The sequence below is a fragment of the Drosophila santomea genome, chromosome 2L, assembly GCF_016746245.2.
Source record: "Drosophila santomea strain STO CAGO 1482 chromosome 2L, Prin_Dsan_1.1, whole genome shotgun sequence".
Classification (NCBI taxonomy): Eukaryota; Metazoa; Arthropoda; class Insecta; order Diptera; family Drosophilidae; genus Drosophila; species Drosophila santomea.
In genome coordinates this window covers 1,095,367-1,227,519 of record NC_053016.2, presented here as the reverse complement: position 1 = coordinate 1,227,519, position 132,153 = coordinate 1,095,367, and the positions used below count along the sequence as shown (strand labels likewise).

The following is a 132,153-nucleotide window of genomic DNA, read 5'->3' as shown; positions in this document are numbered from 1 at the left end:
CCTTATCAATTTCCCGTCTGACTGCCAACATATTTTAAGAATGTCAGCTGAACAGATCTCTAGCCCCCGCTCCTCTATCAATAAAATCCTGAGCTGAATTTAAAGAAGAACCAAAAAAAAGCTAGGCTGCTGGGCGTGTCGCCTTTAATGAGATAATCTGCGCTACTCGTCGTAATTTTCCGTAATTGAAGGTTCACTTGCAGACAGGCCCCACTCCGGATTTTTGGGGTCTGAGGTGGGGCTGCTGGCAACTGGCCGTAATGATAGTGGTGGGCCTGCAGCTGTACGTGCGTGTAACTTTGGGGGGATGTTCCTCTGTTCCTTCCAGCTTCCATCTTGTCTGCACTTTTCGGTGGAGCTCGCTGGGATGGTAATCTGCAATAAATGAGGCATGTTGGAAGATTTATTTGATTGCTTTATTTAATATTTTAGAAAAGGCAGATGTTTCGCTACCACTCAGCGGGATGGGGCTTCTTAGAGGGGTTGGTTACACTTGGCTTTACAGTCGGCGTTGAGTGGCTGACTATGAGTTATGACTGATATAATGAACAATATACGCATTTGGGGCCAGAATGGCAAAGGTAAGCGAAGCAAAGGTGAAAAGCGTTTGCAGTGTGTATGTTGAAGGAAAGTGATATATACGATGCATATGAAAATGGTAAAGACGATAAGTTATGTTATATGCATGTGAGCCATTGTGAAGTACTACAAGAAAATGGTGAGAATTGTTTAATTTATGGCTGACAACAGTGGCTGAATAAACAAATTAAGAGGTATTGCCTAGGCATGAAATATATTTAAAGGCATTTCATAAAATTCCTTTCAGCTGCTGGACGCCTTAAACATTTGGAATGGCACCTTGAATAAATTTCGCTTCATCAATTTCGATTAATCCCAAGTCCGGGCGAGAAATCTCTGGTAGACCCATTTTGCAGGACGGGCCCCCGAAGGGCAATCCACAATTAAATGCTCCGCTCATTGCGACATCGTTTATCACTTCTGCCAGAGTCCTGGTGTCCTGGATTCTCCGATTCTCTAGGCTCTGCCCGCCATTATGGTTGCTTCATTACGAGCGATTAATTTTGATTGTTTCGACCAGGCCAGCGAAGAAAAAGTGCCCAATGAAGCACTGCACAGTTCATCCTGAGAATATCCTTCTGCCTCATTTCTGTGCTTTCTGCGGACACCGAGAAAGGGCCATATTTCACCCAACAGGAGCCAGAGTGCGGATATAAGGACTAAGAGCAGGGAGCTGGGAACTGTGACCAAAATTAAGCACACAGAGCACAACTACACGAAAACGTAATAAAATCATAATCGTCGGATCAACACAGTCATCAGCGGTGTCACAACAGGCTACCAGCGGATGATGAGGATGGAAAACGAGGACGCAGACAGCCAAGGATGCCACTGAGGACCCAAGGAGCAGCAGGAGCAGCAGGAGCAGCAAGGAGCAGCAAGGAGCAGCCAGGAGCAGCGAAATTGCACAAGCAATTGCCAGGCGAAACTCAACGGTAATTACAGTAATAATTCAAAAGAGATTTGCCCCCACCTCGTCCAAAAAAAATCGAGCAAAAAACATCACTTCAGCCAAGGAGATGGGCGGAGGTTCGGAAAACTAAGAGACAATGAAGGCGACGATGCAATCCGGGCCAAAAGTGGCAATTGCCACGACTAGAGACAAAACTGCACAGTGGGATGGAAAAAGGAAATGAGTGAAATAAATAAACTGAAAATCTTTAATATAAGTATGCAGTATTATCAGCAGACTATGGAAGTAACCTTAATTGTATCAGTCACCTAAGCTTGTATAAAGCTTCAAGCAATCCTTTTCTTGAAGACTTATTGATATTGATATACTAAAACCCATTTTCTTAACCATTTATATATGTGATTTGGATATTTAAGAGAATAAATGTGAACTTGAATCAAATGAAACCCAGCCCACTGTGCCAGGAAGTCGGAAGCAGGGTGGCTCATCGTGCCACCCGCCCACGCACACGGAGCGCTGATGTGCAGCTTCCGGTCCTAAGCGACGCACAGGTGCAGGCCAACGCCAAAAGCCATAGAAGCTATGGCCAAAGCGGCGGAGGACTGCGACTAGTGAAAAGCCGAGCCAGTAACCAGGAGGCAGGAGCCGGAGAATCCCAGAATCCCAGGGAAGCCAGCCATAAAAACTTTGGCGGGAGTGCGACTGGGGTGGCTGGAGGTGATGATGAAAAATGCGACAATGAAAATAATGCCCGGCACACGCATCTCCATCTCCAACTCCAGTCCCATCACCAGCTCCATCTACAGCACGGAGTCCCATGCAATCCGGAGTCCCGAGTCCGGATCCCAAATGAGGGCGTCCAGCGGAGCAGCGAGGCTATGGAAGCCATTCGAGCCACTTAAAGACTCGGCGGGTCGATGCCATTTTTGGTGTCTGGGTGTGAAAAAGTTTAAGTGGCAACAACGACGAAATCCCAGGATTTACTTTTATGCACTCCCACACCCACTCGCCGTTTGGCATGAGTGCAATCTGAGAGGTGAATGCCGAACGGTGTAAGCTGGCCAAAAAACCAAAAAAAAAAAGAAAAGTGGGGAAAGCGGGAAAGTGGAAACTTTGACTTCAGCTTCACTCCCTTTATGACTTTTCGGCGGCGCTGAAAGTCGTTGAAAGTGTCAATATTGCGTTATAGCATCACGTGGTGAACTCTTACACTGAAAAAAACAAAGCAGCCTGATCCCTGACAAAATGAAATGCAAAAGAGAGTGTCTCTTTCGATGCCTCTTTGCAAACATTTCTATTTGATTGCAGCATCAAAAAAGCAGTTACCCTTAACGAATTGAAACAATTTTCATGCTTTGAAATACATACTAAGTTTTTCTCGTAGTGCACCTTCCACCTGCAACACGTTAGCCCATCCCAGCTGGCTGTTGATGCCACTGATGGCTGTTGGCTGTCTAGGATTAGCTATGCGTATGGCCCCCACTTCTGAGTGGAAGGGGCAGCCACTTTGGCTACTTATTCCCGCCTTCTGCACTTTCGAAAAGCGCAACTCGAAACTTTTTTAGCCACGGCACTCGGGGGATGACCCCCTTTCACACACCAGCCCCCGCTCCACCACCCGCTGTTGGCAGAAAGTTTGGCCAAATGATACCAATAAACAAATCCCATTATACACGGTGTATCAGCTTTACGTTGGCTGCTCGTCCGCTACGTGAGATGACTTCCAACGCAAATGTAATACAAAGGATGCAACCCCCATTTTTTCAAAGGCTTTTGTTTCGCTTTTGGCTGCCAGGAGGCGTGAACATTTCATATTTCAACAATTGCAACTGGAGTTCAGCTTAGATGGAACTTATATGCCACATTTCCATTTAAACATTTTAAGGAAAAATAAATTTACCTTGGCCATTAGTTTCGCTTTTATATTCCAGTAAAAGTTATTTTAAAATATCCTTAATCTTGGCCTGCTGCTTGCCCTGAAAATCTGTTAATCTTCCTTAAAAATAACTACCCTGCAAAAACTACTTTGAGGAAAACCAATTTCCTAGTCCATTATGAGCCAGCTTTCAGCTAATAACATAAGCTCAACACTTAAGCCACTTTGCATCTGGACTCCTGCGTAAATCCGCAGTTGAAAGCGATAAATGTTTTAAGATTCTGGCCGAAGCAAACGAAAGTTGCCTTTTAATGAACTCGATGCATTAAAAATATGTGCACAACTAAGAGCATTCATTACAAAGTTTTTGCTTTAAATATAAAAAAAACTTAAGCCAAACTAGGAAAAAAGGAGGAGGCACAGAAGTGGACGTGGGCGTGGCTGCCACAGCCGGTGCGGCAGTAAATCCCGAGAAAAGCTGCACAAACTTTGCGACTTTGGCCATTCATCTTACAACTAATTTCTGACTGGACTCACTGGACATCGGGAAGCCCATTCCTCCGGCACTTAAGTGCTTAAATATTTTTCTTTGTTCTTGGGCCAGGAAAGCGTTCCAGTTAGTGGCCATATCCGCTTCACGCTTGCCCAAATATTATTTAAGCTAAATATAAATTTGTGCCCTCTAATCACATTGCCATGAAGTCCAGGTTCTTGTTCCAACCGACTTGGCCAACTTGGCCAACTTTCTGCTGATTAAATGTTGGCCAAAGTCCACTTCAAGCCGATAACACACACACTCATTCCCATACACACGCAAGTGGGAAAGACAGATTTTCTGGCCGAAACTTTAAACTCAGCCAAAGTCCTTATCTAATTGCTTTGAAAAAGTTTCCGATGCAAAAGTCACTTTTGGCTTGTGGCCTCAACTTTTCGGGCACCAAGTCAAGATGCCGGCCCAAAGTTAGGGCCACCTTCGCCAGGTAAGATAATCCCGGAAAGTATGTTCGCACAATTGTGTGAGGGAATGCATGAAATGATTCCCTGCATGTCATCATCCACCTGGAAGGCCACCTAAAAGGCTGGGAAAATAAAGGGAATGGAATGGAAAGGAATGGAAAGAAATGAAAAGGAAAGGTTAAGGTTTAACCCGACCTCTGTCATGACAGACAAAATATAATTTCAATTAAAATGCTAGCCATGGAAACGAGCAAGGCAGAAGTGTCAAAGGGCAGGCAGGTGCACTGCAAAGAATTTCAGGCTCACAAAATACAGTAAATATAACTAGTAATGTATGGTAAACATTTTGCATTTGAATACTTCCAAAAAGTATATACTTTTCATCAACTGTTTAGCGACTGTATAACAAATATATTTATTATATCAACTAATTATTTGTACGTATTTTTCCCCTATCAATTTGGCTTGAATGGGAACAGATAAAGACGGACTACTAAAGCTCTACGGGTGGCAGCCGAAAAATATACCACAATAATGCGGACAGACACATGTGGTTGCCGAATGATGGCAAAAAAATTGAATCAGCTTCGCATGAGGGGCATTCCGGGCCAACTGGCATCTTGGCCAAAAAGGGCTTCCTGCGGCTTTCATTGATTAAACTTGGAGTTTTGGCCACCCGCCGTTTGGTTCCTTTTGGCTGCTTGGGAACTTTCTTAATTTTGTTGTAATTTCGCCGACGCTGCTGGAATTTCTATCTGCGAATTTATGAGCAACAGCGTAAACTATTTTTATTAGATTAAAAACACACAATCCAAAAGGGAAAGCGCAGAAAAATGCGCAGAATGGAGTTCTGCCCCCTCTCCATCGCCATAATTTGCTCTAACAATTTTAATCGCATTTGGGCGAGTTGAGAGGGGAAAATATTAACAACAATGTGCAAGTGGAAGCTTTTCATTACGGAATTGTTCGTGCGTAAGAATGTTGCAGGCGGCATTTTCAATTTTCCCTCAGCCAGTGTACATTTATTATGAATTTAGCAATTCGTGTGCAAAAATTACTTCATGCACAAAACAAACAAAAGAGCCACAAAAATTGGACACAAAGAAAACGTCAATTGAACCTTTGTTTTTCCTGTACCTGGGGGTGAATGGAAACGAATGATTTATGTATCCATATTATGCAAATTTCGATAACTGTCGTTTGTAGGGTAATGTAGGGTACATCACGAAGTTGGTTCATTAAGAGTCCTGCTGTGACATCTTAAGGGTATTTCAATTTCTTACTAATAATAATTATTACAGAGTAACAACTTGAAGAAATACAAAAATCTCACTGCTTTATACCTAGGGTATTTAGTGAACTCCATAATTTATTTGCCAAGCATCCGTTTCCTGGGCTCCCCAAATATATATATTTATTCGCGGAGGTGGGGAGCTATCAGTCATGGACTGATTTTGGGTTTGGGGCTGTCCATGGCCGCCACTCGTGCTGAATTTTTATTGCTTGATTTAATTATTAATGCGACTTGCAGATGTCACGAACGCAAAAAGGATCCCATTCCCATTCCTACGCCACAGGTCCTTTCGAGTCCCCCCTCAATCTATTCCACCTCATGGCTAACCCTTTCGTGTCTCGACGCATTTTGATGCGTAAAAATAAAACAGAAATTGAGCTATATTCCTTCGGAAAAAGGTTTATTGAAGCGGCAGCGTATTGCATTTTTTATTATTTATTTCGGCCAAAAGTTTTGCAGGCAGCTAGGCCAAATGACTTATAGATAGCATGTCCGTACGAAAAAATTCATAATGAAATATTTATGGCCATAAAGCAGTGCGGAAGGCAAATGGAACAGACTGCTCCAACTCCAGCTCCGACTCCAGCTCCATCATCATCATCGACAGAAAGGGTCGCTGGGATTGGGATTGGATTGTTTGTGGAGTGGGATTGGCAACTGACTGGCTAGTCAACTCCACCAAAATCGTTGATGGGCGATCTGAAGCGGAAGTCAACGCAGCTGCCTGGAAATGATTATGATAAGGACTCGCTGTCCTTTGTGGGCCAGGACTTTTGGCCCCAGACTTTGGGCCCTGAACTTTGGGCCGTGGTTTATGGAGCTAGTTCTGCGGACGTTTTTATGGCAGATAAATTGCCTAGGTATCGGACTTTTGAACACTGGAAACTGGAATGCCCATAAATGTTTATCCCTCGGAATATCACGAAAAAATAATCACGAAATTGAATTGACAGTCATGGAATCGAAAAGTAATCCTTTTATTGCGCGTTTTAATGGCAATGATCACAACATAAAGATAGATTTGTTAAAATGATCCATAACTTAATATTTATATTCACGGCTAACACCCAAGGCTCCTGGTCCTTAACATATTAAGCCGCAACTGAACAATAAAAAGGAAAAGAACATAAATTAAGCACAGTTTACATAACGCATTAAAATGGCTGGCTGTAATGGCCACAATAAATATGCAACTAAATCAAGCTTAAATGTGCTTAACAATTTTGAACAATAATGTCCAGACCACAAGTGCGAAGCCTCTCCCTAACGAGGACCTCAAAGAGTTCTGCTCCTGAAACCGGGATGCGGACCCCATCCTTTACCATACCATACCATCTATCCATACATGTTTTGAGGGTCGAGAAATATTACGCAGCCGTAGAGCTCATTAGGCGGGGAAGGATGCCAGGATCCCAGGATGCCGGTTGTGTTATGTAGTGGGCAAAGGAAAAGGTTTCGTACAAATAAATTTGCACCTTAACGCCTTTAAATGCGCAACACACTGAACAAACAGCACACACACAACACAACACTACACAAGTGAAAACACCCACTGTTCTGGGAAACATGGTGTTGCCAATTACCCGGAAGTATGCGAAAAGCTTATGCGATAAATTCGGCAAAAGTGCCAAAAAGGTATGCAACGGCGAACGGAAAATAAACCGAGAGCATTTCCAGACGAAGGTAAAACCAAAAAATGCCCAACACCCCGCCATTCAGCATCCAGTATCCTCGCATCCCAGGATACTTTCCGTCTGGTTCGGGTCTGGTTTTCTGTGGAGTCTGGCACTGGGAGTGGTAGTGGGTTCTGGGTTCTGGGGAGTTTGCTTTTGCTTTTGTGGCTTCCAAGTCGGTTGGCGTCTTTGTTGCTTCACCTCGACCACGTAGCCAACACCTGCGTCCAAGCCAACAGAGCACCAACCTCCGTGGACCGTGGCAGGAACTGGAGTGGGTGGTGTGGCACATATTGAAGGTTAAGTTGGGGCTTTAATAAAATATCATGCGAACTTTCGCAGCTGTTTGAGGGGGCGGGATTGGCCAAATCGCAACGCACATGGGGCATACGTGCACATATACATCACTATAAAGTTGTATTTACGAGCTGCCACTGCACTTTAAACATATTTCATTAAAATGTAGGCTCGATTCCGGTTGTTGGCTTTTTTTTTTTCGGCAGCGGGGCATTATATGTACATATATGCCAGGTAATTCCCCGGGATTCGCGTTATGGTGCAGATATAAAATTTTATATGCCCGCTTCTGCCCGCGCTTTTTGCGTTGTCTTTTCGGATGAAGCAAAGCGTGAAATATGATTGTGCTGCGCTACAACTGGTGATGGGGGGGTTTTAGACTTGTCAGTCAGTTGGTATTTAAAAAAATTAAATTAATATTTAGAATGCACTCAAGCAGCAGCACATTGTATTATATAAGAATTTAATTGGTTTCATACAAAAATCTAATCCTAATTTATATTATATTCTAACAACTGCATAGAACAAACTTGTTATAAAATCTTTAATTTTATATATAAATGTAGCTTATCTGGCTGTCTGCTTGAACTTACCAAATTTTCCCGCTTTATTACAGCATCGTTTCACGCCAACGTAAGCGCAAATTTTGTACCTAAGCCGCGACCAGGATCTTTCCCCCCACCGAGCAAAGGACTCAAGTTGGTAAACAAGTGAGCATCCAAAATGGGCAATCAACTTCAGAATGGCCCGCCTGTGCCATCCACCTAGCTCGCCTGGAAAAAGTAGCATCTTCTCGTTACTTTTTAATACTTTTTATGATTATAACAATGTGTAAGTGTCTGCTTACTGGGGGGGGGGGGGGGTGTGAGCAGGTGAGCAGCGAGACTCTGTAAATACAAAATAACTTCTGTTCCTTGGCAGGAAACAACCCTCCTTAATGAAACCGAGAGCCCACGCCGCCGAAATCCTTATCCCTTTTGCCACTTATGTTTTGCTGTTTTCTTAAGTTTACACTAAACAACCACCCAACCAAAACAACCGACATAAAGAAGCAGAAATCAACAAAAATCAACAGAAACAACAGATCACAACAACCCCTCGAAAGAGAATTATTTATTTTATTAAGTATACGCAGCGTATTAACCCCACAAAGCCAGCAACTTGCTCTTTTCAGATAGTCTTTTCGTGTTACTTCGTTTGTCGTTCCGCCGACTCCGTTTAATTGTTAACATTTCATTTAAGCCAGGCACACACATAACCCAAGCAGGGGGGTGGGGGGATAAGCAATATGTTGGAGCTGGGGAAAATTCATTTATCAAAACGCTGCCCGCATTTCCGCGATGAAACCCCTCAGGATAAACTGACTGGCGCCAGCAGGAATGGCAGTCGAGGCTGAGCCCCAAATCTAAATCGTTGAATGCAGACGCACACATGCAAAACGCAGGGGGTGGTGGGCGGTGGGCGGTGGGGCGAGGCAAGGCCCCAATGGCACAGTGGTGCCAAGGATGAAGAATAGTACACTAAACTATAACTAGTTTACTATTTATTCCCAATACCAAACGAAAGCTAAGTCCACTTTATAAAGGCTTCATACTTTCCAGGCCAATTTCCTTAGTTATAATCTGTATAACTCTAAAATCCACACCACTGTGCAGAGCTCCTTCCTTTCCATGACGTTTGCGTATGTCAAAGTTATCTAAATGAAAAATTGACTTTCATACAGAGCATGGAAAGTGGGGGTAATCATCAGCGCCCGTTGGCGCATCGCTTTCAGTTGAGCTTCCGTTCCGTAGGATTTCGCATTTACGCATTTCCTATTTTAGATGATATTTCATACTTTTTTGCTGACAGCAGCAGCAGCGAGTGAGGGGCGGAAAAGCGGGAAAACTGAGAGGGAAAACCTCTGCCGCCGTTGATGATGATGATGTGCGTTTATTATTGTTGCTTTATGGCTTTGCATAGATAGATGTCTGTGTGTTTGCATGTGTGTGCCACTGACATATCACTGCCCCGCCCCCACAGCGCGTATTTGCCTTTGGGATTATCAACTCATTGTACCAGGGCATGCATTCATTCATGTACTTATAGAGGCTCCCCATTTGACCCTCCGATTGGATTCCGCTGGCTTCTGACATTTGCCCAGTTGGCAGTTTTTGGGGCTCCCACTGATATGCCGATGCTATAATTGCTCTCCAATTGGCCAAACTTTTTTGCTGCCTGCATTTTCAGTATCTACCCATATTTTCTAGTAATGTGTATTGAATTTGAATTTGAATATCGCTTGAAAGTGATATGTCAAAATCGCAACCTCTGCCTTCTTAGATTTGATAGGACATCTTTCCCTTTTTCATATCAATTGAACACCCTCGGCCATTTAAACTTAACGGCTCCTACGTGTCTGCCTTTTTAGCAGCCATTGCCCCACAGCTATTGCATTATGTATTGGCCAGCCCGAAATTATGCTGCAAAATTGTTGCAACATCAATCATACTGCTCGGCACTCAGCTGGCCGTGGCCAAGACAAACAGCGGGGGAAAAAGGCCAAAAGCAGCCGACCTACACGCAGAGCATGCCAATAAATTGCGGCGGAAAATAAAATAAATTGAAAAACACTTTGATGCCATCAATAAACGCTGACAAAGCCGAGCAGCCAAACAGCTGAGGCCAGGAAAAGTTCACGACATTACCGTGAACTAATGTTGATACTGGGCACGACCTCTCCAGAAGAGTCCTTCGACATCCACGACATCTACGACATCCTCGACATCCTTGGCACAGCCAACTCAAACAGACATGGAACATAAAAATCATTTTGGACAACTGCAATTTCAAAACGAACACGTCAACTTCATTTGTTTAACATCTGCATTCTAAACTGAAAGATTCTTATATACTTTATATAAAACGCTATTTTGGTATGAATTTTATTATAGCTAAAAAAATATCTTAAAAATCTATATTTTTACTTGTTAAAGCACTTCTTTTTCTCGCAGTGTGGGCGTCCTCCTGCTTTGATTTCCTCCTCTTTCTTGGCAGCTGTTCCCTTTGTCTTTTCTATCAGTTGTTTTTCCGCCTCTGTTTGCTTCTCCATATATATGGCTTTAAATTAGAACACATTTCTGTGATTGCTATTATGGCAGAAGGCGGATGAGGATGAGGAGAAGGAGGTCCTGGCAAAGGAAGAAAAAGGCACTGCAGGCTCGTCATAAAGTGCGACAGGCGCCACTTTGTTCAATAGTTTCGTTGCCGATTTTTTGCTGTTTTTGCTGTCAAGTCGGCAATATGCCAAAACTGAAAACAGCTGCGGCATTTCGAGCCTACGAGTCGAGTTTTCCTTCGCTTTTTCTGCTGGCCAAGCTTCTGTTTCCGTTGTTTGTTGTTTGCCGTTTGCTGTTGGCAAGGATATTGGGTTGAGTCCTTTCTGCTGTTTGGCCTAGTAGCGAGCCTCGGCCTGGGAGCAAATGGCACTGGGATATGTGAGTGGGTTAAGCTTGAAGCTGCCTTCGCTTTTGTCTCTCAGATTTTCGGGGATTTGGGTAAAGTTCACCCTTTACGACGCTTTTCCTCCCCCAACAAGTGTGTTTTATGGGGAATCCTTTCCCGGCACATGACATATTTACATTGAACAACTTTGCCCTAGGCAGCAGTTTTTAATAGGCTAAATCGATTGCCAACGAAAACATAATAAATCCAAAACCCTTGAAATATGGTACTCGTTTGCTGAAATGTATCTTTAAACTAGGACAGAATAACAGATTATAAGGTACATTTGTGATGCTAAGAAATAATAGATTATATTCAATTAAGGAAACTGGGTAAGGGTAAGTAATGATTGCAACTAAAGTGCAACAATCCACTTGAGCCAGCCAGTTCTATAAGCTTTAATAATCCTGTAGTATCCCCGTTCCCAGAAAATTGATCTCGTCCCAACACAGTTTCGGTTTTAGCCAAAGTGAACTTTGCACTTTTACTGGTATTAAATATTTACGACAATGCTTTGGCCACTGACAGCGAAATTTCAAGAACAAAACGAAGGATAAGTAAAAAACGAAGTCGGTGAAAGGAAATCAGGCTCCCTGCAAGAATGAAATCCAAGCTAAATGGAATTCACTTAGCCGTGGCAGCTGATGATGACGATGATGATGATGTGTACGGGATGAGTAGGGCTCGCAATCTGTAGCTGAATCTGAATCGGGATCTGAATCTGAATCTGAATTTAAATCTGAAACTGAATGTGAGTAGTGGCCTTGGATGTAGCTTCAGCGATGCGAGTGCCAGGACTCGCCCTGCTTGAGAATCTCCTGCAGGCGTCGTCTTTCTTTGGCGGTGAGCACCTGAATAAGTACACCTTTCAGCTGTTTCGATTCTGAGATCTGAAATGTGTGAAATGTAACCCACCTTTTCGAGGGTTTCCAGCGTGGAGTTGATTTCCCGCTTCGAGTGCAAAGGCAGCCACAGTGTGGTGATGGCAAAGGTCCTGTTACCAAGTGAGTATTTAAAGAAATGAGTATTTTAGATGATTAGTTCTTCCCTTAACTCACCTGTGCACCCTCATGGCGTCGATGGCGCATCGCTGCATCTCTTCATGTTTGGCCATTTCCCGGCGGAAACACTCGTTGTATCGCCGGAACGATGCCGCATAGCGCTTGCGACAAATGTCCGCGCTTTTCCCGAGGCGTGTGGAAATTGTGAAATGCATTAGCTTCACGGGAAATTGCGATTTTCACACAATTTGATTTGAAACGGGGCTGCAGCGATTGACTTACTACGTTGGCTCCCTTTCATCGGGCGGAGGACGCTGACCGAATCCCACACGGCGGGCCAGCAAAACGCGGTACCACTGCTTCTGGAGCGCATTCATCGGCCGCTTGAAGGGATTCTCGCCAGCCGCATTGTTGCCTCGCAGTTTATCCATCCTTACAAGTTTTCCGCTTTATGCCGGGCACTCAGCCAGATACCAGACACCAGACCCAGATTTGCCCACTTGCTCACCGCCGGGCATTCGCCGTGGAACTGAACCCACTTGGAGGAGGAACTGGGATCCGGATTGGAAGTGGGTTTGGGAGTGGTATTGGATGTGGGCTTTGTTTGGTTGTTGGCAGGGAGTTTATCGAACCAACAAGCTAACAATTGCTGCAGGGAAAAGTGGGTGGCCAGACAGCGGCAACTGTTGCACAGGGAAAAGTTTACACAGCACTGAAAGAAATAAAGAAATAGTTACAGGTAAGCAGGTGCCTTTAAGGATATCAGTTAAATAAATAATAAATAGCGCATAGTAGCCCAAATAAACCATCCCTCAAGACTTTCTAACATTATGGTATTTTATAATACATTTTTCAGCTTTCAATTATTTTTGAAGTGTATCTTGTGTTTCTACGTGTTCGCGTTTGGAATGAAGTCTGTCTTTGATTTGCCATCGAAAGAGCTTTGAATGTGGGTTAAACAAGAGAAAAGACTGCTGGCAATCGCATTTGATGAGATTGTTTCCACTTTCCAACTCAATGGGGAAAATGCAAGATAAAAGGGTTCAGTGTTTTCTTAGCTTGTATTTCCAGAGCACATTTACTTCATGACAGGAGTACATATCTTATATGAGAAACTCAGGCCGTTAAAAGCATGAGTTTTTGGCCAATCCACACATTAACCTTTAACAAATGAACCCATTACCCTGAAGAATGGAAAGCTAGAAATAATCATATGCAGAAACGTGATGGCATACTCAAGACAAATGTCTTTCGAATCCCGAAAGCCCGTCTGCTGCTGTCTATGGCCTCATTATTAACCCACATTTTTCCACACACGAGCACCGCGAGCAAATGCAAAAACCACCACACCCACCAATCCCCAAAACCAGGCCATTTCTCATGCCCACCCAGATACGGCAATGTCTATACATCATAGAACAACCGAGCCCCAACCGTGAAAATCCCACCCTTCGCGGGAGGCGGAAAGGGAAAACATCTTTCCGTAATGCGCGACGACGCTGAGAAAGTAGTTTCCATTTCCCGACTCCAGGGAAGCAAAAAAAAATTGGATTATATTAATTTGAATTAATAACATATTTTCCGTTCCGGGCTTTCCTTTTTTTCCCGCCCTGGAATGCTGTTGCCACGATGAGTTTTCCCCGGGAAAATGGGATGATGGGATGGTAGGATGGTGGGCTAACCAAGGGTTTTGGCCGCGGGCACTTGATCTTTAATGAGCTTTTAATATGGGTAAATTTGCAATGGAATTTTGTTTGCTTGTGAAGAGGCTGGCTCGCGCCGGCATTTGCAATCGGAATGCGGCTTTCAAATGCCTCTGGACATTATTTAATCAAGTGCGGCCCATCGAACGGAAATTGAGTTAACTTCGGGGTGGTGGTGGGTCACAGTCAACTTGCTGGTCTGGGGTCAAAGTGCACTTGCAGTTTTCGTTGCAAGAAAAACTGCACGGCATCAATTTGATACGCGGTATTTCGCCCTCTTATTTGAAGAAAAGTGTGGGTAACATACTAGCATCCCCGATATAAATTCAACCTAAATCTAATTAAGCTCTCTATTTCTAAAACTTTTTTGAAACAAATATTTTCCGTGTACATACTCTTTGTTTTGAGTTAATCAGTTGGAGCTAGTAATCGCACCTCAGCTGTACCAACCCCTTGCCGCTTTTCGGAGGCGGTCAAGTTGCCCGTTTCTAAGCAGCCAAACACCGCCGCAATTTATCGAGTGTATTGAGTCGGTCTACGTGCTGCACATAAACCGCACTTATCTGGCTGACTGACTAACTGACTGGCTGAAGGATGTGGACTATGCACATCCCATCCAGGATCCACCACCCACTTTCCTCCGGGCTGCGCTTCCTGCCATTGAAAGGCGATAGCCAGGGGGGCAGAAAGAGAGCCAGCCAAGAAAAATTGCATGCGGTTAGGGAAGCGAGCAGCAAAATTAATGTGTCTGCCCCGGCCGAAGTTGCCTCCAGCTTTAGCTACAGCTACAGCTACAGCTCCACTTCCAGCTACAGCTCCTGTTCCCAGCTTTGGATGCTTCAGAGTACGGACCTCGTCCATGTTCATGTGCTGCCACCCGAAGGAGCATCCATCCTTAAGCAAATAGACGGACGGAACGTGTCCGTGGCCATATCAAAATGATGTATGTGTGTTAGATTTGTTATAAATTTTATTTGCCGTTTGCTTGATTTTTCCCCCGTCTATTCTATCCATCACCCACCCCGATTCGATTGCGTTTGAACCGCAGATGCAGTCAATTATTAAACGCCTGAGTGATTGCGGTCGCCAAAGGGGTGGCTCTATTGCGAAACTCGCATGTGTTATAGTAGTTATCCAGCTGAAGGCCAGCCAACATGGCGGATGAGTAATATTTTGCTTTTTACATAGCACTCCTTCTATAGGTTGAATCGCAAATTGGACTTGCAAACCTAGTTTTATTTAAAAGTTATTATCATTACATATTTTATCATCTGTATTTGTATAAGCCCCTTTGTTCTTTCCCAAAAATCAACTGTGGCGTGCCCCAAAAACCACCTTAGTAATCTAAGTTAGGATATGACTAATGTACGCAAATGCGTATTTCCTATCGATAAGATTGCACAGCTTTATCTGGTGTTGAGTCCAAACAACTCATTGATAAGGTTTACAACTGGTTGATAGGTATGACTACTAATAGTTCAGCTTCAAAATAAAACAAAAACATTTTTCTTGAATACATAGAGTACTGGTTAATGTGACCTAGGGCCAATAAATCATGTATATGCTCAGTTAAGATTTCATAACATTCGACACTGATACGAAAACCCCATTTATCAATAACAAGTCCAGTGATTGATTGATTTTTCTCTTACTGAATTATTAGTAGTGACGTGTTACCTTAAGTATTTGATTATACCCGAAAATAGCTATCATAACACACCTATAGAATGACGACTTTGCTGGGGGATTATCTTTATGACGACCTCTTGGGAATTCCGAAAAACCGAACTTATCTCTATAGGTGCAAATACAGTCATTGTTTGTTGACACAGAATATACAACTAGTAAAATAAGTTTTTGTTGACCAAATGTTCATTTGTGTAATATCCAAACTTTCACTTTTTAGTGTGACTAACTAGAGTCAGTTGACAAATTTAATAGCAGTTTGTGTTTTAATCACATACAAGTATAATTTATTGTTATCACATTATATAGACCGATCTAGACTACAGTTCGTTTCTCATCGCGGTTGCATTGGAGGTCCAGGGGCCACATATCCTGGTCCATATGGATACGGACCGTGTGGCGGTGGAGGATTGTAGCCGGAGATGTTTCCGTGAGGTGGTTCGTAATAGATTGGATGCACTGGCGTCTGGAACGGGGGATGTGGCTCATGATGTGGTGGTCCGTGGTGCGGTGGCCCATGGGGCGGTGGGTTGTGGTGGTGGTGCGGTGGTGGAGGAGGCATCTTTGCTGGGCGAGCTTCTGTTGTACACTAAACTTGACCACACCGGGCAGACCTTTTATAGAATGCTAAAATATTTTCAGTAGGCTGTAATCTTATCTGCATTTAAGTTGAGAGGGACTCTAAGCTTACAGGTTTTCGGTACTTTTTTATATAAATTGAACCTTATCTGCCGGCTCTCCGATAATGGTAGCTGTTCAAAGGCGTACTTCATCAATAGGTGATTAAATATACGTATAATTATTAACCTAAAAAAGAGAAGTCATAAAATGAAATCCAATGTATTTTGGTTTTGTCTTTATATTTCAAACACTGATGAGGTTGTTCTTACACAAGTTAAAAATAATCAAGTCCATGGGAGAGTTGCTACGAGGACTCCTTTGTAATTTTATACTGAAGGAAGAAGTCCTTCTTTGAATTAAATGAAAATGGATCATTATAAAAAAGAGGCGCAAGGAGTAAAACACAATTTTACCTAAAATTTACAAAATAAAAAAATGTTGTTTTTGGGAACACTAACTAAAAGTCAGCGAAGATGTTTTAATGTTAATTCATGGCTTAATCACAGTTAACAATTTAATTTGTCCATAACACTTTATATCGTTAAATTCGGCTAATATTTTAGTGCTCAACGAGGATGCATCGGAGGTCCATGGTGTGGAGGTCCATGGTGGTGGTCGTGGTGCGGTGGTCCATGGTGAGGAGGACCATGATGCGGAGGTCCATGATGCGGAGGTCCATGATGCGGAGGACCATGGTGGGGAGGACCATGGTGTGGTGGCCCATGGTGGTGGTCGTGGTGCGGTGGTGGTGGAGGCATCTCTACTTTTCTGACTACGGTTGAGTACTAAACCAAACCCTCTCCTGTCATACCATTTATAGGAAAATGATTGGAATACGCTGAAATCTTATCTAAATTCCAGATAAGACGAGCCCAGTTGTGCTGATAAGTATTTCAGAATTTCCCACAACAACACTACGCTTAATAAAAACAAATGTGTGATATTCGAAATTAGTAATAACAAGGATAAGAATTGTTTATTGATATGTCAATATATGACTTAAAGTCTTAACTATCGACGACTCGGGAGGTAGTTTATAACTACAAGCACTGCGATATGGATATGTTAAGATTTTTTATAAAAAAATATAAATTTATACAGTGATTAAATTAATGGTTTTTAAGCCCAGTGCTGTAGAGCAGTATTTTTAAACAGTATTTTGCTTTTGCAGTGTTTAAAATCATATTTATTTAAGTCTTTTATAGAACCCTTTCCTCTTTAATAAGCATTTGTAATTAAAATATATGTGAGCAAGCCTTAGCCGCATTTTTTGGAATAGGCATCATATAGAAAAATGCTTATGATTCAATAAATTTGTTTAAACAAAAGAAAGCTATGAATGGATTATGTAGTATCATCAACTTTTGATCATCATCATCAAAAATAAAGAAAACAGTAGAGATAAGTTTTACGAAAGGCTTTTATTTCTTTGGCATACAGAGGTTGAAGGACTTATTATTAGAAGTGTAACATTGTTCCCTAATAAGAATCCATCGTGTTTTTTTTTGTATATAAAATTAAATCCATTTTATAGTCCTTGTTCATAGGGCTAGTGGTGTCCGTGGTGGGGCTTCGGATCTCCGTGGTGAGGAGGATGCGGTCCTGGATGGTGGTCCCCAGGATGCCCAGGACCCTTTGGTGGGTGAGGTTGGTGCGGCTGGTGAGGTGGTGGCGACATGTTTCCTAAGCGATTTCAGTTATGAACTGATGTTTTACCTCGATTTCCATGCTATATATAGTGGCGAAAACCTGCTTGAGGTCTTGGTTTTCCCATCAAAACCTTTTATCAGCCAGTTTTGCGATAAGATAGGATAGTAATAGGTGGTCATATCGGAATTTCCCAATGACAACTCACCGAGAAAAGCAAACATCTAGGTTCCCTGATTTTTCAATCTAACAGGACTCATATATTCATGAGATTTTCTGGAGTGGAGTGTGCATTCTTATATTAAAATTTTTGATTGTATAAAATTTTCTCGTGCACAAGTTATGGAAAACAATCTGTGGAATACGCTGCAGGAAGTCGAACAAGTCAACGTATCTTTTAAGCAGACCTTGAGGAACATTAACGATATCCAGAACCGATACAAAATGGTTTCGGCTTTGAAGAGCAAGGCCTCCAAGCGGAAGGCATCCTTCGAGGCGGAGATCCAAGCTGCTATTACAGCACCGAATCCGCCCAAGAAAAGTGCGGTCAAGAAGAGCAAGATCAGTATGGGAAAGAAGAGACTGGTCAGGAAGAGCAAGGCGAATGTCAAGTTGAACCAGAGAAGTCTTCTACCAATCCCTGCACCCAATCTCACATTGGACGACTTCCTGCAGGTGGAGGAGCCCTTTGTGTGTCTGGAAACCAATTGCGTCTACGAAATACACAAGACAACTACTCAGCTGGTGGCGCGGAAACCGTATGGAGCTCTCATCCGAAGACTGTATCGCTTGGCCAGGAGGAAGAGGAACCAGGAACAGGATCAGGAAGAGGATCAGGAAGAGGATCAGGAAGAGGAACTGGAAGAGGATCTGGAAGAGGAGGTGTCTCCTGACTGGGAAAGCTACCACTGCTCCTGTTCAGCGTGCTGCAGATCAATTATTTCTTTGCATATTTTTGGGCTTTCACAAAGCTTTGAAGTTTGTAGCTGTCATTTTGTGTGAATCCTTAAATTTGTGATAATAAATTTTATTTGTCAGAATGACTTCATTTAGCTTAGTATACAACTAAAAATAATTGCATTGCTTTGTGAATTTATTCGAGTTGTATCGCTTTCCCTCGATAATTTTCCATAACTAGCCTCGAAAATCGATTACCTCTGGCTCAACAATGAAAACGGGAATGGAAGCCAAAACAAAGGAACGTTTGCTTATTTACGAGTCGCACTTTGTATGGGCAACTTAAACGCTAATGGCATAAACATCCGAGACGTGAGCGAAATGTTTAAAACGCGCCTTTGAAGCGCAGGATGCCTGGATGCCAGAATGCCAGGATGCCAGGACAACGGGACGGAAGCAGAGGTTTAGCGACCGTAATGTGGCCGCCGCCCAAATCAAATCTCAAATCATGCACGTTCCCATCCTGGCCAGCGGGAAAACAGGGGAAAAGAGCGCCAGGAGCAGAAACCGAAACCAGGATAGCAATCCGATGACGAGCACTGCACTCCCTGCACGGGCCAAATTGTTTGAAAATTCAATTCACACATTTGCCAGTTGTCGATGATTTTCTGTGATTTTCTCTGCCCTCCAATTCTAATGGCAGAGCCAACTTCTTGCCGGCTCATCCGCAGCCTCGAATTCGGCCTACGAGTTTGGGGTTTTTCATAGAATTCTGTCAATTGGCACACTCAAGAAATGCTGAAGTATTTTAAAATATTTAAAACCAACTACTAACACAACAAATAAAAAATGTAAAGTGTGCGTAGTTTATTTATAAGTATACCATTTCATGTTAACCCTAACGATTTAGTTTGTGTTACCTTTATATTATCATTTTTGCACACAAAGCGGTTGCTTTTCGCTCAGTGCAGAGCTCGTCCTTTTCTGGTTTTCCAGCAAATAAGTGGAAAATCGCAACGAATTGTTACAGAGTCAGCGGCAGGGGTCCTTGGAGTGGTCCTGGCACGTGCAGATCGAACACTCGGCGCTGCGTCCCGTATCCATTGCACATCCTGGCTATCCTGGCCCATCCTATCCATCCTCTCCATCCTGGCCATCCTGCTCCTTCCGCCCTCCTGCGGCGGCTCTTCCTCGGTGGCATGTGTTTGAAATCTGAGCAAGCTTTCGAATCTTTTTTGGCCAGGCCGAAACTCCCACCCTTTCCCTGCGCTATTTTGTATGCAAAGAGTTGTTCAAAATTTAATTTATTTACTCTGCCCTCGAGTTGTAGTTGTTGCTGATGCTGATGCTGCTGCTGTTTATTGTCTGCAAATGAAATGCGTTCGTGGCGATGTGGATGTCTAAGTCCCGTCTGTCGCCGGCTTTCTTGCTAAACGAATTACCATTTGCCAGCTTTGAAGTTGCTTCTTCTGCCAACTTTCTAGCATTCTTTTATCCCCGTTTCATTTTTTCGGCTCGCCAGAATTTGCTCCTTTTTTTGGGTTAGTTGTTCGGCTTTGACGCAAACTTTGCAGACCATAAAGTTTTGACTTCATGCAATTTTAATGACTTAACGAGCAGCATTCCATTTGACATGGGAGTCTTTTTCCAAGGGGGGGAAGGGCGACCGACTGGAAACGGCAGCTAATTAGCCAAACGCTTTGCGATTACCAAGAAGGCAACTTCACTTTTCCTTTCGCAGGTTTCTTTCTCCCTTTGGAGCGGGAAAACTTTACAATTGCAGAAACATGACTCCACAGAAATGCAGCTAGCAGAATGTCTTGTGAAAAAATAAATGTTTAAACCATTTGAACAGAAGTAACACTCGCACAATTCGCTTGTTTTTTCTTCCACGTGTACGCGTGTGTGTTTGTGTGTGTCATTTTATTAAATTTAGCTTTAATTTAGACAAATAAATTAAGAATTAATGATATAATAACTATGGTCAACATACACATTATGCAACATGTTCGTGGCGCAGATGAGCACAACCGATTGTTAAGAGGGAGGAGTTCCTGTAAAAAATGCGCAAATGTTTCACTGAACACAAAAACAAGCAAAATGGGAGCAAGATCTTGATGATGGGTTGTTATACGTATGAATAGGACATTGATTGGCGAATGGATCGGTTTTGGTTTTTAGTGCGTTTGAATGGATGACTAAGTCCCCTGATTTCGCTCAAGGATCGTGGCTGCTTCCGCGTCGCTCTTTCGCTTTCTCATAACATGTCCCGGAGCACCTCCTTCTGGGCGGCGGTCAACTTCTCCGGGAACTGGATGTCGAAGGCCACCAGGAGATCGCCCTTGCGCGTCGTGTCCTTGGGGAATGGCAGTCCGTATCCCTGGATGCGCTTCACCGTGTTCGGCTTGATGATCTCCTGCATGGTGCTGATGCGCAACTTGTCGCCGGACATGGTAGGAACTTGGAAGACAACTCCGCACAGAGCCTGTAAATACGAAATATAATACACACTGGTTAGATAGATTTTCCTACAAGGCGAAACCCCAGCTTCAGTATTTACTTTGTATAATATTTATTTCGGTTCTTGGCTTATCAATCAATAAGGTCAGCAAATAGCCCAGCCAACAACTCAATGCCTTTCTGCTTTTTCGCCCAAGCCCGAAATGAGCAAACACAACACATGGGCGCCACCCATGTCGAGTGGAATCTATCAATCTTGCCCGGGTAATCCTGTTTAGGTGCCCCAACCATCACAGCTCCTTTGAGCTTTTACCAATCGAATGGCTTGTTTGGTTTCGTATCGAACACAACATTTGTAAATCCTTTTCTATGTTGCCTAATTCGTGTTTAAACATCTTGTTGACACGCTTCCATGTCCTTTTCCCACCACTTTCTCCTTCTTTTGGCCAGACTTTACCATTGATACTCGTTCGGCTCGTTCGCTTGACATACGACTTGTTTAATTGGCCCACTAAAAGATGGGCATCAATCAGGTTCTGCTTTTGGCCCAGACAGTATGTGGCTTACTCAATTAATTCCCGTCCGAACTAAGATGAAACTGCTATTGATTGAACCTGATCCCCGAGGAAATTCGGTGATGAACATGATTTAATTTAATACTTCGATATTTTCCGCTTTAATTGGGATTCTGGTGCTCGAGCCTGTGGCTTATCTTATCAATTCAATGGAGAAACTTACTCACAACTTATTAAACAGGAAAACCAGTTTGGTAATGAAATAAACTTATATGAGTCACTCAAAGGAGGGTTGTCATACCAAGTTCCCTGACTTGTGATCATATCTTCTGCCTCGTTAAACTTCCATAAGGAACCTCACAGATGGCAGATTATCTATGGTAATCCTTTCGGGTTCGAATCGCTACATTTTACGTTTCAAACTTTTCGACACAACCCATAAACAACCCATAAGTGGAATGTCAATCCCTTCCTCAACGGTGATTTATGGAAAGCAGAGCTGAAAAAAAAGGTTTTTGATCTAAGCCCGCAATCGAAACAATCCCTCTCGATGCCCATCAACGGGTGATATAATATTTTGTGCTGTGCCATAACTTGTCACAAGTGATTTGTAACCAAAGAACTTGCCGGACACGTGTTAAATAGTTGTCAATGTGCCCGAGTCCGAGCCTCACCCAATAAAGCACAAATAAGTTGTAAATTCAACAAGAAATCGCCTCGAATATAAATAAATTGCGACAAAACCAAAGTGCACACCTTGTGAATATTTAAATATAGTATATATGTGCGTACTTTTTTATCGCCGATCGGTATTGAGTATTCGTATTCACCGACTGGCGATTTTGAAGCGATGACAACATAAACTGATGACGACAGACCAGAAAACAGCAACAACAACCTGTCCCCCTGATGACGACGACCAGCATCAATATTTTTTAATGGAAATGTTGAAAATGTTGTCGCGGCCAAAATAACAAAAAAAAAAAAAACTGAAAAACAGCTTAAATACTTTGCTACCTTTTACGGCAGCCGAAACACAAAAAGCAGAACAGCGCTATCCGAAAATAAAGGGCGTGCATTTGGTTTGCGAGCACTTCCCACCGATAAATCCGTATCTGGATCGGGAGTTTAGGAGAAGGATATAGAAACCTGTTTTCCAGCTGCTGAGCTATACATTGAACTGAGAAAAAATCATGTGATAATGTCAGCTGGCATATATTATGCATTTTCAATGTGAGTTTCGAGTAACAAGTGTGCACCTTTGCCAACTCAGTATCAACATGATTTTTAGTGGTAATAATACTTATGTCAGTCGAATCATAGACATCTTTTCTCTGCGTGCACAGAGTCATCACTAGATGATAAATCTGAATGTCAGGCTCAGCTTAAGAGTGAACATAAATTCCGTGATATATTTTGCAGTTTATGGTCGCTTTTTGGCCATTTTTTCCCAAACTGCTCTAGACAATCACTCTCGCTGAAAGAAGTGAAGGTTTAGGTGGAACTTTTCCGATTTTCGAGGGGCAAACAAATCAACAGCATTCAATCGCATGTCATAAGGCATTATTATTCCGCCTCCTTTTTTTGCCGAGTCCCCAAACACCAAACTCTTTGCGCCCACCCAGTTGACAACTGTCATCAAAATGCAAACGAAGTTCTCGACTACCAAATGGTTTTGTATAGAACTTGGAATTTTTTTCGTTAAAAGGGAAAAAAGAAAAGTCCAAATCATTTGGGCCAGCAGTCGAATGACAATGCCATTGGGCAGACATCGAAAACAACAACGTCTGGCCATCAACTACACAGGACTCCTGATCCTGGTTACACCCGCACATCCTTGAAATCCTTGAATTGTCCAACGGGTTAGTTTGCCGCATTTGCGGGACGCTGACGCAGGCACTCGAAAACAAAAGCATTGTTAAATTTGATTTCCATTTCCATTTCGAAAGTACGTATGTAGTACAGCAAGAAGAATTTAAAATTCAAACCGAAACGTGCTAAGTCTATATATCATGCCATCATGCCATCCGCCATATGCATCAAAATGGAAAAAAAAACAACGCAAGACCAAAAATTAATTCGAAACTCATTGACTTCAATATTATCGTAAACGATGATGTAATTTATGAGTCGCATTAAATTTACTGCCACAGAGAATATGACAGAACAGAAAAAAATTGAAAACGCCGTTCGCAATTATGTGGATGGTCATATATGGAGCTCCAATTGCCTTGCGGCCGCTTTATTGGGGCGAACGGAATCTTGGAGCGCAGATTTATTGGCTTTTATCAACCAGATTGGCAAGTAAATCTAGATATGTTATTATTCATACAAACACGAATTTTATGTAGTTGCAAACAGAAATATATTTCAATTAGGACCATTCACATTGTCCACTCAGCACTCAGCGCCAAATGACCGTGTCAAATATTGCTATATAGCAGTGGCAACATGACACTTTTAGCTCAAAACCAAAGCCAAAATGGAATTCATAAATTCGATTCAAAACAGAGGCAGCGATAAAATTTTGGCCAACTATGCCAAAAGTGGCGGGCAGCCCAAAAATATTTACTAAATTTGTCGCACTAACAAGCAATAAAATGTTAAAAATCTGCGACGCAGCCAAGTCAACTATTTAATCTACTTAATGCAATTAACAATTTTAACATGACTGCAAACTCAGTGGCGTGTCATTTCAGCTTGTTTGCCTGGTGGTTCGCTTGGTTTTGAGAATTTCAAAATTTTCGATATTATTTTCTTGGCCTGACCATAATTTTTTGGTTCACAAAAAACTGTTGTGCGAAGTTTTGCGCTTCGGCGACTGTGTAAAAATCTAACACCTCAGTGGGAGCCAATCTACGGAGCAGACTGCTGGCCAAAACCCACTCTCCGTCTCCGTTAATTGAAACTTGACCATGTCGACCAATTTGGCGGCTGCTTTGCTGCTTTGCTGCTTGGCAGCTCGACGCGTATATGGTAAATCTGGCCATAACCATTTCGTCTGCCCGATTTCATTACAATTTGATTTGGGCACTGGCTGCGCCTCTAATTGGGCGCCAAAGTGTGAGAACCCAGCCGCAACTCCCTCAAGCGAATCTCTGAGAACTGAGATACCAGTGGCTGAAGTGGATTTAGGGAACCTATCTTGGAGAAACCCAACCCTAATTCACAGGTTAAACTATCAGCAACTTCTCATATTTAATGGCAGCTTCATAATAATTGTTGCTCAGTTCAAACCTCACTCACTCTTTTGAGATACTCCTGAGTTCTACATTCTATAGTTTCCCAACCTATTAGATACATCCCCGATGATGGACTCACCTGCTTGAGCGTCAGTCTCGCCGTGTAGCGCAGATCGCTGCCCTCGCGCTTGAACATGGCGTGCGGCTTGTCCCGGATGATGAACACAATGTCGGCGGGGATTTTGCCGGGCGCCTGGTCGCCCTCCTTCTGGAAGGTGACCTTGGTGCCGGACTTCCAGCCGGGCTTGATGGATATCGCGAGGAACTTCTCCTCCTTGCGTGAACTGCCGTCCGCCTGGACGATGCGCCGGGAGATTTTCATTTTCTTAACACAGCCGTGGTAGATCTCCTCCAGCGTCACGTAGAGATCGTGTTCGACGGGCGGGTCCTGCTTCTGCTCCTTCTTGAACGGCGTGTGCACGTTGAAGGAGTGTGATCTGAAAGAGGGCCTGCGAGAGATGAGCAAAGGAACTCCAAGGAGCCAACAACCAGGTTGTTTGTATAGACCAACCTGAAGCCACTGCCCAGACCATGTCGCGACCCAATGCCGCCGAAGGGCGAGGAGAAGAAGTCGGGTTCCGTGTCCAGATCGAAGACGTTCTTGTCGAACAGGTTGTCGCCCATGTCGAAGAACGAGGCGAACGGATTGCTGTTGCCAAAGAACTGGGCGAATGTGGCCCGCGGATCGCCGTGGAACTGATATGTAAACGAGTTGCTCGATGGGCCGCCATTTCTTGTGCCTGAAAGTTCAGTCATTTCAGGATTAGATATAGAAAAGAAAGCCCTGGAAGTCCTGGAAGTCCTGCTGACATACCTCCGCTCTTCAGACCATCCTCGCCGTATTTGTCGTACACCTCCCGCTTGCTCTTGTCCGAAAGGACCTCGTAGGCCTCGGCGACCTCCTTGAACTTGTCCTCGGCATTGGCGGCTTTGTTTTTGTCCGGATGATAACGAAGGGCCAGTTTCCTGTAGGCCTTTTTGATCTCATCGTCGGTGGCAGTTTTGGGCAGCCCCAGGGTTTTGTAGTAGTCCTTACCCATTTCAGTTTATTTCTGTGTGGGCGCGTGGGTTCTATGTATGCGGGCAAAGAGTTGACTCTCAAGTTCACTGTAGTCTAGTATCTGCAAATTGAGGTGGGGCAAGTAATAAAAGTAGATATAGTTTTCAGTAGATATAGCTACCTACAATAATATCAGTTGTAGGTTTCCATATATAACGAGGACCTCCTTAGTGGCTATGATACTGATCCAAATATGTCCTTCCCTTCAACTTTATAATGGCACATGCATTTTGACCTTCTCTTTTGCTGTTTCACTGCTCTGCTATCGGAAAAGATCTGCAAAAATCGGAAAATCGTGTATATATTTATTTAGCTGCGTATAGGTACCATAGTTTCCATTCGGATCATAAGACGCGTCACAATTTTCAATGTTGAGCCGCCCACGCCTTTCACTAATTTTAGAATTGCCAGCTAGAAGTATTTATTCTTCTTTCCGGAACATTGAAGCTTTTCTATGCGCACTTCTCACCCTTCTTAACAATATATACACATTTCTTTTATTGATGGACACTTCGGCATTAGGCATTCGCCAGACTTTGAAATGCAGGTTCAATTAATGCTCCATGTACTCAGTCATTTACTCAATATTCCTAAGCATCCGACAAACAGACATCAATAGACAAGAAAAGTCTTTCGCATGCTTATACATTCCCCGAATACAATCCGTGTGTTTTTAGTGATGAGAATTGCTCCCGAGTGAATTTGCATTGACCTTAACATCTTCGAGAGACCCGAAGCTCTTGGGTGTCCAATTGAGTTTAGCATGAGCCTTTTGAATTGGAATTGACGATGACATTTATGAGCATTTCTGCGACAGCCCGAGATCTCTCGGTTTGGAATACCCCGTAGTGCGATGGCTTGATTAGTTTGATTAGTTGACATGTTCATCAGGGGCGTGGAGACAGCTGTAACATAAAACTGTTCCTGCTTCGATCTGAGCTGCGGTTTCCTAATAAATCAATCTACTTAGTTCAACGCGAAAAGTTAATCATCTTGGGAATCTAACCACAACAATCAGGCCGCCTTATCTTATGAAAAACAGAGGAAACTGTCTAAGTTCATGGTGATAATATTTAATATTGATACCATAAGGAAACGATTTATAAATTCATATTTACAAGTAGTGTATCTGATGTTTTTATGGCTTATCATAACATTCTATAAGCCATGATAAACAAGATGATCGTCGAGACCTTAATTGCAATGAAGGCCTGTCATTGCTCAAGTTCAAGATCGCATCCCGAAAATTTATTAGCATTCAAGATGTCAACACTCGAAACGCTTTTCAGCCTTGAGCTTAACTGATTTCATCTTGGAATTCCATTTCGTAGCTACAAAACTCGTTGCGATGACAATTTTGACGCCAAATTGTGCGCCTTGAGATGCGATTTTTTTAAGGGGGACACAAGATTTGCTATTGGGGATATTGACAGCGGACGATTGATGCGATCAGCGCCATTCCAATCCATTTCAATCGAATCCATTCCCATCCAGAAATTAGTCAGCTGCAGTCATTGTGCATAAAATTGCGGATCGTGAGATACATTCCGGATCGCTTCCAAATGTGTGCCATATTGAGCGAGCAGGGACAAGGTCGCAGATATTTCAAACGAATATTTGCTATTTTTTTCGGAATTTTCTCCCCCAACATTTTCTTTCATTCAAAAAACGCTTTTCTGTCTCTTTGGCAAGTGGCGAAAATGAAATGTGCGAAACATGTTACGCAAGGCTTATAGATTATGTTATGCGTTTTATATGTTTTGCACACTCCCATGATTAAATTATATATTTTCAATCCCCAGAGATTTTTTTCGTTTCGCGCGCGCTTTAATAATTCTCTTTATGGTTCTTTATTGAATTATAGGCATTGTTTCGTGCAAAATTACGGGCTTAAGGTGCAAAATAAATTCATGCCGCATCGAAATTATTGCCGACCATATAAACTCGCTTTTTATGGCAGTTACAACATGTTTTTTGGTGGGTGGCACCACCCACTTCCGCATGTATTATTCACCAGACTCTGGCGGCAGCTCATTTATTGATTGCTGAATAACATTTGTTTAACAATTTATTGGTTGCTGCGTTATTAGTGAATTGCTTTTCCAATGTTTCCATTGTCATTTTGTTCGGATGCCGCGCTGTTTGTTGCATTTTGCAATCGGCAATCTGAATTTGCATTTGCATTTCTTTCCACTTCTGTGCGGCATTATAAATTGTCGTAGGTTATGAGAGGCCAACGCTGAAGGGGAAATTAAAACTGTTTGTGTCCCCGGATTGCACTAATTGAATTGAACTTGATTTATTAATGCCCGACTCTCGGCAACTTTAATTCCCATTCGGTGCCTCGTTTTTGTTACTTTGCTCAACTAATGCTCACATGTCCAAAACTGGATGAATGGGAGGGAAGTGGGTTGAAATGAAATTAAAAGAAACTGAATTTAATAATAAACGAATTTCAAATTGGTAGAGTGATTTATGTGGGGGGGGCATCCAGATCTGATCTGTTATTTATTGCCTGGGCGATGGCGATCCAAGTCGATTGCCTGGGGCCTGAGATTTTCCTAAACCCGATAAATCGGTCACTAATGCCACAGTCAACATGTGTCCCCTTGAATAAATAAGCCCAGAGCTAATTGATTGATAAATAAGCACAAGTTTGCTTCAGATATATGTGCCAGTTTTATCAGGAGCACTTTGTATTAGAAGAGTTATCTCTTATCGCCATTTATTCAATCAAACTTTTACTGATTAAAATATATTTATATGTTTGCAGAAAGTGCTACCTCTTTAAATAGCCATCTCTGTGCTAGCCCACTTGTAAATAATTTGTAATTTTCCATGACCTAATGTCCAGTCATATTTACACTCCATTCCACCAATCTTAGTATTCAAGGTTGTCCAAACTCTTGATCCCCCGACTCCCATTCAAGTCCCGCCGTTTACTCTCGCTCTCACAGATATGAATAGCAATCATGTTTTTCTCTCTATTTGTGAATTTCAAAGTCACCAACAAAAGCCATTCATTGTCAACTAATGGCAATGTTTTTTGCCATCGCAACCAGCCAGAAAGCGACCAAACACCATGAAGTTTATTCACCCACACTCGCCGAAATGTGGCAGAATAAAAAAATGCTGCCGCCAAGAATCGAACATTCAGCCATGAACGAAGGCAAATCGTTTAGGCAAAGCAGCATTAGATGACCAAATAAAATCCATCCAAAGACTCCGGCAACTGCCAGTTTCTGGGGTGGGTGTATCCAAGCCGCAAATCTGCTGCAAAAATAGGTCCAATGACTAAGCGGGTTTACCTTTGGACGCGAACTGAGCCGCCCACACAATCGGCAGTCAAACATTTTCGATTTTTTGGAGAAATGCTGTTCGTCTGGACAAGTGAATCAGCACTCAGCCATTTGCATGGGATTGGGTAATACATTTTTTCCAAAAGTGCTTTATCTTACAGATGACCCTCTGTTTACGCCGGAATTCGTGCTAATTTGCAAAGAGCATTGAAAACATGCATTCAAGTATTCCATTTCCGTTTATTTATGCAAACAGCGATTTGCATAGAATAACTATTAGGCAAATATTTTTGAAACAAATTTACTGCCTCACCAAAAGAGTGAGAAACTTGTTTAGGCTGTTTGGAACAAACGTTTTTAGTGCGGAAATTGTTGCTGATTTTGTGCGGCACTCTGATTAAAATGTTGTTGCAACGCTGTTTAATTACATATCAAACATAGAAGGAATCCACTTACTAAAATGTATTAAAGATAAATAAAATGAATTTAGCTTGAGAATGTGCTTAATTGCCTGATAAGATGCATTTGAATTTCCGCTCTTATAAACAGGGTTCATTAATTTATATATTTAAGGCGAGCTTTTTTTAGCCGACGACTGGGGGAATAAAATTAATCAATTGCCGCAACAAAGCGGCGAAAGTGTGTTTCCTTGTGTCTTTTCCCCATAATTACTTGCTTAATTGGCCAGCTCCGCCACAAATTCGCTCTCACTCTCGTTTTTTTTTTTTTCGAAAAAATGATGAATTTTGCATGTGTTCTGCGGCTCGAAGAACATCAAAACAATTCTGCGGCCACGCCCCCGCCAGTCTTCCGCCCACGCAGCAGCTGTTCGAAGAGTGCCAGCGCGAAGAAAAGCGAAGACCACTCTCCACAAATTCTGCCCATTTTCTCTTCCACTCGCGAATGTGTCATAATTTATAAATACTGGGCAAAAACAAAGAGCCAGCGATTCGAACAGACAAATTCTAGTGTGATTATGATTAGCGGCAATCAACATAGTTTTCCCTTTTTTTCCTTTTATTTTTACACTCTTCGCTGGCAATTTGTTGCCATTTGGTATTGGCCATTTGGCTGAGACTTTTGGCTTGAAGGCCGCAAGTCTCTTGGCCAAGTGCCTTCAATCATAATCGGCTCCATTGTGTGTTTACTTTTTATTTATGAATTGTGGCCAGCGACCAGCGAGTTTGAGTGTTTAAAAAATTAGGCAATAGTAGACACCAAAAAATGGTCATAAAAAGCAGACTTGACCAAGGGAAAAATACTTATAAGTAGTTTATTTGTGGGATTATTTGTAAGTTTCGTTTAGCTAAAAATCATATACTTATGGACATAAGTGTGCGAATTTCATTGTCATTTCTCTATACTTTCTGTTTTGGAAGTGAGTATTTCCCATGATTCTCTCAGATTCTTCAACATACTCGTATATATTCTGTGGTTTTGGTCCACCCTATGGGCACCTTTAACTAAACCGAATTTCAAACACAAATCACTTCGCACATCGTGTGCACACAGTAGAATTTCGAATGGAAGCCCCATATGAATATTCCAAAGAAACGGCGTGAAGATTTCGGAAAATAATCAGGCGAACTGGGCAGCAGCGAAATTGGTGAGAACAAAAAAAACAAAAAAACATATACACAAAAATAACTAAAAGCGCTAAAAATAAAACTTATTTAAAGAAATGAAACCATGAAATTCAAAAACACACAGGCCAAAGCCAAAAACGATGGCAAATACAAAATACAAAAATATAAATAATAAAGCGAACGGAAAAGTCGCTTTTGGACTTGGCAGATATACTTGGCGTATACTTTATATACTTTATATAAGGGTTTTCGGGGGCTTCTTTCCGCTCCAAGTGGATGCTCCAATCGAAATCCTGGACTCAGACAAAGGCGACAGCGCCATAAAAAGCACGATTGCTAGTCGATTCGAATATGTTTTTTTTTGTATTTTATTCGCTTTTACCACATTTGGCAAACGATACGAGGCAAAATCACACTCGCACACACACACACTAGCCACTCCAGCACTCACACACACACACACACTCATACACACACGCACAGCAAGTCCGTGATTAATTGTCAGTGGAAAACCAATAAATTAGGGGGCTCCTTACAATTGCTTGCTTGGTGGATGGGGCGTATGCTTGATATGGACTCGCAATCCTTTCGGCGGCTTTCAAAATGTATTATTAGCGCGGGCTTCTCGCTGCCAATTTGCCGCCAGATGCGTGCAGCACTACCGTTAGTCAGTGGCTCGAATCCGCGACAGAATCAGAAACCGCGATAAAGTGGACGCGACAACGCTTGGGGACTCACTGAACGATCCACCGAACCAGCAGCACCACCACCATCACGACCACCACCACCGCCAACAGCACCACCGTCACCAGCACCACTCCACTGCCCCGATCTCGCGCTCCCGCTCCCGCTCTCTGAGATCTCGAGTCTCGGTCTCGAGTCTCGAGTCGCGGGGATCTCTTGTCCCCCAGAGAGTTCAGTCCAAAGCAGATGTGAACCAAGCACAGAAGAGAGAGGTTCCCCAACGATCCGATCTTTTGTTTTCCCCATTTACCACACACATCCACACCTCTCTAAGAAGCCGTGGAAAAGGCGAAAATCAAGTACAATATCACAAATTGGTCGGCCGTTCCGCGCGGGATCCACGATCGCCACCGATTTGCACTATGCGTCATACTATAGCTACATGGAGCTTTTTCCCATAGGTAACAACGAAGCGAAAGCTTTACGCAAGAGCAAGAGCGGAACAAACGTGGGCAGAGCAGAGCCGAAAACCAGTATTCTGCTACCCTGCGATGGGGTATGATGGGCTACCAAGGTAACCTTAAGTGTACCTTAGGTAAAAATAGATAATGAATTAAGCTTAATAAATTAAATGAAATAAAAATTGATTTACACTTCCATACTAAATTAATTCTTTAAATGTAATTTATTTATTTTTTGTATATATCTATTAATTATTTATTCTTATAAAATAACCTTTGTCATGTATACCATATAAAATGTCTTCAGGGTATTTTAAAGTGCCAATGAACATTAAGTTTATAATCAAAAATGCCTCTTTAGCGTATCGGAACATTGTGTGATCAAAGCACACAGGTTTCCATAGGATGTTAGCTGGAGGCCACCTGCTCCTCTGCCACGTCCGCGGTCTCCCGCCTCTTTTCGGTCTTTGGCTTCTGCTCCTGGTCATCTGTCCTCTCCGGATCCGCCGGCAGCTGGATGTTCACAGCTGAGAGAGCTTCTCGTATCCAAGCCGGAACGGGTTCCGCCTTGTAGTGCCTGGCCATGAAGTCCGCGACGAACTGAGGGAACTCATCCCGCTGGATGGCCTCCCGCATGCCGCGCATCAGCCGCAGCTGATAGGCCACATTGTGGATGCTCAGCAGGGAGCAGGAGACACTCTCGTTGGTGGCGATGTGGTGCAGGTACGAGCGGGTATATCGTTTACACGTGCTGCACTCGCAGTCCTTGTCGATGGGCTCCATGTCCACTTTGTACTTGGGCTGCTTGAGGTTCAGTTGCCCGCTGTCCACCAGGGCGCAACCGAATCGAGCTGTCCGGGTGGGGAAGACGCAGTCGAACATGTCGATGCCCAGGGCCACGCAGACCACCAGATCCGCAGCAAAACCGACGCCCATCAGGTAGCGCGGCTTGTCCTTGGGCAGATAGCCAGTGCACACGTCCACCATCCGCCAGAAGTCGTGCTTGCTCTCGCCACCACTTAGTCCGCCCACGGCGAAGCCACGCACCTGGCGCTCCATCAGGGCGGAGACGCAACGTTGTCGCAGCGGCACGTCCAATCCTCCCTGGACGATGGGGAACAGCGACTGATCATCGTCGCGGGCATGCGCCTCTATGCAGCGATCCACCCAGCGGATGGTTCTCTCCATGGCCTCCTCCACCCGGGGGCCAGTTGTGGTGGTCTTGACCACATCATCCAGCTGCATCATAATATCCGCGCCAATGGCGTTCTGGATTTGGATGGAGTGTTCCGGCGTCAGCATGCACTGACTGTTGTCGAAGGGCGAGCGGAAGTTCACGCCGTGCTCATCGATCTCGGCCAGCTGCAGCAGGGAGACCATCTGGAAGCCACCGGAATCGGTCAGAATGGCCCTGGGCCAGCCCATGAACTTGTGCAGTCCACCGGCCTTCTTCAGGGTCTCGATTCCGGGACGCAGGCCCAGGTGATAGGTGTTTCCCAGCAGGATCTGGCAGTTCAGCTCGATGAGCTGGTCTGGAAGGATGCCCTTCAAGGTGCCCTGTGTGCCCACGGGCATGAAGACCGGGGTGTTTACCTCGCTGTGCCTGTTTGGAGAAGTTGCCAATGCCGATTAGTCACTGTTTTCGGGGGTCTGTCTTATGAGGACGCTCACCTGAGGGTCATCAGTCCGGCCCGTGCTTTGGAGACGGAGCACTCCGCCACGATCTTGTAGGTCAGCGGAGGAATCTGGCTGGGACCCATTCAGTGAGTAGTATCTAGATAAATCCCCGTAAAATGCGTTGTGTTTACGCGCAATACGCCGGTGCACGTTTTAGCCGCCGTTCTGTGTGACCACTTCGCTGAAACCGGGAATATACCAAATTCCCTGCTCGTGGCTATCGATACCACTTTGATTACTTGCCCGGTCGAACATACACATAGCTACTACATTGCAAGCGAAGATTAGCCATTAAGATCGTTAGAGATTCCTGCGTGGAGGTCACTATGTCAACGCAACAGCAGCAGTTAGACTATATCGAGCGCCACCTGGTGTACGAAATCTTCAAGGACTTCGGTGCCAATGCTTCGCTGGAATCGCACAGCGTAGAGTGCTCCAATGGACTGGACGGCTTCATGTCCGCCTTGTACACCATTTCGCTGGACGTGGTCATCGCGGAGCGCAAGCGCACGGAGGTGGTCCTGGTCAAGTTCATGAAGGGAACGGAGGAGTTCCGGGAGACCAGCAATTCGTACATTCAATTTTCCAACGAAATCTTCGCCTACGCCGAGATCCTGCCCGCCTATGAGAATGTCCTGCGGACGAGTCATCTGGAAAGCGATGTGGTGAAGAACTGGATTCCGCGTTGCTACTTCGCCCGGTTTGGTCAGGTCGAAGGTGCGTTCCACACTGGAATTGCTGCCATGACTTCCCTTTTAACTCCACGGTCTACCTTTCTGCAGGTCTCGGGAATGGTAGGGAATCGGTGCTGGCCCTGAAACATCTGAAGGGCGATGGCTACCAGTTGGGTCCAAGGCTCACCCTTCGTCGGGATCATCTGGAGGCCATGGTGGGGCTGGTGGGTCCGTACCATGCCCTGGGCTATGCCACGAAGATCCTCCAGCCGAACGTTCATGCTCGCTTACGCGCCGGAGTGCTGGACATGCCCTTCGTGTCCAGCTCGGGAACGGGCGTCTTTGATGTCCTGTATCGCGTGGCTTTCGACCGGTTCTACGAGTTCTACGACCGGCAGAAGGAGCAGCTCCTCCAGGGGGCAGATGCCGGATTCGAGGTCGCCATCGAGCGACTGCGGGAGAAGTACTTCAAGCAGCCGACACTTCTGCTGGAGAGAATTCGCACCAATTCCTTTGCCGAAGATCAGCCGGACAGCCACTTTGCCACCTTCCTGCACGGCGACTACAACAGGAACAATGTGCTGTTCCACTACGGAGCCGATGATAAGGTGGATTCTATCAGAACCATCGATTTCCAGGAGCTGCGTTTCAGCACCACGGCCATTGACCTCAGCTTCTTCATGTACATGAACACGCCATCCGAGGGAAGGGACGAGCTCTACGCAGACTTGTTACGCAAGTACCATCGCAGCATGATCGAAATGCTGGAACTGGTTTTGCGCCGCAACCGAAACGAGTTGACCGATGATCGGGTGGATCAGTTGCTGCAGGAATTCAGCTTTGAACGCTTCAATGCCCACTTCAAACGATATGCCTTCTACGGACCAATGGTGTGCATGCACTTCCTTCCCTGGCTGCTCAGCTCTGAGAAGGATTGCGCCGAGCTGTCCCGCCTTTTCGAAACGGATATGCACGGGCCTGCCTTCCACCAGTTGTCCTTGGACATTGGAGGCGATGTGGCGAACCAGGAGATTTTCAAGACCGTGCGGCATGCCTATGAGCATGGCTACATGGACGCGATTTAGATTTCTTTGCAGTATTCTATACTTTGCAATATTCCATTCAAAATTTAAGTCAAAACTAATTTGAGACTGTATTTAAGAACTATTTACAATGTTAACTTCGCCACTAATGCTAAATGAGCGCAATAAGGGGTGTGTAATTGAGGTAAACAATGCCTAAATGCCCCTATACTTAAGCGGAATAAAATCATACACTTCAAGAAGAGTCTCAGGCGTTCTCATAACGCTGCTTCATCATCTTTTTGATGTAGGATTTGTAGTCGTTTCCAGGCGTCAAGTGGCCAGACTTGTTGCCCAGCCCCACATTGTTGGTACGACCATCAGCCTGTGGATACAAATTAACACTGAATTATCCGTATTCTTCCTTTTCCCCTTCGACTCTTACCTCTATGATCTGGGTGCGTCCTTGGTTCTTTCTGCCCAATCCCTGGCCCTCCGACCAACCCATCTTCTGCATCAGGCGACTGCCCACGTTGCTCGAACTGATGGGCATGGCTGGAGTAGCGCCAGAGGAATCCTTCTGGCGCGACTGCAAAGTCTTTATCTCCTGCTCGAAACGCTCCCGGCTCTTATTCGGTGGAGGCGGATCGCTCTCTCCGTACTTTAGCCTGCGTTCCTTGGCACGATCACGATAGCTAAATACGGATAAGTAAATGAGTTAGTTTATCACCGCTTTAGCAGAGTATTGCCACTTACGATAGACCCTCATCCATGCCAGCCTCGACTACGGAATTCTGCTTAAGCTTGGCCAGATTCTCCTTGTGTAGATTGGACATTTTTAAATGCTTCTGCAAGATGTCCAGCGATTGGAAGGCACGCTTGCAGAGCAGGCAAGTAAGCTTTTGGAAATCCACGTAGTCCGATTCATCGGCAACGCCTCGCTTAGCCCCACCACTTGCTTCGAGTGCTTTCTGATTGGCACCATTATCTTCTTCCGAGTCGGAAGGTCCTCCATACGCGCCGACCAATTTGCTAATCGTTGTGGGTCCTGCCTGCGGTGCATAGTCGTTGAGCTTGCCACGCTCCTTTTTCTCAAGGATTGAGAATCCCACATCAGCATATGCTCCTTGGGAAGCACGGGAGGTGGTGGGAGCCTCAGTATCCGACAGGATGGGCTGCGGTGTGGCCACTGCTGTGTAGTCTTTTCTCTGGTTCAGGTGCTTGGCCCACTTCTCCATGTCCTTGACGATCTTCTTGGCCACCTTCACTTTGTCGGGCTTTCCGGCTTCCTGCTTTTCTTTTTCCTTCTCCTTTGCCTTTTTGGCCTCCTCCTCCTTTTTCTCGGCATCAGATAATACTTCCTGGAGGGCTGCCTGTGTGGAAGCGGGTGTGGCCAGCACATAGGTGCTCCTCTTCTGATCCCAGTACAGATACGCACCCGTCTCGTTGTTGTAGTAGTACTGCGAGTGCGCATCATAGTAGAGACCCGTGACGTGGTCGTAGTAGTAGCCGGAGGTCTCGTCGTACTGGTACTTCGAAACATCGGGAGTAGCTGACAACAAAGAATCAAATGTTTGACTATTCTGGACATTACTGTTCGACTTTAGTCACTTACCGTATTTCTTTCCATCGTTACCCTTGGGAGCACTTGCGCCCCTGGCAAGGAAGGCGGCCTTCGCCTCTGGCACTGTAACCACGGTCTCCATCTGGCTAACCTTCCTCTGCTTGCGCTGGATGGCCGAGAGAGCCACGGCAGCTCCGGAGTTGGCCTCCGTCATGTGAGGATCTCCGATGTTCTTGCTTATTTCAGTCGTGTAATAGTCCGTATAGTACTGAACGTAGTGGGCATGCTCCAGCGGATTCGAGGCATATACGGATGCACTGTACTCCGCGAGACGAGGAACATCCGCCAAGGTATAGCTTGCTGTAACGGCAGACGGAGGCATCGCTAATTCACCCGATCTAAATACGTTGCCCTCGACTGGCACCGTTGGACGATTTTCGGAGTCAATGCAGTAGGTGACGGCAACTGAAATAAATGGTTTTAGCTACTTTTAAGGACAAATAATTCAAAAGTGTTAACTTACCAGTTTTCTCGTCCAGAGTGAGTGGCGGATCCAACGCCGTCAGACCATTAAACACGTTCATAGAATCAATGAGCGTGTCAAAATTGAGGTAACAAATGCCCCGAGACGCCTGGGTTAGGGAGTCGCGACTGATCAGCACCTTGCTTACTGTTTTGGCCAGGTCGGGTAGGTGCTGCTGAAGGGCAGTGAGCACGCCCTCCTCGTTTGTCAGCGCGTCCAAGCCGCGGAGCATGATCTCTGCATGGGGAAAGCGTGGCAGGTTAGTGGACTATTAGCTGAATAGCTAGGGAAACGGCATGGAAAGATATTGCTCATGGTGGATATACTTTTTGTGAGGATGCGGCTGATCTCGTCGACGCCCTCGCCGGCTCCCGAAAGAGCATTCTCGCTCTCCGCCCGCGAGGAGCTGCACACGTAGCATAGAAAGCGGCGCTTAAAGTTGCTCGCCCCACACTGATGGATAAAGAAATCTAGTTATTGCAGCCAATCAGTAACTTGCAGAAGATATGTACCTTAACGCAAGTCCAATCCGAGATGCGAGTGTGACTGTACTGCATGGTGACACGATGATCGCCCAGTTGGAGGACACCCTGCACGGAAAAATAGAAGAGGTGAGAGTGGGATTAGTTACTGTAACTGCTGAGTAGCTAATCGTTCACAGACTACACAGTCACCAGGTTGCTTCTGTGTTTTTTGGCATCGCGCAGATGCTGGTTGTTTCCTTTTCGCGAAATCCCGCCTTTGAGTTCAGTTCCCTGATATTAAGCAGAAGGAAATGGAAGGAAAGCAGCCGAAACCAGCAGAATTGAACTCAAGGCATACATTTCTCTACAGTTGGTGCCAAGCTTTCGGATCTTGCCGTCATTTCTGTTTTTGGCGGATTCGCGAATGTTCAAGATTCTTGTGGTTTGTGGGGATACCTGGGTTAACTCCATCCAATGTCTCGCCTCCTCAACGGTTTTAAACTCGACAAATGCAAAACAGCGTGAGGCACCTAAATTTTAGATAGAAGCAGATACGAAAATGTTTTTGTCAAAAAATGTTGTTGGTTGTTTTAATAGCATTGTATCATTTTTGGGGATTGTATTTTTGTTTGTGGAATTTTGCTGCTGATGTCGTAAGCCAAGTATAATTGAAATTGGTATAAATCCTATATCGAACATTTTGCTGGGCACGCAATACTCACGCTTTCTTTACTTTCTCACTTTAAATCGAATATACATAACTCACGGAAATCTAACCCACCTGTTGGCTGTTTCCTCATCACGCGAATGGAAGTGGGCTCCATGTCGACCTTGATCAGCTCGCCCATGATCTGTGGAGGATTACTGCGTTAATTCTTCATTTGCTTTACTTATTGTGCAAATATTACGTCTGCTTCCGTGACGTGCTTCCTCAGCCCAAAGATGATTATGTTGTTCAAGGGCTCCACGCTACTGCCACTGTTTTGGCCACCTCGCTGCCTGAATTCGTTGGCCATGTCGCTGTCCTCATCCGAGGAATACTGTCTCTCGCGTTCGCGCTCCCTGTCGCGGTCTCTATTACTGCTGCTGGAGTTGCTACTTCCATTGTTGTTGAACTGCCGATGGTCATTGCTGCGGCTGAAAAGAAAGCGATTAGTTAAGGCTAAGCAATTTACGAATTGTTGAATAAATTTCCCGTTCGGTTCGTTTGAAACAATGTACTCAACCCAATGTCATTAAATACAACAAGCATGAATGATTCATAAGATGATTTGTATGCATTTATACTGACTTCTATGTGCAATACAAAGTGACATGTATAATTTGTGTTAGGGGTTGATTCTAATCGTTTCGACTTCCATTGAAATTGGTTTCCAAGTGAAAGACGATAGGTCTTTAAACCTGGGTGAAATCGATACATTCCCTTCTTATGAAACCCTTCTAAATAAGCTTTTTAATCTAAACACACGCAGACTGAAAACTGAGCATTATGTGGGTAGTATGCGATCTATGAAATTCCCTACCTGCTGCGCTCTGATCCTCGATCGAAGTCATCATGGTTGCGCTCCTTCGAAACCCGATCGTAGTTTTTCCAGCGATGATCGCGGTCCTTATCGTATTTATCCTGGCCACGCTTATCGTAGTTCTTCTGTTCATGACGGTCGTGGCTGTAGCTGTCATGATCCCTGCGATCCTGGCTATCAGCATCCCGACGATCGTAGTTGTCCTCCTTGTGATGCTGGCGGTGGTCAAAACTGTGCCTGGAGTTGTAGCTACCCTGATCCTCGTAATCCTCGTTGATCAGATCGCGGTAGAGATCGCGATCCGGACTGCGATCGTGTCTGTAGTGGGAGGAGCGCTCCCGACTGCGGGAACGGGAGTTGCGACGTCTGTACTCATTGCGGTCCCGACTTCGCTCCCTGAAAGAGCATATGGAAGTAATCCATTACACGAAGAGGTTCCAGGTGGACAAAGGACGACCTACCTAGAGCGTGAGCGGGACCGGGAACGGGAGCGAGTGTAGCGTCTGTAGCCCGATTCGCTGCCGTTTCCATTGCCTCCAGAGAAGCTGCGACCATATCGAGAATCCATATCTAATGCGAATCGATGGTAATTATATTCAGTGTTTGCGTTTTGGCCTTTTGCCATTTAGCTGAACCGTCTTTGTGACCACATCTTACTTGGTTACCACAATTCTAACAGGATGCGAAACTGGTTAAACTTTTTCCCCGACTCGAAGTCTCTGTGCATTGAGACCGAAACAAATAGTTATCCGGTCCCAAAAAAAAAAACACGAATAGAAAAATTCTCGGCCTCCTTTTACCGTTCACCCCAGGTATCTGACTATCGGTTATCGGTAACTGCCTGTCGGGCAGTGCTGTCAAGCGGCGGAAATTAGATGTTTCCCAACACGAAACCTTTTAAACTTTTCAACTTTAGGTTTTATTTTGTACATTCGAATAAGGATTTGAATTCGCTTAATGATAACTCCAAAAATAAATTACAAACTAGAAGGCCGGTTTCACATTTCCTCGCTGATTTTAAAAGAACACCAAATCAGTTAGCAAAAGCCAATGCTCAAGAAGCTTCATTATAATTTAAGCTTTTCGCGCCAAAAATAAAAGCTGAACTAAAAGGCGATTTCAGTTAAAATGGAACATGTGAAACGGCTGCACATACTAAAATCATAATCTCAGGCATTCTCATAGCGCTGCTTCATCATCTTCTTTATGTAGGATTTGTAGTCGTTGCCCGGTATCATCTGTGCCGATTTGTTGCCCAAACCCACATGGTTGGAGCGTCCATCAGCCTGAGGGAACACATAAGTGTTAATTTAAATCCATTTCATAGCTGAAAGTCACCTCAGTTACCTCTATGATCTGGGTGCGTCCCTGGTTCTTCCTGCCCAATCCCTGGCCCTCCGACCAACCCATCTTCTGCAGCAGTCGACTGCCCACGTTGCTGGAACTGATGGGCATGGCTGGAGCAGCGCTGGTAGACTGCTTTTGCCGCGACTGCAGTGTCTTTAGTTCCTGCTCGAAACGCTCCCTGCTCCTATTTGGTGGAGGAGGATCGCTCTCGCCGTACTTCAGCCGGCGCTCTTTGGCACGATCTCGATAGCTGAGAATGAAAATGAATTTAATGATAATATACACCACCACACAACGCGATTTCACATACGCCAGTGCCTCTTCGATGCTGCTTCCAGTGTGTTGATTGAGCTTGGCCAGGTTCTCCTTGTGCAGAGTGGACATCTTCAGGTGCTTCTGGAGGATTTCCAACGATTGGAAGGCACGTTTGCAGAGCAGGCACGTAAGCTTCTGGAAGTCCACGTAATCAGACTCTTCAGCGCCTCCTCCGCCGCCGGTAACACCCGATGAGCTCAGTGTGGTTTGCGCACTTGGAGCACTGTCCTCCTCGGAGTCCGATGTTCCGCCATAGGCATTTACTAACTTGTTCATTGGACCCAGCGCCGGTGGTGGCGCATAGTCGTTCAACTTGCCCCGCTCCTTTTTCTCGAGAATAGAGAATCCCACATCAGCATATCCGCCTTGATTGCCACGCGAAGTGCTGGGTACTTCGTTTGCCAATATGGGTTGTGGGGTGGCCACTGCTGTGTAGTCCTTTTTCTGGTTTAGCTGCTTGGCCCACTTCTCCATGTCCTTGACAATCTTCTTGGCCACCTTGACTTTGTCGTGCTTGTTTCCGCCCTCCTTTTCCTTATCCTTCTCCTTTGCCTTTTTGGCCTCCTCCTCCTTTTGTTCGGCGTCGGCCTGGACTTCCTGGAGAGCTGCCTGAGTGGAGGCCGGCGTGGCCAGCACATAGGTGCTCCTGCGCTGATCCCAGTACAGATACGCACCCGTCTCGTTGTTGTAGTAGTACTGCGAGTGGGCATCGTAGTAGAGACCCGTGCTACTGTCGTAATAGTAGCCGGATGTCTCATCAAACTGGTACTGCGTCACATCGGGAGCGGCTGCAATATAATCAAATATAATGAAGTGCTAGCAAACACAAGTATGTGGCCACTTACGGTAGATCTTTCCATCATTGCCCTTGGGCGCACTGACCACCTGAGCAGCAAATGTGGCCTTCACTTCCGCCGCTGCCTGTGCGGCAGCTGTGGCCGCCGCTGTGATTGTGGTCTCGATATTGCTCATCTTCTTCTGCTTGCGCTGGATGGCCGAGAGGGCAACCGCTGCTCCGGAATTGGCTTCAGTTAAATGAGAGTCCCTGTTCTTTTTGGTTATATCTGCCGTGTAATATTCCGTATAGTACTGGACATAATGGGCGTGCTCTGCGGGATTCGAAGCGTAGAGGGAGGCACTATATTCCGCGAGTCGTGGAACATCGGCCAGAGTATATTTTCCACCCACTCCTGAAGGAGAAACCGCTGGAATGTCCCCGTCTTTGACAGTTGGATCGTTGGCTTTAACTGGTAATGCTTTAGGATTCTTGGGCAATGCTTGGCGCTCCTCCAGGTCGTTGCAATAGGTGATGGCCACTGGATGAAAATGTAATTACTTTTATGTTATAAACTGCACCTAAATGCCATTTACCAAGTCTGTCGTCTAGGGTAAGTGGAGGATCCAGCGAAGTCAAGGCATTGTGCACATTCATCGAGTCGACGAGAGTGTCGAAGTGAAGATAGCAAATTCCTCGCGAAGCCTGGGTCAGGGAATCCCGACTGATTACCACCTTGCTCACCGTCTTGCTCAGATCCTTTACATGATTTTGGAGGGCCGTGAGCACCGCCTCTTCGTTGGTCAGGGCGTCCAGGTTGCGTAGCATGATCTCTGCGTGGATTGAGGAAGTGGTAGAGAAATCGTGGCGGTCAGTGGTTTCTTCGATCTCATTGCGATCGAAGCTACAAAGCAAGATGGCAACAGAGTGTATGTGGTTTGTATACTTTTGGTGAGGATGCTGCTGACTTCGTCCACGCCCTCGCTGCCGGAGGAAAAGGTGGTTTCGCTGTCTTCCCGGGATGTTTTGCACACAAAGCAATAGAATCTAAACTTGAAGTTGCAGACGCCACACTGGAACAAGCGAAACACATTACTCTACATAGAGAATATAATCCTTTGAAGGCTCCTACCTTGTTGCAATTCCAGTCCTGAATGCGCTTGTGGCTGTATCGCATGCTCACCCGCTCGTCGTTTAGCTTCAGAACGCCCTGGAGCGCCAGACATGGAAATATGAGAGGGAAAGGTTGCGGATTAGTAACCCATCGAATGGATGCCTTCATTCACACTCTACACAGTCACCGGATTGCTTCTGTGTTTCGTAACGCGAAGTTTTTGCTGCTGACAATCTCCTCGAGTGGCTTTCTTGGGCAGTTTAATGAAACAATGCTGTCGTATTTAGTTTCCTTGCAACTAGAGGTACTTTTAGTTGGACAAGGGAAACTAAACAGAGAGGAATTGTTTATTATCATTGCCAGCGAAAGAACCTTGGCTGCAGATGATCAAAGTTTCAAGGGGATCTGGACGATTGCGCTGATACCTGTGTAATATCCATCCATTGCTTTGCCTCCTCAACGGTGTTAAACTCGACAAACGCTATACCGCGTGATGAATCTAAATTTTCGGATAGAAGCAGATACAAAATGTTTTCGTCAAAAAATGTTGAATGTTTCGATAGGTTTGTAACATTTTTGTGGAGTATTGTATGCTTTTCGATTCATGTGGCCGGTTAAATTCGATTGGTACTTGTTCACTTCGCCTCCATTAGCGCCAAGTCGCTCATACTTTTTGAACCTACTTACGTCTGCGCTGTAAGAACAAAGTCAGTGATTTCGTAACCCACCTGTTCCTTGTTTCCGGATAATGCGAATGCAGGCTGGCTCCATGTTCACCTTTATCAGCTCGCTCATAATCTAGAAAAGTCAATGTATAATTGGAGGAGTTTCATTTGCCATTCTTCTTCTGAGCTTACATCTGCTCTGGTCATTTCCTTGGTTAGACCGAAGATTATAATAATATTAAGGGCTTCAGTGGTGGATCGGTATTTGCTCCTGCGCATGTGGCCTTCATCGCTGTCATAATCCGACGAGCCTCTTCTCTCCCGATCACGATCCCGATCCCGATCTTGCTCCCGATCCCGATCTCGATCGCGACTACGATTCCTGCCACCTCCGTTATACATGCGATGATCTCGATGGCGCCTGAATGATTGGGCTTATTATTAAGTATAGAAAATATACACTTTATACTCACGTGTTCCGCTCGTTGCTTCTGCTTCTGTCGTCGTGATTGTGGTTCCTGTTCCAGGGTCTGCTATGTTCCCGGCTGCGACTTCTATTCTGAAACCTGTCCCTGTCCTTAGAGTTACGATCACGTGAGCCCAAGTCGCGGGAGCGCTGTTCGTACTCATAGTCGTTTATTTCTCGATCACTCTCGCCATCTCTGTCCCGATTCCGACGGTCAAAGCTATCATGTCTCCGGAACTGACGATTATCAAAGTTACTCCTGGAGTTGTAGTTGCGCTCATCCTGATCCCTGTAGTCGTCGTTGATCAGGTTGTGGTACAGGTCGGGGTCACCGTTACCAGCTCCTCCTCGACCACCGCGATGCTGATCGTTCCTGAACCCGGGCGACCGATCCCGACTGCGGGAGCGGGAATTCCGGTGCCTGAATCCTCCATGGCCTCGGTTCCGCTCACTGAAAAGGAATTGTAGTACTAATCTACACATTCGCGTAAATCTAGTAAGATTGCCATACCGGGAACGCGACCTTGATCGACTGTATCGAGACCCAGGCCTGGATCTGTAGTAGTCGTTGCCCCGTCCTCCCTCGTTTCCACTTCCTCCAGAGTAACTGCGCCGACTACTCGAGTCCATTGCCGACTATCTAAGGCTTTGACGACAGGCAGGCACGAGTGGAAAGAGAGCCCCGATGCAGAAGCTCTCCAAGATCTGTTTGGCTAGCTAGCTTTAATCGTTTTATCCCGGTTTCCTTATGGAGGACCACCGGATTTTTTTTCTCAAGAATACTTTGATTTGCCATTCGCAACGAAATATCGATAAGCTCGGTGAAGCTAGAGATGGCAAATGGGCCGCAACTATATTATAACATTCGAATATATTTGAAACAATATATGTAAATGTTTATATATATATCTTTATTTTATGTTATCAGCATATTCAAAATGTTGTACACAAATATCGAGGTATAAAATTATTATTTTAATAACACAACGCTCTTATATATTCATTAAATTAGTTCTTTAAATTATTAGATAGCTTGGACTGCACACCAAAACTATCGCCCATCTCTAGAAAGAGTGTTGAGCAGCGCGCGAGTGCCGCCACTTGCCATTCCGTGCAGCGTGTTTTGGGGAAAAACCAACTTATTTTATTTTGGATCGTCCAAAACTTGGAAGTCCCCCCAAAATCGAACACGAGCTGAAGAGTCTTATCGCTTGGAAATATTGCAAACCAGAACAGTGCACTGAACAGCGATCACGATGAAGAAAGTGCTATTGACGAAAACTCAGCACATCCGACCAGTCGTCGCTGGTGGATCGGATCCCTTGTTGGCCAAGTCAGTCGGTGCTCAGCGAGTAATATCGATGCCAGCGCCACAGGGAGCCACCACCTACATTCAGCGAAAGTCCTTCCAGCCAGTCTACGGGGACATTTTCAAATTACTCATGCAAATTCCCGACAAAGCCCTCACCCAACGGGTGATCGACGCGATAAACGGGCGTAATAATAGCGATAACGCTATCTCGCATCAGGGTAAACAATGTTCGTGTGGAGTCCAAAAAGTCGACGCGTCCACGCAAACGGATTGGGATACAGAGGACAGGAGCCCGGGATTGGATAAGACCAAAATTAATAATGAAGCTTCCGAAACCAAGGGAAATACCTATAGCCACATGGCCAGTCAAAGTTCCACGCCTATAGTAACACCTTTGGAACCACCTTTAGAACCGACCAAAGTTCCTAAAAAGCGCGGAAGAAAGAGAAACACCTGCGTGCCACAAGTGGTTAAGCGATCAGCGGCTGAAATGGCGCTCCAGGAGCGCGAGGAGAAACAGCTCACACCCGTGATCACGAAAAGGAAGAAAAAGGAGTTTACCGTAAGTATAACTATCATGATGAAATAAAGAGGGTTGAACACAAGTATGAAAGGAAATCAAAAATAGAGATTACACATAGAAAGAAGTACGTTCACATATATTGATCTGCAATTTCCGCAGTAAAGTTACACAGAAATGTGATTGTACAACTTAAGCCTTATCTAAAAAGAATGGAAATATATACAAGATTTTATGGCCATTGATTTGAATTTCATTTTTTTTTACAGAATCCACAAAAGTCGGGAGAAAATCGATCCACGAAAGAAACCCCCGAGCGACGCAACTCCAACATGTCGGATATATCGATCACCTCGGATGACATAGACCGGGTGGACAATTATATACTCGGAAACAACAAGGACCGGATTCTACTTATAATGGCCAACGAATTCAAAAAGTCCCACATAATGTCCGAAGAAGGATTGCTGTAAGTATTCATTGAATGAGATCATCGTAGTGATGCTTATGTATAACCTGCACATTTTTTAGACCCATTCACGAGCAAATACTGAGTGGCGATGTTTACGGCGTAAAGCGTCAGATATTTGTGTGCTGCCACGCGAACTTGGATATCAACGACCTACTAACCACGGATGGCGAGGACTGTCTGGAACTTGCGTTGACAAACGACACGGACACCGAGATTATATCGCTTATCCTGGACGCTCGCTTGATGACCGATCACCTCTACGAGAACTCAAATACAGCTCTTCACCTCGCTGTGATAAACAATATAAATATTGAGTCCATTAAGCTACTGCTGCGTAGAATCGATTTGAACAGTCTTCTGCTAACCAATGATGATGGTTACACAGTTTTGCACCTGGCAGTGCGTAATAACCAGTTCCTTGTTGCCGAGGCAATCCTAGATACTATAGATGAGCGGGAGTTGGGAGAAACGGTGTACAGGAGAACACAGGAGGCCGCTAATGCGAATGAATGGGACGAGAAGGCCTTTGCCAAGTACTATGATCGTGCCTGCGAACGGCTGGAGCTCAGTAAGTCATTGCTGAAGAACCGTACACATAAACGGAATGTCATCAATGCATCCGAGGCGAGGGGCGGAAACCCGCCGCTCTTCTACGCCGTGGAAGGGGAGCAAGGTAGGTTTCTATGTAACTATTGGTCGAAGTACGCCCCAAAGGGATTACAATCAAACCATTAGAGAAGTCTGACTGAACGTTAGCGTTTTCTGTTTGTACAGTGCGTCAATGTTGTTAATTAATTCTTTTTTCTTTTAGAACATCTGTGCTATTTCCTGCTGGCGCATTTGGCCGATCCCGACGAGGAGAACTTAAGCGGGCATTCCCCGAAATCGTTCCACTATGAGTACGCTCGCACATTGCGCATCAACTTGAAGGTGGCGCGCGTCATGGAGAAAGTAATTAGCATATTGAATACTTGACATTAATTGTGCATTTTGTAAATATATTTAGCCCCAGCTGAGCTCGAAGACGGTTTGTTTGAGCTTGGCTGACTTAATGGATTGTAAAGAAGGAGGTAAACCCTTTTGAAGATGAGTTTTCCACGGCCATCTCTTGCCTTTATTTCTCTTTTGTGAGTTGGTCCTCTTCTTAGCGTGAACTGAAATGTTTTATATATTTAAATATCTTTCGATCTGAGTCGTCATTTTACTACGCACCTAACTTCTCCAGTTCCTGTAACTCCTTCCCACTGTAGTGGGTATACTTGCAATACATGTCGAACTTGCAGTAGCCACCGAAGTATCGCTTGCAGGGAGTTTTCTGGCGCTCTTCAGTCAAGATCTTCTTGGGATCTATAATTTTTAAAAATCAGATCTGTTTTGTTGGATATCGTGCACCAAAAAGCTTACTCTCGTAACGCTTCATATAATTGGCCTTTGCTATTGTGTGTGAAATACCATCATTGTGCAATTTCCTTACATTCAGATCGTTTTTCAAATAGCAACAGCAGTAGTCGCAATAATAACTTTTTCCCCCCATTGCTGCTAAATGTAAACAAATAAAACAATACTTTTAAGCGTAGAGATGGCAAATGGAATACAACCTTTCTCGATAGGTTTCTAGGTATCGATAAGCTTACCAACACTACCTTAAAAATACACAGTATTTACTGATGAACAGTAAATTAATATATAAAGATTACATATTTCATTTTAACTATCTAAAAATAATGAATTTACTAAGTAGAAGAGAATTAAATATTTAAAATATTTAATACACTTTAGGGTCTCGTGGTGTAGTGGATAGCGCAACTACCTGCTAACCACGGGGTAACCACCAGATCGGTCGAAAAACTTACAACGATTACTGAAACTAATACGAAAAATTCAGCTCTCGTAGAAGCCCTAAGTTCCCGAGAGGAATAGAGGAATACAAAAAAAAAAAAAATACACTTTCCAATACCAGCTATACTTAAAATTTTTTAATTGAAAATATTAGATTTTAACGTATTCAGAAACTATCGTTTATTGACCTTAACCCGATAGATCGGCTCACCACTATCTGAGTGTGCAGATTTTTTCGCCAAATCGCTGACAGCCGGCAAACAAAGTAACATTTTTAAGCGGAGCTGCTGGAACGGGAACACAGGAAGACCAGGACACCAAGCATGGAGCCATCGTTGGACAACTACAAGCTGAGCTGCGAGCTCCTGGGCCACAGCATGGATGTGCGAGCGGTGGCGGTGGGAGCTGCCACTCCGGAAGGTGGCCAGAGCATTCTGTCCGGTTCGAGGGACAAGAGCACCAAAGTCTGGAAGCCCAATGGGTGAGTTGGCTGGGCCTAGTCGCTATGAATTCCAACTTAAAACTGCCTTCGATCCTCATAGGAATGAGTACTTTGAGAGCCTTACTCTTCAGGACCACAAGAACTTCATCTCGTTCATCTACTTCCTGGAGTCGGAGCAGTGGATCTGCACGGCCAGCAACGACGCCACCATCTGCATCTACAAGCAGGACGGCTTTGTGCCCCTGCTTACGCTCAAAGGTCATGGGTCCACGGTGTGTGCTCTCGCAGGAGGATTGGAGCCACGAAGTCTCATTAGCGGTAGCTGGGACAAGACAGCTCGGGTGTGGACCATCACCGAGGCCGGTGATGTGTCCTTCCTAGCTTTAGAGGGACACGAGGCGGCTGTTTGGGCGGTGGCCACCTTGAAGGAGCAGCAGAAGTATGTGACCGGGGGTGCGGACAAGAACATCTACTACTGGAACGCGAAGGGCGAGAAGCTGCGCCTGCTCAAGGGGCACACGGATTGTGTGCGGGGAGTCATGGGACTGGATGCGAATACTCTGCTCTCCTGCGGAAATGATGCTGTTCTCCGGTTTTGGAACGAGGATGGCGAGTGCGTTCGCGAGATGAACGGGCACACCAATTACATCTACTCCATGGCCCGAAATCGGGCTCTGGACGACCAAGTGGTGGTCTCCTGCGGCGAGGACAGCACGTTGCGTATGTGGAATGTGATTACCGGCGACGAGCTGGGAGCACCTATCTTCCATCCAGGCATTTCTGTGTGGTCTGTAACCTGCCTACAGAACGGGGACATTGTCACCGGCTGTAGCGATGGTGTTGTGAGGGTATTCAGCCACGTTCCTGCTCGACAAGCCAGCGAATTAATCCTTAAAGCCTTTGACTTGGAAGTGGCAACGAGGAAGTCCCAGATTAACGAGGAGATTGGAGGCATCAAAAAAACAGAGTAAGCTACAAGTGAATCTCTGTTAAAGAATAATAAAAACTGTTTATCCGTCTTCAGCCTTCCAGGTCCGGAGGCCCTTCTGTCCAATGGAACGCGCGAGGGTCAAACGAAGATGGTGCGTCATGCCGATGGTTCCGTAAAGTGCTACAGCTGGACGCTGGGTAACTGGAATCTGGATGGCGATGTAACTGGCGGAACCGGAGGCACGCAGTTGAGCTCCGGCAAGAAACTGCACGAGGGCAAGGAGTACGACTTTGTGTTCAACGTGGACATCTCCGACACGGAGCCACCCATCAAGTTGCCCTACAACCGCGGCGAGGATCCGTGGCAGGCGGCCCAGACCTTCATCCATCGCAATAACCTGCCACAGGCCTACCTCGACCAGGTGGCCAATTTTATTGTGAAGAACTCCAATAGTGGGCCTGTGACGATGGAGCAGGCGCCAACTGGCTATCAGGATCCATTTACTGGTGGCTCCCGCTACGTTCCTGGATCGAGCAACACCAACGTCAGGAGTGGCGGCAATGTGGATCCCTTCACTGGAGCGTCGAGTTACTCCACAGCCAGTAGCAATGCGCAGTCGCAGGTGGATGTGAACTTTGTGCGATCTGGCGACAAGCACTTTCCCGTGAGCAGCTACCGCACCTTCGACACGTGTGATACGAAGAAGGTGCTGGAGAAAATGATGTGGGTTGAGATATTTTCCCCAGCTTGAGATGTACTAATTCCTCCTTCTTTTTGGCAGGGAGTTCAATGGCAAGCTGGGGCCCGCTGATGGTAGAGTGGGTGAGGAAGTCTTGTTGGCCGTAATCAAACTCACCGAACAATCGCCCGAACTCGATCTGACCTCCCTTGAAGCGCTGACCCTGCTGCTGAGGTGGCCAGCGTCCTTTCAGTTCCCCGTGCTCGACATTCTTCGCCTGGCCGTGCGAAATGAGCCCATCTTCAGTATGCTGAACAACAGCCACAATTTCCTGGGCACCGTCATCCCCCAGTTGACCGGCTCGGCAGCCAACCAGCTAATGGTGGTGCGCTGCCTGGCCAACAGCCTGAGCCACGCGACCGGCCGACAACATGTGATGTCGCGTCTGCCGGAGATTATCGACCTTGTGGGAGCCATCAAGACGGGCAGTGCCAATCTGCAAATTGCCGTGTCCACCTTCTATTTGAACCTCACAATCTCCCAGACATTGAACGTGGCGAAGTCGGAGGTGTGTCATGTGGTTACCTCCGGTGTGGTAGAGCTGCTCAAGTGGGCCAAGGACTTGGAGGCGTGCTACCGCTCCATGCAGGCCATCGGCAACCTGACCACCACTTCGTGCGGCCAGGAGACCATTGCACAGGTGGTGTCCGTGGACTATGTGATGGACAAGCTGAGGGAACTCACCAACACTCCGCAGGGCGAAAACTTCAGCAAGGTGAATACTGTGGGCCAGGCCCTGCTGGCTGCGTTCTAGGATCTCCGTGAACCAAGTTTTGATGATCATTCTAAATTATACATTTATTGGATAAAGTTTTTTCTAAATAAACACAACAAGCGCTATTCTTTCTTGGAATGCTGATGACTCTCGCGAGAAGACGACGTTGAGGGTTCCGAAGGATGGTGTCGGCTGTGAATCCGGTCCAGTAGCTCATGCTTCCAACGCTCTTCGGGCACTCCTCTCGCCCAATCCGGCACTGTGATGTTGGGTAACGTTATCGTTGACATGGCTTTGAGGATCTGAAGTGTCGGGATAGAAATTGCAAGAATATCTCGGAGATGCAATTAGGAATGCTGGTCTTACCTGTTCTGTTCGCGTTTTATCAAGATCCATCTGGAGTTCCCTTGGTCTTGGCTCACTCCAGACTTGTCTCTCGATCTCCACGTCAGCGGGCTCAATGGCAGGCATGTTGGGGTCTCCGTGGGTGACTGGGGCCGTCATCAGGTCCACATCCCCGTCGTTGTCCGCAGAGGGAGTCTCCGGTTCCCTGGAAACCACCTCAGGATGCGCTGCATCGTTCTCCTCATCCAAGGCGAGTGGCTGGTAGCCATCGTAGGCATCCAAATCGTCGTCATCCTCGCTCTCCACTCCTCCCCGTGGATGGTCAACCGGTGGCGTTGGAAGCCCCTCTTGACCGGGATCTGAAGGTAATTCTGGACTTCCCATTGTTATTATTTTTACGGCCAAAATTATTTGGTTCTGTCATCGATAACTATAACGCAAAGCTGCTAGTGCTGTAAAGTGCCAAGCCGTAGACACAGAAAACCGTTAGATTTTAATTGAAATCTGAGTTTTCTAAAGTTTAAATTAGAAATATATGTCCATATCGTTCAACAGTATTTACCATTTCTTACTACAAAATAGACAAAGTCTTAAAGTCAAATGTCGTAAAAAGTGTTTTAATACATGTATGCAGGAGCAGGAGCCGTGGCAGCCGTGCTGCCAGCATCCGATGCACCCACTTTCTGCAGCGGAATAATCGTGGACTTGATATCTCTGTTCGAGGTCTTTCGCAGCTCCGTGGACGCGTGCTGCAGCTGCAGGGTGCACTCGTTGCTGGCTCCATTCAGGCTGAGATGGGCGCACTCCTTCTCCAGCAGCATGGCCAGTGCCTCGAGCAGCTCCACGAATCCCAGTGCCAAGGCAGCCCGGCGAATCCGATTGAGCTCCTTGTAGAAATGCTGCGTCTTGTCGGGCATCTTCTTGGCGTGCCGCAGTACCTTCTGGACATCGGACTGCAGACTGGCCTGTCGTATCCACACCACACTGCTCTGGGAATAGGATCTTCGGTCGGCACGCACCGGAAAGCTGGCTGTCTCTCCGGGTGCCAGGTCCTCGGGGAATCCGAGCAACTCCAGATCTCCCAGCCAGGGAATCACATTCGTGCCGGGTGGAAGTATGTTAAGCATCAGGTTTGACTTCTTCTTGCTGTCGGTGAATGCATATATGAATCCGTACCACTTATCCCCCACTCTAACCAGAGCGGCCATGTTCTCCATTTTGAGGGCACCGTGAAGGAGTACGCAAAGGTTTTCTTTTTGCTGCTCTGTCTGAGGGCCAGGTTTCAAAACAATTGTCACATCGTCGTCACCACTTTCTTCCGTTTCTTTTGAATCCTTGGCGTAAAACTCCTTGATATCGGCTTCCAGCTTGTCCAGCTCGTAGTTGGGATTGCTGGTATCCAGATTGAGTTTTGGTGGCTTGGCCGCTGCAACCAGATTGCCGGATCTTCGACTGCCGCCGCTCTTCTCCCGCTCCACTTTGGGAAGAACCCAGTGACGACTCAGGGTGGCCGGTGATCCAATGTCCGAAAGGGCCAGGAAGCCACACACCTCAATCTTTTGGTCTGTGTGGCGAATGGTGGGCTCTCGGCCGAAGATGTGGGACTTTTGCTCATACGGAGCCGTCGGCGGCCAGAGCAAAACAGGTGCCTCCATGCGGAAGTAACTGCCACACTTTAGAGTCACCTCGGAACTCTTGTAGCTGGCTTCGCAGAGACGTTCAATTAGTTCGAAGACCGTAGTGCGACCCAATTCGCTTTTGTGGCTGGGGTTCGGGTTGGGATTGGGATTTCCCTCGACTGCATCTCCGCTCTTGGCGGGTTTTGTCATGAAGAGCTGGCCTGGAAGTATAGGTTTAGCATTAGGGACTTGAATGGAATGCATAGAATGCAGCTCACCCTTCAGGGAGACCGTGTCCAGCAGCTGCTGGTACACCGCCAGTCCCCTGGTGAAGTAGTGATCGCCGTGCAGGCCCAGGCAGATGAAGTTCAGGTTGTAGTTGGCCAGGGTCTTCAGGAAGCTGAACTCCGGCTCCGACTCCTTGCCGGTGTAGGCCTCCAGGAAGCCCGTGATCGAGGTGTTGCCAAAACCGAGGCCGCAGTCCGTGAAGACCACCACCTGCAGGATGTTCTGGTTGCCCCACGGCGACATTATGGACACCACCGCCTTGAGCATGCTCATCAGGCAGGCCTTGTCCACGGGCTCCACCTTCTTGACCGCCTGCCGCACCTGGTCGTAGTCCCGGGTGAAGTCCACCTTCAGTTCCGCCGTTGTGGAGTAGGAAAGCAGAGCAACGTGCTCCATTTTGCCGGCCGCCGTGAGATTGTCCAGCAGATGCTGGATGCCCTTGGTGGCCAACGACTGGTAGGTGTGCTCATTCCTTCCCGGAACGGGACGCAGCATCGATAGCGATGCATCCAGCGCTATTAAAGTCGGCATTTCGTAGCTTAATTGAACGGATTTAGCGCTTTATTTATGTTTTCGGTAATTTTTGTTATTTATGCATCTTCTTCTTCTGCTCCAGCTGAAATGCCATTCGCCGCGAAGCGACTACGGTTTCTTGTTCAAGGTGAATGTTTTTGTCCATGATTTGGCGCCAAGCTGAAATTCAAATATTTCAAGTGTTGAATTTTCTAGTCGCTTACCGCAAACTCTTGCTTAAATGTAATATTTATAATTATGAATCAAATTACTCAGTGAGCGAACTTGTATAACAGAATACACTTATGTTCCCAAAAGTAATCAAACTGCTCAATTGATTTATTTACTCACTTTTTAATCAAATTTCCCGGAATTGCCTCTACATGAATAAGATTATATTGGGACAAACAAGCATCTCAGCCAATCGATTTGGGATGCTAGCTTCCAATTGCCTTGGATTTCGCCGCCCATATCATTTGTTTGCATTGCGCTCGATGATTTCGTATTAGAATAAATTGAATTTTGATTCGTTGCCACCCCGACATTACTGCATGCGGGAACTCATCTCACCATCTCCCAGTTTTAATTACTGAACGCATAGGCAGCTGAGAGCAGAGAGAGGATCCACTATCGGGGAGGAACACGGATCCACAGCTGCTCCGGAAAAGTCGGCGGACCTCTGTTGCTCCAGCATCATTCATCGATCGCAACTCGAGCTGTTAGGACGTCAAGTGGTGGTGCTCCTCCTATTTTCGACCCAAGTGATCCAAGTGTGTGCACGATTGAGACTACTCTTCGAACTTGAGTTATTCAGTTACCCTTAGAGGTGAGTTTCTTGTATTTACATACCTAGCTTAGTTTAATTAGTGAGCGAAAGCGGAACTTTTTGAACACCCCACTCAATTCGTCAACCTCTAACCCCATCCTTATCACCGCGAATATATACAACCTACAACCCAGTAATCTCCAGGAAAATTTCAATTTCTGCTCATTCACGTTGGCCTAATTGTAATTTTAATTCGCCTCGTAAATTCACTCGCTTTTTTGCTGACCCAATTCCCTGAATGCACCACTTCCTCTCCCTTTGGAGGAGAATCTGGCACATGCAGTGTCGTCCAGTGGATATTTTCGCGTCATTTGTTTATCGCCACAAGAACAATATCGCTCTATATTCATGAATGTATATACATATTTTTAGCGAGGTCTATCCGGACAAGGAACCAATCCGCTTTGTTTGCAGTTGTTTCAGCTGCGAATCAGTGGCATTTCTTTATTATTTGTTTGCACCCCCATAAATATTGCACATAAATTAGCCTACATTTGTTTACCCCATCGTCGCTAGCGATAAACAATCTCCGATGCAGTTCCACAGGAAGCATTCGCATCCACTGGCGGCGAACGGAGGCGCCATTGCAAACCCATCCTCAATCTTCCATTTCCGTTCGATTTCCACAGGTCACGCAGTGGACTCGCATCCCAATCAACGCCCACGATGGCCACCGGAAGTCGCCCTCTCCAATTAGTGCTCCTAGCTCTGGCCGTGCTCACCCAATGGCAACCCATCGATGGATTGGTCTCGTGAGTAAATTGAACACTTTCCAGGGCAAAGCCTGACAATATGATGGAAGTTGATAATTAGAGCATCATCATCATAGTGACACCCCTTCCCTGAAACCACTTAATACCAATACTCCTGGTTTAATCCATTTCCATTGCCTTTCCATTATTTATTGCCCAACTCCATTAAAGCTGCACTATAGAAACTCCTAATTCCACTCAGATCTTCAGTTTATGGGATCCAATTATGCCACTTCAAGTGATGGGCTCCTAAAAAGAATACTTCTGAGTTGCATCTCTTGGAAGGGCGGTAATTGGATGCTCAAGCGATCTGCATCCCCGCCTCCAAAAAGGGGATTCAAGGAACCACAACTTCTTGATGCCCGATTTTATGGTCTTGACACATGTCACACATTGCCTAGCACTTCGGTCCGGAGTGGTTCTGCTTCCATCCCATGTAGCCATCCCATAATGCCCTCCACTGTGCCAGACTTCCAACTAAGAGCAGTTGTCGGCGCCTGGGGCCGTCGCATATGTGCATCATAGTTGTGGGATGTGGAGTATGGATGCAACCCCACTCCTGATGCCTTCAAAGGGAGCCAAGATGTTGGCGCTGCGCCTATTTGTTTGTTTATTTTGGGACTCTGGCCGGGAATGGGGGAGTGCTCTCAGTGCTCAGCCATGCAAATGGGCATGTGTTTCATGTTTGCCCTCCACATGCACACACATAGCTATGCTATATCCATCGGCATGAATGCAGTTCACACAAACAGCTTTCGGGATGGAGGGTTCCTGACCCTGAAGATCACTTATCCCCCGCCCCAAAGCACCCCCTCAATATTTATAGACACGTCATCATGGTGGTGGTCCCGCTGCCATCTGCTGCCGTCCCCCACTCCGCTTATGATTAATGGTCCGGAGCGAGGCTAATTTTAAGCCACTTCCCTAACCCCCACTCCTTTGCAGCAACGAGGAGCTGCGCGGAACCATCCAGTCGCTGATCTACTCCTACAACCAGCTGGACAATAAGCTGGAGCGGCACGAGCACCGCGAGCGCGCCCTGGGCGAGCTGCTCAAGAAGGCGCTGCAGTCCATCCAGAAGGGTCAGAAGAGTCTGGAGCCCATCAATGGCATCTTCGGGCGCCTGGACGAGCGGGTCAGCCAGATAGAGACCATGCTCATCACGGTAAGTCAGCAAGAAAGGGGGATTCATTCACTTAAACTAATCCGATGTCCAGCAAGAGGAGAAGTACAACTCGCAGTCGGACCGCTTCAACCAGGCCACGGAGCACATGTTCAAGTGGATGCGGGAGAACGACGAGTGCTTCAAGAGACCGCCGCTCAGTGGCAACCTGATTGCTCCTCCAGCCGCGCCCGCCGCTCCCGCCATTCCCAAGGAGTTCCTGGAGGATCAGAAGCGTCTCAACGCCCAGCTCCTCGAGGAGATCCAGAAGCTGTCGGCCAGTGTGGCCTCCCTGAAGGAGAGCAGCGAGAAGTCAGCCGACAAGACCCATAAGAGCTTCGAGGATCTGCCCAAGGCACCGCAGCTGCTGGCCCAGATCGAAGCCAAGCTGCAGGAGCACGTAGCCAGCGCGACTACCGCCGCTCCGCCAAAGAACCCCGAGTTCGAGGCCCAACTCTTGGAGCGTCTCACCTCGCTGGGCGGCCAGGTGACCCAGCTGAGCGAGACTGTGCAGCGTCCAGCTGCTCCGCTTGGCCTCAGCGAGAAGGATCGCGCCTACATCCAGGAACTGAACAACGACACACTGAATGCCCTGGCGCAGCTGAAGAGCGAGTCCTCGGACGTCCAGAAATCAGGTGGGTGCACAAGTCATCTTAGTTGGGGGGCCACTTTCACTTGCTCTTTCCCCGCTATGCAGCTGCGACGGAGACCACGGAGCGACTGCAGCAGGCGGAGGCCAACATCCAGGCGGACGTTCGTCAGCTCTCCGCGGACGTGGGCATCCTCAACAAGCACTTCGCGGCGACGAACGAGAGCAATGCCAAGCTGAACGAGGGTCTGGAGGCGCTCGACAGGTTCAACAGCATCATAATGACCAACTCGGAAGTCGTGCTGGACACGCAGCGCAAGGTGGACTTCGGCACACTGAACACGGTGCAGCGGGTGGGCAAGCTGCTGGCGGAGGAAATGGCCAAGCTGAGTGGGCTGCTGAAGGAGCGCTTCTCATCGCTGGACGGAGCGGTGGTGGGCGTCCAGAAGGAGGCGAACAAAAACATCAGCGGGCTGCTGGATTCGGAGCTCACACAGGTGTGGCACCGCATCGAGATCATGGCCGGCGAGATCGGGCAGACCAGGTTGATGTTTGAAAAGATCCAAAACGTCACCGATAAGGACAGCAACGATACGCTCATTACGATAATGGGACTCGGCAGCCGCGTGGAGGAGACCAAGAAGCACATGATCGACATGGACGGGAACCTCAACTATTTGCTGGGCAAGCTGGCGCTCATGTCCTCCGAGTTCGCCAACATCAAGATGGGCCTGGCCGAATCCCTCGATAATCTGCGCAACTCCTTCCACGGCCTCCACGAGCAGATGCCCACTGGTCCCGGCCCACACAACATCGACAAGAACACGTATCTTATGACCGACGTCAATCTGCTGCCCAAGCTCCATGCCGGGCCCGGCAGGGAGTAGAGCGGGAGCGACGGAGATGGAATTTTAACAGAAACAAATACTATAAAACTAACCATAGCGCTTAGGTCTGCCCACTAACATATACCAATCTAGTTGCGCCTTAAGCTGAAGCACTGCAAAACGTCGTTCAATAAAGATCGAATATTATGTACAAGATGCGAAATGCTGTTTGGCCTCGCTATTAGATCGATCTGAAAGGCAAAATCCGGACGCGATTACACTTTCATGTGAACAATACACTTTTGCGGTTTACTCTTACGAACTAAAAGGAATTCCTGGCGATAATTTACATAATGTTAAGGTAACTAGTTAATATAAGGGTGTCGTTTCCCACTCGAACGATGCTACGATGCCTACGTGCCCCATCGCTGCTCGCATCGCGAGTACTTGCACAGGATGCTAGCGAACGTCTCCACGTCGAAGTGGCGTCCGCTGGGGTGCGTGTGGAACTCGGTGAAGCGCGCGTGCCAGGGCAGCAGGCCGTAGGTGCACGTCTGCCGGGCGAACACTATGCCCAGCTCCGGCTCCGGGGCCTCGAACCCGAGTCGCTTGCTCAGCATGTCGCTGATCTGCTCCGTCAGCGCTTCGCGCTTCTGCTTAAGTAGACTCTGCACCAATTCCGTCTCCCTGCCTTCGTACAACTCCCGGCAGACGTCGGCGATCAGGGCATGGCCGTCGGAGGCGCTGATTTGATGGAGCTGAAAGACGCGGAAGCCGAAAAGTCAATTAGAAATTGATAAGGCGACGACTAGTTCCGGGAATCGATTACGTTGATATACCCTTACAAAGGTTTTAATGGATACAAATGATAATAAAAACTTGTTCTCAGCACAAAGCATGTTTTGTAAAAGAAGTTTGGCTTATGAAATAATCTTGTCTATGATGAAACTAAAGTAGATCTCGATGAAATATAACAAACATATTTCCAGCGATTTTCCTCTATCATTCTATTGTTTACACTAATAGTGTAGTGAGTATTCTCTTAGGGTATTTCCAACATGGTTCTAAAGTCCATTACTCTTTACGGCTTATCAGACGCCGCCACTCACCTGCAATTGAGGGGAATGTGAACCGTTCACATAACCATTTGACTTTTGTCCGTTTTTGGGCTGGCTCTCGAGTTTGCTGGGACTGGGTGGCCACTTTAAGCAGCTGCCCGTGTCCCCGCTGGTTGACCGACACAGATCGGCCATGTCCACATAGCCACTGCCTTTCGTGCGCCTGTCGTACAGACTGACGTGTTTGATGCCCACGTCCAGGGCAAAGTCAAATATCCTGCTCAGGAGCACCGCATCCACGCCAGCATCCACGGGGGAGATAACCAGGACCAGATGCTGCGGCGTCTTGGTCAACTGGGAGCGGCAGTCGGCGAGCACGCGCCGCTCGTGCAGCTCACGTGCCGTTCCGCTGCGCCAAAGGTCATATGACCAGATGACCAGTGCATTGAGCCGCTCTCGGAGCCGCCACATCAGTTCGTAGCCGCCAACCAGGAGCAGCAGGATCCTGCCGAGCAGCAGGCACAGCACCTCGATCATGTTGCGCAGGTCAGGGGCGATTCCTCGACCAGCGGTTGTCTCTTCTGCCAGGAATCCGCTCCTGTTGCTTCTTCGGTTCCCCGTCGCAGTGTACACAAGCGGACATAACCTGCAAATGGGTGGCGGACCTGGGATTAGGGCTTTCCAGAGGTGCCGGCTGCCTACCCACGCTCATCCAGGGTCACTTCGCTACCTGTTCAGTCACTTGGGACGCGGGTGCATCTTGTTATCCAAGCGTAATCAAGTTTTAAGCGATGCGCTTCGCAAGAATAAGTAAAATACGTGTTCCTAAGTGAGACCAGGCGCCGGAGTTCGCAAAATACCAAGAAAGCATGTGATAATTCTTGAGCAGCTCTTAATTTAATAAATAAAATATTCGCTTTAATTGTTTAATGAATATGCTAGACTGAGTATGTAAGGAACCACATTTTGTTGGAAAACAACTGCATTAAGAAAATAATATGAACAAGATTACAAAAACTTTTCGCAGAACTTGAAATAGCGCCAAAATCTGAGATTGCACTCTAGTAGACATGAAGCCTTTGAAATCAAAATTTTATTTTTTGAAAGCATATCAAAAAATCCTAATGCATAGTAAATCATTTTGCATTTAGTTTATATATTAGCTATGGCACTTATATATTGTTTTCTAAATTTAAACAACCTTTTATTAAGAAGTTTTAAATTTAAAAAATAAATTTGATTTTTTAATGAATTTGCTAGCTAAATATTTAGGAAACCACATCTTTTTAGAAAAAATGTACATTACACAACAAATTTCCAATTTTTTCAAGTTCAAAATATATTTTTTCTAAACTGGAAATAGATAAAATTTCTGAGGATGCATTCTAGTACAAATGTAGCCTTTGAAATCTAAATTTAATTGATTAATATACAAATCAAAAAATTCTGGTAAATAGTTTTGTATTTAGTTTATATACTAGCTTGGGCACTTCTATATTGTTAAATACATTTAAACAACCATTTATAGTTAAAATGTTTGTCTTAAATAAATAATTACTTTTAGTATTTTTACAGGCAACATAAGGGTTAACCAGCTTGACTTTTTTCGCAAGCGCACGTCTGGTCACACCAAAAGCCACGCCAAGTTATTATTTTCGCCATTTCGCCGGTGTTCACCACTCAGCTTCTCGTCAGTTCTTCTCGGAATACAATTGCAGATCCTTGTGAATTCATCAGCCACTTCAAAGGTGAGTAAGGCCCGCTTTTTGCTAACAGCGTTTGTTTAAGCGGGGCTTTGCTATTTTTCGCAATTTTCTTTCTCCCATTCGCCGGCTGAAAGTGTCTGCGAAATTAACGGTAAACGGGGAGGGGTGGGTGGTGCTGGCACGAATTTGCCTGTGTGTGTGTATGTGTGTGCTTGCAGGCTGTGGGTGTTTGTACACACACAACAACAACAGTGGAGAGAGCAAAAAGACAAGAGACAGCTGTGTGATGGCTATTTTTGTGTGATTCATGTTGTTTGTAAAATTAAATCTACATGGTGTATTTTTAACGATGATTTCACATCTGATTCCATGGCATAAAAACCAAACAAAATAATTGCCAGCAAGTGTATGCAAATTAACCCTTAGCAGCTGCCATTGCGATTGTTAACCCCCGATAAGAAAAACTAACTACTCAGCTGTTGTGGCCATCTTTTGTTTTTGTTTCGCTGACTCACAGACACATAGTTTATATATATACGTATATGTACATATATGTATGTAGTTTACGCAAGAGCAAACCCGTTCGCTTGTGTTTGTGCGGGAATGAGTCAAATAGTTGGCCAAAATGCTTTTATCAGCGAATCGCGCTTGAAAATCGGCAGAGATTACCGCTCGCCTCGATTTCGGTGGAAAAAATAACACCTCGCCTTATAAGGTGGGCGATTTTCCTTTTACCATTTTCCCCCACCGGTAACTTGAGCTCACACACACACTCGCGCCGCTGGCATAACGGTTCCTCAGCTGCAGACATTTAATCTTCTTGGTTTCTAGTTTTTCGCATTTCTCCTTTGCTTGCTGCACGCAACAAACGCATCTGCCGCAGAAAACGCATCAAGACCACAAGGAGAACTAGTATCGCCAGGCGAAAGTTGAATCTCGGCTTACTTCCCCTCAGTTCCTCGGCGCCTCCCCCCGATGCATTTCCCACTCTAATTGCCAGCCATTTGTTTTAAGCTACTTAAAGACAAAAACAACTTCGCTGTTGCCGGTGCAATAAACCCATTGTACTGAGGCCAAAACAAAAACTGGCAAGCAAAAAAAGTGGAAGTCCGAGCAGTGTCCTATTTTGCATACCCTTTTGCTTCTGTTCCCAAAGAACTTATTTACATAGAGCTCTTTTATAGGCAAGATATGATTAATGTTATGTTTATACTCAAAACGGTGTAATAGTTCCATTATCATATTCTTGGAAACTTTTTAAATAGTAAAGATAACTTGGGGTTGTCAGAAGTAATTGATCGGCGAACCCCGCCTTATAAAGCTGATAAAACTATGGGATCGGCTAGCATTTCCCTCACCAAAAACCGCGCCACCTATTGCAAGGGTATCACAAAATCACAATTACCGTGGTGTCTGCGCAACTCTCTCAGAGAGTTTTCCATTTTCCGCCTGGACCGTGAGCTTTCTCTGCTGCAAAGTGCAAGATATCGCCGCAGCTTGCACAAAATCCTGCATGCCAGGCCAAAAGCGGTTATTAATGAAACACATTTTCATTGCCAGTCGGTGGTTGGCCTGAAATGGTCAAAAGCAGCGCCAAATATCCCAACAAGGCAACGCCACTGCACATTTAACAGCGGTGCTGTCCTAACAGAGTCCTGTTGAGTCCTGTTAAATCCTTCGAGTTCGAAACGAATCGAATCAGAACCGAGTCCCAATCGAATCCGAATCCGAGTGCGTGGGCGTGCGCTTCGTTTAGGGTGTGTTCTCCGTGTGTAATCGCATTTGTGTGTCATTTGGTTCTGTGCTTGGGCGGCAGTCACTTGACCCAGTTGGAGGTCCGGACAACTCTGAGGTCCTCTTTTAATGTGCCAATATATTCGGGCCATACACTGCTGGATAGACACATCGCACGCCCAGTGAGCAAGGAGTGGCCACGTCCTTTGGAAACCCGTTGAGTGTCTTGTATGGCTGCTGCTTCTACTGATTTGGTTTGGTTAGCTGTCAGTGTTGTGACCGCCGCTTGAGCTTCACGGGCATCCGCAGTCCACAAACGGAACTTACATAATGTGCTTGATTCGTATCTAGAGTGTTGAGCACCGGAAAAGCGCAGCCAAAACCACCTGCAAAATGTTCTCCTGCTGCCGATCGAATCCCAAGGCGGGCAAGAAGGAGAAGGATAAAGGGAACGCGGAGGAGGAGAACGAAGTACAGGCCACCGAAAAGGTGGAACCCCAGCTGAACGGCAAGCCAGGAACTCCGAAGGAGGAGCCACAACCTGTGAAACCAGAAAAGGAGCCCCTGGAACCGGATATTCCCGAGGATAAACCCAGCACCCAGCCAAACACTGGTACTGACGCAACCCTAAGTATTTCCCCACCACCCCATCTATACCACTCGTTCTCCGGCTTTCGAGCTCAACAGCTGTCTCGGCTGCTGTTTGCTCTCCGGAACGAAGACCCGTATCCGGCCGGTTCTCCGCCACTGCTATGCCACTGCAGCTGACCACAACTTGTGATTCCTTTCATTTCAAACCGAGTACTTCAAGCTGCCTTGAGTGGCCTTTTCTGTTTACTTTTGAGTTGTCTTCACTGTGCTTTCTCTTCGGTTTATTTTTGTGAATTTTATATCTACGGAATATCAAGGAATTGCGCCGATTCGCAGTTGATTAATGACGAATAACTAATGACATTGCACAGATATTTTTTGAGCACTTAGATCGTGCTCATCCATCAGTGCGAACGTATAGTATAGAGTAGTGTTCTACCGCTAACGTGACGAATATAGAAACTTAAATGAAGGTCAATCTTCCAACGTTTTAGGAAATATTTAGAAAATATTTGTAATTGGCCAAGAAAATTCGAGATTCTATAGATTTCTGTGTGCTCACGATGATAAATCAGAGGTAAGCAGTAAAAACTAACTACTCAATCTATCACTGACCATGACATCATAGTAAATCATGGCAAGTGCTGTCTTTTAAATGCGATAAATGAACGTAATGAACCCAGGAAGCGAGGTAAACAGAGAGCGAAGTGCAGTAATCAACTTAAGTATCGGCGCTTTCCTTGACGACCGTCTGTGTAATTCGAGCTTCATGTAGAGTAATCTTAAGCAACACATCCACAGCCCAACCAACTCAGGCTGAAGCGGCTATCAAATCACCACCAGCAAATCCAGCCACAGCACCAGCACCAGTTGCCGACGCAAAGACAGTTCCCGCACCCAAAGAACTGGAGCCACTGACCCGCTCCACGCACTCTTCCACATCCACGGCACCACCGGCTTCGATGACCAGCGGCGAGGCGGAGGAGGCGGATGAAGTGGTGGTGGCGGTCGTCACGCCAACCACACCGCCTCCACAGCCGCCGCCCACCAAGAGCTGCCTGTCCAGGCACAACTCCACACATCAGTCAATCAAAAAGAAGGTGAACATCAGCAACCGGGCGGAGATCATCGAGCCGGATCCACTGCCACTGCTCCTGCTGGCCAGCCAGAATCAGGGCTCCCTGCTGGACGACGACGAGGTGTTCTCCGACTCACTGCCTCCACCCAAGCGGGAGAGCATGTGTGCGCCATACATCGAGGGGGATGTCGTCTCGGAAACTCTGTTCTTTGCCCACGGATTGCCCTCCTGGTTCGACGACGAGCGCTTGAATGAAATGTATGCTTACTCAAGATCCTGTTCTGGTTTCAAGTTCTGGTCTAAGTTTAGTTGAAACCAGAACAGGCAGACCCTGCATTCCCTGACACGCTTTGAACTGCTAGTATATCGTCTCCTTTGACCTCGTTCCATGTCCAGCGGCTGCATCGAGCCACCGGTCACGCCGGTGGGACGCGACGAGCTGGAGCTGAAGCGCCAGCGTCTTTACACGGAGCTCTTGCGAGCCGCCCATGCGGCTGTGGAGCATAGCGTGGCCGTGCGGGGTATGCGAGCTTCGATAGAGTTCGATTCTTTTGTATTTTTCGATCTCGGCAGTTATTTGAGCGGATGCTTGACTTTCACCTTATGTTTTCGCTGTCAAGAAGTTTTATTAGTCGAGTGATTTACTTAACTTTCTGATGGCCAATAAGTTGGCAAGTCAAGTGTTTCTGTTTAAAGGTTCAACTTAGTTCTTCTCTTTTGATTTTTCGTTGTCTTGTGCCGTTTTTGCATGTGGTTTATTACTTTCACTCGTTGGAAATAGCTCTTTTGCATAATTAACTTTATAAGTATTAAGCGCACCAGTTCATCACCATCCACAAGCTCGCGATGAGGGATTCCTCTCGAGACGCCTTAGTTTATTTCGCCTTTTTGTCAGATATTGTGAGTGCACGATTCACTGGGATTTATCACGCCGAAACATCATCTCACTCAGTTACTTTCATTATAAACTCAGTGTTATTTGAATAATAGGAAATAATTGTCAAACAAACTGACCGTTTTCCGTTCTCTTTCGCGACATTCTGGTTCAGATAACGAGCCGGAAGCCAAGCCCTCGGCCGCCGTCGACCACTTGGAGAGCATTTGCGAGCGACTGGAGACCCTCGTCGACCGATTGGAACGCACTCTAACAGCGCCACAGCCCATAGAACTGCCCACGCCCACTCTCCCGCCCCCGCCAGCCGAAGAAGAAGACGTTGAGGAAGCTCTTCCAGTTTTAGAACAAGCAGAAATACCACCTCCACCTCCGTCGCCGCCCAGCAGCAACATGAGTGTCGCCGGATTCGAGGACATTGTGGCGGGTCCGCTGAGCCAATACCTATCCCTCTCCGCCAAAATTGGTGGCGATGTGGCGCAGCATGCGGAGCTCGTAAAGAGCGCCTTTGGGTAAGTCAGTCTGGATGAGTCATCCGTGCGAAAAGTGGAATAATGGCATCGTTAAATCCTCAAACAGCTCCCAACTGCAGTACGTGACGCTGGCCACTCAGATTGCCCAGCCGGCGCAGCCCAAGCAGGCGGAGCTCCTGAAGCCGACCTCGACGCAGATCAGCGCCATCCAGGACTTCCGCGAGAAGCACCGCTCCTCGCCCTTCTTTAACCACCTGTCGGCCATCAGCGAAAGCATTCCCGCCTTGGGCTGGGTGTGCGTGGAGAAGACCCCGGGTCCTTATGTCAAGGAGATGAACGACGCCGGCCAGTTCTACACGAACCGCGTGCTCAAGGAGTGGAAGGAGAAGGATGTCACGCATGTGGAGTGGGCCCGCGCTTGGGTGCAGACGCTCACCGAACTGCAGGCCTACATCCGGCAGTACCACACCACCGGCTTGGTGTGGTCCGGCAAGGGAGCGGCTCCCGCCGGAGGTGCACCACCACCACCGCCACCCGGTGGTCTGCCCCCACCGCCGCCCATGCTGGATCTGAGTGCCCTCAAGCTGGACAGCGCCGGAGATGATCGAAGCGCCCTATTCGCCCAGATCAACCAGGGTGCCGACATTACCAAGGGTGAGCCACAGCTGCAAATATGGTTTAGTGCTCCCATAGTAACAAAATGTATATTTTGATTAACTCGCAGGCTTGAAGAAGGTCACTGGCGACATGCAGACCCACAAAAATCCATCTCTGCGCACCGGACCGGCTCCGTTCAAATCGCCAGCCCAATCGGGCGGCAGCAAGGGCGTTGCTGCTCCATCTGCGCAAGCCAAGGCGCCCGTTTTCGAGCGCGACGGAAAGAAGTGGATCATCGAGTACCAGAAGAACAACACCGGTCTGCTGGTGGAGAACGCCGAGATGAACAACGTGGTGTACGTGTTCAGGTGCGAGGGATCCACTCTGACCGTCAAGGGCAAGGTGAACAACATCGTCTTCGACTCCTGCAAGAAGTGCTCCCTGCTGTTTGACTCCGTGGTGGCCTCCGTGGAGTTCGTCAACTGCCAGAGCGTGCAGATGCAGGTGCTCGGCTCGGTGCCGACAGTTTCGATCGACAAGACCGACGGATGCCAGATGTATCTGTCCAAGGACTCGCTTGGCGTGGAGATCGTCAACTCCAAGTCCTCGGAGATGAACATCCTGTTGCCCGACGACAGCGGCGATTATGTGAGTTCAGGAACGGTTTCTCTTCTTTTCAGTTACTCATTTATGTTCGTTTGATTTCCAGACCGAGTTGGCTTTACCGGAGCAGTATAAGACCACGATTGCCGGCAAGACCCTCAAGACTGTGTGCGTGGACAGCCTCGGCTAATGCGGTTCCCGTGCTCGGGAATCCAGTTCGTTGCTTTTCCAAATGTCATCAGCAGCAAGCATTAGCCAGTCAGCAATCATAATTGTATTTAATCTAAATGCAAAGTTTTCGTAATTCGTATTGATGATGTTGCCAAACTTTGCTGTCCACTGGCTTGTGGAAAGTATTTATATAATTTATTTCGATGGAAAAGCGATGGCCACAAAACCCAATGTATTTATATCGAGAGTGTGTAATGAGGAACTGAGCACGAAATTCGATCTTTTTGAGCAGACTCTACTCGATCATCAGATGTAACTCCTTTTTATATTCTATTTAATAAAATTTAAACTTTTTTATCAGATTATTGCGGGTGTAACCCATGGGGGGTGTTTCAAAAAAGGAGAATTACATTCCATACGTTTTCTTTACCTCCTAAGCGTTTATTATTGCATACAATCTAGAACTTCACTTTCATCCGATCGTACTTTTATTCTCTATTTAAACAAGGTGCTAGCATTTTTTATCAGATAAAAAAATGAGAACTTGATTTATTGCTACGTACATTTACAATTTCTTTAATGAAGCCGAGCTCAGAATGAGGGGGTCAGGGTTTGGTAGGGAATGGCTGGTGGCTAATACTAGGGCCCTAGATCTTCTTGTACTCGATGCGCTCCACCTTGACCTCGTCGCCGATCAGTTGGTACACGTACGTGACCACCGTGGTGCTCTGGATGTCCATCAGCACGAACGAGGGCACTACATTGGTGTCCAGTGGATTGAAGGCGCCCGTGGCCGATCCCGGATTGATGTAGAACTTGTTCCCGTGCTCGTAGGCCTCGAACTTGTACGTGTGCCCCGTGATCAGGATGTCCACGTCCAGTTGCCGCTGGATGAGGGCCAGTGCCTCCGGGTCTCCCCGCGGAACCACCTGGTGGCCGTGGCACAGCCCGATCCGGAACTGGCCCACCGTCACCACCTTCTGCTCCGGATACGTCAGGTTCTCGTCGAAGTCGCCGCGCACTATGTGCACATCATTGGCCAGGGACTTTAGGTAGTCGTAGGACTCCTTGGTGCAGATGTTTCCGGTGGCCAGGATGTGATGGATGCGGCCTGGCACCAGCAGCTTCTTGAACTTGGCCGGCAGGCTGCTGCACCGGTGCGGGATGTGCAGGTCGCCGAGTACCAGAACGAGCATGGTGTCCTTTGTGGAGCTTTGTTGTGTTTCCCAAAAAAATTGTGAAACGCCCAGCGAATCAGTGGCTGCGATAACGATAGCGATTTTATCGAAAGCGTTTGGTGGTGACACCGTTTTGTTTTCCATAACAAAAAGGTGCGTTTGAACATTGAGGTACCCTACCGCGAATATCGACTGTTGCGCATCTCTAGCGATAACATTGCCGGCGAAAATGGAAGCGGATCAAGCAGCAAGCAAAGAAGGTATTTGTTTTGAGATAGAATCGAGTGAAAACAGTGGCTTATGAACGCACATTTCAGCCGAATCATGCATCGACCTCCTGGTGATCGTGCTGGACACGAACCCCTCGCAGCACATCGTGCGCCAGAACCCGCAGAACCTCACCCAGATCCTGGAGGCGGTGATTGCCTTCGGGAATGCGCACCTGATGCAGAAGGCCCAGAACAAACTGGCTGTGGTTTCCTGCTCCCATCATGCCACGTGAGTAGTGGCTGCAACACATGAGCATCACCTAATGGCGCTTCCATTATAGAAACTTCCTGTATCCGCTGCCCAGACGGCAAGTGGAGCTGCGCCAAGTGGATGGACAGTACGAGGCTTTTAGTCTGGTGGAGAAGACAGTGAAGCAACAGCTGGGCAGCATCCTGATGAACGCCCCCCGCCTCAGTGCTCCTTGTGAGAGTCTCCTGGCCGGCAGCATGTCCATGGCGCTGTGCTACATATCCAGGGTAGAGAAAACCTAAAGAGCAACCCCGTTACCAAATCTAACCCAAAATACTCCTCTGCAGCTCCAGAGGAATGTGGCTCCGGGCGTCAAGATGCATTCCCGCATCCTGGTCATCACCGGCAGCAACGAGTGCGCCTCCCAGTACATGACGTTCATGAACGTCTTTTTCACCGCCCAGAAACTGGGCATCACGATCGATACCTGCGCCCTGGACAAGACGCTCAGTTTGCTCCAGCAAGGCTGTGATATTACCTCCGGCCAGTTCCTCAAGGTCACCCAGTTGGACGGCCTGCTGCAGTACCTCTTGTGGGTCTTCCTGCCCGCCCCGCAGATCCGCCACAAGTTGGTCCTTCCGCCACCGCCCAAGGTAGACTACCGCGCCTCCTGCTTCTGCCATCGTGAGCTCATCGACATCGGCTACGTCTGCTCGGTATGCCTGTCGGTCTTCTGCAAGTACAGTCCAATATGCACCACTTGCCAGTGAGTAAAATTTAAAGTTTAATCAATGGGAATTGTACTTACTTACTTTTTATTCTTTGCAGCACCATTTTCAAGAATCCCGGTCCTTTGCCCATTAAGGGTAAAAAGAAAAAGAAGACCGACAAGCAAATGTAATTGCAGCAGTAGAAGATACTGGTTACCAACGGGAGCAGTATGTTAAATATAAAGGTACTTTTTAATATACAACTCTAATTATTTATTGGGGCAACAGCTATATAGTCTTAACAATCCGACCAATCTCTAGACAACTTCCATGTTTAGTGTACCTCTCAATCACTCATTTCTGGTTATTTTACTAAAGTACATGGGTCCAAAGTTGGCCGGCAAGTAGGGCACCACCATTTGTCCGTACTTGAGTCCCTTTGGGTGCTCGAACTTGAAGACATCGCTGAAGAGCGCCGTGTGCCGACTCAGATCCTTGATGGTGGCTGTGATGCCGTACTCCGTGAAAACCTTTTGCAGGGCCATGTGTACAACACCATCGTTCTGGATGGGCGACAACGAGCAGGTGGAGTAAACCAAACTGCCACCGGGTCGCAGGAGACGCAAGCAGTTGGCCAGGATGCCTGCCTGGAGCTCTGGGATCCGCAGGCGCTCCTTTACGCGCGTCGGCTTGAAGATATTGTTGTCCTGCTCGTTGAGCACATGGCGATCCGTGGTGCAGGGCACGTCGACCAGGATCTTGTCGAACTGCTCATACTGGTCCAGATTGCGGGCATCACTCTGGCTGAAGATCAGACGCTTGCCCGCCCAGCGCTCCTTGTAGTCGAACAGGTACTCCTGCATCACCTTGCGCAGCTTATTTAGACGGGACTCTTGGATGTCATTGCAGACCAGGTGATCCAAGTGCAGCGTCTGCAGCATGAGCAGGGACTTACCGCCTGGAGAGGCACAGGCATCGAGCACACGCTCACCAGGCTGCACCTGCAGGAAAAGGGGCGGCAAAGTCGAGGCACCATCCATCATGAAGTGGGAGAGTACACCGGTTATGCACTTCTTGGGTCCCTTGAAATCCGAACAGTTGCCCATTTCATATGTGTACAGGGATAAATGCTCGGGGTAGTGAAAAGAGTCCTCCGGCTCAATGGTGAGTGGGAAATCGGCACTGGTTTGGTAGTACTTGTAGTGCTCCGACTCGGCCACCCAGTCCTCCATGCCCTTGATGCTGTGGGCGGGCATGTACTCGTACAGTCCGCCTGTGCCGAACTGGGGATCCACCAGGCGATGCTCGTCCAGCTTCACATCCTCCTCCAAAGCCTTCGTCAGACTTTGTTTAAAGGGATTATTCACTTGCTCCGTTTGCTGAAGTTGCGTTTCCTGAATGTTGTCAAACTTCAGTTCCAGCGGAAGCTGCGCAGATGCACCATCCTCCGGCGAACTCGGGTATATAGAGGCCACCTCGCGTTCCTGCTGTTTCCGCAGCAGTGCATCCAGTTTGCCCTCGATTTCATGGCGGGATTTGCCCTGTTCCGGCACCGTCTCCGTGCTGGCCTTGAGGCGATCCTGTGCCAGGTTGATCAGGGACTTCATGTTGATGGCTCCATCTGACTCCAGCATGCCGCACGTCTGCTCCGTGTCCCCGAAATTGTTCACCAGGGCGACGTACTTGTGCCTCGTGAGCAGCGCCGCCCGCATGTTCTTCCACCTGCTGCCGTAGACACTGCCGTAGAAGTCATCAAAGTTCTCCAGCGCCCGGTCGCAGTTGTTCTTCCGGTTCTGCAGCACATTCCATCGCTTCTTGGCGCCGCTCTTCCACCTCCTGGACAGCAAACAAATGCTCCGCACCTTCAACATTTTGCGCAATTCGTTGAAACCGGCAAAAGCAAACTGATTACATGAAATCATATGTTTCTGCGCGACTATCGACTATCGATAGTTGACTGTCTTTTGGCGTCTCAGGTTATCAGAGTTCAAACTGTGATAGGCGAAAGGTATGTTGGTTCTTAGATGTTACAATCAATTTCACAACCTTATCACCAATCACTATAAAGTTTGTTATGAGTTATGATCACCCTAGAGCTACATCATGTTCATATATCCAACAAATTCCATTTCGAACAGATCTTTTGTTTATAGGCGTGTTTAGTATACACCTACATATGTGTAACTAGATGCTTTGAGATTCCGTGGAATGGCTAAATATAAACAGGGAACATTGGGTCATTCACCCAGGGTTTCCATTGAAATTGAGGTTGACACCTATTCGCCCTTCCCCTTAAAAAAACACCAGTGCATCCACTAAGACATCGCTTTATTTGTAGACAACTTTTGAAATCAAGAGTGTTAAGTACATTAGGCGGGCTGAAGTGTTTATCCGTAATGGATACGGCTACTAACTATTGGTTACAGCGATCTAAAAACTACAGTGCACACCCTAAATAGAGAACGCATTCAAACAGCGCTCCAATCCGAACTTAAATCTTCTCGAAAATATCTTCAACAAGTTCCCCATTCCGGGTGGGCATTGTACAATCGTAATTGGTATTTACAGTCCAGCATTGACCATTCCACTTGGAACTGGCTTCATCCAAAAGTTATCTGAATCAGCAGCAGTTCGTCGAGTAATTTAGGCAGAGGAATCGGGGCGAGATTGTGGGCTTAGAGCTTAGGGCTTAGTGGGGAGCTCCTTCAACGGAGTCTTCTCGTCCTTGGCCTCGGGATCCTTGGGAGTTCCGGCCTTGTTCCACGGCTGCTCGCTGCCGGAGCCCAAGAAGACGAACACCAGGAATTCCAGGGCGAACAGCACGATGGTCACTCCAAAGATGATGCGCCAGGCGCCAATGTTTTGCTGAAAGAATGACAGAAACCCATTTAAGATATTGGTCAGAATCCCCAGATGCATTTAGCTTACATTTCCCTTGGTGACGAATCCCACGAAGAGGGGCACCACAATACCCGGTAAAGTAGCCGCTGTGTTGGTCAGAGCCACCAGGGTGCCGGCGAAGTTGGGGGCGATATCGATGTGGTTGGACAGGAAGCCGGAGAACATGGAGCCCATGGCCACTATGCCCACGGACATGATCGACACTGCCTCATAGTGACGGCATCCGATGTAGCAGAGGACCAGCAGACAAACTCCAGGGATCAGGGTGCAAATGGAGGTGGCCGTCTTGCGGGCAACGGTGGTGGTAATCTTACCTAGAACGCACATGAAGGTATTTATAATATCTGACTTTGAGAGATTCAATTAAGTTTACGACTTACCCTTGGCCTGCAGGCTGTCCAGGAGCTTGCCCAGGCAGATGCTGAAGATGATCATGGGGAAGTAGGGCAGAGCACTGAGGGCCGCATTGCTGGCCACGTTGAACTTGAGCACCTGCTTCATGTAGAAGGGAATCTCGATGAGGAACATGTACCAGCCGAAGTTGCTGCAGGTGTGGGCAATGAGGATGGCCCAGAAGGGCACGGAGGTGAAGACCTTGCCCCATGGCACCGATGGGTGGTGCTCCGTCTTCTGTTCGGTGCCCAGTGAGCTGGTGATCATTTGGCGCTCCTCCAGGCTGATGAAGCGCTGCTTGTTGGGGTTGTCCTGGACGAGGATGATCCACAGCACCATCCAGATGCAGCTGAGGGAGCCCATTACATAGAACACCGACTCCCACTCCCAAAGGGAGGAGCACATTCCGGCCAGGAGGATGGAAAGAGCCGTACCCGCAGACGTGCCCACGTAGATGATGGTGGACATGACCATGCGTTCGGTGGGCGGGGCCCAGGAGGCAATCATCACGTGCATGGCCGGGAAGGAGGCTCCTCCGCCGACGCCCTCGAGCACTCGCATCAGAATCAGACCACCGTAATGCAGTTTGGTAAACACGGGCGTGAGCAGTGTGCACACCACGTTGATGGCCACCGAGAAGAGCATCACCCACTTGGCGGAGAAGTTCTCGGCCACGTGAGCCAGCGGAATCTGCGACACCAAGTAGCCCCAGAAGTAGCAGCTCAGCAGGGTTCCCTGCAGGGGCTCGCTCCAGACAAAGGGTCCGCCCTCCACCTTAGCCGTCACATTGGAGGCTCCACCCGGCGGGTTGCACTCCTCCACCAGAGACACTTGCGAGACGTTCGAGAGGGTAACACTGCCATGTCCACCCCCGCCTCCCTGGGCCTTAATGGCTGTGTGGTTCAACATGGCCACCATGGCCACGCTGAGATTCACCTTCAGGCCGTAGACAATGGCCATGCCGATGGACCCCAGGAGGGCCAGCACATAGCGGGCGGGCACGAGTTCTGGAAAGGAGATGGTAAGTTTTGTTACTTAATTCGATCATTTCGGTCAATGGAAAATGCAATTCAATATAAGGGAGCCTTTCGGTTGGTTTGCTTGACGAGCCAATTTGATTAATGCCAATTTAATTCCTGCTCCACTAGTTCCATTGGCAATGACGTGGAACGCCAAACGACGCCATTTAGCAAGTTAAGAAATTAGCTATACCCGTTACTTGTAGTGTTAAAGGGTATACCAGCTTGGTTGAAAAGCATGTGACATGCAGAAGGAAGAGTTTCCGCTGGACTAGAATCACTAGTGGAGTCAATCTGACCACGTCCGTTTGTCCGTTCGTCTGTCTGTCCGTATGAGCGCATCACTACCTGAGTAATGGGTATCTAATAGTCGCGACACTCGACGACAGCGTTCCCTGTTGTATTTGAATTGAAAGGAAGGAAGGGCAGACATTTGAAGACATTGCTGGTAATCCTTTACCATTAAGGTATTTCTGGGGACATGACACCACCTTAGTGTCCAATCAGCTGGAGACCCTCGAGTTCCACATGGAGCAGTCACTGATAACTGACAGTTGGGTAGGGTCAGGATAGGGCGCCGCCGCACGCGCATTGATATAAGCCACCCCTTTGGGAATCGGCGAGGGGGTCAATCATGTCCAGCAATTATAAGTGCGCGTTGCGATAACGAGGGGCATAAATTTGTCGTCTGTGTTTTCAATTTCACTTTCATGGCTTTTCGAGCTGGCAACGCGATTATTTATATCTGCTAATTGTGCCGTCGATACTGGGGAATTACTCCCTCAATGTCTTCAGATATACCCTTTCTTTTGAGATTTTTCAATAATTTATTCATTTTATTAGTTGATGAGCCTAACTATCATTGGGTGGAAAACAAATGGCTTTGATTTTTAAAGAAATATATCTCCTGATTAAGTCAGTTTTGTAAGAGTATCCTTTCTTCGTTGGGACTTTCTTTTTCGGTACTTTCTTAATCTCTATTTGTTTAAAGTCAAATGCTGCAGAGCACCAATACATTTCAGATGTTCTATGTGCATAAATTCCCCCAGACTTCCAGACTAATTTGATTGTTTGATTAGGTGGTGCGTGGTGGTAAAGCTCAAGTGTTCTATAGAGGTTAATCTATAGAGGGCTAAAATAAGATCGTTCCTAACAATGCTTTCATTTTATATGCTCAAAAGAAATATATTTGTATATCCTATGAATGATTCAAATTATTTGAGATCTTTGTTGGTCATGCAATGCCTTCGTCTTACAACAATATTTTCATATAAACAATTGATAATTCATCGAATATTATATACAACATTTCACCACAAATATTTCATGCAAGTGTGATGCAATATAAGCATTCTACAGTGAAAAATTGTAATTTGTAAATAGTTAACTTTGTGGAACTATGTAATTTTGTATATATAACTTCAGTTTTGTTCTTTGGCAGTTATAAGATCAACTTTGAGATACTCGTATCCAAACACTAGACCTTTTTTGCAAACGCCGCATAAGAATTTCGCGTAGATTGATTAAAGTAAACACTATTATTTACCCCATTCAAAAGCTTGGCAAACTTTCGCTTTTGTTGGGATAGGTAGACGAATTTCAAGAATGTCGCGTTTGTTTGGGATACGCATACAAATTGGCTATACTCGTACAACATATTTGCCTGCCAATATTGTTTATATCTATGACTTCCATTTGACCTTGTCCGGACATTACTACCCGGGCATAAAAACGCCAAAAACAAATCAAATATGCCGCGTGGCGTGGGCGGCAGTCTAAAAAAAGCCACAGCAACCTAACAACATAAAGGATGTGGCACACACACACACCCAAACACACACAAACACATTGGGGACAAGGAAGATTTCTGGAACTCACGCACACGAACGACCTTTGGAGGTCAAATTTGTATCTTTAATCAGTATTTTAGCCCAGAAAGGATTCCGTCACCCACTTGTTGCACTGCTGCACCAGCACCGCATGTTGCATGCTGCACCGCAGTGGTGCAATTTCGAAACAGCTGGCTTGGATTTCCAAGCCACAACTTACTGCCCAGTATGCTGCCTCTGGCGGGCACTTCGTCCGTCATCTTGGGTATTCCGGGGATATAGGGGCCTTACTGCAGCTGGCGAATGCTAATAGGTTCTTTAAACAGATTGAGATATATTCTCAGGCGTCGAAACCGAACCGAAATGGGACGAAACGAAACGAATCCGAATCCGAAATCAAAGTCCGCGTGCGATTGCCTCGAAAGTTGCTCACCAACTGAAGCGGCTAGCTGGAATACTCTTTGATTTTGTGCGTCGTTCCCAAAAAACGAAATTCTCGTTTCGCGGTGGTGTGCGTGTGTATCTGTGTTTCTGGGCTTCCGACCAAGTGCTTGTGGTGGTGGTGGGTCCCGAGTTTTGGGATCTTGTTCTCCGCCGCCGAACGAACCACCGAGTAACTTGGCCTGCCTGTCGTTGGGCGCGTATCTTTGTGGCTTCGTGTCTTGGGGTTCGGAAACCCGTTGATGATGTTCCCCCCTCCCGAACCCCCAACTCAAATGCCTCATTCAACACGCGCCACACCCGTCGTTCAATTTCGTGTGCCGCACTTTCAATTGCATCGTTGCCCTTAGACACCTCGGGTTGGAGTCCGCGCTGGGTTGCTGTCCCGGGAAAGTTGGCTTTTTCGAATGCGCCCACGCACTTAACTTGGCCAGCATACCAATCTGGTCTACTCCCGTGTCTGAGCCCATGTCGAAAGACTGCCGAATGAAGGGGAAATAGCCATTAAAACCGCTTATTTATGAGCCATGTCGTTCGAATTTTAAATCGCTGTTGATCAGCTTTTGGAGCTACTTACTTTGAATGGCCTTTTCAAATTCAGAAATGTATTAAATGAAGTTCTCCAAACATTAAGTTACTTTCTACCTGTACTTTATGGCAATGCTTTATATAATCTTTCGGCCTTACTCAACAGAAAAACAAATTCCCTCTACAGGTGGACAAAACGAAGCAGTCCGTATATAAAGCGCTTATTTAACATGCAAAACGCGTGCATGAAATTAGTATAAATTTTGGGAGAAGATCTAGACCCAATGGCCCATCAAGAAAGCCCCATGTATCAATTATATTTATATGAATGTATATATATATATTTGAATATTATATAGTATTGTTTCGATGAATTGAAGTGAATTTCCTATTTGACTGGCCAATTAACGCCGATCCTACAACTTCTGCAGCAGATTGTCTCATGATAAGAGGTGTGAAATCGTGCTGCCCGTGGGGGAATCACTAGAGCAAATTCTTCCCATTGTTTAGCTATATTAGTTTTTAGTTATATTCATGGGGAAATCAGCTTTAAACGCATTCGTTAAGGCTGCTCCTTGCCTCGTTGGCCAGCATGTTTTTCTTTCTGGTCAATTGCTGATGAGATATGCAAATGTCCCTCTACTTCCCATTCAAGCGCCCCAAAACCATGCCACAATCTTCAGGCTCCAATGCTCCTGCACTCCATACATATTAATGCCAGCTTTTCATACCTCTAAAGTTATACCCGCCATATGGTAACAATTTGGCTTACAAGGGGCATACAATCTGCGACTAAAGAAAGACTTTTCAACTAAGTTTGATTTTTTAACGTACATAAAGTGTAATCTTGCATTCAATGCAAGCTAGTGCCTCATTATAACTATAGTGAAGGGCATGCCGTAGTCATTATGAAACCCCATCGATCCACTCTTAAATAAATAAAAAGCAGAGGCCTCGTGTCAAACGCATTTGGTTATCTGGAGCCCAGCTTCGTAACTCGCAATGTTTTGTTTATTTGCCTTACTGTTTATGGTGTGTGCTCCATTGTTTATGGCCATTTGGGGCTCTGTTTGCACAAAGTTGGACCTCATCTGGCGTCCGGACCAGAACTTTGTGTCCCCTTTGCAGTCACATTTGACCACAATGGAGGCTTCACGCTTTTCTAGTTTTCCAGTTTGCCAGTTTACCAGCTTTTCCGGACATGCAGCACTTTAATGGGGATTCGCATGGAACATTAAAGAAGTAGAATATACTGGGCCTTCTGATGATGAAACCCATACGAATTGCGTTGGATGTCAACGCGTGTGCGAAGGCCAATTGGTTTTTATTAAATTTTTGGCACACACTTCGTTTGAGAGTCTAATTGTTAATTGGTGGCCTTCATTGAATTGCCTCCCAATTTCCCATTACTTAACTTTCCTTCCGAACTTTCGTCTGCGATTCGGTTGGCAACCCAGTGTAGATGCGGAAAATGATTTTGATGACTTTTTCATTGAGTGGCGGTTACTGCGCAGCTGAAAATACAAATTCCCCTAATTGTAACTGATGGCGATGGCTGTAAGCTTTGAATTGACACATTTCTTTGATTCGATATGGGTGGGAAAAGTGCTCGAGCCGCCCATTTTTATTGAAATTTCTTCCATTGAGCATTGGTTTGGCCAATTGGTTTCCAGGTCAATGGACTGACACCTCCTCCTCGTGAAACTTAGATCTCAAAACTCCCCATTCATCCAATTTTGTTTGGTTTTCAAACCAAAGACGTGTTTTATTTAATCGTAAATCAGTTGCGTGTAAATAAATGTATTTTCAAACTAAGCTCGCGCAAAGAACTTAAGGCGTAAACCAAAGGCCAAGTATTCAGAGACCCAAAGGAGTGAGGAAAGTATATAATTTGAATGTTAATATTAGAGTTGACTGTTCATATATATGTATATATGTTCATGTATATATGTATTTTGGATTGTATTGTATACACACACACATATTCGCTATTAATGCATTTCAAATACTCCTCGTCGAGTGTAGCTCTGTATAATAATAATAATAATAATATATAATAATTTATTTTCATAGTACATATGTATGTATATTTGATTATTACCAAAAACAGTCAGACAATTTCATTCAAATTAAAGAGACGCCTCTCCTACGTCGGCATAGAATATTTTAAATATTTATGCCCTGAGCCATTTTTTAATTTCGACAAAATGTTTGCATATTTGCATATTGTATACGTATATATATTTTATATATATTTTATTACCAACATATTAGCTGCGGATATTCGCTATATATACGGTTAAAATTCTCATTATCAATTGTCAGATCGTTTGTCCCCAAGTCGGCGAGGGTCCTTAAAAAGTGTAGTTCGAAATGTGATGGCTTCAAATAACATCAAAAATATTTTGCTTATGCGTTTGCTTTGGCTTTATCTTCAGTTTAGATTAAATTAAAGCGATTAGAGGAGCATTGTTGCTGCTGAGCTCGATTAAGATTGATATATAGTTGTATATGTTTTCATATATGTATATATGTATGTATATATACGTATTCATATTTGACGTTCTCCTCTCGATTTTGTACTAGTCGGGAAGCCTCTAGTTCGATAAGTATTACACAACTAGATACAGATAGTTGCGGACTCCAGTAGTTGTACCTTAGTTGCCATAGACACCGATTTCTTACAGGGATTACAGTGGCGTAGATATAGATTCGGTTTAGTTCGGTGTGGATTTCGTGGGTGAGAATCCTAAACACTGATTGATTATGTTCCTGACGCACGACACGAGTGTAACACACATGCATGTAACAATAATTTAATTCTTGTTAGTTGGTTTAAAATTGAAGTTCTACACAAAAATTGCACACGAGTTGACCTTGACACTAGCTCATTACCATAATTGAATTAGAAATTGAAGTTTGGATTTTTTGTTTACATTTTCATTTTGGTTTTCATTTTGGTTTTGGTTTCTTGGATTATGTTCAAAAAAACGAGAAATTCTCTTCGTGGGGCCTGTGGCTATCATTTAAGTACTACTAGACTATCCTCGCTTGGCATCCTTAGATCCTTAGAAGTACTTCTCGCCATTATAGCTGGATCCGCGTTCGGCCACCGGCTCGTTCATGAATTGGCTCTGGCCCACCGAGCGCTTCTTCTTGGCCACCATGTAGCGCTGCTTCGAGGAGCCGAATCCTGGAGGGATTATTGAACATTTTAGAATACTTCCACCCATCCTACATCCGACTTCTCAATCCCGACTTACGGCTATTCAACCCGCTGTACTTGTGCTGCCGCGGCACGTAGTCGTACTTGGGCATCGCCTGGTTCTGATTCTGGTTCAGGTTCTGGTTGTCCAGCGGCACTCCGGCGCCGTAGTAGTCCGTCTGCACGGGCACATCGAACCAGCTGCCGGCGGGCACGTAGTCCAGGTCATCGGAGGCGATCATGGGCACTGGTCCGGAGCTCTCCACATCGCTCTCCTTGCGCGCCCGCTCTCCGGCTTCCACGAGGGCCACCAGGGCCAGCATGTCTGCGGGGTTCAGCTGGGTGTCGCGTTTCAGTCTGGAGGAGGGAGGCAGGCTATTAACTTGTGAAGTATGATTTTCCATACCCGAACACATAAGGTATACAATATTACGCATACGCAATGTGGCCACTCATTGAGGCACTTCACTCACCGCATGTCGTTAAATCGGCGGTATTTGTTGAGGCTGATACCCTCGCCGTTGTAGCCACTTGCACTGCCCAGGCTGCTCGCTCCATTGGCGCCGGGAGTGGCCAGGTTATAGTACATGCCCCGCTTGCTGCGGTCGTCCAGGTTGTAGTTCCGGTTGGCATAGGTCAGCGGAACCGAGAGGGGAATGCTCTCCAGGTAGGCCTCGGCATTCAGGAGGTTCTGCAGGTTGTCGTAGGCCTTGTTGCGCGCACTCGAGCCACTCACTAAAAATAATGATTACTTAGCATAACCCAGTGGTAATAGATGTGCCACGTTGTGGGACGCACCTCTGCGCTCGGGCACGTAGTCATCGAGCTCCTGGAGATCCCGCTCGCCATAGCTGACGGGAACGGCGGCCTCGTAGTCGTCGGCCCAGACGCCACTGGGCACATCGCTGCCGTAGTCGCTGGAGGCGATGGAGTACGGGTTGTACTCGTAGTTGATGCCCCTCTTGCGCATCGTGGAGCTGGCCACCGCCTCCTCCAGGGCGGACGGCTCCTCCTGCAGCTGCTGTTGGCTGTTCTGGGCGGCGGCCGCCACGGCGGCCAGGATCTCCTCGTTGGAGGGCAGGGGGTAGACACCGGACGGCACCTGCTGCTGCTGCTGGCTGGAAACCGGAACTGGACTGTTCCGGGCCGACGGAGCGTTGCTGAAGGAAGCGGGCACAATTTCCGGACTCGACTTCTTGTCCGCCGTGGGCACGGCACTCGCCTCCTCGGAGCGTTTCGCTGTTTGCGGGATTGGGAGTGGGTAACGCAAATTGAAAATGAAATTGAAATTTAACATCGGCCGCTGCTCTGCGCCACTCGAATTTTCCATTCCCATATTCCATTTCCCACTTACCACTGCCCATTTGCCCATTTGGCCACTTTGCCCGGGGCTGATTCAATAAATTCGCATCCCCGCAGCCGAGAAGTGACCGCAAAACCAATTAGCCGCCGTCCGCAGAACGAGTACCGAGTACCATAATTGTTTTATACGCCCGAGCATATTTCTCGGTCCGGGCTAATTGCTTTTAGCGCCCTGACAGCCGGCTTTATGTCTAGTTTATTCCCCATGTAATCCCCAGAGCAGGGCCACCCACCCGAGGAGTGACCTTATTAATCCTAATCGCATTGCCCACTGGCATCCCACTGTCATCCAATCGAAAAAAGGGGTTCTTTGCGCAACAGTTGGCCCGCTAATTGGCCGGGTTTTAATATCTCGCATCGGCTGATAACTTTAATCGAGCGCTGGCCGCCGCCAATTAGGATTCAGTTAGCACCTGACATGAGCCCTCCTCATGGCCGGTTATTCCAAATACCATCTCCAAACCAATCTCGAGCTTAGGTGGATCAACCACCTGGGTCGTGACAATAAACTCGTTAAACTCCCCTGCAACGGAATTGGATGAGGCATTTCGCAGGGCTCCGCGAATTTCTCTACCCGTTCTCGATTTCTCTATGTATAGCTTATCTCTATCATTATCGAAAGTGAGATATCGCATATATAGTGGAGTGAAGTAGAGTGGAGTTGAGTGGAATAGATACCCAAATAGCCATGATTTATACGACCCCCATGATTAATGTGTTATTAGCCTGTGCCAATTGAAAGCTGGTAAAATAAAATATCCGGCTATCGGGAAATGGTGTACCATAAAATGACGAGCGTTTTGCATAAAATGGGAAATTAATGTGTGCTGTTTGACTTACTCTACAGATATCTAGAATATATATCCTATCAAGGTTGTGAAATTCAAGGCCCGTCCTAGTTAAATAATTTCTACTGTGCATTTAGTTTCTGCTGCATACTTTTAGATACTTTTAGTCGTAACTGAATATATAACAGAAGCCTCACACTTAGAAGCTATTTTAATATGTTTATTTTCAAAGTGCTGACTAATATGTTGCGTGGAAACACAAGTTTCTTCCGAGAAACAGTGAAATTCCATTCGGGCTGTAGAATTCCACATTCTTGAAGGCGACACACTTAATGGATGACTCGTAACCCAGTTCGCGATTCCCCAGAGTCCTTGGGCCATTGGACAATTCCTGAAACCCGCTGGCTAAACGCTTCCCAGTACTCGCAGTCATTTAATGCCCCCAATGCTCATGTTTCGCCTCCATGCCGCCCACGCCCACATCCACGTCCATGCCCGTGCCTCAAATATGTTTATGTGTGGCGAATGTCCTGCTCTCGGATGTCCATCACCCTGGGTAGCTGGATGGGTGGCTGGGTGGCTTGGTTTGCTGGCCGGGTACTTGAATAAATAAATAAGAGAAAAGCTGGCAGGCTCTGACGTTGGCTGACGTCGTCCTCGGTCGCCTCCCCCCTCTCCCTTCCCCCAGCCAGGCTGTTCACTGAACTGCAAAAGTATCAACAAGTTGTTTGCTCCCCGCACACACTCACACTAACACACACATGCTCAGAGATTGGGGGGCAAGTGGGTGGCCAGTGGAGGTGCTGGGCCAGCAGCTGTTGGAGAAGTCGGGCCACCACAGACAGCGCGACATGAACATGGACATGAACATGAACATGAGCACAATTAACGCCACGGCCAAGTCCTTGGGCGGCGTTTCTTTCAGCCCCGCACAGAAATAACTTAATAGCCACGGCATATGGAAAAATTTGTCAAGCGCATGAAAATGCGCTGGGAGCCTGTGGTTTCGATGCCTGTGGATGGGATGGAATACCCCCCATCCAATCCAAATCCAATCTGGGATGAGCGACAGGAGGAGAACGATGGCAGGCAGTGCTCTTATAAATATTTAATGCGCCCACTTGACTGCTGCTGCGTGGCTTAATCGCTGGGGTGGACCCTGTTTTCACTTTGCATTTTGAAGAGTGCCAGGAGTGCCGACAGCTGGACACTCGCAGGCAACAGCCCGTTTGCCTTTCTCATTACGCTGCCATATGTGGCTATGTAAACACGTTGGGGGGAGTGGGGTGCTTTCGGTGCCGCCCACATTGGGGCTTAATAAATCTATTTAGGGCGAACTGTTGTGGTGGCGCAAAATCTGTTAGTGCTTTGCACGAAGTGGGAAGTGCTTGGAAGTATGCTATGAAAATGACTCTCTTTAAGGGACATTCCCTTATGAAGACTCAAGTCCCTGGAGATTTGTTTCTAACCCAAAGGTATATTTACTTAATAAAATAATTAGAAATAAACCTAAGCCATACTGCATATTTGTGCAACTGTCTGAAAGAATGCAGCAATATGCTTAACTTCGGCTTTTAACTGATTTTTTCTTAAATTTTAACTTGCTAATACTTTTTGGGGCTGGTGGAGTCTGTCCACCCCAAATACTTTCCATTTTCAGGGAACCTGCCTTTTACATTTTGATGTGGCTGCCGTTGGCTTTTGGCGACTGACTTCTGACCAAAGCCCCGCTCCTTTTGGCCTGCTTCTCTGCGGTTTGGGCCGCCAGCGAACGTGTTGCATACACGAACGCGTATTTATACTCGGGATCGGGATAGGGAAAGGCTTAACAGCTTTGGGTGGCTGCCTACTTAAGGGCTCAGTGCTGCGGTGAAAGTGGGCGGCCATTGGGCTGAGTTGGGCGCCACTTTCTCCCAAGATGTGGTGAATGGCGATGGTGAAAGAAGAAAGGCGATGCTAGGCGAACGGCGCCAGGCGAGCAGAAGGTGCAGAAGGCGCAGAAGGGGCTGAAAACTTTCGCCTAACTCGCTTTCTAAAAATAGAAATGAAATCGCGCGCACGTACGCACACTTTAACAGCATGGAGGCCCCCACACACACACACACACCAGCACACACACACGCATTCACCAACACACTCGCACAAAGGAGGCTGGCCGCCATTTTGTGTGGCGAACGCCTACGCGATGTTTAACTGCGCTGTAGGTTCCCATGTGCCTGTGTTGGTGAGCTCTGAGCTACATGTATGAACAATGTAATGCACTGGGAGAAATCGGGGAGCTAAGACCATATGTTTGATGACCGTTTCCGCAGAAATGAAAGCTTCTTTCAAGCTGTTGAAAAGTATGCAACATTATGTTTTAAATCGGCAGCTCTGATTTATCACGAACATTTAGGCAGAAGTCACAGAGATTTTATTTAAAATTAGTTAGTTGACTTCTTTAGTGCTTGTGTGTAATTAATGTTTAAATATTTTACACTTAACACTCATTTTATTTGGTAGTTTTCATTCAAGAGCGGCTCTAGCTTGCACACTTGTTCCAAAAAGCCAAACAATTGGGTAAGAATCGTTAGCAGCACAGATAATATCACCTAGTTGGGTAGTTTTCGCACAGTGCAGGCACAGTAATGATTCACTAAGCCAGTGCAAGAAAAACAACCGCAGGATGGAAATTTGTAAATCGCTCTAGGAGCGGGGCATTCAAAAGGACGACAGCTGTCGTCCTGGCGCAAAACACCTACACAATTTCCTGGCAGAAACAGCGAACGGCGAACGGCGAACAACGAGCGGGAAATGGGAAATGGAAAATGCTAAATGAGATGAGCTCCAAGATGGAGCCACTCGAGCGGATGCCCGACCCCCAGAAGCCAAAGCCAAAGCCAGAGCCAGCAGCCCACCCACGCAGATGACGAGCAGTTTGCGCCTCGGGCCGGGCATTTTTCAAAAACTCGAATTTTCCCAGTGACCTTTGGCATTAAGAGTGGGCGTGGGCGTGGACGTGGACGTGGGCGGAGCTGCTGCTCCACCTGGACTGAACTTTGGCACTCACCTGCGGCCGGCTGTTGCTGCTGCTCCAGCTGCTGGTGTTGCTGGTGCTGCTGTTGCTGTTGCTGCTGCTGGAGCTTATGGTTGGCGCTGGTGGAGAGCTCCGTGTCCTGGGCGAGCACGGAGGCGGGCACCGCCCGGATGGGAGGACTGAGGCACAGGATCAGTGCCAGGACTAGCAGCAGACTGCTGCCGGGCAACGAGATGCGTGGCATGTTGACGGCGAGCGGCACTTCACTTGCACCTGCTGGTGTCCCAAATAGGATTCGGAATCGGATCTGGCTGGAGGTGGGAGGTCGACTTCGACTCCTGGCCTGGTTTCTCCCGGTGTTTCGCTCCCAGTGGTCTGCGCACTTCGACTGTTCTGAATGAACTGACGTCCCAGCGACGCAGTGCAACAGTTTTTAACGTACTGCCCCGATTCCGTGCCGTCCGTCCGTCGGCCGTTGGCTTGCAGACCACATTCAAGTGCCACCCACCTCCGACCACCACCGTCCTTCTCTTCAGTCCGAATCCCCCCATCCGGTCTGCACACAACCTACGTCACTCTCATTGATAAAGACTGCGGAGCTCGGCGGAGCCTGCTTACGTAGTTCCCTGGCGAGGCAGCGAGCCAATCCTCCACTGCGCCTGCGTCGGATCTGCACAGAGCTGCGTTACTGCCAGGTCGCATTGGTGGGCCTCCGTGGTGGTGCTGGGTATGCCCCTATGACACTGGCTGTTATGTAAATTGTAATTGTATTACACAATTAAGGAGTTTCGATTTTATTTTTAACTCTTACCTGACCAAATTAGCTTCACACTAACGAATGTAATAGTGTGTTGTAAACAATGCAGTCTAAAACCCATGCTAATGAACTTTTTGAGGTGCTGGGCTTGCAAAAATTGTTTTTGTGCATATTAATATGATCATTTTTCAATATCAGCAATTAGACATATATGCTCTACCCTTCCTACTCAATTCTCAGGAGCGTTCTTTCAGTGGAACGCGGAACGTTGGGCTACAAGCACCTTTACAAGCGGAAGATGAAAGCTAAAAGTGTGGTCTTCATCCTCGTCCCCTTACTCATAGCGCTCTCCCATGGAACTCCAGTTGATCGGGACGAGATCGGTGGTCCAATGGCGATGAGGGGATTCAGCAACAGCCTGGGCATCTTCGTGGAGTACGCCGGTCAGGCATCGCTAGCCTCAAAGAATTGGGAATTCTGTGTCAGCTTCAACTTGGAGTCGCTTGATGCGGGTATAAAGGTATTCAAGAACGTATACAAGGATCTTGTCGAAATATGCGACAGGCACGTGGCTCTTTGTCCGGAAATCCAGAATATAACACAATTTGCGGATAGTGTTCTTCGGGATGGACTGATTGACACGAAGAACCAGCTGGACTTTAGGGTCGGACAACTTTCTTTGGGGGAAGACGACGTGGCCAACTCATCAGCCTGCATTGACAGCTCCATAAACGTAATAGACGTAAGTCGATACAATTCCGTTCTATGACGATCAACGTCCTGAAGAAAGGTTACTTAAGCAGAAGTCTCATCTGTACCTTCTGGGCAACCGACTAAAAAGTTCGCAGAATGCCATAACTGAAGCCATAATCTCTGCCCACCAGCATAAACTTAGTCCTTTCGTCCTTTCAATCAATCAGCTGCACGCAGAGATTTCACAGAGTCGATGGCTGCCAATTCGACGGCTGCGATTCTCAATCCGGGATATTCACCTCCTCGCCTCCGTAGTTCCACTGCAGTGGAGCAACCACGTGGTGTTCCAAATCACAGTGCCCCTGAGCGATGCGGAGCTTTTTAATATCTACCGATTGACACCCATTCCACGGTTGAATAATGACGAAATCCAACTGGTGGACAACGAAACGCCCTATCTGGGTGTCAACGATCATCTGGACAGGTATTTCCCGCTTCGGAACTTGGACGACTGCATTGAGCTGGGCGAAGAGAAGTTCGTCTGCAGGCACATCCACATTACCTACACAACTGCGGATGACAGTTGTGCCTGCTCCCTGGCGGCCATACGGAACCAGTCTTCCGAAGCCTGCACCTTCCGTCCAGTGGGGAAAAAGAGTCAGTGGACACCGATGCTGGCACCGAATTCCTGGATGGTGGCCCTTACCAAGGAGCTGACATTAACAGGCGTGTGCTCTGGTGAGAGACAGGAGCTCAGGATAAACGGCAGTGGAATCCTGAGCATTCGAAGCGACTGTGTCGTGCGCAGTCCGGCCGTAAACCTTCAAGGAGAAAACCGGAAAAGAATTCATTCGAGAAAAGGCTACGCATCGCTGCAGATGGCCGCCAAATCTTCCCCTGAATTCGTGACCATTAATCAACTACTGGCGATCATCGGCCAACTGGAGCGGAATCAGAAAAAAGTGGAAGCAGTTGGAGGTTATCCAATGGGGGTCATCGGTGTGTGCACAGTCCTATTGCTGATTGCCCTTCTCCTTTCGGCTACCTGGTTATATCGCACCCATCGCAGCAAACTTGCGCGGGCCCAGGATCCAGTCAACCAAGTCAATGGTCTCCAGGATTCACAGAATAGCACCAGAGCCTGCAATCTTCCCCTGCTGGAAAAAACTACATGTGGAAATACCGAATAGATTAGATTTTTTAACAAGTTTATGTGTCGATTATAATACAGTTTTATTTGTTTGGTTTGATTGCAATAAATATTAGTTACTCTCTTCATGTACACGTTGTAAGTCTCAAGGCTGCGGTAAGGGTTCTTTCTTCGCACTTAGAAATTTAGAAAATCGGGGCCAAGGGGGCGTGGCATGCTGGGGATGTGATCTGGAACTGCGATCCTCTATTTTCTTCAAATCCGGTCTCTGCACCGAGTGCACTATGTTACAGTTGTAGCCAGGCCTTCGTTTACAATAAGAACTACAATATTTCAGCTAATACAAGGAAAACAATGCCAATTAGAAACTAATTACAGCGCTTGCAGCGGCGCATTGCACTTTGTGCCTCTGCTTTTTCATCAGGGGCCGTCCATGTGCGGCTGTCTATGAAATAAAGCTTGATGTGGGAAAGGGGAAACAAGAAAAGCATGTGGAGGATGTCCGGTTTATTCTACTTGGCGTTGTCCAGCACCTTCATAATGAGCTTCGATATCAATTGTGTAACCTCGGCCGCATTTGGGATGAGGAAGCGGTCCATGTCCGTAATAAGCAGGCCGTCGCCATCGGGAAATCCATACTTGAACGTGATCAGGTCGCGGTGTCGCTTCTTGGCCGTGATCTTCACGATGCTGGCCAGCGGGCGACGCACCATTATCTGCGCCTGGCCGCGTCCCAGTTCCCGCAGCACCACCAGTTGACCGGGCGTGATGATCAAATGACTGTCGTACATGTAGCCGCTCATGTGCACCTCCTGGCACTTGAAGGCGTTGGTGATGTCCGCCGTCTTGAAGTACTGGTTCAGATTCACGATCTCCTTGCCGTCGCCGGTCAGCGGTGGGTCATCCCGCTCCCCCGCCCCGTCGAAGGCATCCTCGTTCTCATCGTCGATGCTGAAAACAGGTGCCACGTTGCGGTAGCGCTTGCCGTTCCGCTCCTTTGCACTAACATGACGTTCTTGTACCGGCGCCGATTGCACACCATTAGAGCCGCTTGCCGTGGCTCCGCCATTTGCACTGGGATTCACGATGATGTCTAGTAGTTTGCCCTTGACCTCAGCAGACTTTGACTTCATGGCGGCGGAGAACTTGCTGAACAGGTCTGTAGAGGATGGCGTTGAAGTCTTAAGCGGCGCTGATTTTGTCTGCAGGAGCGGAATTGAGAAATTATAAGTAAACTAATTCGATTCGAAGTCTTACCTGCTGAACGTTGTGCTGCTGGCAGACGAGGCACTTGCGCACATTGTGATCCTCCAGGCAATCAGCCATATGATCGCCGAAGTAGTCGTGGATGGAGGCGTAGCCACCGGTCAGCAGCGACACGTAGTGGGTGTTCTTCTGCAGGAATGAGGCCACCACCATGTGTGTGTACTGATCCTCCTCGACGCGACCGCTGCCCATAAAGCACAGATGCTCGCCGCCGGCGTTCGAGTTGGCCTCGATGGCCTGCCGCTGGGCGGTCAGGAGGCCCTGGACGGCAGTGGCAAAGGCGACAGGTTCCTGGAGCATGAGGTTGCAGTCCAGATGGAATGCCGTGGACAGGTGGCCGGCGTTGTATTGCTCGGCCGGGCGGCAGTCTACGAGAAAGAAACGCACTGCATCCGGCACAGGAAACTCCGTGGCCGAGTTCTCAACCAGCTCGTAAACGGAGACGGGCAGGCACAGGGCCTGTGATACCTTGTTCGCCTCCTCCTGGCTGCGCGGTGTATCATTCTGCTTGCCATACAGCGCCTTTAGATAGTCCGTCTTAAAGGAAGTTGGTGTCTTGAGGGCATAGTACTGGGCCAGGGAGCAAAAGTCGGGAACATCGTCGAACTCCAGAGCGCACGGCATAATGCCCAGGAACTTGATGATCTCCTCCTTGGACGAGCTTCTCATCTCCAGGATCTGCTCCCTGCCGTTGATCAAGATTATTAGCGCCAGGAAGAAGACCATGAAGGGGTCGGCGTTCTGGAAGTACAGGTCCCACATGGCAATGATCACCGACAGGCTACTGCAGGAGGCGAATAGCGACTGGAACCAGGTCAGCGAGTACAAGTCGGGCGTTATCTTCTTGGTGTCCAGCAGGGTGCACAGCTCGGGATCGTGGTAGAGCAGGAGCAGTCGGAAGACATGAAAGACATTGCCCTTGGGCCGGCAACCCTTGGGTATGTAGGTATCCCGTATGGACTCGAACAGGTTGAAAGTGTCGGAGCGATTCAGCTTCAGGGCGAAGAGCGGGAGCAGCAGTTCAATCCATCCGTTGTCGGGTTCATACTGAAGGTTTCTGTTCTTGCAATAGAAGGTGATGATGGACTCGAGGTCGGATACCACCGAGACCTTGTCCTCCTCATCGTTACCCATGCGATCGACGTGCCGCTGGCAATCCTCGCGCAGTTGGCTCTGGAAGGGCAGGTCGTAGATCTCGTTGAAGAGCGACATTTGATCCGATTTGTGGCGCACATCCAGGCACACTTGCCACACGTCCGGACGCAGTGCCTCCGGCAGAGCCTTGCCCTGGCATATGCCGTAGATGTCGTTGACATTGCAGTCGTCCAGCAGTGCCGACTCCAGCTCAATGATCCTGCATACAAGAGATGGATGTCCGTCACAATCAGTTGCTTGTTCTACCTGCTTTTACTCATGCTAACGGGTGAAGGGGACGTCAACGTGTCTAAATAACCAGCTGCTGATAAGGCGGAGCACCCACACCCCCCGGTGCTCTACGTCCCGCTGGCCCAGCACCTAGCTGCTGACTCAATCACCGAAACAAATGGTGGTCTGTTCGAGAAAATCGAAGGCGATGGATGCAAATGGAAAACAGGCCCTGTAACTCATTCTGCAAATGAGATGCTGGAGCTGAATGTCTAAAATCTCTGACTAATCTTAGTTGTTGACGTAGCCCCAACCCAATGTTTATGATTTACCACATATTCTCCTCCATGGCTTCGCTGTGGGCTAGTTCCTACGTTTCCGATGCGAAATGCTGCCCTAATGCACTCTATTTAGCTGCTGAAGGCCAGGATGGTGCATTTTCTCTCTGCTTCACGTGCGAATAATGATTTTTGTGATATTCCAAATTTATTTTGATCGAATTTTGGTTACGTTATGATGGTTACGTTTATAGCGATGGGAAAGGCTTACGTTTGCCACGGCGAGCGTTAGAGATGGCAAAGTGCACGTATGTCGGCACGTACTATCTAATATCAATGGCATACGAACTTACAATCAAAATGTATTGAGATATTTCTAGTAAATTGTTTAAAAGTTTACAACATTAAAATAAATTCCACCCATTATCATGGTTATATTCGTAAGATTAAATTAGAAAATAAAATAAGGTTAAATTTTAATTGAGAACAATTTGAAACAGTCAGAGATTCTACTTATTAATAGCATTATTTTATAATTTTATTATATATGAGGACCTAAACCAACTATTTTTATATTATTATATTACTCTTAAAATTATAAGTATCAACAGAAAACAAATACGAAATTGCACATATTTAAAAATTCTTAAGGCATAACGGTTTTTGTCCTATCGATTAGTGTTGCCAACTACAACAATCGACAGCTGACCACCTCTAGTTGCCAGCAATTTGCAAGCAAAGTTTTGTTTTGCAGGAATTTTATCCAAATTTAACTTAAAATTCGGTTGCGAAGGCCCAAATTTGGATATTTAACTGTAAGCTGGTCGACTGAACGTACTGCAAGCATAAAGGTGAGTGAATTTATTGGCCAATACAGGCAGCACTGTATTCAGGTATTCTTATCCAAACACACATGCATGGGGGCCAAACAAAATTTGCAAAGGCAAATGCAATAACAGCAACAAACACACGAAGCGAATGCAATTGCATACGCATGCATACAAAGACACACACATGTAGCCTTCACCCAAATAAAATGCAGCTTGCATCTATTAATTTGCATGTTGCACTTGTGCAAAGAAGTGTTGCAAGAACGACGGGAGCGTGTGTGTGTGCAACAGCTGTGTGCCTGCACCCCTCCCCACTCCCCACCGCCCACTCCACGTAACTTAGTTATCACCCTCTTTCCCATTTGCTTGGCCAATCTACACAAGCTGCGCTTTAAGCCACGTGTGTACTTTGCTGTTTGCATGCCAGCACGTATCTACATTTGTACATACCCGCCGTATCCTCTAATTGCGTTTATCTTACCCCCATGGAGATGAAAACGGGCAGCAACAACAACCACATCTCGGCCAGCAGCAGCAGCAACAACAACAACAGCAGCAGCTCCTTGGTGCAACAACAGCAGCAGCAACGAGCCACCACTTCCGTTTCCGTCTCCACGTCGCACATTGTCACCGAGTGGGAGGATGGCATCATCTTCGATGTGGACGATCCCGACTTTTGCAATCTGGCCACCGACAAGCTGAACTTCATTGGTGAGTGCGCCACAGCCAGTTCGTACATATAATTAGCCACCCGATTATATTTATAGTCTAGACATCGCAGTAATCTATGTTATTTACGATTAGCAGTAGCGAAGCCCACTAATTGAGCAGCGGAAAACGCTAGTCGCACCTTTGTACCAGCTGCAGCGGCTTATCGGCCAGTGGTTTTCCCGACTTTTGGAGTCCCGGCTTTTGTCTGATCGAGCGGAAACTGCCGTATACTTTTATTAATGCCCATACACTCCACTCCAGCTTTATCTTTGAGTGGCATTGATAGTGGATCGCCCATAAGCAAGGGTCATCAATTATACAATCCCGGAATAGCCGGCACTCTGTCTTCCCGAAAGAGTTCCATTTAAAATTAGTCCCATTCCGTGCTGTTTTTAGAACGTACCCGTGCACATCCCACGAAAATTGGCCGATCCATCAATTACCATTCGCAATGGATGAGAGAGTGGGGGCTCTCCAATGGGGCTAATTGTTTAGCTCGCCTGTTTATCTGCCATCTGATTAGCCGTACAACTGAGTCGTGCGACTAGCCTATTCACACGTTTCGCTTGTCACCCAGAACTCAGCCGCCCAATTCACGCGTTTGTCATGTGACTGCGATTCGGATCGAAGCGGACAAGCCTCTCCAGCCGATCATGCCTCTCCTTCGATTCACCTGCTACGAAATGGGTGCCAAAAGAGTGTGCAAACATTTCCAATGCCCCGGCAGTTCAGTTCAAGTGGAATTTTTCCCCAATTTTGGTAAACAATAATATTGCCGGCTTATGCGTGCTAGCGTGAGCTGCTTTTTTGCATGCATATTGCTTAACCGACTAGGCACGTGTCGCCCATAAAAGGCTTCTGCGGAGTAGGGCTTATGGAGCCCGTGTTGCGTGTAAGCCAACCATGAGAGCTGGAAATGATGTCCCTTATTCGGTCTTAAGTGGCCTAGTTAAATAAAGGTCACCATCTAGGAACTGCCGGTGCTCGATTAACTGGTATCTACGACGTTTTTTACTAACTTTCGGTTTATTAAGACTGATTGGTTTATAATAGTATAGATTGTTGAACTTTCCCGCTCCGAATCTTAGTACTTTGGGCACCCCGCTTATCGTTACTTAACCCAAAAGGAAGCGAAAGTTGGCCGGTTGCAAACTATTGCGCTTAGCTCGCACATTTGCGAATGATTAGCATATTGCATCAGACGATTTGCAATCAGCTTCGTCTGCCAGTTCACGTTGATGTTGTAAGGTTTTAAATGAATCGGAGAATTCACAGTCAATCAAAGGTGTAAGCGATTTATCTGAGCTATTTATAGGACTGGAAGTCAGCTTTATCGTCGTGACTCACGCACATTAGATTTGATCTTTCGCCTGAACTCACAGGTCGTACTTTACCCCTTATCATGATGGATGTAGTGGAATTTTATTATCTGAACTGATCGCTCTTGTGCTTATCTCGTGTGGGACTTGAGTCATCCGTCGTCTAGACCGGCTATTCCTTATAAAACATTAATTATAATTGTTGGAGCGGTGGGAAGCGCATGTAGAATTCGCTGGCGAATCTCAGGCGCGGACACGGGAGCTTGCATAAGCGTTTTGCATGCATAAAATGCTTATTAAAACGACAAACGTAACGACAGTTTTAAAAATAAAACCGTTTTCGGTTTCGCAATTTCCCCCCAACCCACTGTCTGCGTTTTTCGTTCCCATGCTCATTATAGAACGAAACGCCACGCGCAGTCCGTTCACCATTTGGTATAATTTGTCGACTCGAGCGTCCGTGCATGATAAGTCCCATTGACTACCACTGCCGCCGCCTGTGGAATGGCGCAGCAGCCCCGACGTCTCAGGTTCTCCAACCTCCAGTCTCCGCCGAAAGCCGATAGCCCATAGACCTCCGCAACTCAGTGGAAGTGTGCTGGGCGGCACAGGTGCGGATGGAAAGTGCCCAAGTGCAATCCGACCCGGCAGCACCGGGTGCTGATCGGGATCTGGCGCCGGGCTTTGTGGTCTGGCCACCAGTTAGAGGCGGCTCCATATGGCCCCAACCAACTCGCTGTGGTCTCAACCGGTTCGATGCTAAATGCCCCCCGTTCGGCGCATATAATCCAAGACACAGCGAGAACAGATCACCAGAGTGCCAACCAATAGGCGCGAATTCCCAGACCTCAGTAATCGTTGTTGACATTGAACCTATATCTGTTAATCGTTTGCTCAATACTGTGTAAAAGACGAAAGACCCTTCATTCACCCATTCATTCAGCTCCTCAGTTCGAGGAGTTTTGAAGAGCTCATACTACTTACATGGGTGTATTGCGATTTGGAACGGGGTGATACGGGGGCCAAAAGAATTTCTATATTTACTTGGCAACAGAGACCTAATATAGCTAATCTATGGTTACAAGTATTTTTGTGTTCTGTAAAGCTAAAGCCCCACTCGACAATCGACTTGGAGAGGCCCGACCGATGCGATTGCTGGGTGTGTCCGTGTGTTCTGCGGATTGATTTCAATTCGAATTGCGCTGGTTCACTCGTTCACTCGTCCACCCATTCATTCATTTGTTCCTTTATTAATTTACAATTTTAGCACACACAAACGAGCATATAGATAGAGCCATTGCCGGGCACTACGGCGGTCGAAATCGGTTCAAACCGGCACCGGTTGTGTTGTGTATATGTTTACACTGGGCAAATGTTCCGTGCGACGCAAATCTAACAGAGAGCCAACCATGATGTGGATGCATATAGTATTCCAACCGCTCCACGAGATGCCATTGCTGATGCTGATGACGATGAGATCTGACGACGTCAGCTAGTCGCTCGCGCCACTTTATTGACTAAATATACCCCCTCGAACTTGTCGTAAATTCCCGCATTTGCATCACACACGGTAGTCGTCATAAAGATAGAGATCTTAAGGGCTGGGAGACGCCACCTGGGAAATAAGCTGTGAGATTCCTCATATCAATATTCAAATTTTTATTGTTCACTTTGTAATTGGCAAACAACTCCAAGTTCTGCGCAGTTTATGCAAAACATGGCTTAAATAAGAAATTAATTTTCTGCGAACATAAACATTTAAGGCCCTCAGATAAGACCCAGCCACAATCTTCCTGGGAAAAATACTAATCTGGTGTTCTGTAGAACCGCGAGAATTGCGAGGTACACATTTAATCAAAATCTGGAGTTACGAGAAATCTCTAAAGCTGATAATACATGAGCTACTACAACAGCTCCTTATGCTCGGCACGTTTTTCTTTGTTTAATCATATAATGTAGCTCACATCAAACTAGTTTCTTTATTGACAGTTTATTAATTAGGTCCATTCTCTAGCTCGCATTTCGAAATGAGTTGAGTGGGAAAAATGAAACAACCAAACCAGATTAAACTGAATTGTTCTACGCTTGATTTGCAAGTTCGAGAAAATTGTCAGTTTAGGGAACCAGTTTGTTTGTTAGCCATGTGCATGCTAAAAATTAATTAAATATTGTCCATGGGAAAGCCCAAAACTGGAACCGAACAAATTCATTGAACAAACCGAGAGTGAAACCAGATCGAACCGAAACCAATCTTCCCGAGGCTGAAGAGCGAATTCCGAGCGAACACCTTCCCTTGTGGAAAGGAAAGGAAATCAACCTGGGTCACGTGTAATTAACAAACTGTTGCATTATGCAAATTGCTAATTAAGTGTTCTCCAGACTTCCACAAGTGTTAATTGTCGCACGCCAGCCCATCCCTTGTGGAGTGTTCTAGTTTCCGACTGGCGATTTCGAACTTTGCCTGCGGTTGGGAATTTTGCAAACCGCAACTTGGCGTTGCAAGAAGTACCTTGAACTAGTGTTCAATGTGCCGCCCTGAGTTTCGCGTTTTAATTCAATTGCGTGGCAATCTGTTCATTGCTTTTCCAATGAGCACAGCCCTATAATCCAGAAATCGAAATAGAAACACAACGGAGTGTTTTCTGGGCCGTTCCATTTTGTTTCCTACTTAGTAAGTCTAATCGAGTCCAATTTGTTGTTTTCGCAGCGAAAGATATATGCAATGGAACATAAACCAACTGTTTTCAGTACATTTTATATCGCTTCCCAGTAATTTTGCTGACATAAACATATGTGATCTGTGGCTTGTTTATTCAGTGGGATGACTAGGGTTCTTATTATTAAATAAACTTTGCGGAGTATTAATTACAGTATTAGTGATATTTTCTAAGTAATTCTAAATAGTGTTATGATTCCCGTTAAATGCTGTGGCATAGTTTTTGTGAAGTAATGAGTGTTAAACTCTTTATCGATGATTTAAAAATGAATGTTACTTTCTTTAATCACTCAAATTCTGCAAATTCCGGTGTTACCGGCTTTCTTGTTTTCCAACAACAAAGGCTATAAACAATTGTGGCAATTATATTGCTTTATATGTTTTATAACTCTACTGTACTAGATTAGAAGATCTTAGTTCGACTTTGTTCCTAGAACCTACCCTATTATTCTTACGTACTTTCCCTTGGATCTTATCTACTCTGCGGTTTTATCACCCATCATCGCAGTCAAGTTTACCGAGGGTTACGTATGAAGCGTGTATATAATCGTGAGACGATCAGACAAAATAAACGAGATCTATAAATATTGAAGAGGCGTCATTAAACCTGAATAGAACGCGTTCTATTTTTAAGTTTGTTTATAGGAAATAAGTTTACCCAATATAAATAACATGTATATGCGCCAGCAGCCCTTAAAATGTTATTATTTACTCAGTTATGTGTAAACATGCATGTTATTTAGGATGAAACCGCACTTTGATAATGACATTCAAAAATGACAACCCTCTCATTTCTGCTTGCTGAGAATAGATGCGGTCTTCCCGCAACTCATCGTCGGATTCAGCGAGGAATGTAGCTCCAGTTCTTGGGCGAATCACACATTTCCAGGGCCAGGGTCACGTAAACCTGAGCTCGCTGCGACCCACCTTCTTGGGGTCTCCAGTCATGGACATGGTCGCGGCCAGTATCAGTCATCAGTCACCAGTCAGTGGGTCGATTCAGAGCCATGCGATCTACACTCTGTATACATACATTCATTCGTAAACAAGCAAGATAACATGTCATAGACCTATTTGTGGGAGCTTTTCCCATTTCCCATTGACGAGATCGCTTTATCGTCGCTGGCACGGTATGCAAATTAATTACGTGGAAGTCTTACAAAACCCGTGGAATTAGCATGCCGCAGGGGGCCAAGGGTCAGGGTCGTCCGTTGGCTTTCTAATTGCCCTTGTCAACAGTTTCGTCTGGCGGCCGGCGAGATGGGCTCGTAAATCTTTCCGATCGATCCGGTTGGAGCGCAGGGGATTGGGGGAGTATGGTGTTCAGTACTAAGTGCAACTATGTGGCCTGTGATTATAGAACCGATAGCCACTTTCGTTGGATTGTTGCGCCCACTCCGTCTGGGACTCCCGTTTTGGCAGTTTACCCCGAGATTCGTGGGTACTTTTCCCCCATTAATTAAGTAAACGATTTCCATAGTACAGCCGCATTTTGGAATTCTGATTTCGGTTTGTTTACACTCCAAGTCTCGGGGCGAGGGAATCCCGTGGAACGGGTTTGTCGCATTCGAGCTAACCCATTAGCATCAGCATGTGATGATGGAACACCCAAGCCCCGTTCTAAGACGAGTTTAACGATCAAAGCGTGGCGCTGACTGGCCAAAAAGTGGCGTAGATTCCCCCTGTCAGCTCAGTGAATCAGCCTCCCACGAATCGCAGATCGCCATCATTTGGATATTGAAACAAAGCCGCGCTTCTGCCCTGGATGGCTGTTGTCTTTCGGGGCTGTGTTCCTGATTTCCCTCGCCATTGACGTCAAGCCGTCGTGGTCGGTCGCCTTTGTTATACCCGTTACTCGTAGAGTAAAAGGGTATACTAGATTCGTTGAAAAGTATGTAACAGGCAGAAGGAAGCGTTTCCGACCATATAAAGTATATATATTCTTGATCAGGATCAATAGCCGAGTCGATTTGGCCATGTCCGTCTGTCCGTCCGTCTGTCCGTCCGTCTGTCCGTCTGTCCGTCTGTCCGTCCGTATGAACGTCGAGATCTCAGGAACTACAAAAGCTAGAAAGTTGAGATTAAGCATACAGACTCCAGGGACATAGAAGCAGCGCAAGTTTGTCGATTCATGTTGCCACGCCCACTCTAACGCCCACAAACCGCCCAAATCTGCCACGCCCACACTTTTGAAAAATGTTTTGATATTTTTTCATTTTTGTATTGGTCTTGTAAATTTCTATCGATTTGCCAAAAACACTTTTTGCCACGCCCACTCTAACGCCCACAAATCGCCCAAAGCTGCCACGCCCACACTTTTGAAAAATGTTTAGATATTTTTTCATTTTTATATTGGTTTTGTAAATTTCTATCGATTTGCCAAAAAACTTTCTGCCACGCCCACTATAACGCCTACAAATCGCCAAAAACTGCGTTTAAGACTCTCCTTCTCTCTTCCACTAGCTGAGTAACGGGTATCAGATAGTCGGGGAACTCGACTATAGCGTTCTCTCTTGTTTTTGCATTTGACTGTGACGGATCCATCCGCATGTGAGCTGTATATTTACACACCAGCCACACCAGCTACAACAGCCACCCATAACAATAATTAACAGACACTTTCAGGAGCAGCTTTGTTTGCTTAGCTGCGGAGCAACTTGCTCGACACAGAGCTCAAGGCGGAGCGAAGACTCCCGTACTGGCCAAATCCGAAGAGGAAGCGCATGTCTTCGAGCAGCACTTGAACACCGTGCTTCCAAGTGGGCTATCTTGGCACACACAGTTTGTAGTTGTGGCATAGTTGAAACTGCAATACCCTGCGCCAAATATTTAATTTTGATGACAGTCAAATAGTTACTGGGGAAAAGTCGAAGTACTAATCATAAATGAACTACGTACTCAACAAATAATATATTTGGCAATTGCGGTTTGATTTATTCGCAAATACTGCTAATGCATACTGCTTTCTACGGAATGAATGGAAAACTAATATAGACAATGATCTAAAACTTCAAAGGTTCATTTCCGTAAGGTAGCTGATAGGTAGCGGATGGCTAAGTGTGCAATGAAGTCGGACTTCTGATTTGTGCATTCTAAATCAATTTTGCTAGCTAAAATCGCCACAAGCCCTTGGAGAGCTGAAAAAACGTACTTAAACGTAAATCACTTAGATTGTAGTTTTCCCATAGGAGATCTCCGGGAATTCCAAGCACCCTTCGGAAAATAATAAACAGCTTTCCGATTTGTTTTGAACACATGTACGCATTGAAAGGGGTTTTCTATACGCCGCAAAATAGTATTTGCATTTGAAAATGTCAAATAATAAGTATTTCAATAGCTGCCCCCTATAAACACATATTTATGATGTTCAATCCGTTGATAACACCTGCACGGTGTATAAATCAAGCGATAAGATTGAAATAAATATTTCTGTCTAATTCATCCGGTGGCGAAATATATTGTTAATATGTTTTACTGAAAATTGGGAACTGGATATACTAATCAGGAAAACGATGCACGCGATTTTGGAATCGGAAGAGTATAAAAATACACACGCGTGAGTGCGGAGGCACTTAATAAGTTTTTAAAAGGTTTGCAAAATATTGTTTAAATATTGTTATTTTCGGACTAATATCCTCACGTTCTCTGACGCAATTTCCGCCGAGGTGAGGCTGTCTCTCTTTTGTGTGGGCATCGCGGGCAATTGCCGTGTGACCTTCTCCGAGGAGAAGGCACCACTACCATCGCTTCCACCGCTTCCATCCCCACGCCGGACTAAACTAAAGTGCCGCGAAATGATCGCGGTCATTGTGCAATTACCCATGCCAAATTACCTATGCCAAAACGATGGCTCTCATCTCAAAGTAATCTGTTCTTTACGCATAAAGTGTGGATTGTCCGCAACTCGAAAGTTCCACCTCCCATCCCATATTCTCCACCCAAATACGCCGGAATATATCAGCGAAGTACGAAACTGCGCCGCGACAAAAAAGTTGAATGCCTGTGAAAAGCGTGCTGGATTGTGAGGGTTCCGCCGCTCTTGCTTTCTAAATAAACATTAATTGTTTATACTATATGCATGCTGCCCTGCCCGTGTACGAGTGTAGTTATGTAGTTATGTATCTGGTTCTGTGTGTAGTTGGCCGTCGCCTGCGACGCTGAATTGCATTAATTTGGCGAGGGTCGCTCGGATTGACTTTGGTACGTCTCCGGTTTTGGGTTCTTGATTTTTCGACTGCGGCTTTGCTCGGGGTGCTCCCTTTTCGTTGGGCTGGCGTAATTGGATACGCCAGTGGAGCGACGCGCGCGCCTTGGAACCCGGCTCATATGCGGCTCATGTGCATAAGTTGGGCCCGGTCTAGCTGCAGTTTGGCAAGTTTTTGTCCATTAACATGCCTGCGCTAGCGAAAATTTCCATTGCGGCGGGATGACAGCCGCGGGAGTCACATCGTCTTCGTATTATACATACCGAGTGGGTTTCACCATTACACTTTTTTTACAATTTGCCGCAGAGACACGCGCATTGCAAAAAAAAGGGGTGAAAAGCGGGGGTGGGAGGCGGTCTTTGCTGATAAGATTATCAGCAGATTGATAAGCGAAAAATGGTGGATGTGCGCGTTTATGTATATTTATGGTTTGGAAATAACCGCAGAGAAAGAGTAGTACTATCAGCATGATATTGTCATCTGTTGCTGATTAAATACCTTTTTTGCTCTAACTAAATATATGTACATGGTCTGGAAATATCGCAAAACCCAAATAACATGTTAATGGACATTGTGATTATGGGAAAACACACCCCCTGATGGAATTTTCCGTTGATACCTTTGCGGATCTAGTGATTAGGGATGCGCTCTACCTGCACCTCCGTTGAGGATGCCACTGCCACCTTCCGGCTACCTCGCTCTGTCCTTCCTCTGGCTTTCCACCTGCCCCGTTGTCACGGACACGAACCCGAACCCGAATTCGAACCTTTAACCGTCCCTGTCCTTGCCCGGCGCTCTACCTGTCATAGCGCGAAGTGATTTGTTATTCAAATGAAGCAACGTCGTCCGTCGGTTCCTCTGACGGTTGCCAGGGGGCATCTTGTTTGCCGTCTTCTTGGACATGCGTCAATAACCAGCGGGCGATTACACCTAGTCGATGTACTAGTGTACGTCCGGTCAATGTGTCGTATACGTACCGTCCGGCCGATGGGGCGTATGGAGGAGATATCGGTGTGGGTATCTGCTTATCGGTATGGGTGCTTGGGTGTAAGGGTGCTCGCCTGCTGTGCTTGACCGTTAAATGTGCTCGCCCTCTCGCTGGTACCCGCTACTCGTGAACTAGTTAGGGTATAACGTTTTTGTGGAGAGACATGTAAAATGTTCTATACCTTGTATGTGCTGTGTATGATTTTGCCTAGATTAAGTTCAAGGCGACTAGCTTACTAGCTGATAATGTAGTAGTTATCTTAGACTAAGACAGTTTAACGACACCGCCTATTTCGCACCCACAGCGAGTAACAGGTATCCTCGGGTCGGGACACTCGCTGGTTTTTGCTTTGTTTTGGTTTCTTATCTCCGGCTCTCTTCAGTTCTCGCTGAGAGCCGCTCCTGTTGCCAACTACCGCTAATTTGGTCAGCATCAGACTTTGTTTTGGCATTTCGCTTGTGTTTTGATCTTTATTACGTGTTTTGCACGGCACTCGGGTGATTTTTTAATTCGTGCGTGTGCTTGTGTTTTGGCAAGTTCAGTTCGTTAGCTTTGCTTTGTCATGCGATTCGGATTCGAGTTCGGGTTCGCGCAATATCACTCGCTCGTCTCTCGCACTCGCTCTCTGCGCTGACTAACGGACTAACAGCTCTCAGCTCTCGCCAGTGGGATCGGCTATAAAAGCGGGGCGATCTCAGCGAGCGCCGTTCATTTGAGTTTCGCGGTTCGAGGTGCTTTGCTTGCCCACTTGGTCTTTCGGCTCTGGAGAAAACTAATCGCATCGAATCGAATTGAATCTGGGGAAAATCAGTCCAAGTCCCAGCTACACAGTTCAGTTTCGCTTCCCAGTCCAACTATAAAAGTGCGCTGCAGTCCCAGTCAAACAACTGCATTCAGATACAAACTATCAAAGTCTCAAACTATTGCCAATTGCATTTTTATGAGCTAACTGTCTCGCATCGCGTGTGAAAAGTTACAAACAGAAACAAAACAACCCAATAACAATTGCCAACGGTTAATGTTAATGTCCAGGCAATTATAAAAAGCAATTCGATTGTCTGGCTTACGCAAGGCCAACTACAATTACCAATAAAAACGGCAAATATAGCAGCACAGAAATCCCAATTTGGATTTATTAATAGCGCTGTATAAAAAAACATAAAACAACAACCGTTGCTGTAAATAACCCAACAAATGTAAGTATTTCCGTGCCAAAAATAACTCAAAAAACTCAAAAAACCGTCTGTGTCCCCCCAATTTATCCGATTTATGTGCCATTGTGTGTGTGCCCTTCTATAAATAAAAAAAATCAAAATAAATGCAACTAGTTGTGTGTGCGGCACACAATATGCTCCGATCGGATAAATTACAGCAATTTCGCTTTTGCGCCGTTGTCGTTGCCGTTTCAGCTGAACTGAAAATGGCCTCGCAGCCGAGGCTCAAACCGAACTGCAGCCAAGCAGGGGCGCAAACCAATGCCCAGACTATCCCATGTTGTTTGGTTTATTTCGGGCACGTCCCGCGATTATACATACTTTCTCGATTCGATCCAGCTAAATATAGAACGTCCAACGGATGGCCGCATAACAACGCAGAAAATGTACTTATTTATTTATTTATTATGATGCCAGGCCAGCAGACGCCATGGCAGTCATGTGCCTCGGCTCGCCACAAAGATTTTTGCAACTTTGCCAAAAATCGTGTGGACAATGTAGACAGCCACATAGTATACCTATAGACAAACCCTATAGACAGTATTCCCCCATTTGAGACACAAGCGTGGGCCATTAACGTTCCGCCTCCAATTCCGAATAATTCGCACATTAAAGTTTTTTAATTGCTTGAACGCCAAACAATTGAAACTACACGAGATGACGCACTGATCAACGGCCTCCGTAGTGTGTTTATGGTGCTTCCAACCGGATTTCAGCGGTTGTGGTCTTGGACCGCTCTCCACCTTCAGTTTCCCCACAAATAGTTGTTAATTTTAGCCAAGAATGTCGTCCGAGTTGCTGCGGAAAATGATACATATACCCATTTGAATGATCTGAAGCTCAGCTTGGTACAGTCGAGCTCTCTGACATTTGAGTCACGCACCTGTACAACAAGCTCGCTTACCTTCGCCGTCGATCGTTTACCTACCTACCTGGCCAGCATTGAACTCAGCTTGTTACATGTGATGATTGGATGAACTTTAACTGACTTCTTCTGTTTTCCCTCTTTGCAGTGCCATCAGCAGCCAACATGTCGATCGCCAGTGTTCACGGTCCCCAAATCGCCGACATCTGCAGTCCCCTGTCGTAAGTATCTTACTTTGGATGCCCATCTTCAGATCTGTAGACATACATTCATGATTCATTTAGCTGGAAACAGCGATTCGTTTCAATTCGCTTTAATTCCATTTCCGTTTTCGCATTTGCTAAATATCGCTGTAAACAATGTCAGGGCTGATTAGTGGGGGATACGAAGGGGCGTGGATCGGTGGCTCATTCATGATTTTAGCTATCTAATCGGGCGGGGAATGGCGACTGGGCCAGGGTGCAGAGTACACAGCCACAATACCACTCAATACAACAGAGTATCGTAGAAACCACACCTGCAATTTGGCCACGACTTTGGCCCATTAATGAAGGGGGCCAGCACCTTCAGAGCTCAACAGTTCGGCGGCGTCCGTCTGTGTTTGTATACAGCCATAAACATATATACCTACTCTACCTATATATACATACTCGTATGTATATGTTCGTAGTCGTATCATTATCATTTCGCATTTTGGGGCCGCACAAAAGCAACAAAAGCCCGTCGCCATCGCTCACATGATCGGGCGAAAGTCGCGCTGTAGAGTCGGGTACAGTTGCCAATCATTGCCCTCGTCCCCTGGTCCCATCCCCACATCCCACTTAGGCCATCCCAAATCCCACGCAGCTCATTATCATAATCACGCCAGCACACGCCACCACCTACTTGGCAAGGTCACGGTTGCCCGGCGCCCGTCGTCAGCCGCAATTTGTCACGATTACTAATCAAGAATTCCCCGCTTCGGCCTAATCTCTTGCAGGCATCACAATCTCGGTCTGTCTGCCTCGCTGCCAGATCTGGTGGGCAGTCCCCTGGAGATCAGCATGGACAACGTGCTGACCATCGAGGAGCTGCGCCAGCACATGGGCTCCTGCTTCACCTGCGGCGTCTCCTGGACGGACGACCATGTGTCCCTCGACTGCAGCGAGTGCGGTGGCTACAGCCTGGAGCGTCCCTGTCCTCTGTGCGACGGCCAGTGCGGTGTCCAGTGGAAACGTGATTTCGCCATGGTGAGTTGAAGTTACTGAGTGGAATCTCCCAGTGTCGAATTTTGCGTAACTCGAACCAAAGCCAAATTTCCTGCACTTACTGCTCGTCATAACTGAAATTTCTTTATCTCAAGCCATTTGTTTGCTGTGTTGAGCCTTTCTGCTAGTCCCATTTTGATGGATACTAATTTATTGGGAGTACAGAAAATGAAACCGATAATAATTGAGAAAAGTTAATATGCATAACAGCTTCGCTTGACACCTCCACATTTTTGCGATAAGTCAACACAGCAAAGCATTGAAAGCCGGGAATTAACATTGAGGTTTTCTAGATTAAACGTGCATACACAACTTATGCCAGATTGTTTAAACAAATGTTCCAAGCTTCTAGTTCGTTAGCAATCAAATATATTACGTCTTAAGTTTCTCTTTAGAATGAAACATATTCGAGTTATACAAATTCAACTGAACTTGCTTGTGTTTGCTTACCAAACTAACCATTTCCTCTTCTTTTCCTTACAGTCCCATGCCTGCAGCCAAGCTCGCTGGGTGGGCGTGTGCATCAGCTATCCGGAAGTCGTGGCCGGAGTCCAGTTGCCCGTTGGAGCAGCCGCTGGAGCCGCCACCTCGTGTGCCGCCGCCGCTGCGAATCAACTGCGTCTGGCCCAGGAGCTGTGCTCCCGCCTGGAACAGCTGTCCACGTCGACGGCGAGCAAAAGCGGTCGCATCTAGAGCGGAGTCTTCCGCATAGTTCCTTCGACAGCCAGACTGCAAACACGCCTCCACATCAGCCACACCCCCGCACACAGCCATTCATCCAGATAGCAGAAGTAAAGCAAAAGCAGAAGCGGAAAGCTGGAGCAGAATCAGCCCCACCTGCACACCAAAACCCACAGTCTCTCACCCGTAATTTAGGGCCTAATTACTAAGCTTTTTAGCTGTTAGTTATTTTTGTTGTGCAGCGTTGAGTCTTTAGTTCTTTGTTTTGCACACCATTTCTTTTGTTTTATGATTTCGCCTCACCTCACCGGTTTCGTTTTCGTTCCGTTTCGTTGTGTGACTATGCAAATGTTTAGCAACTAAGTTAGTTCCTTTGTTTACCTTCTAATGGCACCATTTTGTTTGCACACATGACCTGTTCTATCCAGGAAAAGACTTCTTTCTGCTTAAACTTAAGCCGAGTTTAGGCATTGCAGTGATAACGGTGATATTAGCCAGAAAGAATCGTGAGCAAATAGTGAATTTACAATGATGTAGCAAATTTCTAACGATAGCTATAGCGATATGAGAGATCATTTTTGTATAACCCACACACACACAACAAACAGCCCGTGTAATCGTGTAATCGCGTAGAGATTGTTGTTAACAATTAGTTAGTTGTTGCTTTTTGCCTTGTGTCAAAGCTTGTTCGAAGCGAGGAGCTCCGCGGGCACAGATCAAAGCCAGCTGCGATGGTGCCGGCGGAGGGCTCAGTGAGCGAAAGAAAGAATCTTCCAAATTGCATAATGCTCAACAAAGTAACTAGAGGATTGAACAGTCTCTCCAAAGGGGAAAAGTGAAAGCGCGAAAATTGAGGAATTAAGGATGTGAAAACACGCACAAGGAAACAATTAAAAAGCATTACTCAAAAGTTGAAGATTTTCTGTGAAAATCCATATGACATGTAGAAGTTTATACCTAATATATACACCTATATATTATATACCACATAAATCTGCATACAATATACATAAATATATATATATATATTTTTAATGTAGAGATATGTTTTGTAAAAGACAGGCATATTTTTAAAATTAAATACCTAAACTATGCAAAAATCAAACCAGCAAATGTATTCTAATTAATGCGAGACTAATTCATGCGATCTCTGTTGCCAAGCATCTCTATCAGCAAGTCACGGCACCGCGATCCGCTCAACCTGGTTGCCATTGTCCAATGACGAGAGGCACGCGGTGTCAGCCGGAATCTAATCTAATTTATGGTTGCCAGGTGGACGGCGCCAGCCCAAAGCCGGCGTCACCTGCTCTCCGCTAAGTAATCTGTAAACATTTGGGGCTTCTGGGATTCTCGCCCACAAATGTGACATCTTTCTGGGGATCGTAAAGCGGGATTTCACCAGCTCTTGCTGAATTTATGTCCCTTTGTTCGCGTGATGGGCACAGATTGCGGATTTCATCATTCTGCTCGAGATTCCCCGAATCGAGAAAACACCAATACTCGGTTTGTATTTCTTTTAATCGCTTTCGTTACGATTATTGCTTTGGGTCTCTTTGAGGTGCCACTTTGCCGGCACAACTGGCGTTTATTATCGTTTCTGGGAATACGTTTTATCGCTTCCGAACTTGGTTTGTTATCATTGAAAAGTGCTGTAGTTACAGATTTATTGGCTCTTTAATGGGTGTAAAATCCTAGTTGGCTTCTATCTGCGACAGGTTTTCATTTCCTTTCCATGACATTTAACACCAAGTTTAGAGGAAACTATCACTGTAACTACATAGTATCTAGCTTCTAGGGGATAAGAATTCCTTGATTAATTTAGAAGACAGCTCTTTCTAAAAGGTTTTGGCTGGGTTCTTGGAAAGGCAGCAACAGAGACTGCGGCTCCGGCTCTTGCAACTCCGCCTGCGCTGCCGGGCATACCAATCCGGAGTGTTAAGGGAAACCAGACTACTTTCAGCTGGAAAATTGATTGAACAATTAATGATTGGGGTATATCAGCTATTAAGTGACTCACATTTCTGTGCTGGATCCAGGTCGGATTCCGGAGATGCCTCCGTCAAGGGCATGTGGGCTTGAAGCTCCTCCAAAAGCTCGCTGAGCTCCTGCGAGTCCTTAACAATGCTGCACAGCTCCTCCTGCTGGAAGTCGGGATTGATTTGCTTGCACAGCAGGAATTGGCTGATGACATTGCCCAGATTGGACGGAGCTGTGCGGGATGGAGCTGGAAGGGAGTATAGACACGTTAGCCCAGACGCTCGTCCAGTATATCTGGACGCCTTACCATAGTACTCCGTCATGTCCAGGGGCACCAGTTGGATCAAACGATGGCTCTTGATCAACTCGTGCTGAAATTGCAGCGTGAGGTGGTAGAGCAGGGTCAGGTGCATCCTCTCACTGGGACTGCCCAGGCAGTGACGCGGCTGGGGAGTGATTAGGTGGGCGGTGTGCTTGCAGGCATCCACACAGCTGCGCCGCAGCTTCCTGATCTTCTCGCGCAGCTCGGGGGAATCGCGGGCCTGGCCAATGAAGATGAGCAGCTCCCGAAACTGGGCCACGTAGCAGTTGATTTCGGTGATGAGCTGGAAGGGAAACAATTAAAATGGCGTTGTTGGTATGGCTGTGGCGCAGGGAATGGCCTGCCTTCTGGGGATCCCGAGAGGGCAGCAGCAGCTGGGGCAGGTAAATGGACAGCCGATGGGCGATTATGGTCGAGTTCCTAATGGCCAAGGCCGTGCTGCTGGCCACACAGGCCGCTGGCTTCTCCTCCAGCCCGGCCATCGAGCTGATGCCTCCTCCGTGGGCCATGTTTGGATGCAGACTGCAGCAGCGGAGCTCAAGCCTCGAATGGGTTCTATAAAAAGCCAGGATACTCGTATATATGTATGTACATATGTCTGTGGGCTGGGTGGACTGTCTTATGCAAGCAAATTGCTGCTGCCCCGTCTCATTACCTTGTGTCAACAAGTCACGCCAGCTAAACAGCAACAAATGAGCCTCGTGGAAAAATATAAAAAAGTAACCCACCACAAACCCCCCCTATGTTTACCTCCGTGCAGGATGCAGGCCCAGATGAAGCCATTATGAACGTAGCCATTTTAGCAGAGCAGCCAGAAGGTTGGTCTTTATGGGTTCACACAAAATATACAAGTTATGAGTCCGATTGCGAGTCTCTGAAGATGTCGTCGCCCATTTGATTGGGAGCATCGATGTACAGGTCAACGGAGTCGTAGTCGATGGCGTCCAGTTCCTCATAGATCATCATGTCGTCAATGGCATAGTTGGGCTCCTGCGGAACGATTACTAATCATGATGACATATACAGGCTTCCAGGAAATGCCTTAACTTACTATTTTGGCGTACTTCCAGCACTCGATGGCCTTGTAGTTCTCGCCCAGCCTCAGGTTGATGAGCGCCAGGAAGCCCCAAACGTTGGGCACATGGGTGTCCAGGTGGGTGGCACTGACGAAGGACTCGAGAGCCATCTCCAGTTGGTCCAGCTTGTAGTAGGACTTGCCTATCATATAGTTGGCCACAATGGAGAGTAGTTGGCCAGCGAATGGGAAGTTCAGTGCTTCGATGCACTTGTTGTAGTTGCCCAGCTCGTAGGATATGTAACCCAGGCGCAGTCTGCTGACCTCAAAGAAGTCGCGCTGGTTCTCCTCGGGAGGCGGCAAGGTCAGGGCGCTCTCGTAGTACAAGGCTGCCTCCTCCAGGTTTCCCCGATAGAACTCCACATTGCCATTGATCTGGGCATTCATGGCGGCCTGCAAGGAAGGTTGAAACTCAAATCTGTGATCCCTAAAGGAGTGCGAACAACCCACCAAATAATCACCTTCCTCGCCCTCCTCGAACTCAAAGCTCTGGGGCACAAATTCCTCGTCCAGTTGGTTGAGCATCATGTCCATCTGCGTCTGGAGCATATAGCGATCCGCATCGCCGGCCAGATGCTCCACGGCGGCAAAGACCACCTGGGCGAACTCATAGAGGCCCAGGCGCGCAAAGGTTCTAAAGACCTCCAGGAACATGTTGCCCCGGCTCGTCGGTATGGTGATTTTAAGGTTCACATAGAGACCCCACAAGCTGTGCGGGGCATTGGAGGAGGAGTTGAGCCGGCAGTGCCCATAGTGATCCTCGAATCTCCAGTGGGCAAAGGCGCAGCCCGGCTCGTAGTTGAACCGCTTGTAATAGCAGTAGAGCAGGATCCATGCGTCCTGCTGGCGGGGATACCGCTCGGCGTAGTTGGTGATGCTCCTCAGGAGACACTCGATGCAGTCGGGCGCGGTTTCCGGGTTGTTTCGCGTGTCCACGTAGTTGATGTACAACTTAATCCAGCCCCTATGATATCGTATCGCTGAGGCATCACATTTTGTGGAATATTAAATGGCTTACGCAAAATAGTCGTGGGTGTCCGCCAGGTGATTCTTTTTGAAGTACACTCTCGCCTTTTCCAGATCGCCACGTTCCATGTAGGCAATCACCATGTAGAACCAAAAGCGCTCGTTGCTTGGATACTCCGTGATGGCCTGTAAATGGAGAAAAGTTGTGGGGAAATTGATAATAGAAAAACGTTTCCTTATCACTCAGATTTCCGAGTTTTTCCACACTTATTCAATTAGTTTTAAACCTATTGCAACTGACTAGTTATATTGGATTGTTGACAAATTTAGCAAGTAGATAGCTGTCTCTAACCACATTAATGATTAATTGTTTATATCCGAATTTCGTTCATTCATAACTGATACACTACTGTTATTCATTATACGCAATCTAATCAAATTAGCGTACAATTTTTGTGAATCACTTACAGGTTTTGATGAAGAATTTTCATATCCGGTTATATCATATCGGAAAGTTCATCAGAATTTCAAATCCCTTGTTCAATTAATCTTACATGACTCATTTCAATCCTAATTCAATACTGTTTAAGCAATTAAATTGCTCACAAACAAACAATAAACATTGCTAAATGACTGTTGATGGCCATTATTATATAGCTAAGTTGCTAGAACCTATTTATTAAGCTCCGATTCTTATAAAGAAAGTGTTTGATGGGATTGGTTACCCAAAACACCCAAAACTCATCAATGATTCACACTTCCACCGAATGAATCAATTAACTGACCTTTTCCATCAACAGGTTAGCGAGGTTTTCATCATTCACCATGAGGAGCAGCTTGACGGTGTTCAAGTAGTCGATGATGCGCTCCATCTGGATCTGCTTACTGATCGTGTAACTATCAAAGCCCTCGTTCTCGATCTGCTCCACCACTACGTGGACCCTGGGCTCCAACTCATTGTAGGCAAATGCACAGAGATTCTGGGGATTAGAAAAACATTGGAATCTAATATTCAATACTCCTGTGGACTACGCACCGCAAACTCGACGCTGGTATGCGTGAGAGACCTCGTGTTGTAGACACTGCCCACCACCTTCATGAGGATGTTGGTCAAGTTTTGAACGGCACAGCAAAAGTGCTGCTTCTTGTCCTCCAGCTTCATCACCTTCTTGTCGATGATGAAGGATATGCAGTCCCGGATGAACTTGTCGAAGCGAGCGTAGCTTTCCATTTGGATTTCGCCCAGGGTCATCACATTTTTGGAACCGTAAGGACGATCGCAGAAGAGCAGCCGGTTCTGCCGAATGAAGCTGTCGCGGAACACCTTCAGCTCCTTGTAGATCTCTCCAATCGGAGCCAGGAGGCACAACTTGATGATGGCAAATGTGGGTAGGGTTTTCGTACGCTCCACAGCCTTCAAGTTCATCATGCTCATCATCTTCTTGGGCCTAAGTTTTCCGAGGTAGTCCAGCTGGACGGCGAATCTCATATTCTGCACTGCTCAGAATAGAATGAAAATGATATAGGTTAGGATCCTTCCGATAGCACGAGTAGTATGTAATATATTTACCCCCTGGAAACGCCATGATGGACGGGTCCAGAACCCCTTGGAAAACCTTCTGCGGCTTGGCGGCCCCGAACGTTTGGAAGGCCTCCACGACGAGGACGTACTGCTGGCAGGTTATGGCGTAAGACAGAATGTCGGCCATACTCTGAGTCAGGATAAACCGGTGAAAGGAGTTGCAGACGAGGGCCTCGTCCATGACCGGGTCGATCTCCTCGAAGTCCGGCGTCATGGTCTCGGAGTAAAAGAGCTCAGAGAAGAGTCTGTGCATTTGAACCTCCATGGCCGACTTCAGTCCGGTCACATTCCAGGGGCTCACGCTGCGCCGGAAGGACTCGAACACGTGGTGGTTGTCCTGCAGGCAGATGATCTTCCGCTCCAGGTTTCCGAACTCGCAGAGCGGAATGAAGGTGTAATCGTTCCGGTCGCCGGGCAGCCGGGAGCGGAAGCTCACACGCACCCACAAGGTCTTCAGGTCCAGCACGTACTCATCCTTTAGGCAGTAGATGCTCTCAAAGGTCACGAACGCCATGTTGGTGAAGGTCAGCTTCTTGGCGATGGGCAGCAGGGTGTAGAGGTGCCACTCGGTGTGGACGGTGGAGCGCATCTCGTTGGGCACATCCGGCATGGGATAGAGGTAGAGCTCTTCGCAGATCATGCTGCGCCGGTGGCCGAACAACTTGATCACGTCCAGATAGCCCACGCAAAGGAGCACCAGCTTGACCGTCTCCTTGGCCCCGAAAACGTCATCGAGTACGTCATCCTGCGTGGTCGCCGTTTTGCCCGTCGATACAGTCAAGATCGAGTCTGAATCCGACTCCAGGTCGTGCTCCTCCTCCAGCTCCTCCAGCATCTCGTACGCCACTGGAATGTCCCTTCGCGGCGGAAAGACGCGCATGTACAGCTGAATGAGGAGCGGATTGTCCGCGGCATGGTTGATCCGGTCCACGTTGTCCTGCTGGAAGATGAGCGTGAACGTGGGCTTGGAGTGGAACTCCTCCTGCACAATGATTCCATCGGTGTTGTAGTGCTCGTCGCACTTCACCAGCAAACTGCCACCTTGACTAATGTGAATCTCCAGCGGATGCTGCGTGCGGGGCGTGTTGGCGATGACCGCCAGCTGGATGTACAGGAACACATTCGGTGGCTGTGGTTGGTTCTCCTGCTCCTCCTCCTTCTTCTTCGACCCCGCCCCTTTCTTTGCCTTCTTTGGCGGCATTTTAGCTTCACTTTTCAACTTTCGAATTGTGTTTTGCTTTTAACGGAAAAGTCGTTGACAGCGTAGACAAATAATACCAAGGAAATACCAAAATCGGTCGCACTTTTAAAATGCTTTTAAAGGAGCTGGGCCACCTTAAGGGTGATTTTAGGGTGATTATATGTTCGCTGTTATGAAAGCTTAATATATGCGTATAAATACGCATGTTTGTATTAACAGGCACATAAAATAACAAATTTGTATTTCGCTGTGCGCTTATTAGTATTTTTCTCTCGCCAGCCCTGGCATCGCAGTCAGCTGTTCGCCGTGCAAGCAGTGCTACCAACTGCTTGCGGCCGCCACACGTGAAGTGCGGGAATAAACAACCAATTGGTCGGAATCGGTGTGTAATTATGCAACAAATGCTGTGTGAAAACTGCCAAAAACTGCGTTAATTTGCCGTCACTTGCGTGGATAGTGTGCTTTTAGCTGCAGCTCATCGGAATGTATCGTTTGTTGGGTGCAAATCGGGCGGCAGCCGTGCAAAAAGCACTGCGAATACCGCCCACCGCTCACCCAACTACAACAGCAACAAACACAGTGTGCTGCGGCTGCGGATTTGCGCCTCCAAATTTCGTGAATTATCAGCAGTATTATCAAATGCTGTACCGCCGAATGCCGGCAGGTGAGTGGCGATAATGGGTAAAGCGGCAGCGATCAAATGCAACATGTGCTTTTCCATTGCAGGCGCAATTACAGCAACAACAACCACAACCACCCGCACACAAACAACAACACCCACACAAACTGATGCAGTGGCCCAGGCGAAAAAGAAGCGATTGCGCAAGCCCCGCTACGCCAAATACGTGGAGCTCCTGGAGGGTAAGTACCAGTAGTTGTCACAGTTGTTGGACCCCGAAAAAGCCGATCCTTTGCAGTCACCGAACAAGCCATCAGCGAGCGAAGATCGCGGGTGAAGCGGCTAAAGTCCAAGAAGCTGGCCGACTTCATACAGAAGGCGCAGCAGCAAATTCTGGAGCGTCGCGCCCGCGAGGACCGCAAGGATAAGAAAAGTAAAGGCGTAGTGGACCTGGCGCAGCGTCAGCCTGTGGAGTACCAGAAAATCGACATGGAGGCCTTGGATGGATCTATTCTAGAGTCCGGAATATACGATGATCGGCCTATGCTCTTTTTTGGCAAGGATGAGTACACCAAGCAGGTGATAGCGAATCCCGAGGAGGTGCAAAACATTCTCAAGAGCTTTCACAACTTTCGCGACATCATAGAGAGCATGGGAAATGATCAGCACGAGGCGGATTTCGGGTAAGGGTAACAACAGCAAAGGCTTAGCTATATGTCACTGTCAAGTTCGTTCTTTCGTCTGCTAGTCTGAGTTCCGCAAAAGTGCTTCCTGAAGAACACGAACTCCTGGATCCGTTCGAAGCCATCGAGCCATACATCAATCCGCTGGACAAAAGCAAACCTTCAGTAACAGCTGTGGCCATGCCCAATGCCAGTGCAGTCACAACCAAGTCGAAGAAACGGTGAGCAGTTTTGTCCAGATTTCATTATAAACTTCTCTAAACAAGTCTTTATTCTAGTTTCAAGTCAAAGGTTCACGTGAACGAGGAGCAAGAACGTCTGGCCAAGCAGCGGGCACTGCACATAAACCTGAACACATATCTGAATGTGTGCGTCTCGGCCAACATGCTGAATCGCGCCCTGTCCACCATCATTGCCTATCGCGGCAAAGTGAGAAAGAGTACTTTGCCGCACATGTCCGAAGGCCTCATCACCATCGATCTGTACAACATCCTTCTGCACGGCTATGCGGGTAAGGGATCCTTTGATCGATCCCAGGAGATCTTCAAGCTCATCGAAGAGGACGGACTGGCGTTCAATGAGCAAACCTACGCAGCCATCTTCGAGTGCTTGGGTCGCCTGGAACCGGATGAAGAGAATCACCAGTTCATATCCAAATACGTTTCCCGAGCTGAAAAGGAAGGAATGAGTTTGAATCAAATTATGGATAAGTCAAAGTTTGTCGCTGATCAGCGGGATATTACTTTGGATGCGATACGACGACTTCAACCGGATTTTAAGCCGGTCTATGTGCCACCGCAACTTGGATACGACAATGAACTGCTGAATCACCTCAACGAGCACGTTCTACCTGTTGGAGCTAAGGAAGAACCGGGAAAAACTGACTACGCCATAATGAACTCCAAGCGAGGCTATACCACAGCTCAATTGGAACAGCTAGCTCGCGAGCAACTTAAAATTGAGTTGGACGGCAGCATTACCATCAAGTCCATCGAGAAATCCAAGGAGTTTGCCAACTCCGAGAAATGCGTAGGCTACCTCTTAATTAATAGAATATTCTCTTATCTAAATATGACTATTTCCAGCGCGAACGCTTGAGGGAACTGGAGGACACGTGGCGCAAGCAAATCTCGGCAGCCATCGTACGGGATCTCAACACGCTGCGTGCCCAAGTTCGCTTCAAGCCACACGGCTTCATGAACTACTACACATATCTAAAGACCCTCGACGCCTCGCACTTTGCAGACATTCTGATTAAGGAGCTGTACAAGCTGGCCGAGGGCTCAGAGACATTCAGTCCGACAGTCGGTCAGCTGTACAAAGAACTCGGGCAGAAGGTGCAGCAACGATACCAAATTGAGCAGAAGAAACACAATGGCACGCTGGAAAAAGTTGGCGAGATATACAGTTCCTATTGTGAACTGTGGGGCAGTGGAATGTCGCAGGATAACTCGCGACAGGCTTGGCAGCGTCTCGTGCACGAGCAGCGGGAGAGTGGACCCAGCATGGATCTGCTAGAGGTGCCATGGCCGTCAAATGTCCTGACCGGCGTGGGTCGATTTTTGTACAATATTCTGATGCGCGACATCAAGATAGATGCGCATATTATGAGGCAGAAGAGCAAGGCCAAAGCGGCCACTCAGCCACAGAATCTGTTGCCCGCCTTTTACACTCTTTTCCGAAATCAAGGACGCTTTGTTAAAGAGGAAGTCAAGCCGCATCCGGTGCTCTCGAGATTATTCCGCGCTTCCCGCCAACAGACGCTCACGTTTGACTCCAACCTGGTGCCCATGCTGTGTCCCCCGCAACCGTGGAGTACTCCGCACAATGGTGGCTACCTACTAAACAAGTCCGAGCTGATTCGCCTGCCTCACCAAGCCATCCAGCAGTGGGACCGCATTACGGCTTCCAACCCGCAGCACCTGTATCCTGCCCTAGACTCTCTGAATCAGTTGGCCAGTGTGCCTTGGCGGGTGAACACCCAGTTGTTGGATGTGATAATAGGCGTGTTCCAGAACGGTGGCGATGCGAAATTGGACGTCCCTCAGCCGCCCAGTTCACTGCCTCCGCTTCCCATGTTGCCAGCTAAGGATGCCGAAGGCAATGCCACCTCCAGTGCGGATCGAGCTAAGGAATTCCGGGACAAGCTCGGACATCGAAGGAAGCAGGCCGAGATGTACAGCTTGTGGTGCGATGCTCTCTATAGGTTGTCGCTGGCACAGCATGTAAGTTTTCTTAGAGCCTCTGTTATAAATTGCCATTACAACCTTATTCGTTTTAGTACCGTGATAAAGTCTTCTGGCTGCCACACAACATGGACTTCCGCGGACGCGTCTATCCCGTGCCACCGCATCTCAATCACCTGGGCTCGGACCTGGCTCGTTCGATGCTCATCTTCGATCAGGCGCAGCCTCTGGGAGTGGATGGATTCAGTTGGCTTAAGCTGCACTGCATCAATCTGACTGGCCTGAAGAAGCGGGACTCGGTGAGGGAACGTCTTTTGTACGCGGAAGATATCATGCCAGATATCCTGGACTCTGCCGACAATCCACTCACAGGGCGTATGTGGTGGGCCAAATCGGATGAGCCGTGGCAAACGCTGGCGTGCTGCATGGAAATTGCCAATGTGCATCGCTCTCCCGATCCCGCTGCCTATCTGAGTCGCTTTCCCATTCACCAGGACGGTTCTTGCAATGGACTGCAGCATTACGCGGCCTTGGGAAGAGACGAAGCTGGTGCTCGTAGTGTTAACTTGGCACCATCGGCTATCCCGCAGGACGTTTACAGTGCGGTAGCCGCTTTGGTCGAGAAGAGTAGGAAAACGGATGCCCAGAACGGCCTCCATGTGGCGGACGCACTGGCCGGATTCGTGCGCCGCAAGGTGATCAAGCAAACAGTGATGACAACGGTCTACGGAGTGACTCGTTACGGAGCCAGACTGCAGATAGCGCGCCAACTAAAAGACATCGACGACTTCCCCAAGGACTGGGTGTGGCCTGCGTCCACATACTTGACCACCAAGACGTTCGAAAGCCTGCGCGAAATGTTCACATCCACGAGAGAAATTCAGGATTGGTTCACGGAGTGCGCCCGCCTGATTTCTGGCGTGTGCAGCCAGAACGTGGAGTGGGTCACGCCACTCGGTCTGCCAGTGGTGCAGCCCTACAATCGCCAGGAGATGAAGCACTCGCCTCGCACCGGCTTCAAGGTCTCTGCAAACATGCCCATGGACATGTACGAGCGACCAAACATCCTCAAGCAGAAGAACGCCTTCCCGCCGAACTTCATCCATTCGCTGGATTCCTCGCACATGATGCTCACCTCGCTGCACTGCGAGCGGCAGGGCATCACGTTCGTTTCGGTGCACGACTGCTTCTGGACCCACGCCAACACCGTGCCAGAGCTCAATCGCATGTGCCGGGAGCAGTTTGTGGCCCTGCACTCGCAGCCCATTTTGGAGCAGCTCTCCGCGTACATGCGACAGACGTACAGCTTTAAGGATAAGTGAGTAATGCAACTTTAATCTTTAGTGCATCAACTATTAACTATGCAATCTATTCCAATCAGCGACTTTACGAACGATGGTTCCGTGGAGGACCTGTCCAAGCGCCAGCTGAACCGCACTCTGAAGCAGCTGCCCCAGAAGGGAGACTTTGACCTGCGCAACGTACTCGACTCAGTGTACTTCTTCAGCTAGATACGACTTAAGCAACAACAGTGCCTAGGCTTAAACGTAGTCATTACTTTTAGTTAGCATACCAGTTAAATTTGTTGAACAATTCGGCTTTCGATACCAAAAACACGTTGGAAAACAGAAGCTACACAAGGCGCAGATTGGTTCGACGCCAAATGTGATTTTGTAACGATCTTACATTAAATTGATAAAAAAAAGCTTTTAAAGGACGTGCTGTAATCATTTTCTTAACTGAGTCTCGGATAAAGAAGGCAGAGAAAATATAACAAAATCATTTTGTTTATATAATGCAAGCCGTTTCCGGAAAACGCGTGCCTTCATATAAAGATCGATTGTATTTTCCATTTAATTCCAATTTTATTTTAATGCTACCTCAAGGTTTTTCATTGCGGTTTCGAGCTACTTGAACGTGTGGATTGTTTAGTTCAATTTGGCCACTACATGGCGAATACCACCTGCTTTCTGTGTGTGCGAACTCATGTGCAGACAGTGAATAGTATGTGAGTTTATCTTGTGCTCATTGCTATTTAAGTTTAAATATTTTTGAGTGCTTCGCTTTGTTTATAAATATTTTATTTAAAGGTACCTTTAACTCTTCTTGCAGCTTGTGTGAATTTTGCTGAAAGTGTTTGTTTCTTTTCCTTTGTACTTCAATTAACTTGTGGCAATTCCATTTGATTGCTTTTAATTTTTAGACTTACTCTTTTGCGTGGAGGGTTGCGAATACATTGATTTATGGCCACATCTCGATATTTTCAGTTCCGACCGCTTTTGGCTGCTGTTTATCACACTTTCTGTGCTGTGAAAGTGCAACATTTTGCTTATTTCAATAAAAATGCTTTCTTAGTGCTTTCTTATACTTAAATTTGGGGGAATATAACTCAACATTATCCCATGAGTTTTTAATAGAATGGTTGTCATACCCAGAACTTAGTTCTGTAATATTCACTTAGCTGAAATCGAAAGTGGTTTCCAAGTTTTTGACTTTCGACTCCATCCCGATTTGGCCAGTGGCGACCGCCTTGCTCCGCTTTCGTTTTCACTCACTCAGTCGGATTCCGATTCCGAGTGGGATGCTCATCGGAGCACGCCCTCGCTCGGACTCACTCCCCCATTTTACATGCGCCCACTTTGGCTGGCTACTGGTACTATCTCTGCCGCTGTTTCTGTTTCTGCCTCTGCCTCTGCCACCGGCTACCGGCGGCGTTGGCGTTGGCGTCAGCGTCGGCGTCGACTTTCTTTGGCCGCTCCGCTCTCATTTGTTTTTTTCGGCTCGGCGGCCGCTCGCTTCCGAGTTGCCGCTCAGTCTGAAAAGTTCATGTGACGCGTCGAGAACGTTGCGATTCGAGTCCGCTTCTGCCCGACTTCTGATTGCCGAGGCAACAGCGAGGGAATTCCGCATCTGGCATCTGCATTCGCATCTGCACTCGCATCTGCTGCACCTGCTCCGCCGCACAGGTGGATCGCCCAGGTAACGGGAGCAGCGCGGCGGCTGATTAGCTTTTTATCACCGCAAGTCACTGCAATCCATGGGATTGCGAGGGGAATGGGATGATCCGAGGGTGAAGAGCGGTTACCGCAGAGTGCAGTGCAAATTAATTTCAGCAAAGTGAATGTGTGCTAGACGACACTAAGCAGCCACCAAACAAGTACACTGAGAAAGGTTCTTGCAACCTCAAAAATGTACTGTGTGCAAGAAAATGAATGAAATTATTCAATTCATATTATATTTAGTACATTGAAACATAAGAACAGTTTAATCTGAGACAGTATGAGCAACTCAGGGAACTTGCAATCTTAAAGTGTGAATGCGTATTCAGTGTAAGGGAATTCTCTTAACTTAATATAATATGAATACAAATGAACTTGTCGCCTCCTCGTAGTTTGTGCTCATCCCCGGTGTTTGGCCAGTGTGACTCTCTGGCTCTGGTGTTCTGGTTTTCCCAGCTGAAGCTAAATCTTTCGGGTTTTCGCGTGCCCTGATGTCTTGATGTGTCTTTTGTGTGGCCAAATGCAAGTGAATTGTGCGAGTGGCAGTGGATAAATGACCGTTCATAAACGAATAAAGGCGCTATCTGGGTGTCGCCCTTATCGCGCTGAATACCGCATTAAAACTAATTCAATTAGGGGCCATGTGAGCGGGGGCATGCAAATTGCATGAAACGCTCCCAATCGCATCAGTAGCATATATGCGCACATATTGATAAAAACTAAAAAAGAAATCTTGTAATTGGGACAATGGTGCGGGTGCAGAGGGGACTTAGTTGCCAGTTTGTTCGCTGCTCGTGATAATGTCATAATTGACGGCCTGTGGACGGGTTTGATTGAATTTGCAGGCGAAATTGAGTTGCAAATGAGTTTGACAGCAAGTGACGAAATTATCGCAGCGCATTTGATAAAAAATTGATAGGGCCTCGACACGATTGCAATTGAAAAGTTTTTAAATGGAAATTAACCCTTTTTAGAGTGGCTTGTTAAATAAGCATTTATGTACACAATGCACACGGAGCGTATACGTAACATGCACACTAGTTGAAAAAAGGAGAAAACTCTCATGGAAAATTTGCTAGAGATACCAAACTATGTTTCAATTAAAAAGGACTTGCAAACAGTTATCTAAACTTCATAATTCCCCAAAAAGTTCTTCTTCCCAGCGCCACTGGGCGTATACGTAATATAGGAGAAAACCCATTAGCAGTGGAACAGAAGAACTCCTCCTAGGCGGTAACACGCTTGGTAGAGAGTCGACACGATTTCAATTTAAAACAGTTAACAATCGCCACGAATAGTGAAATGATTTTTATGGGCCAATCGTGCGTATGCGTAATATGTGTGTGCCCCGTATAATTCCGCCGCCTTTTACGCCTTCCACTCGCGACGCCTTTTAGGCCATATTTTGCGGTGTGCGAGCATCGCTTTGTATTTGGCTTTAATGGAAAAAGTGTGTCCGTACATCAAATGGGTTATTATCCATTTTGCCAAGCTGGAAATGGCCATTTAAATTTATAGTCCTGGCCTGCCATGTGGCGTGTGGCACGCCGTCGGAGGATGAAGTGCCCATGATGAAGTGATGGTGTATGGTGATAGCAATGCATATTGGGTGCCAACTGGTGGGACTGGGTTTTATTTTATTTGCTTAGAGTTATTGCTTTGTTACCGCACCCGAAGTGGTAAAATCAGATAGTAGTGAGATAAACGCGATGCGTATTTTCCCTTCACATGCTGACGCAAGCGCAAGCATCTTGAAATTCCAGCCAAATAGTTTGTGGAATATTTTCGCCCCCAAATTTAATCGGAGCTCCGAACTATTCAGCAATATTTTTGCCAATATCAGCGCTGTCAATATCACTTTCCATGCGCTTTTCTCCGCCGCCAAAAAGGTTGAGTCACTCTTAATGCGTTCCCGGACAACTGAATTTACGCCGTGACTCAGCACGGGATATTTATTGCATATTTAAGCTACAAGAATATCCATTCAATGCCAGCGATGTCAGGAAAGGATGATGGCTTCCCGCGCCACAGAGCACACAGTTCGCAAATCCAGCAGCCGCGGGTCGCGAGATAAGAAGTCAGTCACTTGCAGCCAGCTGTCAACCTAACCACTCGCCGCTTACCGCCTGTCACCGCCCCAATCCCACTGTCCACCCACCATTCTCCACCCCCTCCCCATTCTCATCGCGTGCGCTGCGACCATTATCGGGCATGGGGAAGGGGGAGGGGGGCAAATCAAGTCAAGTGCGAGTGCAGGCAGAGATTACGCTTTTTGGCAGCTCACTTTTCGGCCGCCGGAGGCACTAACAGAAATCCGGCGACAAGAGCGGTAATTTATGGGGAATGCCATTGGAAAAATATTAGAAAGCGAGATTAAATATGAAAATATTTAAAAGCATTGTTGGGAATAGCTTAAAGTATATTTTGCTCATTTATTTGATATTTACTTACAAAGAACTATAGCATTACTTTCCCCTAACTTATTATTGCATTTATTTACCTATTTAAATGGTAAATACTCCTTACCTGCGTGTTCTTATACTTGCGTTTATAACATCCATTATGTTTCCCTGATTTTCTTACTCTGCTGCCATTTGTCACTTGGCCGCCTGGCGTGAGCAATTAGACCAGCTCTGAAAAACCCAAATCAGACAATCTGACCACTTGTGCCTCCATTTGGGACTGCATTGATTTCCACTTTGGGAAAGCCGTGCGACGGGCCTCCTTTCGCTTTCGCTTTCGTTGGTGTTATTTATGGATGCGAATTAATGTACAGCTGGCATGCACAACAACACTGTGGGCCAAACGCGAAGGGACATGGCCAATGCCAAGGCGGCAGCACTTCACTTTGTTTGCCTAAATGCGGTGCTGTCGTCCATTTCGGGTGCCATTATTACGAGCGTTTCCGTTCGGAGATTTCCGGTGATTATTTCGCTGCTGGCTGGGAATAGTCATGGTTTGGGGCTAGTGGGGTAGCTTCCAACTCGAAGTCCTGTAGTCCTGATTGAATTAAGCCAAACGATCCTGGCCAGCAGTGCATAATGACACGCAGCTTAATTATAATCCCCTCGCAAACGGCACACCTGGCCCACTTACTTTAATTGAAATTGATGGCGCTGGCTCCCAGTTGCAGATACATATACCAGATACTAGATACCAGATACCAGATACAATTTGTAACCGTTCGACACTCAAAATTTCACCTGACAGCCAGCTGCCGAACAATCGGTGGTCTGAATGCAGTAGTAACACCGCTGATGTTTCGTATCGATTAAAAGTGCCACACACAATTGTGCCAAAATGTATTTGCTGCTTTTATCGTTTTCTGAAATATTAAAGGCATGTCAAACAATGCGCCAAAGGCGGCTCAATACACGGTTCTCTTTTGTTTCTGTTTCCACTGATATAGGATTGTTTGGGAAGTAGGGGTCTTATGAGGTGGGGCAAATCGCTAGGTTTGGCCCACACGAATGTACTAGATACTTACATATATATACATTTGTACCTATGAGATACTCAAAGGCAGAAGCTAATGCAAAAGCCACAGAAAAGCCAAGTGGCGGAAATGCTAGTAGAAAACAAATAAAAGAACAGGAAAGAGGGCAAATTAAATTGGGGCAATGCGAACGAGCTATACACTTTTTACAAAAATGATTAAGTTGTTTAAGTTCTTAAAAATATGTAATGCAATGTATGTATGCAAGACAACTTCAGTTAGTTTCTATACTTTAATGACTTCTGTTTCGAATTGTCACACTGATTATCGCAACTTGCAAAAGCTGTTATCTCACAAGTTAACACATTTTCCGACTTTCCTCCACGGCCAAGTGGAAAACGCGTTGGCTTTACACTTGCTTACAGCCAAGCTGACAAGGCCAGTCACTTCGGCGAGCCAAGGTCATCCAGAGGTTGGCACATATGAATATGCAAGTGCGACAAAAATACCCCTTTTGATATCAATCCGCAGCCGAATCATTAATCGCCGAGCCAAGCAACTTTATTAGAGTATGCAGAAAGCGATGGAAGAGGGAATAGAATTGTGGCAAGTTGAACGTGCTGCTGAGCTGGGCATTAATAGGTTTTTGACTTGCCATAAAACTGGCAGAGCAGAGCAACAGAACCCGAAAGCAGAAGCCACAATCAAAGAGAGTTGTCCACTCTGTCAGCGGTGGAATGACATGGCTAAGATGGCCGAGATGGCTGAGATGGCCAAGAAAATCCCCTCCTGAGCCGGAGTGAGTAGAGCGAAGCTTAAATTGCTCGTTGGCCTTTAAAATCAGATTTTGGCCAAAATCAAAAGGGGCAGCGATGTTCATGTAACATTTTGGCAGCTCTTTTCGGGCCTTGATTAGGTTCGCCCATTCGAGTTGCCTTCGTAATTGGCCTGTTGCGGGTCTGTGGCTAATAGCATTTGACCGGTAATTGGCCACGTTGGGTTGGGAAATTAATGCGATTCTCCTGCACCGAGTGGCCGTTGCCATGGCACTTCATAATTACCATGGGATTCCATCCACCTCCACTCCGCACACCTGAAAAATTGACCAAAAAACTAGAGAATTGACGCAATTAGGTTGGTTCACATCATTTTCTGTCCGGCCATCGCCATCCCATAATATCTGAGATATTTTTCGGAGAAGTTACCAAAAAAGGTGAAGCCCGCATAACGAACTCTTTTCTCTTTCTTGTTGCCCCTTCCGCTCGATTTTCAATTTGTCAACGGTTTTGTGTTACGTGTCCCAAGTCTAGACGACAACTTAATCAGTGAAAAAGCTGTGGGCCCATGAATTGAATTGCCAGCCAGTAAATAAATGCCACCACTGTCTCACTGACTGTTATTCTCATTCGCTGGTTTGCTGCGAAATACGAGCTGGCTGTGAAATATTACCACTAAATCAATCTACACAACATCCCATGGCATCTAAAGGGTTACATGCATGAATCCAACACTTTCCCTTGCCAGTTTCTAGACACAAACTTTAAGTTTCCTCCAATTGATTAAAGACTTGAAATGGATGGGCAACAGGGTCACGAGTCCTTCCTCCTACCAGTCGACTTGTTGGCAGCCTTGAACTCGGCGGGTAAACAAATTTATTATCAGTTTAGTTGCATTTTTTCCATTTCGTTCGATTCGAATCCATTATATTAATGTCTATTCATTTGTTCTCCTTCGCTTCATGCACACACACCCACACAAGTTCGCATTGTGTTCTTCAATAGAGAAGCCCATCAGTTTTCAGTGCTTTTCCGTCCCTCATTTATCTATTCAATCAGAAAGTCAACCAAGTCGGAAAAGCAGAGCTCCTTGCCAAAAACAAATAAATTGAACATTTTAAGACGGTCGAGGCTCCTGGACTACGAGTACGTGGCTCAACTTGTTCAAAAATTCATTTTGCTCGGCGCTTTTCTGTTTACTCAGTTGCAGTGCGGGGCTGCATGTTGCTGATTTCCATCTCAGCGTTTTCCGTTTTCCGCTTTCCCCGCAATTTTCCTGTTGCTCCCGACTCACTCACTCAGTCACCTATCTCCTCCGCTCCATCTCACTCCCACACGCCGTCCGCTTGCTATTTTATTTGCTGATTTAATCGCGTCTTGAAGCTTCCTTCCTGTGATGGCTTGTGGGGCAGGGGGCTGGTGGCTAGTGGGAAATGGCTGGGAAATGAGCGGGCAAATGGGCGGGGAAATGAAGAGGGGGAGGACTGGGCAGTCTGCTAGGCAGAGGGCAGTGGCATTTCGGAGGCGTAGTTGCCGACACGCGCACACAGACTCATAATCAAACGTAATGTGCTGTGAGGCAATGGCAATCTATAACCACCGGCCATGCAACAGCTGGCCCTCGGCGGCAAAGGGGGGGTTTATTCGGAAGGGGGGATTGGGGAAAGCAAGCGAAAGATGAGAAAATGATTGCGAAACTGGCATAGCAAGTCTTCAGTTGTCTTCGCTCCATTTGAGTTTCGAGAACTCTATACGCCTGTTATTAAATCCGATGAGACTGCCACCGAATTCCCGGAACTTTGATTCCATTTCGAACTTGAGAAGGCTCCATACACGCCGTATGTACATTCCCTGCCCGCTGAATAATTACATAATCAATTACTACGTTGTTCCATCACTTAGCCGAGTGCGCTAATCATTGGATCAATTGTCTAACCGGCAAAGTTTGTGTGTCTGTCGTGTGTTTGCTCTATGGCCCACGTTTCACCCAATTATCCGCTGCAAGTCTCTGTGAATTTCCTTGAGCAAAGCGACTCATTAATTGAATTAAACAGATCGATGGCATGGAATCGAGCATGCGAGCTGACAGGCTTAAAGAAGAAATGTCGAAGTTGGAACATCTTAATCTCGGCTAGCAAGTAGCTCGTCGTCTGTAGAGCACACTGCTGGTCAATGACAGACAGTAGAGTGTCTTTGACTTCTACTTCTGCTTGTGCTCGCTTGTTTGTTTTCACTTTTCACGTTCACGTTTGCCACTCAGCCATTCGTTTGCCTATGCCACAGACACATGGCAGCCACTGTGTTTGCTCAATAAGTCAGCCGTGGGGGCGTCCACGGGGCGTATACTCTATGTGCACATCGCTGACGTAGTCGCCTCCATCCACTCCAACCACTTCATCCACTTGCCACGCGAGCCGTCGTCGTTGGCGGCGACAAGGCAACCGAATGTGTCAAACGGCAATAATCAGTCCCAAGGCGAAGCCAGTTGACAATGCTCGCACATCCTCGCTAACAGGCAAGTAAAGCCATTAGAACTGGCAGAATCTCGAGGCACTGAGGAAATGTTTTTTTTTGCACCCGCTTAGGCTTATTGTACCACGCGGCGTATGCGTAACATTCGCAGCATCCCGAGCCGTCGGCAGTTAGCCATACATAAACTTTTCGCCCGCGCCGGCTGACATGGGTTAAGGCGTTGGGTTCGACGTTAAACCCCAAGGAGATGAGGATGACCTCGGGCTCCGTCCGAGCGTTAACATAGCGTCAGACCCCTTGTCGCTGTCACTCGGATCGTCTTATCAGGCGAATTGAGCTCTCATTCGCACGCAGCGAATAAGTTCGCAAAAAAGAGAAGTAAGTGGGACGGAAAAGCGCGGAAAGCCAGCCGAAGTGGAAAATACTCTAGATACTTTCATGTATCAACCTCTTTCACTACTAAAGTCCTAGTTCGATTGGTTCGGTAAGCTGTTGCCTAATTCATGTCGTTTGTTTGAGCTGCCACTTTCGCTCGGCCAACTAATCGCTCACAGGTTGTTCCCAGGCAGGACACTCGCAAGGACTCGTAGACAAATTGACAGGATCATGCATCTATAAATAGGGGGCCAAGTATAGGGACACCAACTCGGGCATCCGGGAGATTGATTGAATTTCTGGCGCAGAAGGAGTGAGGGCTGCCACCTTAGTTGCCAGGTTAGTGTAGATAGTGGAGGACCCCTTGGAAAGAGTGCGAAACGGCGGCAGTGCCTATGTACACATATCTGTGGAGCAGGGGGCTGCCACATAGGATCTCAGAAGTACACAGATACACAGATACAGTGATACACAGATACACAGATACACAGCTACAGAGATACACAGAGGTAGAGTCGCCGTTTGACTGCACTTGATGAAGTCGACTAAATTGACTTTATTGTTGTGCAAATAGGCACTCGCGCTGCTCGTTAAGTAGGTATTATAATAATATATTTACATACATGGTGGAGAGGGGGCGGGTTCTTGTGCAAACAGTGCGTGCGTGCGTCTGCCCGTCGCACTTAAATGTTATAAATAAATAAAACATGGGCATGCTGCGACACCCAGCAGCGCTATAAATATTTCATGGGACCCCAAACGCACAAAGGCTTTGTCATTTGAATAAATAATTTTCAATAAGGTTTAAACAAATTAAGTGTAAATTGAATTAAATGCCCGCCTGCAGTGCCTGCAGCTGCGAGTTTCGCGTCATGCGAACCAAACGGAATTATTTGCCTTTCAGATTTTCCTTCCTCTTTGTGAAGCGAATGAAAAACTGCCACTGCCTCGTTTTGCGGGTTGCAGAAGGGCTTTAAATGTAAACCACCGCAGTTCATGCACTTTCAATTGTTTGTTCCCCCCCCTTGCAATTTAAAATATAAATATTGTGTTTGGAAACAATAACGATCATGTGCATAATATGGCTGAGGTTCAAGTAAAAAACATGGGGAAAAGCATATTGTAAATGCCAAGTAAATTTTAATTACACCTGTCTGTGGAAAAAGAGCACAAAGCGCAGAAAATATGGGACATGGAAATTCTTGCATAAATTATGCAAATATGGCTTAGTTAGCCTTCGAACTCACTTCTGATAAAACAGTGTATTTACCAGCAAATAAATATATGAATTTACATAGTGACCAGCGAAAAAAACCCACTTTTGTTGTGATACATTTTTCCAGCGAATTCTAAAAATATTTCCCGCACTTATCAGCCATGAAACGCTAATCATTCGTACCAGATTTAGCTCATCTGTTGCCATTGACACTCGCTTATGATTCCTGAAATGTGTTTTGCCGACTCCATTGGCTTATTTTGGGCACCCATTTCAGAGCTTATCTAGTCATAATAAACGGAATGGTATTTCACTTTATGAATGAAACTCTTTGTTCATTACTCTGGAGATTGTCAATAAAAATAGCAATTGGCCATTCAGTTTATTTGCACAATATTGGCTGGTATTAAAGCAAAGCTTCTTCGGGTGAAATGACATGTGTACAAGTATATATATCTGAGTGAAATTAATCTTTTGCACATGAACAAAGTGTGTTGAAGATAATGTGATAATATTTTGCCCGTTAGCCCAATTCTGTTTATGCTTCCACATGATTAATTTGAAATGTTTGATTAAACGGCCAAGCGTAAATTTCATTTTACGAGCATGAGCATTACAATGAATTTGTAAACGGGTATATCGCAGAAGGTTACCCATGGCCGGTCATTAATCTTCGGCGTTTTAGCTGAGTTTTCACGCATTTGCACCCAGACATCAGACCCACATCAGGCACATAATCCAGCCACTGCCCAAATATCCAAACACCCAAATACCCAAATAACTGAATAACCTAATACCCAGTTACTCAGTTGTATAGGTATTCACATACCCCGCTCGGTGGAAACAGTTTCGACTGGGCTGCGAGTGCGTTTAATTAATATTAATTTGCATTCCATGGCTCTGAAACTGAAGCTGTGTCGACGTGTGACTCCCGGGGGCTTGGAAAGAGGAGCGCGAGGAGGTGGCCAATCCATTTGGGACCCAACAAAGTGATCAATGGACCCAATCAATGGCAGTGGCACGTCTGAAAAGCGCGAAAAGGCTGGGAAAATATCTCTTTAACACGATTTTGGGCAATGTGTCCCACTTGTCAGTATTACATTTAAAATATGTGATATACTTGTTAATGAGCTTAATTTATACTTTTTTATTGAAAGTAATGTACTGACGTACAAAAGTTATGCTATCATTATTTTGCTTGAAACCCTAGTGCTGTTTTTATAATTTTTCCACCCAGGGTATCTGCTGGTCGGCACACCACATACTTATGTTCATGCTCGCCTTGCGGCTCTGCGCAATTTTTGATTGCTTTCAATGGCGCTTAAGCTGCCGCTCCCCGGCGACTGTATCTGTATCTGTATCTATATATCTGTATCTGTATCTATATCTGTCTCTGTATCGGTAACGGTATCTGTATCTGTGTGTGTTTTGGGCTTACTCGCGGGCATTTCGGTGTGGGTGTGCGCCTTTTAATCGCCTCAATAGATTTGACATTCAGTTAACAGAACACTTTATTTCGCTCACTGTCTGCGGCAGCCAGAGTTTTTCGAGCACTTTGGCCACTTGGCGGCGCTTAGCGGTGCGTGGCTCATAATTTAACTTCTCAGCGGAAATTCCCACAAGCTGCTCCCCCTCCCCTTCCCACCACGCCCCATTTTAGACCCAACTCGATCCACAGCACCTACAAATTATATGCACACGGCAGAAGACAGCGCCCGAAAAAAGAAAAATACGAAATAAAACCGAGGAAAGCAATTTGAAAATTTACGACATTCTACACTCATTACACCTTATGGGTTTTCACGTTTTTCTATATCAGCTTTGCCACCCTTTTTTTCTGTTTTCTTGGTTTTTGGCCAAGGCGGCGGTCTGCTGGTGCCACGCCCCCTGCGTCCAGGTGCGCCCATGCGAAATTCGCGTACAACTTCGGCGCGACTTTTGGGTTTTTGTATGCAAATTTCCATTTCTTGTTCCGACGCTTTTCTTTTTGCTCATCTGTTTTTCGCCCTTGTGCTGGGAAAATTTCGCTGTTGTCGTCGTCGTTTATTCCTGACTTCAGTTGACTTGGGCTTGGCTTAGAGCTGTCCGAAAGGAAAAACTTATAACAGCACAGTGGCGGAAATTTTCCAGTCTTATCGCTAGTTTGCTGTTCGAAGAGTGTGGGTTTTCCACCACCCTGCTTTCCCTGCCCAAAGTACAAGTATTTGCATTATTATTGCTGGCTCTATTTTTCTGCTCCGGCATCGGGGAATTACCTATACTCGTAATGACCATCGGTCGGTTACTCCGTGGCTTTCGTCTGCTGATGGATGACTTCCTCTCGTTGGAAATTTCGCGATCATTAGGCACCGAAGTTCTGCTTAAATGGGAAAATTAAAACGGACGTGGGAAAACAACGTAAAAACGCTGCTACATTTAGCTGCTGCTGGGGAAAATGCTTCTGTGATTCTGCCATCCTGAAGTTTGGAATTTTTTACAAAGAATATCGAAACAAAATTATAATAAAATAAGTTGGAATTTCGTGTTTAACTTTGCATTCCTTTGTCCGCAGTTTTCGCTTCTTTGATTCCCATTATTTGCTTATTCAACTTTTTTATTACACTCGGCGAAAGTTGGGCGCCTAAAGCAGTTTCTACAACTTATTCGCTTTATTATTATTACTTCCTTAACGGAATTTGTGTGCCATTTGTATAGATTCGGTGGCCATTGGCTTCATGATTGGTTTGAAAATACAAATGCACCCCCCTTTTTCTGCCTGTGCACTCATTCATCCACTTTAGTGCCGTCGAGTCTTGTTCTCATTGTCGTCGTTATTTGTTGTTGGACTTGTAAGTAGCTCAAATGGGGAAAATGGGCGAAAGTGGGCCGGGTATAACGACATCGTTCAAGTTGAAGGACATGACTGAATTTCGGTCGCTGTAGTTTTTGCTCCTGCTTTATGAAATTCAAATTGCAAATGGAAAATAAGAAGGTGAATGGCGAATGGCGAACGACGAACAAGAATCAGTAATGAATTCTCGGGTCTGCTTTACGGAGCGTAAAAACTAATTAATTACATGTGCAGATTGTGATAAATTCCATTTACCGGGCTCTTTTCACTCTAATTATTCATTTTTATTGCATTTGCCGCTTCATAATACCATTTCCATATTTCACCATGGCTGCCACAGCTTATGGTGTTCCACCATCGATTTCTTGGTAGGATGTTGATGACACACTGGTGACCACAACAAGTGTCCTTGCGCCACTTTTGCCCACCCACCGCAGTCGACAGAAGACAGCCTCTGCACTGCACATTTGCACATCTGCACATCGCATTTTGGAGCATTTTCTATTTATATTCATCGGCCCCCAGGGGTCTTCCACCCCCCGCAACCACCCCCACCCAACAGCATGCAGTCTATAAACAAATAGAATTATGCGCTGTTTGTTATTTTTAATCACATGACATTCACGCACTTTTCTGACGCCTAGTTCTGCATGAATTAACTAGGGAGGTGGCAAAATATGCTTAATAGCTACAAACTGATAATGTATTTAAATAAATAATACTACATAGTTGGCAATCCATTACCAAACACCCACTGTGAGCATCCACTGCCACCTCTAGTGAATGATGAAGACATCGCTGCACTCACTTTGATCTCACCCCAGTTGCAAGTTGCAAGTTGAATTCATTTGAACTCGAGTGGCGAACAGGAGAGTGCCAAGTCCTTATAATTAATGCCTGCAATTGAGCTTGACCCAAAAATGTGTGCAAATTATTTTAAGATGCTGCCAAGGGGTTTTCACGGGAAATTGCTGGGAGCTGAAAAGTCTTAAATTGCGAAACTCCAAGCCGTTTGTCTGCGAGATTTATGGGATGGGCAGGAGGGTCTAAGTGGGTCAATTGGTATTTCTTGTGAATATTACAAGAATTTATGAGCTCCAGGAATTAAGAGGATGCTGCCATTTGCAGCGGTAAATGTGCGAGGATAAAAGGCTTAGAATGCAGGGATTTATTGTTGACGTAAATAGCTTAAATCAACAAATATTTCAGCTCTCATATTTGGGTAATTTTTCATTCTCTTTTTACGAAAAGTTCGCTGAAATTAAAAGTGTAAGCAAACTCAATTTTCCTCTGATCAATCAATACAATTTGATTTCTCAAGAGTTCTTGGAAACGTACTTACTTTTTTCTATCTCTTTTAAATAAATTTGATTGGCTTCTCTGCTTACATGGAAATCGGCATTGTAATTTTATTGTTTTCATTTTCTATCAACAAAATCATTATTATTTCTACAATTTTGAACGAAGAGCAGTTAAACCACCCAAAGTGTAACCTCAGTAAGTGGAATATTTTCGGCATGAATCTCAAAATGGATGCGGAATAAGTTCCTTTCAGATTAAGTTGTTTGATTTCTATATCTCAAAGGAGCTCACTCAATGTGCTCATCCTCATTAATGCAAACACTTTTGACCCAGTTATGCGAAAATCCTTTCACTTTTCGCCAGCTGAAGATAAAGTATCTTTCCATCTCCATTCCACTTCCATTTCCATCACTCATTTTGCGACTACTCCAAGTTTTTGAGCAGCGAGTCGCTTCTGTTTTGCTTTGATATCAAATGCATTCACGCTTAGTTTTGTAATTAAAACTGTATTTCAGCACAGATACTCGTTGTCGGGCTGCGGGGGACGGGGATGTCATTAGCATGTAAATGTATGCGTGACGGGTGGAAAACCCATTCAAGGTGGCCCAACTACCCCAACTCCCCCGCAAGCCCACAACCCACACACACCATTGCAAAAAAGGAGCCTGCTTCTGTTTGATAAGTGGGAAAAGTGTAAAAATTTCGTTGCATACTTGCGAGCGTCGAAATGAAATTGCGGCTGCGACAGCTGGCACGAAAATGAAAATGAAACCGAAAACCCTGTGCTTGTGTGCGAATGTGGATGTGAATTTAATTGTGACACCCACACAATCGCACGCACACAGGACACGATAAACGTGGCCATGGTAACAGTGGTTTTAAGCTTCATTTTATTAAAAGAGGAAAATACAACTTTGAAGGCTATGCTAACATGTTGCACATACCAAGTATACATTTGTTTTTAGCCAAATTAAGTCAGAATATCAGTGGAAAAAAGCTGTTTGATAGAATGGATGGTTTAAAAAGGGAAAATAAATGTTCATGTCATGGATTATTGCTTATGCAAGCCAGAGCAAAATGAGATGCACCATGGCGTGCTTAAAGTGCTAAAATGCTTATTTTAATTTGTATTTTTTTGTAGCGTTGCATGAACATCACTCATCCG

The 132,153-nt window shown here is 46.5% G+C and overlaps 27 protein-coding genes across 43 annotated transcripts; 10 read left to right on the top strand and 17 right to left on the bottom strand.

Moving 5' to 3' along the window:
- Positions 1-11,551: 11,551 nt before the first annotated feature.
- LOC120456817 lies at positions 11,552-12,580 on the bottom strand. The gene is made up of 4 exons (XM_039643868.1): positions 12,356-12,580; positions 12,131-12,253; positions 11,988-12,066; positions 11,552-11,923 (listed from the first exon to the last, which is right to left on the bottom strand). The coding sequence occupies exons 1-4, from the start codon at positions 12,502-12,504 to the stop codon at positions 11,849-11,851; spliced, it is 426 nt and encodes a 141-aa protein (XP_039499802.1). The 5' UTR covers positions 12,505-12,580; the 3' UTR covers positions 11,552-11,848.
- Positions 12,581-15,651: 3,071 nt separating this feature from the next.
- On the bottom strand, positions 15,652-16,065 carry LOC122756527 (histidine-rich glycoprotein-like). Its single transcript, XM_044006399.1, has one exon. It carries the CDS (start codon positions 16,022-16,024, stop codon positions 15,797-15,799), a length of 228 nt encoding a protein of 75 aa, XP_043862334.1. The 5' UTR covers positions 16,025-16,065; the 3' UTR covers positions 15,652-15,796.
- A 1,910-nt stretch (positions 16,066-17,975) lies between these two features.
- Positions 17,976-18,773, top strand: LOC120451672. Its single transcript, XM_039635554.2, has one exon. The coding sequence runs from the start codon at positions 18,073-18,075 to the stop codon at positions 18,730-18,732; it is 660 nt and encodes a 219-aa protein (XP_039491488.1). The 5' UTR covers positions 17,976-18,072; the 3' UTR covers positions 18,733-18,773.
- Positions 18,774-20,498: 1,725 nt separating this feature from the next.
- LOC120458951 (dnaJ protein homolog 1) lies at positions 20,499-31,912 on the bottom strand. Of its 5 annotated transcripts, none has more exons than XM_039646819.2 (6): positions 31,784-31,912; positions 26,030-26,180; positions 25,659-25,965; positions 25,356-25,584; positions 24,924-25,293; positions 20,499-21,112 (listed from the first exon to the last, which is right to left on the bottom strand). In XM_039646819.2, exons 3-6 carry the CDS (start codon positions 25,882-25,884, stop codon positions 20,885-20,887), a joined length of 1,053 nt encoding a protein of 350 aa, XP_039502753.1. In that variant the 5' UTR covers positions 25,885-25,965; positions 26,030-26,180; positions 31,784-31,912; the 3' UTR covers positions 20,499-20,884. The 5 variants fall into 5 exon arrangements, with proteins under 5 accessions (XP_039502753.1, XP_039502754.1, XP_039502755.1 ...); XM_039646820.2 differs by having other exon boundaries at positions 31,799-31,912; XM_039646821.2 differs by lacking the exon at positions 31,784-31,912 and adding an exon at positions 31,326-31,564 and having other exon boundaries at positions 26,026-26,180.
- Positions 31,913-32,139: 227 nt separating this feature from the next.
- Positions 32,140-33,812, bottom strand: LOC120458950 (queuine tRNA-ribosyltransferase catalytic subunit). The gene is made up of 2 exons (XM_039646816.1): positions 33,606-33,812; positions 32,140-33,537 (listed from the first exon to the last, which is right to left on the bottom strand). Exons 1-2 carry the CDS (start codon positions 33,692-33,694, stop codon positions 32,343-32,345), a joined length of 1,284 nt encoding a protein of 427 aa, XP_039502750.1. The 5' UTR covers positions 33,695-33,812; the 3' UTR covers positions 32,140-32,342.
- Positions 33,813-33,842: 30 nt separating this feature from the next.
- Positions 33,843-35,572, top strand: LOC120458949. Its single transcript, XM_039646815.2, has 2 exons — positions 33,843-34,328; positions 34,394-35,572. Exons 1-2 carry the CDS (start codon positions 33,938-33,940, stop codon positions 35,368-35,370), a joined length of 1,368 nt encoding a protein of 455 aa, XP_039502749.1. The 5' UTR covers positions 33,843-33,937; the 3' UTR covers positions 35,371-35,572.
- Positions 35,414-40,193, bottom strand: LOC120458948 (RNA-binding protein 5-A). 5 transcript variants are annotated; one of them, XM_039646812.2, is made up of 13 exons: positions 40,039-40,190; positions 39,843-39,951; positions 39,382-39,777; positions 38,767-38,995; positions 38,640-38,709; positions 38,315-38,388; positions 37,907-37,984; positions 37,721-37,847; positions 37,395-37,631; positions 36,923-37,336; positions 36,064-36,859; positions 35,753-36,002; positions 35,414-35,692 (listed from the first exon to the last, which is right to left on the bottom strand). In XM_039646812.2, exons 2-13 carry the CDS (start codon positions 39,947-39,949, stop codon positions 35,576-35,578), a joined length of 2,895 nt encoding a protein of 964 aa, XP_039502746.1. In that variant the 5' UTR covers positions 39,950-39,951; positions 40,039-40,190; the 3' UTR covers positions 35,414-35,575. The 5 variants fall into 5 exon arrangements, 4 of the variants coding, with proteins under 4 accessions (XP_039502746.1, XP_039502745.1, XP_039502747.1 ...); XM_039646811.2 differs by having other exon boundaries at positions 39,843-40,183; XM_039646813.2 differs by lacking the exons at positions 38,315-38,388; positions 39,382-39,777; positions 39,843-39,951; positions 40,039-40,190 and having other exon boundaries at positions 38,767-38,785.
- Positions 40,194-40,276: 83 nt separating this feature from the next.
- LOC120458947 (RNA-binding protein 5-B) lies at positions 40,277-44,861 on the bottom strand. Of its 2 annotated transcripts, XM_039646808.2 has the most exons (12): positions 44,575-44,861; positions 44,071-44,514; positions 43,790-44,018; positions 43,661-43,730; positions 43,358-43,431; positions 42,951-43,028; positions 42,765-42,891; positions 42,415-42,651; positions 41,889-42,359; positions 41,039-41,831; positions 40,729-40,978; positions 40,277-40,667 (listed from the first exon to the last, which is right to left on the bottom strand). In XM_039646808.2, exons 1-12 carry the CDS (start codon positions 44,691-44,693, stop codon positions 40,551-40,553), a joined length of 3,009 nt encoding a protein of 1,002 aa, XP_039502742.1. In that variant the 5' UTR covers positions 44,694-44,861; the 3' UTR covers positions 40,277-40,550. The 2 variants fall into 2 exon arrangements, with proteins under 2 accessions (XP_039502742.1, XP_039502744.1); XM_039646810.2 differs by lacking the exons at positions 43,358-43,431; positions 43,790-44,018; positions 44,071-44,514; positions 44,575-44,861.
- Positions 44,862-45,151: 290 nt separating this feature from the next.
- On the top strand, positions 45,152-47,390 carry LOC120458447. Its single transcript, XM_039646092.2, has 4 exons — positions 45,152-45,937; positions 46,165-46,364; positions 46,427-47,040; positions 47,179-47,390. The coding sequence occupies exons 1-4, from the start codon at positions 45,320-45,322 to the stop codon at positions 47,340-47,342; spliced, it is 1,596 nt and encodes a 531-aa protein (XP_039502026.1). The 5' UTR covers positions 45,152-45,319; the 3' UTR covers positions 47,343-47,390.
- Positions 47,352-47,943, bottom strand: LOC120458448 (zinc finger matrin-type protein 5). Its single transcript, XM_039646093.1, has 3 exons — positions 47,772-47,943; positions 47,580-47,714; positions 47,352-47,521 (listed from the first exon to the last, which is right to left on the bottom strand). The coding sequence occupies exons 1-3, from the start codon at positions 47,899-47,901 to the stop codon at positions 47,370-47,372; spliced, it is 417 nt and encodes a 138-aa protein (XP_039502027.1). The 5' UTR covers positions 47,902-47,943; the 3' UTR covers positions 47,352-47,369.
- A 467-nt stretch (positions 47,944-48,410) lies between these two features.
- On the top strand, positions 48,411-51,158 carry LOC120447691 (phospholipase A-2-activating protein). Its single transcript, XM_039629224.1, has 4 exons — positions 48,411-48,687; positions 48,749-49,615; positions 49,673-50,302; positions 50,361-51,158. Exons 1-4 carry the CDS (start codon positions 48,530-48,532, stop codon positions 51,070-51,072), a joined length of 2,367 nt encoding a protein of 788 aa, XP_039485158.1. The 5' UTR covers positions 48,411-48,529; the 3' UTR covers positions 51,073-51,158.
- LOC120447712 lies at positions 51,096-51,826 on the bottom strand. The gene is made up of 2 exons (XM_039629247.2): positions 51,400-51,826; positions 51,096-51,335 (listed from the first exon to the last, which is right to left on the bottom strand). Exons 1-2 carry the CDS (start codon positions 51,760-51,762, stop codon positions 51,156-51,158), a joined length of 543 nt encoding a protein of 180 aa, XP_039485181.1. The 5' UTR covers positions 51,763-51,826; the 3' UTR covers positions 51,096-51,155.
- A 148-nt stretch (positions 51,827-51,974) lies between these two features.
- LOC120447703 (integrator complex subunit 14) lies at positions 51,975-53,912 on the bottom strand. Its single transcript, XM_039629235.2, has 2 exons — positions 53,276-53,912; positions 51,975-53,218 (listed from the first exon to the last, which is right to left on the bottom strand). Exons 1-2 carry the CDS (start codon positions 53,814-53,816, stop codon positions 51,996-51,998), a joined length of 1,764 nt encoding a protein of 587 aa, XP_039485169.1. The 5' UTR covers positions 53,817-53,912; the 3' UTR covers positions 51,975-51,995.
- A 557-nt stretch (positions 53,913-54,469) lies between these two features.
- On the top strand, positions 54,470-58,170 carry LOC120453616. The gene is made up of 5 exons (XM_039638399.1): positions 54,470-54,624; positions 55,254-55,376; positions 56,322-56,541; positions 56,594-57,173; positions 57,236-58,170. The coding sequence occupies exons 2-5, from the start codon at positions 55,291-55,293 to the stop codon at positions 58,012-58,014; spliced, it is 1,665 nt and encodes a 554-aa protein (XP_039494333.1). The 5' UTR covers positions 54,470-54,624; positions 55,254-55,290; the 3' UTR covers positions 58,015-58,170.
- Positions 58,171-58,229: 59 nt separating this feature from the next.
- Positions 58,230-59,880, bottom strand: LOC120453624 (dehydrodolichyl diphosphate synthase complex subunit NUS1). 4 transcript variants are annotated; one of them, XM_039638425.1, is made up of 3 exons: positions 59,743-59,880; positions 59,064-59,658; positions 58,230-58,712 (listed from the first exon to the last, which is right to left on the bottom strand). In XM_039638425.1, the coding sequence occupies exons 2-3, from the start codon at positions 59,547-59,549 to the stop codon at positions 58,368-58,370; spliced, it is 831 nt and encodes a 276-aa protein (XP_039494359.1). In that variant the 5' UTR covers positions 59,550-59,658; positions 59,743-59,880; the 3' UTR covers positions 58,230-58,367. The 4 variants fall into 4 exon arrangements, with proteins under 4 accessions (XP_039494359.1, XP_039494353.1, XP_039494367.1 ...); XM_039638419.1 differs by having other exon boundaries at positions 59,715-59,871; XM_039638433.1 differs by having other exon boundaries at positions 59,719-59,867.
- A 733-nt stretch (positions 59,881-60,613) lies between these two features.
- LOC120458229 (adenylyl cyclase-associated protein 1) lies at positions 60,614-67,219 on the top strand. Of its 2 annotated transcripts, XM_039645813.2 has the most exons (7): positions 62,831-63,065; positions 63,845-64,379; positions 64,518-64,642; positions 65,171-65,525; positions 65,593-66,140; positions 66,211-66,731; positions 66,793-67,219. In XM_039645813.2, exons 1-7 carry the CDS (start codon positions 62,846-62,848, stop codon positions 66,874-66,876), a joined length of 2,388 nt encoding a protein of 795 aa, XP_039501747.1. In that variant the 5' UTR covers positions 62,831-62,845; the 3' UTR covers positions 66,877-67,219. The 2 variants fall into 2 exon arrangements, with proteins under 2 accessions (XP_039501748.1, XP_039501747.1); XM_039645814.2 differs by lacking the exons at positions 62,831-63,065; positions 63,845-64,379; positions 64,518-64,642 and adding an exon at positions 60,614-60,760.
- A 103-nt stretch (positions 67,220-67,322) lies between these two features.
- LOC120458237 (vacuolar protein sorting-associated protein 29) lies at positions 67,323-68,146 on the bottom strand. The gene has a single exon (XM_039645821.1). It carries the CDS (start codon positions 68,051-68,053, stop codon positions 67,505-67,507), a length of 549 nt encoding a protein of 182 aa, XP_039501755.1. The 5' UTR covers positions 68,054-68,146; the 3' UTR covers positions 67,323-67,504.
- Positions 68,147-68,160: 14 nt separating this feature from the next.
- On the top strand, positions 68,161-69,464 carry LOC120458235 (general transcription factor IIH subunit 3). The gene is made up of 5 exons (XM_039645820.1): positions 68,161-68,295; positions 68,353-68,533; positions 68,586-68,781; positions 68,842-69,260; positions 69,323-69,464. The coding sequence occupies exons 1-5, from the start codon at positions 68,265-68,267 to the stop codon at positions 69,393-69,395; spliced, it is 900 nt and encodes a 299-aa protein (XP_039501754.1). The 5' UTR covers positions 68,161-68,264; the 3' UTR covers positions 69,396-69,464.
- On the bottom strand, positions 69,453-71,187 carry LOC120458232 (5-methylcytosine rRNA methyltransferase NSUN4). Its single transcript, XM_039645817.2, has one exon. It carries the CDS (start codon positions 71,124-71,126, stop codon positions 69,555-69,557), a length of 1,572 nt encoding a protein of 523 aa, XP_039501751.1. The 5' UTR covers positions 71,127-71,187; the 3' UTR covers positions 69,453-69,554.
- Positions 71,188-71,332: 145 nt separating this feature from the next.
- LOC120458233 (sialin) lies at positions 71,333-75,790 on the bottom strand. Its single transcript, XM_039645818.2, has 4 exons — positions 75,567-75,790; positions 72,486-73,505; positions 72,133-72,419; positions 71,333-72,069 (listed from the first exon to the last, which is right to left on the bottom strand). The coding sequence occupies exons 1-4, from the start codon at positions 75,604-75,606 to the stop codon at positions 71,887-71,889; spliced, it is 1,530 nt and encodes a 509-aa protein (XP_039501752.1). The 5' UTR covers positions 75,607-75,790; the 3' UTR covers positions 71,333-71,886.
- On the top strand, positions 73,413-87,343 carry LOC120458231. The gene is given in 3 exon segments (XM_039645816.2): positions 73,413-73,519; positions 85,684-86,188; positions 86,190-87,343. Coding segments are annotated over 2 exon segments (1,584 nt in total). The 5' UTR covers positions 73,413-73,519; positions 85,684-85,741; the 3' UTR covers positions 87,327-87,343.
- Positions 78,045-85,100, bottom strand: LOC120458234. Its single transcript, XM_039645819.2, has 5 exons — positions 84,720-85,100; positions 80,319-80,759; positions 79,994-80,255; positions 79,579-79,877; positions 78,045-79,508 (listed from the first exon to the last, which is right to left on the bottom strand). Exons 1-5 carry the CDS (start codon positions 84,928-84,930, stop codon positions 79,384-79,386), a joined length of 1,338 nt encoding a protein of 445 aa, XP_039501753.1. The 5' UTR covers positions 84,931-85,100; the 3' UTR covers positions 78,045-79,383.
- Positions 87,344-87,352: 9 nt separating the features above from the next.
- LOC120458230 (TBC1 domain family member 23) lies at positions 87,353-90,440 on the bottom strand. The gene is made up of 3 exons (XM_039645815.2): positions 90,250-90,440; positions 88,544-89,906; positions 87,353-88,488 (listed from the first exon to the last, which is right to left on the bottom strand). Exons 1-3 carry the CDS (start codon positions 90,264-90,266, stop codon positions 87,799-87,801), a joined length of 2,070 nt encoding a protein of 689 aa, XP_039501749.1. The 5' UTR covers positions 90,267-90,440; the 3' UTR covers positions 87,353-87,798.
- A 459-nt stretch (positions 90,441-90,899) lies between these two features.
- Positions 90,900-106,076, top strand: LOC120445153 (protein pinocchio). Of its 3 annotated transcripts, XM_039625326.2 has the most exons (5): positions 90,900-91,046; positions 91,517-91,736; positions 103,192-103,264; positions 104,023-104,272; positions 104,774-106,076. In XM_039625326.2, exons 2-5 carry the CDS (start codon positions 91,517-91,519, stop codon positions 104,981-104,983), a joined length of 753 nt encoding a protein of 250 aa, XP_039481260.1. In that variant the 5' UTR covers positions 90,900-91,046; the 3' UTR covers positions 104,984-106,076. The 3 variants fall into 3 exon arrangements, with proteins under 3 accessions (XP_039481260.1, XP_039481276.1, XP_039481268.1); XM_039625342.2 differs by lacking the exons at positions 90,900-91,046; positions 91,517-91,736 and adding an exon at positions 101,661-102,160; XM_039625334.2 differs by lacking the exons at positions 90,900-91,046; positions 91,517-91,736 and adding an exon at positions 102,844-102,862.
- Positions 106,077-106,507: 431 nt separating this feature from the next.
- LOC120445148 lies at positions 106,508-107,885 on the bottom strand. The gene is made up of 4 exons (XM_039625312.1): positions 107,615-107,885; positions 107,256-107,553; positions 106,989-107,195; positions 106,508-106,931 (listed from the first exon to the last, which is right to left on the bottom strand). The coding sequence occupies exons 1-4, from the start codon at positions 107,777-107,779 to the stop codon at positions 106,807-106,809; spliced, it is 795 nt and encodes a 264-aa protein (XP_039481246.1). The 5' UTR covers positions 107,780-107,885; the 3' UTR covers positions 106,508-106,806.
- Positions 107,886-108,075: 190 nt separating this feature from the next.
- LOC120458664 lies at positions 108,076-112,146 on the bottom strand. 2 transcript variants are annotated; one of them, XM_039646397.2, is made up of 7 exons: positions 110,882-112,146; positions 110,348-110,808; positions 110,097-110,291; positions 109,364-109,497; positions 108,796-109,309; positions 108,322-108,738; positions 108,076-108,260 (listed from the first exon to the last, which is right to left on the bottom strand). In XM_039646397.2, the coding sequence occupies exons 1-7, from the start codon at positions 112,092-112,094 to the stop codon at positions 108,123-108,125; spliced, it is 3,072 nt and encodes a 1,023-aa protein (XP_039502331.1). In that variant the 5' UTR covers positions 112,095-112,146; the 3' UTR covers positions 108,076-108,122. The 2 variants fall into 2 exon arrangements, with proteins under 2 accessions (XP_039502331.1, XP_039502332.1); XM_039646398.2 differs by having other exon boundaries at positions 108,137-108,274.
- Positions 112,147-112,410: 264 nt separating this feature from the next.
- LOC120452002 (DNA-directed RNA polymerase, mitochondrial) lies at positions 112,411-117,296 on the top strand. Its single transcript, XM_039636039.1, has 8 exons — positions 112,411-112,758; positions 112,821-112,955; positions 113,012-113,396; positions 113,462-113,617; positions 113,675-114,425; positions 114,482-115,621; positions 115,678-116,900; positions 116,964-117,296. Exons 1-8 carry the CDS (start codon positions 112,578-112,580, stop codon positions 117,091-117,093), a joined length of 4,101 nt encoding a protein of 1,366 aa, XP_039491973.1. The 5' UTR covers positions 112,411-112,577; the 3' UTR covers positions 117,094-117,296.
- The last annotated feature ends 14,857 nt before the right edge of the window (positions 117,297-132,153 follow it).

Bases quoted from the DNA above. Each gene is read 5' to 3' on its own strand.
- LOC120456817 (XM_039643868.1), bottom strand. From the start codon at position 12,504: ATGGATAAACTGCGAGGCAACAATGCGGCTGGCGAGAATCCCTTCAAG. The intron at 12,254-12,355 runs GTAAGTCAATCG...CCTCGGGAAAAG, and splicing joins GATGAAAGGGAGCCAACGTA to CGCGGACATTTGTCGCAAGC. The intron at 11,924-11,987 runs GTGGGTTACATT...GTACTTATTCAG, and splicing joins CGCTGGAAACCCTCGAAAAG to GTGCTCACCGCCAAAGAAAG.
- LOC122756527 (XM_044006399.1), bottom strand. From the start codon at position 16,024: ATGCCTCCTCCACCACCGCACCACCACCACAACCCACCGCCCCATGGG.
- LOC120451672 (XM_039635554.2), top strand. From the start codon at position 18,073: ATGGAAAACAATCTGTGGAATACGCTGCAGGAAGTCGAACAAGTCAAC.
- LOC120458951 (XM_039646819.2), bottom strand. From the start codon at position 25,884: ATGGGTAAGGACTACTACAAAACCCTGGGGCTGCCCAAAACTGCCACC. The intron at 25,585-25,658 runs GTATGTCAGCAG...CTGAACTTTCAG, and splicing joins GGATGGTCTGAAGAGCGGAG to GCACAAGAAATGGCGGCCCA. The intron at 21,113-24,923 runs GTGAGTCCATCA...TCGTATTTACAG, and splicing joins CGAGACTGACGCTCAAGCAG to GCTCTGTGCGGAGTTGTCTT.
- LOC120458950 (XM_039646816.1), bottom strand. From the start codon at position 33,694: ATGGGTCCCAGCCAGATTCCTCCGCTGACCTACAAGATCGTGGCGGAG. The intron at 33,538-33,605 runs GTGAGCGTCCTC...TTCTCCAAACAG, and splicing joins GCCGGACTGATGACCCTCAG to GCACAGCGAGGTAAACACCC.
- LOC120458949 (XM_039646815.2), top strand. From the start codon at position 33,938: ATGTCAACGCAACAGCAGCAGTTAGACTATATCGAGCGCCACCTGGTG. The intron at 34,329-34,393 runs GTGCGTTCCACA...ACCTTTCTGCAG, and splicing joins CCGGTTTGGTCAGGTCGAAG to GTCTCGGGAATGGTAGGGAA.
- LOC120458948 (XM_039646811.2), bottom strand. From the start codon at position 40,006: ATGGCAAAAGGCCAAAACGCAAACACTGAATATAATTACCATCGATTC. The intron at 38,710-38,766 runs GTAATATTTGCA...AATCCTCCACAG, and splicing joins AGCACGTCACGGAAGCAGAC to ATCATGGGCGAGCTGATCAA. The intron at 38,389-38,639 runs GTGGGTTAGATT...TCTAAAATTTAG, and splicing joins GATGAGGAAACAGCCAACAG to GTGCCTCACGCTGTTTTGCA.
- LOC120458947 (XM_039646808.2), bottom strand. From the start codon at position 44,693: ATGGACTCGAGTAGTCGGCGCAGTTACTCTGGAGGAAGTGGAAACGAG. The intron at 43,731-43,789 runs GTAAGCTCAGAA...TGACTTTTCTAG, and splicing joins AGGAAATGACCAGAGCAGAT to ATTATGAGCGAGCTGATAAA. The intron at 42,360-42,414 runs GTAAATGGCATT...ATTTTCATCCAG, and splicing joins TACCCTAGACGACAGACTTG to TGGCCATCACCTATTGCAAC.
- LOC120458447 (XM_039646092.2), top strand. From the start codon at position 45,320: ATGAAGAAAGTGCTATTGACGAAAACTCAGCACATCCGACCAGTCGTC. The intron at 46,365-46,426 runs GTAAGTATTCAT...CACATTTTTTAG, and splicing joins ATGTCCGAAGAAGGATTGCT to ACCCATTCACGAGCAAATAC. The intron at 47,041-47,178 runs GTAGGTTTCTAT...TTTTTCTTTTAG, and splicing joins CGCCGTGGAAGGGGAGCAAG to AACATCTGTGCTATTTCCTG.
- LOC120458448 (XM_039646093.1), bottom strand. From the start codon at position 47,901: ATGGGGGGAAAAAGTTATTATTGCGACTACTGCTGTTGCTATTTGAAA. The intron at 47,715-47,771 runs GTAAGCTTTTTG...TAAAAATTATAG, and splicing joins TTATATGAAGCGTTACGAGA to ATCCCAAGAAGATCTTGACT. The intron at 47,522-47,579 runs GTGCGTAGTAAA...AAAACATTTCAG, and splicing joins ACAGGAACTGGAGAAGTTAG to TTCACGCTAAGAAGAGGACC.
- LOC120447691 (XM_039629224.1), top strand. From the start codon at position 48,530: ATGGAGCCATCGTTGGACAACTACAAGCTGAGCTGCGAGCTCCTGGGC. The intron at 49,616-49,672 runs GTAAGCTACAAG...ATCCGTCTTCAG, and splicing joins GGAGGCATCAAAAAAACAGA to CCTTCCAGGTCCGGAGGCCC. The intron at 50,303-50,360 runs GTGGGTTGAGAT...TCTTTTTGGCAG, and splicing joins AAGGTGCTGGAGAAAATGAT to GGAGTTCAATGGCAAGCTGG.
- LOC120447712 (XM_039629247.2), bottom strand. From the start codon at position 51,762: ATGGGAAGTCCAGAATTACCTTCAGATCCCGGTCAAGAGGGGCTTCCA. The intron at 51,336-51,399 runs GTAAGACCAGCA...CCGACACTTCAG, and splicing joins ATAAAACGCGAACAGAACAG to ATCCTCAAAGCCATGTCAAC.
- LOC120447703 (XM_039629235.2), bottom strand. From the start codon at position 53,816: ATGCCGACTTTAATAGCGCTGGATGCATCGCTATCGATGCTGCGTCCC. The intron at 53,219-53,275 runs GTGAGCTGCATT...CTATACTTCCAG, and splicing joins GGACACGGTCTCCCTGAAGG to GCCAGCTCTTCATGACAAAA.
- LOC120453616 (XM_039638399.1), top strand. From the start codon at position 55,291: ATGGCCACCGGAAGTCGCCCTCTCCAATTAGTGCTCCTAGCTCTGGCC. The intron at 56,542-56,593 runs GTAAGTCAGCAA...TCCGATGTCCAG, and splicing joins TAGAGACCATGCTCATCACG to CAAGAGGAGAAGTACAACTC. The intron at 57,174-57,235 runs GTGGGTGCACAA...CCCGCTATGCAG, and splicing joins CTCGGACGTCCAGAAATCAG to CTGCGACGGAGACCACGGAG.
- LOC120453624 (XM_039638425.1), bottom strand. From the start codon at position 59,549: ATGATCGAGGTGCTGTGCCTGCTGCTCGGCAGGATCCTGCTGCTCCTG. The intron at 58,713-59,063 runs GTGAGTGGCGGC...CGCGTCTTTCAG, and splicing joins CACATTCCCCTCAATTGCAG to CTCCATCAAATCAGCGCCTC.
- LOC120458229 (XM_039645813.2), top strand. From the start codon at position 62,846: ATGTTCTCCTGCTGCCGATCGAATCCCAAGGCGGGCAAGAAGGAGAAG. The intron at 65,526-65,592 runs GTAAGTCAGTCT...ATCCTCAAACAG, and splicing joins CTCGTAAAGAGCGCCTTTGG to CTCCCAACTGCAGTACGTGA. The intron at 66,732-66,792 runs GTGAGTTCAGGA...TTTGATTTCCAG, and splicing joins CCGACGACAGCGGCGATTAT to ACCGAGTTGGCTTTACCGGA.
- LOC120458237 (XM_039645821.1), bottom strand. From the start codon at position 68,053: ATGCTCGTTCTGGTACTCGGCGACCTGCACATCCCGCACCGGTGCAGC.
- LOC120458235 (XM_039645820.1), top strand. From the start codon at position 68,265: ATGGAAGCGGATCAAGCAGCAAGCAAAGAAG. The intron at 68,782-68,841 runs GTAGAGAAAACC...ACTCCTCTGCAG, and splicing joins CGCTGTGCTACATATCCAGG to CTCCAGAGGAATGTGGCTCC. The intron at 69,261-69,322 runs GTGAGTAAAATT...TATTCTTTGCAG, and splicing joins CCAATATGCACCACTTGCCA to CACCATTTTCAAGAATCCCG.
- LOC120458232 (XM_039645817.2), bottom strand. From the start codon at position 71,126: ATGATTTCATGTAATCAGTTTGCTTTTGCCGGTTTCAACGAATTGCGC.
- LOC120458233 (XM_039645818.2), bottom strand. From the start codon at position 75,606: ATGACGGACGAAGTGCCCGCCAGAGGCAGCATACTGGGCA. The intron at 73,506-75,566 runs GTAAGTTGTGGC...TCTCCTTTCCAG, and splicing joins CAGAGGCAGCATACTGGGCA to AACTCGTGCCCGCCCGCTAT. The intron at 72,420-72,485 runs GTAAGTCGTAAA...TGTGCGTTCTAG, and splicing joins GGACAGCCTGCAGGCCAAGG to GTAAGATTACCACCACCGTT.
- LOC120458234 (XM_039645819.2), bottom strand. From the start codon at position 84,930: ATGCCACGCATCTCGTTGCCCGGCAGCAGTCTGCTGCTAGTCCTGGCA. The intron at 80,760-84,719 runs GTGAGTGCCAAA...TCCCGCAAACAG, and splicing joins GCAGCAACAGCCGGCCGCAG to CGAAACGCTCCGAGGAGGCG. The intron at 79,509-79,578 runs GTAAGTCGGGAT...TAATCCCTCCAG, and splicing joins GTACAGCGGGTTGAATAGCC to GATTCGGCTCCTCGAAGCAG.
- LOC120458230 (XM_039645815.2), bottom strand. The intron at 88,489-88,543 runs GTAAGACTTCGA...CCGCTCCTGCAG, and splicing joins AGCAGCACAACGTTCAGCAG to ACAAAATCAGCGCCGCTTAA.
- LOC120445153 (XM_039625326.2), top strand. From the start codon at position 91,517: ATGAAAACGGGCAGCAACAACAACCACATCTCGGCCAGCAGCAGCAGC. The intron at 103,265-104,022 runs GTAAGTATCTTA...AATCTCTTGCAG, and splicing joins GACATCTGCAGTCCCCTGTC to GCATCACAATCTCGGTCTGT. The intron at 104,273-104,773 runs GTGAGTTGAAGT...TTTTCCTTACAG, and splicing joins GGAAACGTGATTTCGCCATG to TCCCATGCCTGCAGCCAAGC.
- LOC120445148 (XM_039625312.1), bottom strand. From the start codon at position 107,779: ATGGCCCACGGAGGAGGCATCAGCTCGATGGCCGGGCTGGAGGAGAAG. The intron at 107,554-107,614 runs GCAGGCCATTCC...TTTCCCTTCCAG, and splicing joins CCTCTCGGGATCCCCAGAAG to CTCATCACCGAAATCAACTG. The intron at 107,196-107,255 runs GTAAGGCGTCCA...ACTCCCTTCCAG, and splicing joins GGACATGACGGAGTACTATG to CTCCATCCCGCACAGCTCCG.
- LOC120458664 (XM_039646397.2), bottom strand. From the start codon at position 112,094: ATGCCGCCAAAGAAGGCAAAGAAAGGGGCGGGGTCGAAGAAGAAGGAG. The intron at 110,292-110,347 runs GTGCGTAGTCCA...TCTAATCCCCAG, and splicing joins ATACCAGCGTCGAGTTTGCG to AATCTCTGTGCATTTGCCTA. The intron at 109,498-110,096 runs GTCAGTTAATTG...CTCCATTTACAG, and splicing joins CTAACCTGTTGATGGAAAAG to GCCATCACGGAGTATCCAAG.
- LOC120452002 (XM_039636039.1), top strand. From the start codon at position 112,578: ATGTATCGTTTGTTGGGTGCAAATCGGGCGGCAGCCGTGCAAAAAGCA. The intron at 112,956-113,011 runs GTAAGTACCAGT...GATCCTTTGCAG, and splicing joins ATACGTGGAGCTCCTGGAGG to TCACCGAACAAGCCATCAGC. The intron at 116,901-116,963 runs GTGAGTAATGCA...TATTCCAATCAG, and splicing joins ACGTACAGCTTTAAGGATAA to CGACTTTACGAACGATGGTT.